This window comes from Struthio camelus, chromosome 2, assembly GCF_040807025.1.
Source record: "Struthio camelus isolate bStrCam1 chromosome 2, bStrCam1.hap1, whole genome shotgun sequence".
Lineage (NCBI taxonomy): Eukaryota > Metazoa > Chordata > Aves > Struthioniformes > Struthionidae > Struthio > Struthio camelus.
The window spans coordinates 47970623-48114801 of record NC_090943.1 but is presented as its reverse complement, the minus strand read 5'-3'; the positions used below and the strand labels follow the sequence as shown (position 1 = coordinate 48114801).

Here is a 144179-nt window from a genome sequence, read left to right as displayed (position 1 = left end):
TCCTCTCCTGGCATTTTGAAAAGCTCTTTTATTATCTCACAACAGAAGTGCCAAGTAGCTACAAATGTTCATGTATCATCTGCAAACAGAGAGAAAAAAGCTTGCTGCTCTATAAAATTTAACTCATCCAATCAGGGAAGGGAGGGAATAACATATGATGTAAATAACCTGTCAGAGGGCATGCACACTGACCACTAATGCCGGCCGATATGTTAACAAGAAACAAATAATAATCTGTAACCAAAAATAATTCAAACAACTGAGACTAACAGACACATTTACTTAAACTGTGACCTGTCCCTTATTTCACTGGCGTGGAAGAATGGGCTAAGTGTGCTGGATAAATTATTCATGGTGCACGGGTCAAGCAGCTCTATTTCCGGATGTCTGGAAATTCGGAGAGGAGCCCCAGGCCTGTGGGGTGGCCTGGAGGGCTGGAGGGCCGGGCTACGGCTGCCGCAGGTCTGTGCAAGGAGAAGGGGCTCCTGCCCAAAACACACGGCGCTCGCTGTACAGAGGTTTCAACTTGGAGTCCACTTTTGGCATTGGCCTTTGCCTTGAGAGTGTGTTTCCAGCCCACTCCTGACTCTCCTCCCTGAAAAGGAGCCAAAAAGGAGGGAGAATGGGGTTTTCTGAGGCTGTGCACCCCTCCCATCGGATGCGGCAGCAGAGGAGGTGCTGCCAGGTGTCTTGCTCGAAGGGCTCTGGGGTCGGATGTTGCGGCGCCTGCCGGGACAGAGGCTTGGCAGGGTTGACATCCAGCCCCTCTTCTGCGTGGAGGAATAGCCTACCTTGCCTAGCATGATCTGCTGCTATCCTCAAGGGTGGAGGCATAAATTGGGGGAAATGTTGGCTGATGCAAGACCGCAGAGGAGCTCAGGCAGGACCCCTCCACGGAGCCAAGCGGGAGGAGACCTTGTCCCTCCAGCTCCCAAATAGGCCCTGTACAAAGGGCTGCGAGACCACACTGACAGGTTTTTATAGCTTATTTCAGCCAAGCAGCCGTGCATTGGAGCTGAGGCATTAGTAACAGTGGCTGGCCAGGACGCTACCCTAATGTTTAACAAGTCAAGCTCCATTGCCCTGGAACTGAGTCAAGGAGGCAGGAGCCATTTAATTAGACCAGAGCAACTGACAGCAACCGCGCCGTAAATCTTCCCTCGCTGCCTTTGAGGCCTTTGGTCCTCCGTGTCTTCATATTAAATGATATCTCAATGATGGGAGAGCAGGGAGCAAACGTGCTGCCGCGTTTTGCTCGCAGGGAGCGGGACGGCAGGGTTTGCAATGGATGAATTCGCAGGCCGAGTGCAAGGACGCGGAGGCCGGGCTGCCCTCCCTCCCTCCTGCTGCTCTGATTTCATGGGAAGCTGCAAGAGGTTGCTTAACTGAAAAAGGGACAACGACAGACGGAGCCCTCCCTTTGTATATGCAGAATAGGGACCACACCTTTGCCAGCATGTTTGCAAAACCTCTCTGCTGACTTGAGTCAGTCCTTTTTGTAGGCTGCCCTTTCATGTGCGGGTGAGCCACTCCTGCCACAAGTGCTTAAGGAGAAAAATTACATTTGGATAATAACATGTAGCAGTCTGGAACAGCACACATATCCTGCACGAAAGTGACGCTGGGTTTCTTTTTCCCTGTTTTTGTCCATTTCCCAGCCTGGGCAAGTCCTTCGTTCCCTGTGTGCCCGTCAAAGAAATTAGCAGAGGAATATAAAGACTTTGATGAAATTTGGTGAATGCTGATACGAGGACTATTCTCCCCTATGGTAGTTCATCTGAGGTATATTAATACAAATGTGTGCACCTAGTCACAGTGAGAAATGGGCATTAATTACTTGCAAATTGCAATTAAATTACATCTACTCTATACCAGAAGTGGATCAGAGCTAATAATCTCACAAGAGACAGAAAGGACTGACTACTTAAAGTAAACAGAACCTTGAAATGTCTTAGCCTTCGCAGATGATGGTCTTTCACTCTTTCAGATCGTATTTCGCCTTTTCTTGCCAGAAGGCAGATCAATTGTTAAATATTCACAAATTTACATTGCATACTGAGGCATCATCTTTGAAAACTGGCTTTGTGACTCACTTCTTGCCACCGCAGAGGGATCCAGGTCCTTCCGGCACTTACAACAAGCTGCATTTTCTATATCGTTGGGAGTAGCAGACGGCTCTGGTGAGGACCGTTTCCAACCACTCTCTTATTTCCGTACAGCTGGAGGAAGAAGCCATTAGAGATGCCAGAGGGATGTATGTCCATTTTTCTTCTCTTCCTAACACATTTTCCTTAGTTGGTCATCCTGACTCATCTCTTCATGTGGCTGACAGCAGCCTAGGTATCTCCTTAGGTTTTAATGTGATGGCTCTGCCTGCCATTTATCTGGCCACTGTGTGGATTTAGCTGAAATTCTTATTTCTGTCTCTGACCCCGAATGGTATACAAGTGCATTTCAAGGACTGGGCTCTGTGCTGCCTTTTCTTTTATGCGTATCTCACCATCAGTGCACCGAGGCCGTGCCCGGGACACTGCAGTGGTCCAGCCTTGGAACAGCAGCCACCTTCACTTCTCCGATTTGCACACCTTGCAAATAGCAAAAAAGGCAGTGGATGGCAGCGATGCATTCCCGCTGTTTTGTGTGTGTGCCGTGCAGCCTGCGCCGTGTCCCACAGGGCCCCACGGGCTGCAGCCCTGCTCCCTACTCACCCCACCAGCGGGCACCTCCACCACTACAGTGTTTTCATGCAATCAACCTGTAAAATCCTTTTTCCACTTGGTTGGGTTTGGGGTTTTTTTTTTTCAGATCTGCTCCCAAAAGGGCAGCTCTGTCACACCTTTTGTTAGCCAGCACACCCCTCAGCCCACTTTATTTTTGCTTTGCTCCCAAAGTCATCTCCAGCCTGGGGCAGCATAGCAGCTAGGAGAGAGTGATCCTAAACGCTCGGTACCCAGAGCTGCCAGGCATGCTCTCAGCCCACTTTCCCTTTCTTAAAGACAGGAGAGGAGCCCACCAGAAGCAGGTTGGAAGTGTCCACTCAGACAGATGACTGCCTGCTTGCCCTTTGCCTGACGCGCGCTGCGGGCCCCTGGCTCGCAGAGGGGCAGCATCTCCCCTGCGAGGCTCAGGTTACCCCCTGCTTGCCTGGCCCTTGGCCGTTGAGCGCCGCAGGGTGTGCCGTTACCCCCAAGCCGGCCTGGCCAGCTTCTTATCACCCACTCCCATGTCCACTTGTCTACCCCTCAGCTCATTTTCATAACATCTGTCAAGCTTGCAGGGCCCCCCGGGGCTTGCTCCCCACCTCCAAGCCGCCTTCTTCCCTGTGAGTTCTGGCAGCACTGAGCCCTTCCCTGGCTCCTCGCAGCAGTTCCCTCTCCCGTGCTGACCCGTTCAGCACATCGGGAATTATCTCTGCAAGGCACTGAGTCACCGATATTAAATTTTCCTTTCAACCTTTAGCCTGTGCATTCCCCACACCATAAAGCATTCAGTGGATACAATGCATTCAGCCTGATATATACGTATATGACTGAGGTGCATGACACTGCAATGCATAAACCATTGCCTCTTACTATCTCTCACAGCATTTTTTCCTGCTTGTTGACCATTAGTCTTATATAAAATGATTTGCAATCCGTGTGTGGGTTAAATGACAGCCGTTCAAGGCAGCCTAGCTCAGGAGGACGCAGAAAGATCAAGCTGTCTGCCTCAGTGCAGGCACTTTTTGAATTCCTAAGACAGTATGTGCCTAATACCGGTACAACCAGCCACACAGGGGGCACCACTGCCTCTGCTACTGGGCAATTAGAAAAATTGGGCTTGGCCGAAGCTGAAAAGACAAAGGCAGGAGGAGGGCCTGTCCTGCCTGAGATTTTGGTCAGTCCTATGTGGCACGCGTTAACGCAGCCCCCAAGCTGCAGTATCTGGAAACAAATAAAAATTGCATACAAACAGGGAGATAGGGTGGCGGCAGGGGGAGCCCCCAAAACCGCAGCAGAAGACCTCAACTCCATTTCCATCAGAGCTCAGGGGTCTTCCTCATGTCCCCTGAGGAGACACTGCCCCTTCCATGCTTTTTTGGGTCTCACACTGCTCTTCAGCAGTGCAAAGCAGCCATAAAAGGGTGCTGCAAGGTTGGTGCATGGAGAAATCTGAGAGCGACAGACCCAGCCGTGGATGCGGCAGACCCACGCTTTGGTCTCCACTCCACTTTTCAAGAGCATTGTTTTCCTTACGCCTCGTCTCCCTGTCTGCAAAACAGTTTTATGGCGCTTCCCTACGTTCCACAGACATGGTGAAGTCTTTGGGCTATTTGAATAGCACAGGCCGGTGGCCAGCTAAGTTCTGCACATAGCATTTCTGAATTGACAACCATTTGGTCCAGCTCTACATCAAAATATAGCCTGTAAAGCGGTGGCAAAGAAGGCCTGGTATAAATGGCCACTGGAGACACTACATCGAAATCTTCAGGGAGAAAGTTTTTCTTCAATCATTTTATATGGCTTGCCCCGTACAGACAGCTTTACAATGACAAATTGTTTTCCCTGCAAATGTCAATAAGTAGCCAGCCTTTCAAGTGCAGATAGACATCTTGCCAGTTTGTTTTTGCACAGACAGAAAGAAGCAAGGCTCTGCTAGCGAAACCCATGGCAAGCTATTGACTTGGAGAGCCTGCTGCAGCATTTTGCATGGCTTCAACCTTTTTTTCAATATCAAATTTTAATAGGGCAATAATTGTGGGGGTGTTGGCCAGACCGCAGCTGTTAGGAACAGCGTCAGCACTTCCAGTAGATACAGCAGGAGACGTTCCAAGGAATTTCCCAACAAATAAGTCATTTCAAGATGAATTTGGGATGCAAAGGCCATTATTTCAACAACTGTTTTCCTTGAGGGAGTGGGGCATCACTGAGATTTCCTCCCAGCTGTCCCTCCTCGTTAGCCATCTGAACGAAGGCTCTGAGCAGCTATAATCGCTCTTTTTGCCTCAAAAATGTGCACTTTTTGAACGCTTGGGGCCAGATGCACAAAAATGCTTGGGCATTCAGCTGCCCAAGCTGAACTGAGTGCCAAGCACTCCACTGGGAGTGGTGCTACCTGCTCACTCTGCCCAGGTGCCCGTGGCCCGGCACCACCCGCAGCTCTGCCACCCACACGTCCGAGACAGCCACGGGGATCCCCGTCACGCCAGGGCTGGGAAGAGCCACTGCACCAGACTCACAGTGCCAGCCCGGCCCAAGGCTCTCTGAGGGAGTAATTCTGATTTTTCTTTCTTTAACCTAGTGGAAATTAAAGCTTGTCTTTGACCCATCTCCAAGAGGTGAAGTGTGTGCTCCAGTCTTAAGTAGGGTCCTGCTGAACCGTCTGTCAGCAAGGAGTAGCTGTGCCTGCGGGGCTTGTTTTAGGTGAAGCAAAACACATCTACAAAACAGGATAAAGGGGTGCATGGACCCACGATCCCTTTGGGAGCAAAGCAGCTTCTCTCCCTGCAAGCAGCCAAATGCAATTGTAAGCACCTCTGTCCTTTGAGAGGGATTAACTAAAAATTCAACGTAAAGCGCCACTTCACTGGGTAGGGATGGGGTCCATGCTCGTATAAAATCTTCATTAACAGTGAGTGGGGCAAGGGAGGATGAGTGCCCCGGCTTCAGCAGCAGGTAGCCCAGGTGGAAAAAGCCGTGTGCATGATCTCTGGCTCAAAACTCACCAGGAGCCAGGCTGGGTTTCACGACCCAGCCTGGACAACAACTGAACTTGCCATCCCCAAAGGATTAAAACCCCCAAATTCTTCCAAGTTTGCAAGTCCTGCTAGGCTTTCCGGTTGTGTCAACATGTTAGAGCACTCCTAGTATTTCCATAGCAAGAGACTAATATGTATCCGGTTGCTAAGCAAGGCAAATGCTTATCTCTGGGTAATATTAGACACATTGGAGTATGGAGTTTCCTTTTCTTTAAAGGATGCTGCTTCGTATGGGTTGGAGTGCTTTCTCCTGGCTGTCCAGCCAACTCCAATTTTTTAAGAAACACCTGAATTGAGCGCATCTGCAGTCATGTGTTCACCGCCTTGTGCTAGGACACAAGGCCTCCCGCCATTTCCATAAGGTACCGCACAGCAAAACCACAGGCATGAATTTTCATTTTGGATACTTGCTCCCTCCGGGGCGCTTGTGAGCAATCTTTGCGGTGGTGCCGAAGGTGGTAAACACCGGGAGCAAGCAGAGGGAACCAGGTGCTCTCCTCTTGCCTGATGATTTGAAGTAGTACAGGCAGAGCTGGAATATATCTGAAGCACAGTCATTATATTTCCATAACTTTGTCTGCAGAGGACATAGGAGTTACAGTGCAATCAGCGCTATATAGTTTAAAGTGTAACCGAAATGCATTATAAAGTCAGCTGCAGCAAAGAACATATGGTACAGCTTGCCACGCTGCTATAGTATTTCTTCAAAAGACATTTTTCTTACAAAAACGAAGACGTTGTCAGTCAAATTGTAAGTAACCCATTTCCATTTATAGCGTACAGTCTACCCTCTGAGTCACATACAGGGTCGGCAATAACAGCTGTGAGACTTCTAAAACTTCTCCCCCCCCCCCCCCCCACTTTTTATGTTATTGAATCTGCAAATGCTTCTGCTCGAGTGGCTAGGCTTCCCTCCCCTCCGGTTCGCCCGCTGAGCGCCACGGCGGCGGGGGCTCGCCGGCAGCCGCGCGGGGCTCAGCTGCGCCCGGGGGCAGCGCCCTCGCCCCTGCCAGCCCCCCGCGCCCAGCACTGGTGGAGAGCATGGGATGCCCCGGTGTTTCTCCTCAGCCAGGGCACCTAACGGATATCCTGCTGCTAAGGGCAAACTTAAGACAGGAAGCGTTTCTGCTGTGGCGGGGCTGCTTTAGTGCATAAAACCCTGTGGGGATGTGGGGGAAGTCCCCTGAAGCCATGAATGATTTACGAGTGTTACTGAGAATCCTTCCTCCCAGCTCTCTGCCACCTGGAAGAAGCGGGTGTCCCTTCCCTCTCAAGAGCAGAAGTGCACTTTGCCAGGCTTAGTGAGACTTGGGCACCTCTTGACGCAGCACTGCTTTCATTTATAGCGTGTTTGGTGTTTGCTCTCATTTCAATATGTTTTCTTTTAGAAGTCACTCTCAAAGATTTCTCTGCAAAGAAATAAGGTCAAGGTTATTTCCTTAGGGAAGGAGGGCAGGAAGAAGGTCAGAAAACTATTTAAGCAAACAAATAATGCGCTGAATTGTCAGAAAAGTATTGAAGCAGAGCAGATGGGCTGTGTTTGCAAGCTCATTTGCATCGTGAATACTTTGGCATTGCCCAAGTATTTTACATAAGCCTTCTCTTTAATATTTTGCTATTGTACAATGGTTTTTGTGATCCCTTATACATGCACACACTCTTTTCAAACAGATCCAATTCAGAACTTGTGCAAGCTGATGCAGCTACAATAAAAATGGATTTTTCAATATGTTCAAGAGGCTTGAAGACAGAGCATGTGACTATCAGCTATAGCCCTAGGGCTATATCCTATAGGGTGTATTTAACAAAGAGGCTAAGTTGCACTTTTTATCCAAAGCTTGTTTCTACTCTGAGCAACGTCAGGGTCTGAACCTCCAGTCCCACCTCATTTGAAGAGGGGGTAAAAATACTGAAGAAAAGTCATTTCCTGTTTAAAATATTGAAATAATCCTCAGCATAGGAAAAATGTTATGGAGTCCATGGTATTTCACTGATGAGATGAAAAACTATGAAGATGCATCCGAAAGAAGCCTTCAAATTGGTATTGCAACATTTTGCTGACTCCACCCTTGGGTGCCTCTCAAGTTGAATCAGCAGAATGAAGTTCCTGAATAATATCACCATGGACAAAACAGGATGTCCAAAGCTGGAAAATGAGCAGCACGCTCTGACCTCATCAAAGACTCCGGTACTGCAAACACTACACTCACAAGTGATATATTCATCCATAATGGATAACTGATAAACATAGGGAGGTCCACGATTGCAGGAGAGCCTTTGAGTATAGCACGGTCACTCAAATTACAAATACCTGGGGACTAGAAAGTACATAACAAGGAGTATGAGAGGTGTTGAAAATGTTCAGTGCGCTATGAAGCTGACCGCTCGGTCAATTTTCTTTCGATGTTTGAAACTGAAGCAGACATGAGAATCTTGCATCATCTGAAAATTGTGGACTTACTGCAGGTGGGCACCAAAACTTTGATTTCAATCCTCTCTTTATCATTATTGGTTCTTAGATCACATTAAACATCACCAGAGGGATGAGATCCATCAACAGCTGCACACATCTGCTGTCATGCTCTTAAAAATTCTGCTTAAAACGATCTAGAAACAGACAGCAAAGTGACCAACAGTCTTTCAGTGTGTTTGCTTTCTCAGTTAGCCTCTGGATAAGGAGGGTGGATGAAGAAAGCTGCATGTTGCATGCTCTGCCCTTCTTTATAGCACGCCCTGAGCTGCTTGCTGTGTCCGCACTTTAAACTGCTGCAAGGCTCCCTGTCAGAGAGCCATGCAGCTTGCTCTGCTAAAGAGTAATGATTGCAACACACCTTGCTGCAGCTATCCATTTATTTTTGTTAAGAAAGTACTCAGTGACAAACCTGGCTGCTTCTCAAAACAGAAGCAAGGATTTTGAAATGTAATCCACTGATTCGGGAGGCTCCCAGATGAAAAAAATCCTTATGAGGGAGAGGGATGTCCAGTCTTCATGTTGTCAGGCTTTTAAGTTCTCTAGAGGTAGCTGCCAATGAAGTTGGGAAACGCTTTTTGCACTTGCTGTGAGTAGAAACACATGGACTTTAGGATCTTCTCCTTACATGAGCTACTTTCCTCTGGAAAAAAACACAGTTGGCTGCAAAGCCCTAGCCTTGGATTTAAGATCTGAAGTCTCAAATGAGATTGCGTCAGCTTTGTACAAATGAATTGGCTGGATTTGACTGCAGATGAGGAAGCAAGCTGCAGAACGAACTGCAGGCTGAGCCATGCACATGAGCTGGTAGAGGAAATAAAGCCTGAAAGAAAGGTTTCACTATTGCTCCCTCTTCATGGGAACCATTAGGAGCAGCAGCTAGGCAGAGACCCAATGCATTCTGTGCAAAAGTGAGGGCCGAAGCTCACACCCGGCAATCCCACCTGCCTATGGCAGCTTTGTAGCAACCTAGACAGTCTGCTCCTCGGTAGGCCTGCATCATGGAAACCTCCAAAGAGGTGGGAGAATTTATCTGAAATCTATCCAGTGGTGAGGCCAGCACATTGGGACAGAGGCTTTTGCTCCTAGCTGACTTTTTTTTCAAGTTCTAATATCTCAGACAATCTCTCCCTGTTTTGGAAGTGTAACCAACATATTTCTGTTTGCAGACTTGTGCATGTACGTCCTTCATGAGGCTGTTCTCAATTACTTCTTCTCTTGCAAAGGAAGGGAGACAATGAAATGAATAAAGCTATTTCGTGGAAAGTATTTTTAATTGAAATATTTGCAGCTGTTGTTACTGTTGGATTAAGACAGCAGACCTTGATTAGCCAAGAACGGATTAAGTTTGTTTATATCTGCAGTATTAGGAAACTATAAAAAGAGGAAAATACTCCCAGAGGGCTTGCCCATCAGGAGTGGGAGAACGTTTGCACTGCTATTGGCACTTTTAAGTAGATACCTGAAAAAAAAAAAACAACCACCATGCCTCCACTTGTCATGCAAAAAGACTTCTACTTGCACAACCTCCTTTGGTTCAGAAACAAAAAAAAAAAAAAACATGTTTGCAAAAAGTTCCCCTTCATATTGAAAACACTCATTTGTGCTCAGACCTTGCATCTCTACTTACACAAGAACAAGCAAACATTTAAAAAGCCTTTTAATGTCATTCCTCAAAGCTAAATCTTTATCCTAGCTTTTGTGGCTTGCTACCTTGTGACTAGTGTATTTTCTTTCAGATGAATAGAGTTGGAAGGATTTATACGGCATGAGAATCTGAGCCTGTGAGCTTTTACTTAGTCACTGTGATCGCCACAGAGAGAGGGGCTTTATTCTGTTTTGTGAAGTATTTTGTAGCTAGGTATGGTGCAATCATGCAAAAGTTCGGTATGGTGGTCCGCAGCCAGGCTGTGCTGGCATCCACAGATCAAAGCCAGGAACAGGAGGTTCGGCTTCACTCTCGTAGGAGGCGTCTGTCTTTCCTTCTCTTTTCCTTTTGTCTTTTTTTCTTCCCTGTAGCAGACCGAGGACGTGCTCATTTCCCACTCCTGCCTACTGAATTATTCATTGGAAATGTTCCACTGGTCTTGTTGTCTGCCAGGGAGCTCATAATCCACCAATTCCTCCTCAGTCTCGAGTTGCAATCAGAGCAATTAGCAACCCATTAAAGATGTCAACACAGCAGTCATGCAGTGAGGACACGGGTGGAAGTGAGGAGCTGGCCCTGGCCAATTTGACCCTCTGACCTGACTGAAGGCACACGGGCTAGGATTCATTGTAAGGGACAAGATTTCCTATAGCCAAGAAAGTGGGGGCTCGGTCGTCAGAGTAAGCGTTTTCCATTGCTAATAGTGAAATTGCTGAAATCAGTACATTGGCTGAAACGGATTTCGGCAGCAACAAGATTGGATCTGTTCTCTCCCTGTTAAAGTCTTGGTTTGGAAGGAGAGAGAAACTTTTGCTGTGGGCACTCAAGAGAGCTGCTCCAGCAAAGGTTTTTCATCTCTCCACATGTGTGATTGGTTTATTTTGGAGAACTCCACAGTATATTAACGGGCATCTCACAGCTGCTGCCCTTCAGGACCAACACACTCTGCTGTGGCAATCCCGTCTTCTGCTCCTAGAAAAACACATTACCGCGGTTGTGAAAAGGGCACACAATTCCCCCCTGCCAGCGTGCTGGCCGGTTCTCGAAGGGAAAAGGTGCCGCGCTGTGATCCCTCCCTGCCTTCTGCCCGCACCGGTGATTGCCTGACCAATGTGCAATGCGAAGCGATGCCTGACCCGAGTGGAAGGTCGACATAAGCAGCCTCCGTATAAACATTCCCTGCGGAAAACAGGAACATGATTTTCCTATTCTGTCTTCCCGTGTGCATGGGGGGCTTAATAGGTCAGGATCAGAGCTATTTATCACCTCTCCCCACCCTATCCCTTGCCTTCCTAATATATCGGAGGTTCCCTCCCGCCCTTTTGGGCTTTGCCTCACTGATGTCTCTGGAAAGATAATCTGTCAAGAAAGAACGTGAGAATTATTAAATCAATAAACACTGCTAACCTTTCGACTGTGTCTGTCAAAAGAAATCTTCTCGCCGTTGCAGCAACTGCATGCTTTAATAGGTTGAAAGTAAAGTGTTCTTGCTGCATAAGTCAAACAAGACAGGAAGAAACATGCTTTTTCTGTCAAGAGAACGGAGTGTCTGCTGGGGCTCATAGCGTATTCCTGCTAAACCCCAAGTCTAAAAGGCTTTGCAACATTAAAGGGAAACACAAGCCCCAAACCCACAGTTTTCTGTAGGAAATTCTCCCTTATATATCTGACTGTTGTTACTGAGAGAAAAGCTAACATGTTCACATATAACCAAATCAAAATATATGAATAATGCTTAAAATTACTTTAACACATTTTGGTATATTTTCCGTGGGCCAAGTGGCTTCCTGATCACAAAACTTTTGCATTGTTTTTTTTTTTTTCAAAATCAGCTTTTGGAAATCAAAATGCAGAAATCTGGCATGTGCTTGAGTTTAAGCCTGCAGGGAGACCCACTGAGCTTGTTAGGTGTCTTTCAAGTGTTTACTAGTGAGACGATGACTAAACATTTTGCAGTTCTCATGAAGGACAAGGTCTCTGATAAGCACATGGAGGCATAGCTTTTTATGAATATCAGTAGGTATTGCATGTGCTTATCTCATTATGTGCTTTTAGTGAGGCTTTTCCTGGTCTGCACAAGAGGTATCTGTTCTCAAAGCAAAATACACAACGTGGATCTGTAATAAAGACCAGAGAAAAGAATTTTGCTCACTCAGGAAATTTCTCCCTCCTGCAAATATCAACATGTTTACTCAGCTATGTTTACTCAGCTTCCTGGAAGATACATGAATGATTTGTTAATAGGTCTTGTCTCTTCTATTAGAAAAACATGACATAGTTTTTATTTAAGGCCACCCTTGCTTCGTATGCCTGCAAGAATGAAAAGGACTTTCCAAAATAGTATATATTCTCCTTGCTTAAAAATAGCATGCTCACTGCTTAGAACACAGTGAAAATATTTGCATTTAAAAATATCCCAGAAATGTTTGTTTTAAGCTATTGTGAGGGCCACCGATGTCATTCTAAAGCCTATGCTGTTTATAGCTTTTATTGGAGAAGTGTTACTCTGAATCATCTTTATCTTGCAGTGTGAATGGGCCCGGTTCAGATTTTTTTGTCTCCATTTATGTGTTGCACCATTGAGCTTTCCAGAGACTGAAGTAGAGTGATTTTAGGGAAGAGACTTATCAAAGCTAATTCTTTTGGGGAAAGGCACATTGAAATCCAAGGCAGCTTTAAACGGTATTCTTCAATGTAAGTTTTAGTAAGAAGTATATATATATGTATTTTTTCCCTGACATGTACAGAGGAGCAAGCAAAAGAAAATTCCTCCATCTGTTTATTCCGCAAGAGCTAGCAACATGAGAATAATGTACACCGTGAACAACAGTGTAATGCAAAACATCATTTACATTACATGTAGTCTCTTCCCAGCATCTGTTGCTACCAACTGCAATGCACTAAACTGATTCACTTTTCCTGGCTTGGCCTGGCTGCAGAAACACATTTATATGACTTAGCACAGTAACTCCTCAAGACATCTTAAAAACAAAAAGATGTTTCAAGCCCTTAGTCATATCCTGCGCACCTCACAAATAAAAGCATTTTAGTTCCACAGGCCAGACCAAATAAACACTAATTTGTTAAATTGGTGAAACATCCAATAAAATGGATTAGCAATCTCAAAGTAATGTAAGCATGCCAGATGTTTCCAGTGCTCATTTGTGATAAGTTAATAGAGAAAGTTGCAGAGAGCCCATGCTGAATCTCGATTGGGCTTTGCTAAGCCATCAGGGCGACAGCTCAAAATGCATCCTTTATTCCAGGAAGCTCATGCAGCAATTCCGTTCCTCTAGGTAGCTGGTGGGATCTCCATCACTATCATATCCTTGAGCATCCTCTAAATATTTTAATACAGAAGCAGCAATAACAATATACTCCCTCCTTCCTCCCATGACCATCTGCAGGAGATAGCGCCGGTACATATGTGTACATGCGCCTACCTTACTGGGGGAAAGCCAAACGCAGCGCAACTGCTGCAAAGGATTCAGGGTCAGCTCCCAGCCAGTAGCCGGGACTGGGACTTTCTCTGAACGGTGGGAAGGACCTAGTGTGGGACGAAGCACTGTGGAAGGCAGAGCTCATGGAGACCCGGGTTACTAAGCATATGGGCTGCTGTGGGCTTTTTTTTTTTTTGCACCAGTTGAGTGTCTTTCAAAACTTCAGAGCATTTTCTGCATTCAGTTCTGCCCACAGGTACCTATAAAAGGATCTTAGGAGGCCATCTGGGTCACCTGGGAAATCAGAGACCCTGCAAAAGGGGCAAAAAGGAGATGGGACACAAGCAGGATGGGCAGCACTGGGCACCTACCTTGTCAGTAACTCCTGTCTCACACGTGAGGTGCTCGACTACTCAGCCCCCACCTCAACATACTTTTGTCCGCCCTGTCCCCAGAGGTAATGTCCTTGAGACCATTGGTCTCATCCTTTGAGACCCTTGCCCAGAGCTAATTTCATTAACATGTTTTCAAGCTCAAGTTCAGTGATGCTTTTTCCCAAACCTTTGCTTCTCTGGTGTATCAGATGCCCTCTCACAGATACAGTACGGAATAACTTGTCAAGTCCATTGGCTTTACGATCTTGGAGTGGAGGGGCTCCTTGTCCAGGATGGAGGTCACAGACTGCTCCATCTCAGACCAAAACCTTTCAAAATCTGCCAAGCAGCAGCACCTCTAGAGAATTCCCTTCAAACATGAGAACAGCCAGAGGTACGTGCCAAGCTGCAGTAAGAGACGGAGACTGAGGGTTGTATAATATTTACATTTAATACGATCCACTGACATCTGACATTTTTCTTGTAAATTTTACTGGGGTCATAAACACTTCTGAAACACTAAGTAAATTTTAACTGCTTTGAAGATCTTTTATGCCGGTGGTATCTGTAGTGAAAGTGCAGTGAAATATTTTGCTGTCTTCCTCCCAAACCTCATCCAGTTGGTTCTGTCACAGATTTGGGAACTTTCATGAGAATTCTTACGCATCCTCTGTACACTGATGCTGCCAAAGTAACCCCCTTTTTTGGTGTGGTACTCCCCCCTCTCACTTTCACCCTGGTTGCAAACAGATGCGGCACACTCATGTGTGGCAAATCCAGCTTCCCTGAGCTCAGACCCTCAGAAGAAGCTAAATCCCCACTGAGTGGGGAATTTGGTTGCTTTATACAAATTGACAGTTCTTGACTCGTTGATTTTACATTTCCTTCCAGTGATTTGACTCTGATGACTTTACATTGCCTTTTCGTGATTTGTACACAGCCACCCCGTGGATGTAATGGTGTCACAAATAGATACCTTTTAAAAAGCAATACAAATTCAAAAATGGGGAAAGAATATTAATAGCTGAACAACCAGTCAACCTCTGGTAATGAAACAGAGAGCGGATAGACAACGGAAACCTGAGCAGAATGTGACGGCTCCAGCCTCTGTCTGGAATCTCTGTCCCCAGAACCTTGGAAGAAGTCCAGTGGAGAAGTGTGCTGTCTGAAACAATATTCTGCCCCGAAGTTTGGATCAATTTGTGCTGTGCAGCCTATTAACTTTTTGCTAATCCTCCTCACATTATTTTACATCTTGCCTTCCATCACAAAGAAAGAGGGCTCATGCCAGTGCCCCAGTGACTAATATGGAGCCGCCCTTTGAAACAGAACCGTTCAAGTTGCAGCCAGGTACAGGCCTTAATGGGCTCAGGCAATGCTGCCAAGACATAATTGCCCTAAATCAGTCTGGGCCCGCATGGAGACAGTTCGCTGTGTTTTGAAGTCCATTTGCCCTTATTGCTTGCTCAACTCCTTAATGCATTAATGATAAGATAACATGGTGAATATATAATACAGTGATCCCCCCAGAATCCTGAAGTAATGACTCAATACTGCACTATCCACTCTGACCACTGAAAAAAAAAAGGAACATACATAAAGCTGGATGCAGAATGAGCACTGGAGATAGATCTCCTCTTTTTCCAGAGATTTCTTTTCCACTGCCAATCCCAGGGGTTTTGCAGATCTTTAAGGGCCGTGGGGGCTGGTTTGTAGAAGTACTCCCAACTCTGCAGCTGAATGCAGTACTCCTTGACTTACTGTTTATCTGCTCGGGTATTTTTTTATTCGTGCCTACCAAAGTTTTTCAAGTGCCTTTCTCACGTGCAATGCGCTGCATTAACCAAAATCTGAAGGAGGACCACGGAAGGACCAGAATGCCTTTCCTAGTGTCAGGCAGGCTCTGAAAACTGAGTGCTTAGTGGTCTGAGGGCTAGCAAATACACCTGCTGCGGACAAACCCTTAGAGAGTTGTCGGGCTGGCCTGCCAATGAAAGAGCCACATACAGCTTTACGCACTGACAGCAGCTCCCTTCGAGCTGCCTGAGTCTTGGCAGGGTTTTCTCCCGCCACCCCCCGATAAGGGCATTATAACTGCTTGACAAATCACTGTCGCTCTATTGACACACTGCTGCTGCTGCTGCTTTCTCCTCAGCCAGTCAAGGGGATCCTGTTTGCTGGTAAAGGGTGCTTTTGGGCACTGGAATCACCAAACGATACAAACGTCATCTTACATAAGAGTGAAAAAGTAGATAGCCACACAGAAGCTATCATCCTTTTGAAGCTAACAAACACCCTCATTTTCATTTTGCCCCATCTCCTTCTTTTTCACATTAAAATTTAGAAGGAGGAAAACACAGATCGACAGGGCAAAGAGGTAAAAATCACCTCCCTGTTTTTTCTTCTTTGCTTAGTGCAGATTACGGCAATGAACAGTTTCTGCTACCTGATGATTAGAGCAGTGAACTATCTCTACCTGCCTAGCTCTCACAGCACATCTTGTTCCTGTCCTTGTCATTGGTATAAGAGAGGGTATGGTCTGACCTGTGTCAACTGGCTACAGTCTCAGTAGGAGAGCTGAGGTGGATCTCAGCGTGAGCACAGGTTAACTTGCTCCAAGTCAACCCTCTTCCCCAGCACCTATCCCTAGACTGTGGGAAGTGCCATTGACTCAGGAACTAGTTATTTTCAGATAATAGTTGTGAATCTGTTTCTATGGGGTTTCTTAGCTGTCTGGAGGAAAGATCAGCAGTCCAACTCTGCTTTGTTAGCTACGAAAAATCAGATGAATAATGGTAGAAAGCCTCACCCCCTATATTTTTTCTCCAGCACATCAGGCAGTCCTAATACCCTTGTTCTGTTCTAGTTCTGAAAGATTTTTGAACCATTGAGAGATTTTTGAACCATTTGCATCTTAAGAGACTTTGTGTCCAGGACCACCTTGAGGTCTGAGTATTACGGCGTACCCAAAATGACTCTGCAATCTCATGCTGTTCATCATAAAACTTCTTTATTTACACTGCTATCCTTTACTGAATAGGATGCGTTAACTTCCCTATATGTTCTGGGCTAGCTAAACGGACTGCTGCTTTGGTAGAGGTCGGTGTCTCTGGAAGTGAAGGTCACGAGTATTGTCCCTGTTGCTGCGTGTGCACAACTGGCTGTCACCCAGTGGTGACTCTGGATGTATGTGCCAGCAAATTGCTATTTCTTCTGACCGGTGCCAGCAGAACTACGTGAAACAAAAGAGATGCTCTACAATTAGCAAGTGACACTTCTGATTGCAGGGTGAAAAAGCAGAGAAGCCATCTTATTGCTGTATGGAATCAGTGCATTTTGAGGTGTGACTCAGCTTTGAGAATTTGCTGCATCAGAGCACTGTGTTTGACAGGGCTGAAGCCGGAAATGATAGCGAATGCGAAGGGTCGATGGGTTGCAGTCAGCACAGTGCCATAGACACGGGGACAGATAGCCCACATCCATTGAAAAAATCACAAAGCCATAGCATTTAGATATTAAAAAGACTTGTAGGTTTTCCACTGCATCCATTGTCGATGCAGATTTGTGGCTTTTAGTGCACTTTCAAGTGCTTTTTCTAGTCCAGTGTTAAATAACCTAAGATTTCAATGGTCCCCTCAGGAAGGGATTTCACAGTTTGAGAAATCTCTCCATAAGGAACCATTTCCTATGCCTCCACCAAAATGTTCGTTTTTTTCAGTTTCACCTATTTCTTCTATATAGCTTCCAGCCTTGCATGACCTTGGAGATTCTTCTCATTCCTTGGCATCAAATCCTTCAATCCTTGGAGAGAGCAATTATATTCCCCCTAGATATCATTTAGCTGAGTGATATGTGTTTAGTTACTTTAATCTTTCCCTGTTCTTCAGCCAGTTCAACCTTATCTCTGTTTCGTATTTATGAATTTTTCCCTCTCTGACATCTTTCCGGAATTATTGAAGCATCTTTAAGTGAACTTTGCATTGTACTTTCAGCCTTGTGGAGAGGACTGTCATTTTCTTGTACAATGACATTCACTATATGATAGGTATTTTCTGAAGTACATGGCTCTCTAACATCATACTTATTTTTATATCCATTATCACAGCTGGGTTTCTGTCTGCAGGAGAGATTTCCCACTAATTACCCCCCACCATAAACTTTGTTGCTTGAATTGGACAACGAGTTCTGGAATAGGTACTAAACTGTTCTTTGTGTCTGGAACCCGTCTGAATATAAGACAGCTCTCTGAGGAGTAGGACGAGATTATCCAGCTTCTGCCTATTTCAGTTTTCTTATTCCTCTCTTCAAGGCATCTAACACCGGACCTGTCCAGTATCCTGTCTCCAGTAAGGCTGAAAAATTGGGCAGCTCCTGTGATCTTAACTGAGATGATTCTTTTCACATATAAATCCACATTTGTATTTTTTCTCCCTCAAAGTGAAGGACTGAGACTACAAAAGGGTCCACAGGTCATCTTTCCCCTCAGTTAGAGGCAGATGCTTGAAATAGATGCTTAGTCTAGAAGAGCCCACAAAACTTTTCAAATATACGCACACAAGACCAGACATACTCTATCACTGTTGCAAGCGCAAGAGCTGTGGTACAGAAGACCAAAAGCTACACAAATGGCAATGCGCTTCAAGTAAAGAGCAATGAAGGACACTGCTAATGTCCTAAATCCCCACACTGGCAGGAAATCTGTTAGCTGAAAATGTCCAAATGAAAGATGAATCCCCATCCTTACAGTTTTTCTAACTGTTCTTCATTGTCTTTTGCGCAGATGACTTCAGTTATTTCATAAATCACTGCAGTTCTGTCGAAGACAAGCAAGACACCAAGACATGCCCTTGTTCTGTGATGAGTGATACTGAGTTGTCACTGTCGGCTCAGAGAAACGGGAAAAGACTTTTCTGATCTGCTGTTCAAGGTGGGAAGTCTAAATTCATGCACTCAAATCTCTGCAAAGGCATCAGAACAAGTGACCTACTCATAACCTGGGCAATTGTAATTCCACTTGTTTAGTGCCCTGATCCAGCAAAGTACATAAACACCTTCAGAATAAGCCCAGTGAAACATAAGCAGGTTCATAAACATCGATAGATCAGGGTCTACCTGTCCAAATGTGGCTGTAAATTTGTGCCTTCACTTGGTACACTGCAACAGACTTGATGTCCATGTACTTATTTCTTTTAGCCTGAAATGCTATATGAAGCATCACCACTTTTGCAGCAATAAAACCAGCGCTTATTAACCAAAGTACTTTACATCTCACAGAGTGCTTTTCAGCAAATAGTTGCAAATAAATGAGATGGAAAATGTAGCTTATAATATGAAATCCTTGGAGCATTGGCAAAGACACAGCCTGTTCTGTGGAATGTGGAATCACGGTCCATATACATATCATACCATCGTTTGGGTTTCAGTAAGCCTAAAAAACGTGGAATGAAATTGCATGTCCTCTTTTGCAGAAAGGATTGATTTCTTTCCTCAGGAAAGCAATCAGTAGAACAATGAAAATAATTCATCAGATTAAAGTACAAATAAATCCTGTCCTGACAATTGAATGTTATTGTGTTCAATTTCAACTTAATTATTTTTGTATTTAATTACAGAACAGTTAATTACTTCATTTTAATTATGTATCTCTTTTAATTAGTCTGAGGCTGCAAAAAAATTGATAAGGTTGCTACTACTCCACAGCCCTTCTATTTTTCATTTTATCTCACAATGTATCAGCTGATTTCCCTCACATACCGGTTAGTCTGGGTCCCTGCGCCACGTCTGTCTCAAAACCCCTGCTTTCGATTTACCTTTACTTAACCTCACTTCAGCAAAGCCCCACAGCACAAGCTCCTTTGCAAGCCCACAAGGCTCCCCGCTAGCCTAAATGAAACTGTGCCCAGGTGCTTTAAAAAAAAAAAGAGTTGTGTTTGATACATCTGGTTAGCCTCAGCTTTCCCACCACGCTGTGGAGCCGGAGCCGGTTTTGACCGTGGAGGTCCCCTTTGCGAGGAAGGAGATGCTGCTCCTTTCCCTCACCTACCTCCTTACGGCGTGGGAAATTTTGTGGGTGTGGGTGTGGGTGTGGGTGTGGGTGGGTGTGTGGGTGGGTGGGTGTGTGGGTGGGCGCCCACCTGCATGTCTGCGTCGCTCTCACTCAGGCAGTTTGCCAAGTGCTTCTTCAATACCTTGAAAACTTGAGGTGTCCCCACCCAAAATCGCGAGGGCCCTCCCGTGCACGGAGATAGGGTGACCTGGAGTTAGGGTAGCGAAACGTTGGCTTTCCATGTGGGAACAAGCCACTGGGGAGGGGTAAGAGGTTATTTGCCTACTCAGTATATAAAAACTATAAACCAGCATTCGCTTTATCAGCCAACCCTTTCCAGTGCAGTAAATCAGCCAGCTCTGAGCTCGCGGCTACCACGGCTGATGCCAAACAGCCTCGCTCAGAGCTGCCCCAGCTGCGCCCCGCTGCGGAGGGGAGGCGATAAGTGCCCCAGGGGAAACCAGCTGCAGCGAAACGCTGCTGCTCAGGCCAACCAGCGCACTGGTAACTATTAAATTGCACTGCGGCCAGACCATCCTGACTTCTGTATTAACTGATGCATTAGCATCTTAACTAATTAATTTAATTTTTTTTTAGTATCTCCTTATAAGCGTTGACTTTTCAGTGTAGTTAGTGAACGCTAACCTCAGTATAAATGCCAAGTAAAAGGAATGTGTATGATAGAATGAAAAAGCCCCTTTTTAGAATGCATTTTTGCAGCACTTCTTTTCTGCTTGCCAGGATGAAAACATATGCCTGAATTTACAGAACAGAAGAAAATCATAAAAGCTTATGAGGCCACAGAAACTCACTCCGACTGAAATGCAGCAGGAGGGCTGTTCAGCCGTATCCTTAAAAAAATGCTACAAGAACTCTAGTAATTCATGTTCCTCCTACACGTTCAGAAAAGAGAAGTACAAAATACTGGTCATTAAGACTCAGCCTTATGCTTCTCAGGTTTACCACAAAGTCTTAGCTACAGTCTCGGTCCATTACAAACTCCGTTAATTTTTCATCTGCTTTTTGCAGGACGAGTAAGGGTGCTTCCTTGCACAGACTTGCTTGCTATCTTCACACCTGCTCTGGCTGAAGTTCACCACAGGAGCACAATATTTTGTTGATGTGAGTAGTCCTGTTATGAATACACAACTTTACTCTGCTCAGCTTTGGTGGAAGAACGGTGCCTTACTTAAGGTGAGAAAGGGGGAAGGGGAAGGTTAGGCAGGGAGAAAACAGCAGCTGCAATTCACCTTGCTCAGAACTGTATTGAATTCTAGCAAGATTATTAGATGCACTCTGAGAATAAGACATAAACCTGCCAATTTGCAATGCTATTAAATAAGCAAATGCTTCCCTCTGTCCAGTTCTGTTAAAATGCCTATAAATATTAATAAAAAAAATACCGGAAATGTATGGGGAAACAATATTAACCAAACTAAATGTTACAAAATAGTTGAAGTATTAATAAAGCTTTTACTTTTGCACTAATCCCATTCCCTTCAGCTATAAAGCCCTTTATAAGACCCTGGCACTTCCTCCCTCTGTTTTTATGGCTATTAACATTAACTACAGAAAGAACAGCTCCTTTAGGGAGACAAAAAGCTAGCTGACTTGGGAAAGAGTAGCCAGGACAGTAAACATAGCTCTGTTGCTAGAGCTGGCTCTTGCTGCAAGCTTGCTGTGTTTCTTCTGGGGGCTAGTAGTCTCTGCAGGAGCTCTGAGACCTGGCAAAGTTGTGTCAGTTTGGAATTTTAGAAAACGTTGCTGCTAGGTGCTTTTTTTTTGCTGATATCCCTGTCACGTGTGCATGAGCCGACCTGTCTCAGGCGGCTGAAGATTCCCGAGAGAAGCATGAGCCTGGTTTTTATTTGTCTGTCGATCAGACCTGATGTCCGCTTCCCACCTGGATCTGTCCCACCTCTGCCAGCTCTGTCCTTCAGTTCCCAGTACCAGTCAAACTTAAGCTGACATGTTTCTTTGCATTGCTGGCAAGCTAAAAAGACCCTTGAAATCAATAGAGAAGTTTAGCATAGTGGAAGAACTTAAAATCTACCCTCCTAAGGTAGGGCCCAGCATTTTGCTTCCAATTGCAGACAACGAGCATAGAGCAAGAATACACAGAAGTGAACGTATACAGAGTGATCCTTCCTAGTGTACTCCCCATCTTTTGGCACTTTTAACTGAGAGATTTCCTGAGCCAAAGGTTGCATTCAGCCATAGCACTGATGGACCTATTCATTAGGTGTTTGTTTAATCATGTTTTTTAATTCACTTACATTTTTGGTGTCTGCATGATCTTGTGCTAATGAATTCTTTAAATTAATCAAGCACTGTGGGAAAAGAGGTATGTCTGGGAGGTTTTTTTGTATTTAGTTTTCATCAATTTGATCTCTAAATATTTAATTCTACTTTAAGATTGACAATTTTCAGTCTGATGATTCCACCGGTTTCTTTCACAAGAGTTGAAAGGGTGAGTAATCACCTGCTGTGCATCTCTTCCCACTACCTATGGGTTTTCTAGACCTCCTCTCCTGTCCACTCATGGTCCTTTTGTGCCTCTTATTGCAGAGGCCGAGGCTGGTCCTTCCCATGAAGAGAAGCTGTTCCCTGCTTTAGCCTTTCTCTCTTGCCCTTCACTGAAGCTTTCGGAGCTCTACTGTGAGCTCTACTTTCTGAGCTCTGCTTCTTCTTGAGCTCCGATGACCAGAACTGCATGTACAACTCAATGTGTCATTCATTTTCTTTTTGTCCTGGCTGTTCTTTCTCATCTTAAGATGTTTTTCATGAGCTACTTTGTACCTTTTCTTTTTCGCTTATGCAATTTGATACATTTTATTTGTTGGGGTTTTTTTTCATTTCAGCCCAGCCAGGTAAATTTAAGTGCAGAAAAATGATTCATATTATTGAGCTATTTACACACTGCTTTTGAAGAAATACATTTTACATTTTAAGGTCCGGATTTATGCTGGCTATTTAAAGTCGTGACTCTTTCTTTCTCCTCCTACTGCGAGAAGAGAACATTTTCTGAAAGCTTGAACTCTGTCTGAAGATCTCCGACTGCAAAGTGCTGGAGGTTGGGTCAGTGGTTTTGGGGGGGTGGGTATCAGACATGCTTCCCCTGCTCCTACCTCTCTCCCACATCCTCAGAGACTGAGCAAAATAGTCCTTGGCCTGACCTGGCGTGACTGCCTTTATAGCTTTTAAACTCAGCAACTAAAATATAGGATGGGCTAGAACATTACTTGAGTAAAATCATACCATGTAACTAACTTCTGCGTTATGTCAGTCCTAGGGCACAAACTATCCATTAGTTGTACCCAAGAAGTAGTCTAATAGGCTGGAAGGAAGCTCATGTGTAAATTTAATATTGCTATCTTCAAAGGGCAGAGGACGATTATAAAAGTGATCACACTGGAGAGAGCCCAGCTTCATCACAGAACATCTCCCTTTCCTCTGAAGCTGAGCGATAGACTCATCTTTATGTTTACAATAGAAATCCCAAAGGAACCAAGGTGTCACCAGTTAAAAAATTCAGTAAGCATGCTAGGCTGGAAAAGAGGTGACAGTTTCCAGTTTTATGTCAAGAGAGAGTCATTTTTGTACAAACACTTCAGGCTTTACAAGCTCTTTCCCCCTCCCCCCCTCCTGACTTGGAGGGACTTTTTGGTTAAGTTGCATCAATATTCCTTGTCTCCAAAGATGAGGTTGCACCTTTTCAAATAAACCTAGCCTTAAAAAAAATACTTTTCTTTGTGCTCCCGGCCAAGCCTGCCTGCAAGAGTGTGAATGAGCTAATGGTGCTGGTGGTCCCTGCAACGTACCCACTCGCCCAAGCAGCGACGAAAGCAATGAAGAGGGATGCAGGTGCTTGGTTCCCGAGCCTGAGAGCTCCCCAAGCCCAGAAGAGAACCGGCAGTGAGCATGAAACCGGGCTCGAACTAAAGCTGCCTTTTTTTGTTGCCAACCCACAACCTCCACGGTGGACCAGGTGGAGGGTGGAGGACTGATCCTTCGTGTCTGCATCAGTCTCTGAAGAAAAGAAACAAAGTTCCTTACTGCTGACAGATCAATGTCGTAAAATTCAATATTCAAGGGTCCTTCCCTGGTGGCTTAACCTTTCTCATCTGTGACATAAACTTTATTGCAGCCCATAATTCAGCACGGGGTCAGGGATCATGTGGCAAGCTCATTTCAGGGCTCAAAGGTCAGAATAAAACGGTGTGGTTCTTTCATTCATAGCCTAAAACTGCGTAAGGTCTGCAGCATCGTGGCATGCTAGTCCTTGGTAACTGGGCTGGCTTTGCAAACAGCTATAATCCAATCGATTGAGGTGAGAGGGGTGGAAAATGGGGGAAGGGTGGAATGGCGCTGTCATGAGAGAGTTTGAGTGAAACATTTTTTTAGCCACTGTTTCAGAGAGCTCCTATCAAGTGCTTTATTTTTAACGCTTCAATTTTCTTTCCTCTTCTTGATTGTAATACCCTTCTTGAACTTTGCAAATAAAATGTGCTTTCCCTTTTGATTTTTGTCATCATCTGTCTGGCAAGTTATCAGACTTTTAATTCCAAGCTTCTTTCCCACCCCCACCTAGACTTCCAACAGGGTGAGAAGTTAATAAAGTATTTCTTGCGGATTCCCTGCACTTTGAGGAATCAGTGCTGTGCCCGCAGCCCCAGGCAAGACCTATTAGATCATTTGTATTGTCTCTTCTCTTCAGCAGAAGAGGAATGAGACATTAACCTAAGTCCAGAACTGTGTTAGTCTGTTACAACCTGGATTATTCTAACTTTTGTCAACATTCCTCTTAAACTGGAGCAAGGTCATAACCTAATGTTTGCAAATTCCAAATTGCTCCTTTGGCCCAGGTGTCTCAAACGACTGGGATTAGAAGCACCTTTGGAAAAAAATAGGCAGCACAGGAAACTAATACACAGCCCTCAACAACAGTTTGCAAGGAAGCTGGAAGTGGCAGGATGCAATCTATTAGAAACCGCTATCTAAAATTAAAACTAAGGATGCTAAATTCTGGTCAATGAGAAATGCCACTCAGACAGCTCGAGCAAACAGGGAAAGACAGGGCTTAGAGCAAGACTGTCACAACTGCTTAGTAAGAGGAGGCTAATCATGGGGTACTGGCTGCTGCGTTGGATAGACCAGAGGTTTAATTTCTGAGTTGATGATGAAACTCCAAACTGGGGCTGGCAGCTTGGAGGAGGTGTTGGTGCCCTGGTCGTGGTGGCACCCAGCATGTGGTCCACCATGCAAAGCAAAGGTGCACAGGGCGCCCAGCAGTCAATAACATTGGTCCCAGTATCAGCCTACCTGAGGCCAACACCCATGCCTTTTGTGGTCGGAAAAAAATCGGAAGTGATGACGCTGGGCAGCATGTCAGCCAGACTACTCCTCGCATCGCTAGGAGTAGCAAAGCTGAGCCCTGCCCTTCAGGAGAGCTCCTACAAGTCCAGGCAAACGCAACTCCATTCTCAGGAGCATGAAGACATCTGTGAGGGCAGCTAATTGAACCAGTGTCATTTAAAATGATTTAGATAATGATAGATAATGTCAGCTCCTGCTACTGTTTCAGTTACTGGAATAAGTGGGAGGACAAGAGGGCAGAAATAGAAATAAATGAAAGGGAGATTTCTACCAGATGTCAGGAGAGGTTTTATTTTTATCTATCTCTCTACCTCCCTTCATTCAGAGAATAAGCAACATGTGCCGTACAAGAGCCCATACCAGACCAAGCAGCCAGGCGCTAGTGCTACACTCGCTCTCAGAGGCAGGCAAGGAGCAGAGTAACGGTCCCGGGATGACATGCTGGGCACTCTCCCTTCCTCCCCCATGGTCGTCTTCTTCATCCCTTGTCCGGCTGATAGTCTATGTAGGCTGCATAGGCAATGGGTAGGACACAGTGATCCTGAGCAGAGGTAGCTCAGGGCACACAGCACAGGCACATATGCCTGCAACGTACTTGTGTCTGGTGAGGAAAATGGGGTAAAACTTGAGCCCTGCAGCAACCTATGCCTAAATATCCATGGATTTCTAAAGGACCAGGGTTTCACTGCAGGACTGTGCTTTCCCTTAGCTGATGCTCCTGTGCATGGCTGGACGCTGCTGGCCACACCATGGGGAGCGTACAGGGTCCTACTCAGAAGTTACCACCGAGACACGGCAAGATAGCACGGAGAGCATGTGACTGAAGGGCCTCTCTCTCAGTGGATTTGAGGGTTAGCCTATTTCTGGCTCGTTTGTGATAATGTAGCTAGTGTTTTGGATGCTTGCTTGCACTTAAACCTTTTAATCACTTGTTCATTAAGAAAAGGTTTTCAGGACGCCTTGCTGAGAGGCAGCATCTCATATACCTCTGAGGAGAAAAAACAGCCACTTAGCCAAACACTCAAAACATTCAGATCCTAATGATAGAATAATAATGAGTGTGAAGTGTATTATCAACTTAATGATAAATTAAGAGATTTGGCACCCATAATACGGGTTCACTCTGTAACACCCATAGCTGATTCATGAAGGATAAGTGGAATGCAATTGATAGAGACTGGAAATTGTCTTTCCTGTCAAGAACTGGACCAACAAAACTGCATTTTAAAAATGACTTAGTGATATGTTGGAGGAGTGATGCAAGATGGTGAGAAAAAACCCTACACCTTCCTTGTGGTGACTCATGACTAGACAGAATCAGAAATTGGATTTGAAGAGGCAAAAGTCCTTATGAGATGCCTGTTATTTCCTTTTTACTTCCATGTACATCCATCTTCATGAGTAAATCAACATTTCTTAACTCATTCCCTGGAAGAACCAATAGTTTCTGGCAGGTGTGCAGGTAAAGGCAAGAAACAACCCCATCTTATCCAAGTATCCAAGACTAAGCTCGTACATAGGGCATAGCTTCTGTCCAACTGCCAGTGGCAGGGAAGAAAGCTGCATCTCCTAAAAATAAGACCTGAAGTATCTGATCCCCAAAAAGAAGGTTAGCCAGAGGGACAGTCACTTTGGAAAACAGCTGTCTCCCAGCTGGGAGAAGAAGTGAGCACATAATTGTCATTTAATATACCAGGGCCATGAATATGAAAATGTGGTTTGTAGCATACCGAGAGGAGAGATGCCAATTGGAAATCTTTGGAGGAAATGGTCTGCATTAGGGCTACCAACATTTCCCAGCACAACACTAATGCTCCCTGCACCTCTGGCCTGAGTCTGTGTGGCCCCCAAAGGTATGCAGGTACATGAGCTTAATGCAAGTGTAAAATAAACCAAGAGACCAGCCAGGGAGCTGAATGATTTTGCACTAAGTGTAGTTTTTAACAGGCTGGACTTAGGAAAAGCAGCAAAAAGGCTGTTGCAATAATGAAGCCTTGAACTAAGCAAGGGCGACACCAGATATCAAGTAGCAGCTGCCATTAAACACAGATGGATTTTAGCAAGCGTCAATAAATGGCTCTGACAGGTCCTGACAACAGGGTGAGAAGGCAATTGAAATGATAAGTCATATCTGATAGCTACCACCATATGCCATCAGAGAGGGTCACTGCTGCATACACTGGCTGGTTCTCAACCTCCAAAAAGGAGTGTTTGGGCCAAGATTCAGATCATTAACTGGCATATACTGATGTGCCTCAGCAAGGCCTCGCTCTATGATGCAAGCTGATAGCTATGACTGGGCCAAATCCTCATCTTTTTGCAATCACGTAGCGGGATGATAGAAGGAAAAGCTCTGCACAGCCTAAAGCAACAGAAACAGCAAAATTCTTAAGAAAGAAAAAAGCTGTTTTCTGGGATGCTGGGAGTGAGATTGAGACTCCTAAGACCAGCACAATCAGACTGAAATAAGAAGTAGGGGGAGTATGTAAGAATTACCTGTGAGGAAGGTCTAGCTGCAGCTTTTGTACTTGAATACATGTGGAAGGTGATTTTATCCTGAACATATAGGCTGTGTGTTTCTGTGCACAGACAGATATAAGCACACACTGGGAAAAGTCTCTAGTGGAGGCAACTGGTGAGTAACCGAGAAGTGAAATTCCCTCTTTCCATATAGTTCACTCGCTGCACTAGGACTACATCTATTGTCCCATCATGTCACTTGCAGCATCTTTGTTATGTTACTGCATGACAGCAGGTTGCAGATTGCATGAGGCTATTGAAGTCATCTCACTAGATCAAAATTAACTTTCCCAAAGGCTACACCGAAGTTTCCCCTTGCTGTTGCTAAGTGCCACCACCAGCAAAGCTGGTAAAAAGCTCTTTTGCAAGAGTCAGATCACTCCTCTAATTGGAATAGATACTGATCTTTTTCCTGCCAAGTCAATACATATTGAATTTATCAGTATTTTCCTGTTCTTTTCCTGGATCATCATTACAGGTAGCCAAGGTGCAAGATATGAGATGGCTTCTCTTGTGTTTACCCTAGGCTTTGCTCTGGTCATGGTGAAATGGGGAGAGATGCCCATGGCACCACACCTCCATGAACATTGCATTTGCTAAGAATTGATGCAGTTTTATGTACTTATATACACAAACATATTGATCAGTCACGCATAAAATGCAATCTAATGCAATGCCATGGCAGACACTGCCCACTGAAGCTATTTGTGATTGTATTAAAGGATTCCTTTCCTGGCAAAGTGAATAATTTCTAATCCATGTAGGCACAGGCCATTTAGCATGGTTTGCCTTAAAGAGTGCTTCTCAGCTACAGCAAAAGGCAAACTAGAGATGTTGCTGCTCTAGAGGAGGTCAGAGGAGTTTGGAGACAGCTAGCAGCACAATCTGGAATTTAAAATCTCTGGCTCCTCAAAAATGGTACAGTTTTTCAGGTAGCTTCATTTAGGATACTTGGAAGACTGGCCCATCCATTTCTGGACCATTCACAACAGATAGATAGTGCACTTTAAAAACAAACCAAGGTACATAGTGTACTTCCTTGGACATAATTTTACGAGTGTATGGGTGGCTATCCAGGATTGAGGGCAATAGTTAGGAGGGGGGTAGACCCAACCTTAATGCTCATTAAATATAGACTAAACTGAAATGGGCTCCAAGCATGAGTCTAAAATTCTTCACAAAACTTTAAAATGTTTAACTGCATTTTTTCCAGAGAGAGTGTTTCAGTTTTTTCTGGACTGCATCCTTTCAGGGCCAAAACAAACCTCATGAAATTTCCCTGATTAGGGGAAAAAGCGTGGTTCAGTCAAACCCAGCCTGCTGTGCCTATGGGCAGGGGTAGCTTTGGAGGAGCCATTTTAAAGGAGAGGCTCCACCTTGGTTTCCTTCATTTTCAGTCCCATTGGAAAAGGTTACCTGTGTTTAAGACTGCCACCTCAGATTCCCTGAGGAAGACTGATGGACGTGGTTGTACGCATGTGCCTCTGTAAAACACAGGAGCATTTGATTTGCTACCCACACAAATTTGCTGTCTTGCTGCCAAGGAAGATAAGCTGTATGCAATGCCCTGCCTAAAGCACTAGATGTCAATATACCCTGCTGGCTTGCACATCTCCTTGCGAGGCCCCAGGAATGGCTCCCAGCAGCCTGGGACTGGCTCGATCGCATGGAGAAATCCTGCTGCTTGTGGTGAAGCAGCCAAGCGAGGGGACAGGAGGATGGGTGCACCGGTGAAGCACTGGCGAGATGAGGTCTTCCAATGCAAGAATTCAAAATAAGAGATGTTTTCTGTGCTGGTGTTGACACACGCTGCTCTGATGTGGGCATGACCAGCATCCTTCCTCAGAGATGCCCGTGCAGTACCTGTGCTCCCAGGGCATCATCAGCACCAGGGTCTGAGCAAGTCAGCAGCTGTCATGCTAATTCTTGTCTCCCAAGACATCTTCCCAGGAATGCAGTTCATGTCTAATAGCACCCTGTCGTCTCTCGTCTCTGTGATTTACCCCTTTGAGAACCCTGGCCAGTACCAGAGGAATGACGTGCACACCCGCTATATGGCGAAAAAGAGGGGTTTCCTCCGGGCAGCACGCCCAGCCTTCCTGGGCATGCCGTTCATGCAGTCGGTGCCCACTGTGAGGCCACGGCAACGGCGCAGCTCCGCTGGCCGCTCTCGCCAGCTCCCCACACTGCGCTGCAGGCTCGGGGTCCAGGCGGCCGTGGCACTGCTGCGGCGTGGCTCCAGGTGACCTAATCGCTTGTTCTGGAGCTCTGGAGCAGGAGTTCATGGACAAGCACATCATTATTGTCTTTAATAATAAACATGACAGCCATTAATTTCATTCTTTGAGTATAAAAGCAATCAGCTTTCACTAACGTTTATTTTTCCCCTCAAATCTCTTGCATGTTTAAATCCAGATCTCTCAAAATCAGTTCTTTCTATAATATTAATTTCTCAAATATATTAGAAGGCTTAAAAATGTTTTCCACCATCATGAACTGTGGACTAATGTGCATTTATGTCCTGCTTCAGTGTTTTGCTTCTGCATACTCTAGAAGGTCACGACGTTCAGAGATTGGTAGCAGATGCAGATAATATTTTAATTGTTAAAGAAAAGGGATTTTTTTGGTTTATTTCCTATTTGTTTTGCGTAATTACCATTACTAAAGAGTTTTTTTTAACCTCATGTTACAGGAGGTCCTCCACCCTTCTTTCCTTTCCCTATGGAAATCTGGCACCTTAAAGGAGCATCAGCTGCCCAAGACAGTCCCTCCCGCAGCGGGCTTGTTGCTTGTGATGACTCTGCAACAACTGCCTGAACTAACCGTACACTACTGCTGGTAGCCTGATAGCACACTTTTCTGAGAATCAGCCCTTCCGCTTAGGAATTTAGATTAAAAATGGTGGGTATTAATACCTAGCCCCCCCGCTGGCTGCAGGGTGGGTGTGTGGGGAAGAGTGGGGAGGATGGGGCGCAGTGAGAAGTACCCAGAGCTGATACAGGCCAGCGCTAGCTTGGCCACTGGAACAGCTTGTAGCTTCGAGCCCTGCCTTTTCTGGGACTTCCTTCCAAAATCATAGGGCAGGGAAAAGCTGCAGTTCAAGTTCGTCTTGTGATTGGGGTGTTGCTAGCTTTTGCTCTTACAGATAAAGCAGAGGAGCACTAATTAATGAGAAAATATTAGGATGATGCAATCCAGTGTGAAATCCCAGCTCAGCTGAAGCCAGTAGGGTTTTTGCTGCCTGCATAGCAAAAGTTCACATGACAGCAGGGAAAGGAAAGATGAGGATGAGGCAGCAGTTAATGATTGTGCTGCTCTTCACCCTGATCTGTGAGCTGGCGAGTCCTTTCCCAGCTCTTTCTTGGACCTATATTCTCTCATTGCAGCTGGAAGTATCGTGCTTACAGGCGGACAGACAAACCTCTAAGACGGGGCTCTGCTGAAAGACCCTGCAGCCCAGAGAAGAGTTGGTTTATAAAACACATTGGAATGCAACGTAGCTCAAATACCAGAAGGGATTTTACCATCAGAGGCTGATTTTACACTTCTGGTCAGCAGGCATAAGATAACAGGGGAAGAAGGGGAGGAAAGACTGCAAGGTAGACGTGCCTGGGACGAGACACCTCTCCATGGTCTGAGTGTTGATGTACCAGCAGATACCCATAGAGAATTTGCTTCCCCATCTGCTCCTCTGTAGATCACTTTAAAAATTAACTTACGGTATTCAGAAGAAAATGTGATTGTTACAGTTAAGTGGCTGCAGCGCTAGAGATAGTTCTTCCTCCCCTCTCTCAAACTGTATCAAAAAATGCACAATTCATAATACATGAACTTAGCCAGGAACTAGTGAGAGTAAGTAAAAGTTTTGTTATAAATACATTTTATTTTGTGTAATAAACAGGATGTTTTCCTGGCCTATAGCACTGCAGAACAGGTAATTCCTCTGTGCAGAATGTTTCACATTTTCCCAGTTTCAGACAGATTAGCGCAAATTAAATTTCCTCTCAGCTCATCTGATCTTAGAAAGCACTCCTCCATTAAGTTATGCTGCATTCAGATAATTATTCTATAAAAATATTCTTAAACTAATTGTGTGAATGGAGTAAAAATACAGTTACATCAGTTAGAAACTCTCTCTGTGTCCAGCAGAAAATGTTAAGCACAGTGAGTTTCCACAGCGCTTTCACCAGTGAAGGGACTGGACATTTTACAAGGTCAGTATTTATGAACTGTTCATATGTGAGAGAAGAATCATTAAAATGAAGGTAATACAAATAAAAATAGATAATAATGGTTTCAAAAGCTCAAAGGAGACTTATAAATCCATTAATTTTTCAGCCAGATTGAATCCATCAGAGCCGAGATCCTTCTTTCTAATAAATTCAGTTGTCAGACTCTTGAGTCATTTACTGTAGATGCTGACAATGCTCTATCATTGTCCAGGTTAGACTATGCTTTCGTTAGTATTTTCTTTCTATGTCTTTAAATTGACTGTACGATAAAACCTGCTGCTCGAGCAGCAGGCCTTACACCAATCAAATCACTTAATTATTACATTTTTCCATGGCTAAAAATAATAAATGGCTATGGTAGCATTTTGCTGTCTTCCAAGTGATCTGGGATCAGTTGTCTTCTAAGAAAATTAGTGCCTGAAATTAGACGCAAGCTCTGCCTTGTTACGCTCCAGAGAACAAAGTAGCACAGCAGTGCTCTGGAGAGCCATTTTCTCAGTGTCCTCACAAGTTTTATATAGGTTTCTTGGGCAACGACAAATGCAGAAACATCTTTGCAAAGTTATCAGTAAAGCTGGCCTTTGAGTGCAGAGTTCTCAGCTCTGTTTCACAAGATACTTCCACCACCTTCGGGCCTTCCTACATGAAGGCTCCTAGAAGCGCTTGTCCTAGCTGATTGTATATTAAAACTTTCTCTAAAAGCCTTTTTGCAACATATACCTGGGTTTCTAACTTCTTGGAAGCTCAGTCCAGATGATACCATGTAGCTATTGGTGGAAAAGTCACAAAAGCATTAGACGGTTTGGTATCAACCTTTCGCCTTCCTTGGGTTTGCAAGGCTGGTTTTCCAGATATTATAACAGATGGTTAGCAGCCAGTAGCGGTCAGAAAAACTGTTTATTTTCCAGACTGTAAATAGGCAGAGGTTTTTCCCATTCCCTTTTCTTTCTGCGATCACACCTCCATGCCATTGCATCAACTGCTGTGCTTCACATGACATCGTGCCTTAAGTTCAGCTAGATGATTAAGCTGGTGCAGAACTTGGCGGTCAGTATCTTTTGCTGTAAGCAATATTCGTCCTAAGAAAAGCTGCACTGGCTCCCTATTGACTTCTGGGTGGCTTATGCGGTAAGAAACTTGTTAGGGAAGGTGTTAGGGATATATTTTCAGCAAGTCCCAGTGGAATACTTCACTGCAGGCAACTACTTTATGGGGTTTAATGCCACAGCGTAGTATGGAGTGTCAGTGAGTTTAACAAGAGTCCAGAAAAGGTTAGACCTTTATCTAAATGATGGGAACATCCAGAATGACAAGTTTCATTTTGATCACCGACTAATATACTCTTCTAAGGTAAACCCTCACACTTTAGGACTCGCGTCTCAGTAGTTATCAGTTAGCCTAGGAGGAAATGTCTGTGGTGGGAGGAGAGGATTGCTCCATATTGCCTAGATTAAACATTTTATTGTTACATCTAACACTTTGGACTCTGGTGCTGGCAAGTATCAGGAGCCAATGCAATGAAGAGACCAGTTTTATTTCCATTATAGCAATTCTGACAGCTCCTCACCAGCTGAGCATTTTCCACAGCTCTTCCCTTATGTAGTCAAAATTTTCGTCATCAGTAACTGTGTGAAGACGCCGCTTACGTGCTATATTCCCACTTACCTAGTAATACAGTGTGAAGAATATTCAAGCAATAAACACCAAAATGCTATATTTATGTACAGAATATAGTTGGGACAAAAGCAATTGGTATTCTTAGAAGTATATATAAATGATTGGCATTCCTCAGCTGTTTCTGAAAAATGTAGAGAATAATTCTACTAAAAGGTATGTCAAATAAAGATGGAAGGGATAAAAATCTCTCTTAATTTTTAATCTGAGAAATATAGAACAAACGGTTAACACAGTGTAATTTTTCCATTAAATATTTAAAATATACCTTCTATAGTAAATCTGCATTTTAATAAATATCTGTTCTGTTTATAAACGTGTAACATATTTTATAAGCATGGCATACAGCCAGCAGAAACTGCCTCAATATAAGGAACTTAATCTTTACAAATTCATCCTCCTGATCAAACATTTCCATTTCATATCAGGATACTTTTATGTTTTTCATAACAATGTATACATTTTCTGCTTAGAGATAATGCAATTACAAATGTTTCATGTAAATCTTTCTTGCTCCTCTTACATACCTTTTCATTTAAATATCATTGTTATTTACAATTGCTTCATTTTAATAAGAAAAGATGCTCACAACCAATTATTTAATTGAATGCTTCCTCTCAACACACTATTCATCTCTTTCAAAATAATTTGTATTTTTTATATTTTGAGTAGATATCGAAAAACATCATTGTTATTTCGTCGAACAGCATTTCTGCAACATGCCATTCTTTGGAGTAAGAGCTGATATGAGAAGGGAAATCAACAGTCCCACCAGCCCTACCAGGTCTGTGTTCTCTTTTACCAAACAGAGTAAATACCTTACTCATGAAAGACTTTCAGCCGGGCTATATGAGTATTTATTCAATGCCTGAGAACTGAGCTGAAAATATCTTAATTTTGTAGGGGATCTTACACACGCCTCATTTTTTCATATTCTCGAAACAGAGGACAAGTCCACAGGAAAGTCCTGCTGGGAAGGAATGCTGCTCAGCTGCACATTATCTCTGTAATGACATCCATGCAGTGCTCCCTTTTATTCTTATTTATTTATTTATCTTTTTTACTTTTTCCATTTACACTTAACGAAAGTCCACGTTATGTGAGGGGAACAAAAGGAGCTGAATAATGAACTAAAATAGGCTATGGGCAAACAGCATCTCCATAGTACCGCAACATCCTTCTGCAGAGTTTTGGCCTTTTTTTTTTAAGATGTATTTCAGATTATTCCCCATTTCTACATCATTAAAGTACATATGAGATAGTAGTTGCAGGAGGTTTTCTGGTATCGGCTGGTACAGGCAGAACTGGTGCCCCAGTGCCGCTCAAAACACAAATGCCAAAAGGAAATGTTAGGTTTGCATTTGATATATTGAAGTTGATTCAATTATACTGTCTTAGATCAATGGGATGTGCTCACATTTTAGTTCTGCCAGATTGATAAAGTGCATTACCTTAATACTAAGATCTCCTAAACTGAGTGCTTAACTTTGCACAATTTTCTGAGCAAGTGTTATTGGTTCCTTTTGGGTGTGCAAATTATGAAACAGCTTTAATTACCTGACAGTGTTACTAATTTTTTCTATTGGATCCCTCCTTCATTACTTGCTACTCAAAATCCTGCTCCTCCTCTTCATCAATGCATGACTGTGTCGTTTATTTTGTATAGTTCACACCCTGCTCTGAAGGCAGAATTTATCTCTTCCCGGGCTTCGCTGCAGCATGTGGTATCAGTGTTTCATAAACGTTTAACTTACTCCCACAGTGCTTCTGGTGAGACGCATTAGCGGTGGAGAGGGTTATACATAGAGAACTGAGATACAGGGAGTGTATGGTCAATACTACCCACTAATTCAGGATGGAAGATTTGAACTACCTATATAGCACATCATATTTTCAACAGCACTTCAGATGCTCAGAAAAGAGCTTCTATCGGTTTCAGACAGGACTGTGCATGCTAAATGCTCCTGCAAGCCTGATCCCAGGCTTGCAAGCTGAGTACCACAAAATGCAAATGATCTCTGAGAAGTTTGGTTCATGCAGCTTTTTAGCACCACAAAGGGGTTTTTTTCGGCAGAAAAAAGGCTGGGGGGAGATGCCAGGAGGGGACCTGGCTTTCTCTGCCCTCCATGCCTTGTCCCATTTGCTACCCATATTCTGGCTGATACAACAAACGAATTGCAGAGAACAGTTTCATTTGCTCCACAGCTCTGATTCAATCCAGAAGCAAACGCAGCCTGTGTGCTCAAAGCAAACTCATCTGGCTGTCCTTCAGAGAATACAGTTTGGCCATAACAGGCTATGGATGCAAAACAGAATCAAATTAAAACTGTTTGGACAACCTTAGTTCTGGCAGTTCTGAATGTTCTCAACATTTGGTTTTTCAGTCTTAAGATGACAGCGTTTGCACATAGTCTTCCAGATTCTTTTTTGAAGAAAGGTGATAAAAATTTAGTCCCATTATTTAGCATCAAATAACAATCATATAATTCATTTGGGTTGGCTGAAATTTCTACACTCACAATGGAAATTTTCAATACTTGAGCCAGCTGAGTACCTGATAAGAGTTAAGTGGACCCGCTTTGTTAAGTGGCTTTGTGGACCAACAGTAGAAGAGGATGGGACAAGTGAGGTTCTTGGTTGATGCACATATTCAGGGACTGGCAGAAGTTATGGATTTGGGAGTCCATTGCAGGGTCTGGATGCCCATCTGACTTTCCTGGAGACTAGCAATGGGAGCAAAGCTGCTGAAAGCAGAGGAGAAAGGAGCCACCTGTTCTTCACCTTGTGGCCTGTCACAATCCAGTCATTACAGGAAAGCTTCAGGTTAAGCCCATCAACCACCAGTAGCCCCTGGGCGTGGATACGCTCAGCTGCTCGGTGCACGTGCGCTCCAGTCACTGAGGCCCTGCAGGGGTTAGTGATCGCAATGTCTTGTGTGAGATTCATCCCTGGAGAGATTTTTAACTGTTCAGCTTCGACAAGTAGTTAATGAGCATATGCAACCCACAATGTTTTTTTGCGTACTCCTGTACTTAGGACAAGTTTGAAATGGGGGAATCCTTTCAAGTTTCAACAGAGAGATACATGTCTTTGTATCTCATTCTGAGAAAAAAAAATCAGCGGGCAGTGAACATTCACTATAGAAAATGTTCATGCAAATAGTTAACACTTTCCTGCGTTCTTAGAAAGAGAAAGCAGTGTCTTATAACAGCAAATAGCAAGTCTTTCCAGTAAATGGCAATGCGTCGAAAGCCACCTATAATTACAATAATCTCTGCAGTTTGAAATAGTCATTTCAAATAATAGCATTTTCCAAGTATTTTTAAATGACTAAATAATGAAGCACAAGCAAGAATCTAGAAAGAGCAACCAAATAATCGTTAATGACTTGATATGTAATCTTGGACCTGTGAACAGATGACTGTAACACTGTTCCTTGGCAAGAGACCAACCTCTTCCAAGATCATGTCCTTCAAATTATAATTTAAATCCTTTTTATTTGATATTTCATCTTTTACTTTTTTTTTTGTTACAAGTGGCTCTGTGACCAGAAGTATTAAGGAAGTGGGATTTCCTATAGATTTGCATCCTCAGGTTGAGCTGTCAAGAAGACGTGACATAAGGCATGAACAGATGCTGACTTCCCTGTGTAAGGTACTGATAGAATCCCTCTTCCTTTCTTAGTCATCTATTTTCACGAAAATTTGTAGAACCTATCGGTGAGATCTATATCAGATTTTGTCGGGAAAGGTCTATAAGTTCAAAAGCTGGCAGAGAAGGCAAATTGACATGATATGGTCACATAAACTTTTCTTTTTTTAAGGAAGTGGAGCTGAGAAGGTGTGTGTGTTTATAATCATTGTATGTACAAGGGCAGATCTGCAGAAAGCACATACAAGCAGAGCACAGCTGAAACAGTTGGAGCTATGACAGTTGACATGAGTGGAAGATTTTGCCCGTATTATTTATTCTAGCCTTTCATTTGTGTAGCGTGTTGAGAGTCCGAATGGTTTGCTTTTCTTAAAGTAATGTGTCACTTGAAACAGATTTCTAGGATATAATTGCTGCAGCTACTGCATGTATTTATTATCTTTGCACAATAACTGACTCCAAAGCTTAACAGAACAGCATAGCATTTTTTGCACAATAGTGGTGTCTTGTTAAATTATTCACATTAGTTATTTGACAGATACTAATAACTGTTATTTGGTATTCAAGAGAATGACAAAAATGACTACTTGTTACATTTCTCCATTACCTAATATTCATAAAATGAATGTGATGTAAAATGACTTTCTGATGGATGGCTATCTGGGATGTGTTTAAATGTTTTGCATTGTTAACAGAGAAAACAGCCACTGAAACTTGTTTACAAGTGTCCCCAGGCACCTAGGTCAGTAAACTTCAGTCCTAACCACTGATCTCTTGTTCTAGGTTAGAAAATGTCCCAGCTTGGAACATTTTACACTCCCACATGCCTCTGCCTTTCGCTATGCACCTGCCAACCAACTCTCTGTTCTGTCAAAATGTTGGCAATGGATTCGCACTGTGACCCTCCACATGAAGTTGAGATCTCTCAGGAGGTCTTACTTATTCCAGAGGTAAGTTGATTTTGACATTTTTCTTCAGAGAGGAAAATCTGTTATATTAACATTTGCCAGGTTTCCCACCCCAGCCAATACCCCACCATGAAAATATACCATTCATAGACTTAATTCATATTGATAGAATGGCCTGCAGGCGGGATTTATTTTCCCATTGTCGGTTCCCATTGAGTCAAGGGGTATTTACATGTGTTAATAGACATTAGCCATGCAAATCCTCAGTTCATCAATGGGAGAAAGGACTCTGAAAATTCTTAAATCTTATTTTCCAGAAGACCAAAAACAAGCTGTACTTAATCATATGCGGCTATCACTCCTTTTTCATTTTTAAGAATGTTATTCTGATTATTCAAATATAATGACCCAAATATATTCAGTTATGTAGAACAATGAAGGAAAATCAAGTGTCCTTCATTCTCTGATACGGTCCTATGGAAATAACCAATTAAATCTTTCAAAGCAATGTATTTTCTCATCTTCCATTTTAATCATCACATTATGTATCACTACTACTCAACTGCAGAAACAGAAGTTTAGTGGTTGGTTCCAGTTGGTCAGGAGATGGCTAGGAACCACTACCAACATAATGAAACTTCAATAGGATGAACACGAAACTGGTTTAGAAAGTTGTGTTTAAACCGTAGTTGTCAATTGCTCCTTACCAGCGTGGAGGGACATACAGATTTGGGGTTCTGTGAAAGCTTGTCATGGGTCAAATCACTTTCAACATTTTCATGAATAACTTAGATGTTTATTCTATAGGCAGATGAACTCAAACTGAACAGGTTTACAAGTAAACTGGAGGTGCAGATTAGAATTCAAAATGGTCTTGATAAATCTGAGATCCTTTCTCCAGTAGGAGATGCAATACAATAAATACAAGCACAAAGTAGGAATGATCCACTATACAAGCAGATAACAGTTAGACAGGAAAGGAAGTAGGTTAAGGGGGCTTTGACCCAAACGTTAGTCCGGAACAGCTGCAACATGAGATAACCCTTAATGGAAGAACCAAGTCCGGTCTCAGATACCATCTGTAGGCGTTTGCTGCTTGTTTTCTTAGACTGTAAAATTTGGGGGCAAAAATACTCTTTTATATTTTATTGTGTCTGTACAACACATATCACAACGGGGTCCATTTTAAAGCTAAGGTACTCTATCAGTGATGCTGATGATGACACTGTTTAGAGAGTCAGCAGCCCTATCTGCCACTGGTAGGAGATTTTGACTTGTAGGCATGTAGGAGCCACAGAGCAGATGATCCACCTTTACCTCAGCCCTTGCAGAACTCAGGCCATCTGACACACAAGAACGAGAACAAAATTTGGCATGTTGTCAAAACTGCTGTTAAAGAGCCACACCTGCACGTTTTCCTAAACAACACCAAGCAGCTAGTTTCACGTTAAGCTGCCTAGATTTTCTTCATCCTATGGACACAGTGAGAGACAGGTAAAATGCAGTGAAAAGGCCTGTATTGGCTTTTCCTTGTTTGAAGTCTCTTCACTTGCGCCCTGAGCTCTGCATGCTGTCAGAGTCCAGAGTTCCTCTGACACTTCTGTTTGGGCCAGTACTCACTTTCCCCTGCCTCTGGCCGCTTATTTGCCTGCCGGCAGCCCCTATATCTGTGCCCAGACCATTCTCAGTTGGTTGAGCAACGAGCCAGGACCAGGAAATGACTTGGGTTAAAATGAAGTTTTTCACAGCCTCTTGCGAAGGATCTGTCATAAGCTTTTCGAGGAACCAAATACATTGTTTTGAGAGGATCGCCCTCACCTGCAGACTTACTGACTCCTCCAAAGGTTTCTAAAAGATCTGCGAAGCAGTGCTTCCCTCCTGTATCAATTTCGCCTAGATGTCCAGTCTTTTTTTCATTACGGTGTCTGACAATTTGCTTGGTATGACAGACACACAGGACTGCGGTTTCCCAGCACTCTTTTTAAAAACTGGTATCCTATTTACCACCTTCATTTCCTTTTGTGTGGCTGACTGAAAGCCTAGGTTACACGTTGCAGTTGGTAGTTCAACAGTCTTGTAATCGAGTCTCCTTCAGAGTCCAGGGTGAACCCCAGCTGGCCCTGGTGATTTGTTGCTATTCATTTTATCAGCTTGTTCTAAAATCTCCTCTGCTGACAGTTCAATCTGAGGCAGTTTCTCACTCCTCTCCAGTAACAAAATGTTCTGGCGTGGGAAGCTTCCCGAAGCTCCTCTTTAGTGAACACTAGCACAAAGGATTCATCTGCCTTTCTGGTGCGATCCTGTTGTCCCTAAGTGCTTCCATCACACCGCGGTCATCTGTTGGCCCTATGTACTTGCTGGCAACTGTCCTTTCCCTGCTGTAGTTGAAAAAGGTTTTATCATTGTCTTTTGCACCTTTTAGTAAATTATTCCTCAAAGCCTGTTTTGGTTTGCTTTACTATGGTTTTGCATCTGATTTGCAGAGCCTGTGCTCCTCTTAATTTCCCTAGTCTGTACACAAGCTACATCTCTTAGGGCCATCTTTGATAGCCTTCTGTACTCAGCTGCTTAACCTGTGCCTGTTTTATTTTCTTTCTTTCTGAAATATATTCTGATAACTGGTAATAAATACATTTACTATGACTCCTTGGTAAGATGGCTTTTAGATAACCTCCATGCCATCTGCAAGCATTCTACCCTCTTGGCTGTTGCTTTTAATTTTTGTTAAAAACAAGCCACACATCCATATATCACTGGTCCCTACGTGAACTACGAACACAGATTTCTCTTGAGCACCCAGATCCTTTCAGGCTCTGTTATTGCTGCACCTGGTGGGCATGACCAAATTGCTCCACAGGCACCAACAGCCATTGGGGCTTGATAATTGACTCATCTGCTAAATAGACTAAACATGGACATCATCACGTTCCTACTGGACTCCTTCCTTCACTCTGCTCTACATATAGTTCTTGTGGGTGGATGTGGGGAGAAGGGAGGAAACTTCTTGTTTACCTACCCTATTTTAATCAATTTTGTAGGGCCTCTGTGGTGGGAGGGGACCCTCTCCTTTTCCAAAGTTAGGGACCTTGTTCATCATCTTGGCTCACTCAGCTCAAGCAAGCAAAGTGACTGAGGGCATTTTAAAGCACAGTACTGAACTCTCATACATGAATGTACTGCAGCATGACACTAAGTTCTAAAAAAGACCTGCACCATTATAAAGTATATGATCAAATTGAGCCATTATCTCTTCTTGCCTTTAGTTTTGACTCCTGTAAATCCCTCTTCTATGATCCCTGCTCACTAAATATTAATCTTCAAACTGCAGTGGCTCATCTCTTCATAGGCACTTGACTGGACTTACCCCTATGTGCAGATATGTTCAGTGGCTTCCTGTACATTTCACAATCCAATACAAAATTTGCTCCCCACTCCTAATGACTTTGTGATTTATTGACCTGTCCATCTTTCCTAACTTCATCTCTTTGAGCTTTATTTATTCCTTTTTGTACAGTGAATGGGAAATAAACAACACACAAATCTCCTTTACAACCAAATAAATGCACGATGATGACAGAATAACAAAACCATCCTTAAGATAAGTCCTTCCTTCAAGGTACTCGCATTCACTACTTTTTTTGCAGCTTGCATAACCAGACCTACTAAACACTGAGCAATTATCCATGCTAGGGATTTCTCCCTAATGCTATTATCCCTAATGGCACTAGCAAAGATTTTGCTTCACGTGCAGCCCTTATTGATTGTATAACCATACACACATTCATGCAAAGCATCTCCTGTAGGTACCGTACTGTAGTGAAGATGGTCTTGGTGTAAATTAATGGAATTTGAAAAGCTCGCAGCACAGAATTTATCAAAATTTGTTTGCTCATTATTTCTTATGGTTTTCCACAAAACAAAATATTCCTATTTCCCTGGAAAGAATTGCACTTTCCAGCTGTGATCCCAAGCTACACTCCAATTATTTCACTGAGACCCAGAGACCTAAATCCATTCTGAATCCACCAGACCCACAGTCACTCTACGCATTCAGGAAACCATATTTGTTTAAAAAGATCCTTCCTTGGGTAACAAGGACATGATGCAATGCTCTCTGTACTCATCCCTGCTCTGACTATTCACGTACATGTGTTGGTGAAAGGATATTAAAAAAAGAATAAGTTCTACCTATGTCCCCAGTAAACCCCAGCTTTCACAACATAGCAGACACCAAAAGCAACTGGCTGAGACTAGATAAGGCAGAGGGCTACTCACTGAACTGGCCTCACAGCAAAGATTAGATGAGCCAGCCCGAAGGTGTGAGGAAGAGGGATCTGTGTCCTGAGAATGATCTGGCGATCCCGGGGGACAAGCAAGGCCAGGTAAGTTCCAGTGAGCTCCTGCAGCTAAGAGGGCTATCGTATCCTCCATGTGAGTATGACAAGGCCAAGTGGAGGACCCTCCTCAAGGCCCGCACAAGCATATCCTGGCCTCAGAGGGCCAAAACTCAAGCAAAAGCGTTACTCCTGTTAAGTTCTCTTCTATCAAAGTTGCTCATGTTAGCCTCCTAACAGGTCAGGGCAGAGTACTGATGTAAGCAGCTTAAAACCAGACAACAAGCCAAGAAAAACAGCAACTATTCCTTTTTTTCAAAAGCCGTCTCTGGCTCTTTGACAAATCTTGGCTGTGGAGGCATTGAAACCACCCCTATACTGAACGCGAGCTATTTTGGCCTTGATTGTTCGATCAAGCAGAGATGCACTTAACCCTTGAGATCTTCACTTGCCAAAGTCCTGTGCTGAGTATACTACCCTCGTCACCTATTCCCCATGTTGCCATCGTGTACACCGCACTTTGCTGACAACACTAAAATTGGCTGGGTAGCAAGTAAAGCGAAGATAGCCACAAAGATGTCCAGGTGGCCTGGAGCGCAGGGACTCAACTAACAAGGCTTGTAACACATCCCAAAGTAGCAAATACTGGTGGCACTTCCAAAGTAGAGGTCTGTAGCCTGGGAAGGGGGTTTTCCAAGCAATCCAGATATCCTACTGTTTAAGCAAAAAAGGCCTATTGCAGTCTTTGAATATAGCTAAAAAAAACCCCATAACTAAGCACATCCATATGCAGCACTGCTGAACCCAAACTGAAAATACCGAGTATAATTCAGCTTACTAGAAGTATTTTGAAAAATCAGAAAGCATACAAAGAAAAGAGCAATTCAGCAGCTAAGAAGCTATCCTCTGATGAAAGACCTGGAGTTCAATCTGTTTAGCTCATCAGGAAGAAGCCTAAGGGATGATTTGATATAAATCAGATAAGCACCCTAACAAAGGAAAAATATTGGGTATTAAAGAGCTCTTTTAACCTTGTGAAGGAAGGGATTAGAAGTTCAAACACTGCATGGTGAATTCAGGTCCATTCAAATCGGAAATGTGGTACACTTTTAGCATGAGGGTTGACAGGCACTGGGAACAAATTGCCACAGAAAGTTATGGATTTCCTCATTCTTAATTATTCCAATGAATTATTAAAGTCTTTCTGAATGATATGCTTCAGGCAAACATGAACATCTTGTGCTTTATACAGAGATAAGCGTGTAAAGCAGAGGGGCAAAGGAAGCAAGAAGACATCAGAGTAGGTAGTCCTCGCCTTATACACAACAGCCAAGGCTATTCCCCCAAGGCCTTAGGGGTCCTGGTTGCCCTCTTGGAGGAAAAAGACAGATGTTTCTGGAGAACAAGTCGGATTCGGGTGCCTGTTTCTCCCCTACTGAAGAGGTGTCTGATAACTCTGCTCCCACACTTCAGTGCTTCAAGACCTCTGACAGCCGACAAAGAGGGCTCCAGGATTTTGGCCTTTCATTACATTTGAAAGAGAGTGCTGTGAAAAGCATTTGGCTTGTCTATGGTAGAGGACATTCTTTTTGTTTGTATTTTGTTTTTTGCACAAATTATTCTTCAGTTAGCCTCCTCTTCCAATATATCTGGTCAGCTGCCACTAAATTATTGGCTTATGGGTTCTGTTTCTTGTTTTCTTTTAAATATCTGTCTTGTAGCTGTACCTTGCTCTGTAAAACTAGCATTACTCTGTGACTTTTACTGGTGTTTACTTGATTACCCTTTAAAACTCCACTAATCACAAAACCATGTCGAAACTGGTGTCCACACACTGCTCACTACTATTGGAGGCACTTGATAAACACTAACTAGTAGCACCCGGTTTGCTGTATATACAAACATGCTAGCCTATAAAGTCATTCAAACCAACGAGCATGTCTGCTCTCTAGTTCAAATCTGTCATCTCTACTCTTGCAAGGTATTGCCTGGCTCAAGATGCAGCTGTTTCTGTCATCTCCTCACTGAGCACAGCACAAAGATTTTATTGACTCTTCTTGCTAGCGTAAAGGAAGAACAGTTTTGCTTATCTCATAGGCTCCAGTACATGAAAGATTTGCATTGATACCACTTTCAGCACAGTGTAAGCCAGACCTCCTGAGAGCTTGGGTTAGTCATATTAATTTTTAACTCTTTATTATTCCACCTAAAACATTTATAAAAACAGTTCTTCATATACATATTTCTGTCTTTCTACTTCCAACTTTGTGGCAGCCTGTGTCCACAAATCTGGGTTCTGCTCTATTAGGGCAAACACACCAAATAGGCCTGCAATCATGTGAATTGGGAACTGACTCCAGGAACAGAAATGTTCACTTCCGTGAGGCTAAGCAAGCTGAGCCTGTTTCTCACCATGCTTCCCGCTGAGCTGATGGGGATGTGGGTTACGACCATCTGTGGTGTGCTAGTCCTCCAGCATCTGCGCAAGGACACATACGTTTCATCCCCCGCTGAAGGGAGGAGGGACGTTCAGCTTACAACAGCAGAAGGAAAACAGGTTATGTCCTCACGTGTTCTGGTCATTTTCATACTGGGACAAAGCCACAGTGAAAATACAGTAATTGGAGCTGGAAATTGGAGCTGGTGTTAGCTCTGAAGGTGAGGGTAGATATGACAGGTCACAGGAAGGCCCATATTGCTAATAGCAGATGCCAAAGGAAAAAGAAAAGTTGACATGCAACACAGAGTAGTACTTCCCTGCCAGAAACGCTCAGCCTCCAGATATTGACAGCTCAGAGGGCACCTGAGGATGAGGTGCAGCCTTCGTATCTAACAGATTTTGATGGGATATCCTCCCAGTAATCTAATTTGCAATATATGTAATTTTCGCTGCACAGCATCTTGTGGTAAAGAGGTCCTCTGTGCATCTGGGTGCTGTGTGAGAAGCATCTTCTTCTCCTGCTTATTTTGAATTTCTCCTAATAATGCCAGTGGGCATGTCATCTCATGTTAGAAGAGCTCTCTTGAAAAATGTTGCCACAATTCTTGCATTGAAGACAACCATACGATCAAGACCTTCAGCTATCTTAAAAAAAAGAGCAAAATTAGACCCTTCTAACACATGTGAATGCCAGGTGGCAAAGGAAAAAGAAACTGAAACTGGTCTCCCAGAGGAAGCAGCCTCAATCAGGGCCTAGAAGAAAAGATTGCCCTGTGAGCAATCTTGGTGCAGCCTCGCAGGTCCTTTGGCATGCCTTTTGCAGCTCCACTCACGTGGGGCTCAAAGTTTGCTCTCTCTCCTAACCCTAAACCTAACCCTAAACTTAACCCTCACCCTTAGTGTAATCTCAGGTGAGGCCCCAATTTCAGCTCGCCAAACCCATTCCTTGCCCAAACAGAAGCCTTGACCTACGAGTGATCTTGGTGCAGCCCTGCATGTCCGATGGCATGCCCTTTGTAGCCCCACTCCATGTGGGGCTCAAAGTTTTCCCTCTCTCCTAACCCTAACCTTAACCCTAACCCAAACCCTATCCAACTCCAATCCTAACCCTAACCCTAACTGTAATCTCAAGTGGGGCCCCAACCGGAGTTCTCCAGGCCCATGCCGTGACTAAACAGAAACCTTACCCTGCAAGCAATCTTGGTGCAGCCCTGCAGGTCCCTTGGCATGTCTTTTGCAACTCCACACCACGTCCAGCTCAACACTTTCTCTCTCTTCTAACCATAATCTTAACCAGAACCCTAACTGTAAAAACAGCTCTAAGTGTATTCTCAAGCGGAAGCCGAACCTCAACCAACCAGCCCCATTCCTTGTCGAAATGTACACCTTGCCCTAAGAGCAATTGTGGTGAAGCCCTGCAGGTCCTTTGGTACTGCCTTTGCAGCCTCACTCCACGGGGGGTCTAGGCTTTATCATTCTCCTAACCCTAGCCCTCAACCTAACCTTAATCCCAACCCTACTCCCAACTGAAATCCGAGGTGGGACCTGAATCTGAGTCCACCCACCCCATTCAACATTCAGGGACAAAAGTTGCCCTGCAAGCAGACTTGGGGCAGCCCTGCACATCCTTTGGCATTGCCTTTACAGCCCTACTTCACCAGGGAGATCTTGGCGTTAATCACTCTCTTAATCCTAACCTTACTCCCAACCCCAATGCCTGACAGGACATAGATCTGAGCCCATCCACTCCATTCAAGGCCAGAAGGCAAAAGCTAACCTGCAAGCAGACTTGGAGCAGCCTTGCATGTCCTTTGGCATTGTCTTTGAAGTTGTACTCCACGGGGGGCTCTAGACTTTACCATTTCCCTAATCTTAACCCTAAACATAACCCCAACCTGAATTTCAGTCAAGACCTGGATCTGAGCCCACCAATCCCTTTCAAGGCAGAGGTGAAAATTTGCCCTGCGAGGACATTTGCAACAGCCCTGCATGTCCTTTGGCATTGCTATGGCAGCTTGACTTCACTGACAGGATTTAGGCGTTATCACCCTCCTAACCTTTGCCTTAAACCTAACTCTAAAGGGAATTCCAAAACTATTCCCCCACAAGAAGGGCATCTGAGGCCTCACACCCCTTCCAAGCAACAACAACTCAACGTGCCCTGACACCACACTCCACGCACCCCGACATGTCCTTTCCCATTCCCTTCCCACCACCAGTCCACTACAGCCTCTACACTCTTAACACTCTTCTCACCCTAACCCGAACCCTCATCACAAACCAATCCTGCACGGCACCTCCATCCGAGCGCTCACACCCCTTCCAAGCAACAACAACTAAACGTGCCCTGACACCACACTCCACACACCCCCGCATGTCCTTTCCCATTCCCTTTCCGCCACCACTCCTCTACAGCCTCTATGCCCTAACACTTTCCTAACCCTAACCCTAACCCTAACCCTCATCCCAAAACCAATCCCTCACGACACCTACCTCCGAGACAGGAGGGAGACAGCATAGAACATGGCTATGGAGGATCCTCTTGCACCTCTCCTGGGAAGCTTGCATGCTTGACTGGCTCTCTGAAATGCCTGTATACCAATGCACGCAGCATGGGGAATAAGCAGGAAGAGTTAGAGATCTGTCTGCAATAACAGGGCCATGATCTCATTGCAGTGACAGAGACCTGGTGGGATAGTTCACATGACTGGGATGCTGTCATGGATGGCTATGTGCTTTTTAGGAAAGACAGGCCAGGAAGGCGAGGTGGTGGAGTTGCTCTTTATGTGAGGGAGCAACTAGAATGTATGGAGCTCTGCCTTGGGGTGGATGAAGAGCAAGTTGAGAGCCTATGGGTAAGGATTAAAGGGCAGGGTAACATGGGTGACACTGTTGTGGGGGTCTACTACAGGCCACCTGATCAGGAGGAAGTTGATGATGAGGCCTTCTACCGACAGCTGGAAGTAGCCTCACGATCACAGGCCCTGGTTCTCATGGGGGACTTCAACCACCCTGACATCTGTTGGGAAGAGAGCACAGCTAGGCACAAACAGTCAAAGAGGTTCCTGCAGAGGATTGATGATAATTTCTGGACTCAGGTGGTGGAGACGCCAACGAGGAGAGGTGCAATGCTAGACCTTCTACTAACGAACAAAGAAGGTCTAGTTGGAGAGGTGAAGGTTGGGGGCAGCCTTGGCTGCAGTGACCATGAGATGGTGGAGTTCAGGATCCTGCGAGGAGGGAGCAGGGCAATAAGTAGGATTGCAACGCTGGACTTCAGGAGAGCTAACTTTGGCCTCTTCAGGGACCTATTTAGGGGAATCTCATGGGACAGGGCCCTAGAAGGAAGAGGGGTCCAAGAAAGCTGGTTAATATTCAAGCATCACTTCCTCCAGGCTCAAGATCAGTGCATCCCTCTGAGCAAGAAGTCCAGCAAAGCGGGCAGGAGACCTGCATGGATGAGCAAGGAACTCCTGGCAAAACTCCAGCAGAAGAAGGAAGTGTACAGAATGCGGAAAAGGGGACAGGCCACTTGGGAGGAATACAGGGACGTTGTCAGAGTATGCAGGGATGCGACAAGGAAGGCTAAGGCCCAGTTGGAATTACATCTGGCAAGGGATGTCAAGGACAACAAGAAGGGCTTCTTCAAATACATCAATAGCAAAAGGAAGCCTAGGGAAAACGCGGGCCTGCTGCTGAATGGGGCGGGTGCCCTGGTGACGAAGGATACAGAGAAGGCAGAGTTATTGAATGCTGCCTTTGTTTCAGTCTTCACTGCTAAGGCCAGTCCTCAGGAATTCCAGACCCTGGAGACAAGAGAGGAAGGCTGGAGAAAGGAAGACTTTCCCTTGGTTGAGGAGGATCAGGTTAGAGATCTTTTGTCCAAACTTGACATCCACAAATCCATGGGCCCCAATGGGATGCACCCACGAGTGCTGAGGGAGCTGGCGGATGTCATTGCTAGGCCACTCTCCATCATCTTGGAAAGGTCCTGCAGATCAGGAGAGGTGCCTGAGGACTGGAAGAAAGCCAATGTCACGCCAGTCTTCCAAAAGGGCAAGAAGGAGGAGCCAGGAAACTACAGGCCTGTCAGCCTCACCTCTGTCCCTGGAAAGGTGATGGAACAGCTCCTCCTGGAGGTCATCACTAAGCATCTGGAGGACAAGAAGGGGATCAGGAGTAGTCAGCATGGATTCACCAAGGGGAAATCATGCTTGACCAATCTGATAGCCTTCTATGACGGGATGACTGGCTGGGTAGATGAGGGCAGAGCAGTGGATGCTGTCTACCTGGACTTCAGCAAGGCTTTTGACACTGTCTCCCATCACATCCTCGTAGGCAAACTCAGGAAGTGTGGGCTGGATGAGTGGACAGTGAGGTGGCTTGAGAACTGGCTGGATGGCAGAGCTCAGAGGGTTGTGGTGAATGGCGCAGAGTCAAGTTGGAGGCCTGTGGCTAGTGGTGTCCCCCAGGGGTCAGTCCTGGGTCCAGTCTTGTTCAATATATTCCTCAATGACCTGGAGGAAGGGACAGAGTGCACCCTCTGCAAGTTTGCTGATGATACTAAACTGGGGGGAGAGGCTAACACACCAGAAGACTGTGCTGCCATTCAGAGGGACCTGGACAGGCTGGAGAGCTGGGCGGAGAGGAACCTCATGAAGTTCAACAAAGGCAAGTGCAAGGTCCTGCACCTAGGCAGGAATAACCCCATGCACCAGTACAGGCTGGGGGTTGACCTGTTGGAAAGTAGCTCTGCAGAGAAGGACCTGGGAGTGCTGGTGGACAACAAGTTAAACATGAGCCAGCAGTGTGCCCTTGTGGCCAAGAAGGCCAATGGTCTCCTGGGGTGCACTAGGCAGAGTGTTGCCAGCAGGTGGAGGGAGGTGATCCTCCCCCTCTACTCAGCCCTGGGGAGGCCTCCCCTGGAGTACTGTGTCCAGTTCTGGGCTCCCCAGTACAAGAGAGACACGGCACTACTGGAGAGAGTCCAGCGGAGGGCTACAAAGATGATTAGAGGGCTGGAGCACCTCTCCTATGAAGAAAGACTGCAAGAGCTGGGCCTGTTCAGCCTGGAGAAGAGAAGATTGAGAGGCAATCCGATCAATGTGTACAAGTATCTGAAGGGAGGGTGTCAAGAGGATGAGGCCAGCCTCTTCTCCGTGGTGCCCAGCAACAGGACAAGAGGCAATGGGCAGAAACTGAACCACAGGCAGTTCCATCTGAACATGAGAAAAAACTTCTTTCCTGTGAGGGTGACAGAGCATTGGAACAGGTTGCCCAGAGAGGTAGTGGAGTCTCCTTCGCTGGAGATATTCAAAACCCGTCTGGATGTGATCCTGGGCAATATGCTCTAGGTGACCCTCCTCGAGCAGGGAGGTTGGACTAGATAATCTCCAGAGGTCCCTTCCAACCTAAACGATTCTGTGATTCTGAGACCACAAACCCCTTCCAAGCACCACCAACTAAATATGCCCGGACACCACACTCGACTACAGCCCCCCATGTCCTTTCCCTTTCCCTTCCAAACACCACTTCACTACATCCTCTACCCTCTAACATTCTCCTCACCCTAACCCTAACCCTCATCACAAACCCTAATCCCTCACGACACCTCCATCTGAGCCCTCACACCCCTTCCAAGCAACAACAACTAAACGTGCCCGGACACCACACTCCACACAGCCCTGCACGTCCTTTCCCATTCCCTTTCCAGCACCACTCCACTACACCCTTTACCCTCTAACACTCTCCTCATCCTAACCCTAACCCTAACACTCATCCCAAAACCAATCCCTCACGGCACCTCCATCCGAGCCCTCACACCCCTTCCAAGCAACAACAACTAAATGTGCCCGGACACCACATTCCACGCAGACCCTGCATGTCCTTTCCTGTTCCCTTCCCACCACCACTCCACTACAGCCTCTACCCTCTAACACTCTCCTCACCCTAACCCTAACCCACATCACAAACCCAATCCCTGACGACACCTCCATCCGAGGCCACACACCCCTTCCAAGCACCAACAACTACACGTGCCCTGTCACCAAACTATACACAGACCCCGCATGTCCTTTCCCATTCCCTTTCCAACACTGCTCCACTACAGCCTCTACGCTTTCCTACTCTCCTCACCCTAACCTTAAACCCTAACCCTCATAACAAACCCTAATCCCTCACGGAACCTCCATCCGAGCCCTCAAACCCCTTCCAAGCAACAGCAACTAAACGTGCCCGGACACCACACTATACACAGACCCACATGTCCTTTCCCATTCCCTTTCCAACACCACTCCACTACAGCCTCTTCGCTATAATACTCTCCTAACCCTAACCCTCATCCCAAACCCTAATCCCTCACGGCACCTCCATCCGAGACCACACACCTCTTCCAAGCAACAACAACTAAACGTGCCCAGACATCACACTCCACTACAGACCCGCATGTCCTTTCCCATTCCCTTTCCAGCACCACTCCACTACACCCTCTACCCTCGAACACTCTCCTCACCCTAACCCGAACCCTCATCACAAACAGAATGTCGGCTGACACATGCATTCAAGCCATCACACCCCTTCCAAGCAACAACAACTAAACGTGCGCGGACACCACACTCCATGCAGCCCACCACGTCCTTTCCCAATCCCTTTCCACCAACACTCCACATGAGGCTCTATGCTTTAATACTCCCCTAACCCTAACTCTCATCCCAAAACCAATCCCTCACGACACCTCCATCCGAGACCACACACCCCTTCCAAGCAACAACTCAACGTGCCCGGACACCACACTCCACGCAGCCCCGCATGTCCTATCCGATTCCCTTTCCATCACCACGCCACTACTGCCTCTACCCTCAAACACTCTCCTCACCCTAACCCTAACCCACATCACAAACCCAATCCCTCACGACACCTCCATCCGAGACCACACACCCCTTCCAAGCAACAACAACTAAACGTGCCCTAATACCACACTCCACGCACCCCCGCATGTCCTTTCCCATTCCCTTCCCACCACTACACTACAGCCTCTACACTCTAACACTCTCCTAACTCTAACCCACATCACAAACCCAATCCCTCACGATACCTGCATCTGAGCCCACACCCCCCTTCCAAGCAACAACTCAATGTGCCCTGCCACCACACTCCACGCAGACCCCGCATGTCCTTTCCCTTTCCCTTCCAAACACCACTTCACTACAGCCTCTACCCTCGAACACTCTCCTCACCCTAAACCTAACACTAACCCCCATCACAAACCCAATCCCTGACGACACCTCCATCCGAGGCCTCACACCCCTTCCAAGCAACAACAACTCAACGTGCCCTGACACCACACTCCACGCACACCTGCACGTCCTTTCCCATTCCCTTTTCACCACTCCTCTACAGCCTCTACCCTCTAACACTCTCCTCACCCTAACCTGAACCCTCATCACAAACCAATCCTGCACGGCACCTCCATCCGAGCCCACACACCCCTTCCAAACACCAACATAAGAGTTGAGCATCATAAGAAACATGAGTCCTTGTATATGTAACTCACCTGAGCAGCTCTTACTACTGAAAGAAACCCTAGTAGGACACTGAGGTTGCCCAAGAATAAGTTCTACTTTCATGAGAATTGTTTCGGGTTCATGCTCTGATTTGTCTAATAATTTTTTTATCCTTTTAGCCAAAATTCTATAAAGGGATTTATTCATAAAAAGGATAAAATCAGCAAGTATTCCTGGTGCAAAGAGATCAGAAAAATCTGTAAACAGCTGAAGTAAGTGAGAAAGCATGAAGAGCAGCCTACTATAGTACCCCTGCCTTTTGGGTCATTTTGAAGCACCTTTATTTCATTTATTAAATAATTTCTGCACATAGTGTGTTTTGCTCTACTAAAGCATCATATGGTGAATACTAAAATGATGCTGTACTCTTAAACGCTGGGGCAGGGAGAGGGCAGAAATGCCCCTTTTATTCCTAGAGTTATTGTTTTATAAATAAAAGGTGCTGGTGACACTGTGTACAACTCCGATAGGGTGTAAGAATCGCTGCAGTAGTTTGATAGGGACGATCTGTCACTGAAAATCCATTAATGCAGGCTGCAGGTGAGGTAAATGTGCTGAAATTTCAGGATGTGGAATGCCAGAAGAACAACCCTTAAAATAGTTCCACCAAAAATAGACCATGTGGACAATAGGAGAGGTTTTTTCCCTCATTTATGTATATTACCAGCTCCTTGACACATTGTCCCTTGAGAGCTTCCAGAGAGGGACAGAGCTGGAGCCCAGGGAAAGGACACAGTTTTCTCCTATGCACACGTGCCACTGCACAGTGCTGCAATCTACTTAGGAATGAGAACACACCTAAAAAGGCAAATCTCCTCCACCCCCGGCACGATGGAGCTGTGGCAGTGAGGAGAGCAAATAACCCCCTTAAGCAGCTGAAAAACACGCTGAGGAAACAACCGCTTCTCAAATGCCTGAGAGCAGCTCCCTGCAAACAGCCAGCAAATCTTGCCATATAGCCCAGAGGAAATAAACTAAATGCTGCCTATGAGCTGACGGCCTGCTTGAGAGGAAGGTATGAGCACAGGTGTGTGGTTTAATTTAGATTTATTTTAGTTTGGTGGTGGCTAGAATTAAAATCTATTGACAGCCCAGAGTGTCTTAAACAGGAATGGATGTGCATATTTCAGATTCAATTAACTCTTGACACAAGGGCCTCCACTAGCCTGTCGGGCCCCCCAGGGCTCAGAAGCCTCCGCTGTGTCTCTGGCGGGCAAGCAGACTATGCTGGTCAGTCATGCCGAGCACTCACCTATTTAAGGATCTGAGAGAAATCAGCTGTTCCCAGTGCATATGTTACCCTGGACAGGCCCTCAGGGACTCCAGGCGGTACCCATGCAGTCTTCACTTCCCTGTGTAAGCACCTCTTATATGATTTTGGTGGAAAAAACATCATTTAAGAGGTTAAAGTACTACAAAGCTTCAGCGTTACTCCAGAGATGTTCAGCACGACCGGTGTGACTTTAACTAGGATTAAGGGGAAGGACTGAGCGACGCTTTGAGCTGCCAAGTACGTGCTCCAGCCACATCTCATGAACAGGTGAGACCTAGGCTCCCTCACCTATCTTTGGTTTCTGCAGGAAAAAAAAAAAAAAAAAAAGGAAAGAAAACCAAAAGCAGGTGTTTAGGCCAGAACTAAGTCACCATGTGTCCCTGAGCATGACAGTCAGAGGACAAGACATGCCAGGCTTTGCACTTGGGGCACACTAAAGGCATAACCCATGGCAGACAAAGGAAGCGTCCAAGGCAAGGAAAATCATTCTGTAGGAGAAATTCATGTTTTGGCATGTGGTGAAACAGAGCTGTGTCAGCTACGTTTCATTTGCAATATGTGCAGTTAACATAGGTGAGAAGTCAGTGTCTAGATTTGCAATCAGCAGCATGCAACTCAGTGTGATGACTCAGGACTTTCAGTTTCACTGCAGGCAAAGACTGCTCAGCCCTTACTCAGGCAAAATTCCCAATTTTTTACAAGAAGAGGCTACATCTTGCTCACCTAAGTATTGTCCAGTTAAAGCTAATACTGCTAACTCCCATTAGCATTCAGAAATTTTTTAAACAACGGTCCTGAAATATGTTGCAATCACTGTTTTTCATTGGCTTTACAGTCATCTTTTCTGTGCTTAGAAGCGATGTTTTCAAACTCTTTCTGAAATCCACAGGGCCTAGGAATTCAGTCAGTTTTGTTCTTTCAATGAAAATGGAGCTTATCCTGCAGTCACACGACTCCCAAAGCTACGGCTCTACAAAAAAACAGTAAATCCTGACAACATACCTGCCAGATCTCCCTGGGATCTGCAGGGGAAACAGCCATTCCCGCATCTCCCTCAGTAGGGTACGTTAAAGGCAACTCTCGCTCCTGTTGTCTGACGATGTAATGCAGTTGCAGCGCTCGGTAGCAGGGTACCTCCGCATGTTCCTGGGCAGTATCACCCTATATGACGCCGTAGGATCTGACCTCTCCTCCAAGCAGAGGACACCTGGTGCTTCCACCACCTTGTTTACCCGTAGGTTGACAGCAGAAGGTGGGAGGAAGACTTACACCTAGGTCAGATGTAATTAAATAACATGGGATTTGGAACAAATAAAGTAAAAACAATTCACGTGAGGTGTTGGAAAGGACAAGGTGGAAGTAAATCTGAGTGAAGCTTTAATGGTTGAAAGAGCTGAGCAGACACAGATGTTCCAGCACTTGGGAAGGTATAGAAAGGAGGAAGACAGTAGTCTTTGGAAACATATATCATAGAACATATAGATCTTCTCCAGTCATTAGGAGGAAAGAACGAATGACAGAAAAAGAGAGAGGAGAGAAGGTCAACAGAAAAGGGTTAAAGGTTAATCTCCTGATTGCCAGGATATGAAAGGTAATGGCCTCAGATGCCTGTGAATTTCCTTTCAAAAGAGGCCACATCACTTAATGCACTCTTTCATTACTGCTCTCATGTCAGCTTCCTAGTGTTCCAAAATGGCCTTTTTTCACTAGTAATATGATAACAATTCATATAATGTGGTCTCCTGATGGACCTCGAAGTTTCTGACATGTTAGGTAAGGGCAGTAAATCTGTTAAAAACGTAACCTGCTCTTGCCAAAGTCAGTGGGAACTTTGCCACCAACATCTATGGCAACGTGGATGGTCCAATTATGATGACTAACGATATCAGTCACATCTTTACTGGAACCTGTTGTTTATGAACAATTCCAAAATGTTTGTTCAGAGAGCTCAATTGAGATGCAAACATTGCCAGCTGGTACTACGTTTTATGCTATCGGGAGCTCTCAAGCTCTGGTGTGTGTCACCCACAGTCTGTACACTGCCCACTGCTCTCATTTTAAGTGATTTGGATGATGGAGGGCAGGTAGCCTATAAGGAGCTCTTTCTTATAGGAAATATCGTACAGGATGGGAAAGATGGAGAAGCGGTCTGTGTCTCAGAACAAAGGCTTTAAGGTTGGACGGTTATAAGGAGGTGGTAGGAATCACGGTCCCCCACCGTTACTTTTCTACTGCTAAATGAACAGGAAGCCCCAGTGGAGAGGCTGCGTATCAGTGCCTTAGATTCAGCCAAGTATGAACGCTGAGCACTTGGCCCCGCTTGATTATTTGATGGGAAAATAGGATGTGTGCCTTGAGGTCTGAGCTAAGCTCAGGGCCCAATTTGATGTATGCATAGTCTGCGGTCGCAAGTGTTTGGGGCTTAAATAGACAAGGCAGAGCAAGGCAGTATTACCTCTCTGTTGGACTGATGGAGGACTGTAGGCTGATGGGATAAGAAAGCAAGGGTACCCACAGTTCAGGACAGGAATGAAAATTCACCCGCAGAAATCTTGCCCCTGACAACTAAAGGTTCACCCTGCCTCTTTGTAAGGCTTCTCAGGTCAAGCTTCTCCAGTCAGAGACAAGGATTCATAATACTATAATGGGAAAATGGAGTTTACCTGCTTCTAACTGGGGTAATATAGCACTCCTCCACTTCTCATATACATCAAAAAAATCAAAGGTTACCTGCTTCTTTTTGAAGAGGAGCTTGAAGCGCCTGAACAATCAGAAGGCCTCTCCCAAGTTCTAAAAATGTACTGAGGGTTGCCTGCTCACTCAACTACTGTATCTCCACGGCCTCAAAAGATTTTAAGAACTGATGTACAGATCCAGAGCATGTAACTTATTTTTGTATCCTCCAACTATGCCAAAAGAGTATTTGATTTTACACTTTAGCAGGAGAGCTATTCTCTACATAAATGGGCCACTAAACAGAGTTATGCCATATCGGCACTTCTCAGAACATCAGACACGTATATTGCCAATTTTCAGGATGTGGGATGTAAGATGAATAGATTTCATACCATGACTTCCAAGCCTGCATACTGGGACTTTTGTTTCAACTTCTTGTTTCAACTGCCCTCTTCACCACAGTTATGGTAGTTATTTATGTTAAATAGATTAAAGGCTGAGTGACTTGGATTTTCTCCCAGTGATGTGTTATTTCAGCTTCTTTTACATTAAAATCCATTTGCATTAGGGGGGAAATAATCATAATCACACGTACCTGGAAAATAATTTGCTTGGGCATTCAGGTTTACCCATTTCTTATCAGAGTGGAAAAGTCATTTGGTTGGTGGATGAACGAGGTGGTTCTTGGTGACCATTACTTATTAAAACTCCTAATTCTGCCTGTATTTTGTAAGGAGATCTTTATTGTAGCTACAGTGGGAAAGACTTTGTCACCTCTCATAAAAATAATTCTAACATATTTTTGGCCCAACTATTTTCTCACTAAAGTCAATAACCTAATTCCTAGAAATGCATTCCATTAAGCAACTGGTACTTCTTTACATACCATAAATTACAAGATCTAAAAGTAAGCAACTTCTTATGTTAGTCGCAGCTTTGGTATTTATTGGGATTAGAGTCAGATTCTTTGGAAATGCTTTCTAGCACTGTTTAAAGACTTTCAATTTTCTGTTTTATGTAATTTAACCACTTAGCTTTTGTTCAAAAATAACTCTACAAGTATTCTTGTAAGCGTAATGGGACGATTACATTACTGCAGAAATTCTGGAATTTATATAAATACGATGACAAATCTCCTTCTGTCTCATTCAGCCTGCTTGCGTATGCTCTCTCTACAACTCTCTCGTATATTGATGGGTGCTACTGATGAATTGGCAGATTTCTTCTTATTTTGGTACAATTACAGAAACTTCTGTTCTCCTTCCTGTAGGAATCCTTTAGAGAAGGAAGCAGAAACTACAGGGGTATCAGAGCATGTAACAAACTACAGGGGTACTCACACTCAGGAGGGGATGCAGACCTTACTCTTCAGTTTTTTTGCCAGACTGTGGACCCCGGTGCCCACAGCATGGGCAGACGTTTATTTCTGCCAGTTCAGGCCCAAGGCTGGGAACTTCTGGCAGCAGGGCAGGGAGAAGAGCCAGCTAGCAGGAGGGCCGTTAAGTGGTGTTTCAGGTGAACATGAGCCAGAGGCTTTACCTGAGTAATGTCAGCAGCAAAACAGAGCAAAGGTTCGCTTTCTACTTCATTTGCAACCTGCTCCTCCCGCGCTCTGCTGCTTCTTTGTAGCAGCAAAGGGTTCAGCATATCTGTGTACCAGAAAGCTTTCCTAAATCAATAGTCTCCTGTTGCTACATAAATACCTAACTGGAGCAAAGATGTTTATTTTCAAAGTAGGAGATGTTGCTCCTGTGACAATGTTTTATTATAATGATTTTGATCCTGAACCTGCAATCTTTACACTGAGACAAGACTCTCCTTGATTTCAGTGCAAGCTTTGTCTGACTAAGGATTTCAGAATTAGTTCTTTCCTTTTATTTTTATTGAAAAACAAGCCCACACTTGACAAGGAAAAAGCAGTAAGTGGATAATGTCAGAGGAGACAAGTTCCTAGGAGAAATTTCTAGCAGGAAAAATACAGCTTTACAATTACATGGTAGTAAGGTACAAGCTTAAAGTTTTAAGAATTTTCCAGGAGAAAGACAGCAACGCACTGTTGGAAACGTACTCTTTCCGTTGGAAAAGGCCCAATTAGCGTACCCCTCAGGCATTTCTTAAGACAGAGACTACACCGGTGAATAAAGGCTGGAGTACTGAAACCAAGAATAGGAATATACTTCCATGAGAACTTAAAATGTTCATATACTTGAATTAAGTCCATTTTGACCTGAGGATTTTTGAGGGAAGACTGCAAATCAGTCTGACCATACTTTCTGCCACCAAAAGGGCCCAACTCCAAGGAGGCCATGAGCCTGCCCAGGAGGTGGCACTCCATGGAGAACTACCAAAAACCACACCCAGCACCCAAGCACCTTTTGCAGAGGAGAACCGCACAGCACCCAAACCCTGCAGGGATGGCGCCACATAAAGCACAGCAGCTAATAATAATTGTAGAGGCTGGAAACGCCATCCTTCTGCCCCCCAGGCGGGGGGCCAGCAGCAAGCTGCCACAGCGCCACACAGGGAGGTGAGCCATGTCAGCAAAGCAGAGTGGGCACAGGAGGCTGGGGCGCTCAGCTCAGCTCTGTGTGGATAAACATGGAGCTGGGGCATCACTTCCCACTTATGGCCCCAGGGGTGTGGGCAGGTGAGTCGGGGCCCCTAGAAAGCCCGGGGCAAAAGGCCACCAGGGCAGGGGGTGGTCTGGCAGGACCTGGACCCAAGAGGGTGTTTCGATGGGTCTGAGGATTGGGGAGGGAGGGGGGTTTACTCAAAAATTCCCCCCAGGAGCATAGGGCTGTCAGCGTGGGTCAGGTTCGCAGCTGCTTGCTGAGCACCCGGGGTGCCTTTTGGTGCCCTGCAGGTGGGTGCCTCTAGCAGTTGGCTCTGGTTTGATCAAAATTTGGCAGCTGGTGCTGCAGGCATGGATACAGCAAGGGAGGCTGAATTGCCCAGGGAGTCCCTGCAATAAAGAGCAGCAAGAATCAGGCAACCCAGTGCCTAAAAGCAGGAAATAAGAGCTCAAATTAGAGTAACTCAGGTGCTTCAGGCTGGGACACTGCATTTCAAAGACAGGTAGCAGTGGTAGCCACGCATCGACCTGCCCTGTGGCCTCTGTGGCTCCCTGTCCAGGCAGGGTCTGGTCCCCTGGCAGGATCCTGACCTCCAGGGGGGCAAAGTTTGCCCCCCGCTAGGCATCAGCACCACTCACTGAGCCCTCACCAAATATCAATCTGTAGAAATTGAGGTGAAGCCAGCATCACTCCACAAAAATTAGTTTTCAGAATGGCTCATTCGTACAACAGGCTGCCAATACATTTTAATGGGATTGTGCAGCCCCCCTGCTCCTGCTTTTTAAAAAGAGATAACACTAAGGTCAATACTTTCAATTAAACTCATTTCTTTATAAGTGTGAACCACTACCATCTTCTCCCTGTGAGCAAAATATGCGTATACATAGGTGCGCGCGTTGTGAAAAGAAGTCAGGAGGAGGCAGCTTTCCCTGGTGTGCCTCGCAGGCCCTCTTGCCCCCCCCCGCCACGAGCAGAAGCCACCAGGACATCCTGTGCCCTCCCTGCCTCCCACCGCTTCCAGATCCCGCCCCCTCCCCCGCCTAGTTCAAAAGACCTTCTCACACCATTTTTTCCCCCTTAACCTGCAACTAAAACCCGAGCCGTGAATATTTCAGACAACTGGGAAACTCGCTATAGCGCCGTTATTTTTCCCGTGCCTGGGCCTGCGTGCTGTTTGGTTTCACAGGGTATGGATTCCCCGCCGCCCCAGCCGGGATCCCGCGGGGGATCCAGGGCAGGACCCCGCTGCGGTGGCTCGCTCCAACGGGATTTTCCTGAAGCGCTTCCAAAGTTATAGGCTGGCAGATGTGCTCCCTCCCGGACCGCCTGGGTGTTACACAGCGATACCCTCACCTTCATGACGGACAGAGCGGTGAGGGCGTACCGGGAGCTGCCGGGATCGGGGGAGCGGTGAAGGCGACGACGGGACACGGGCTGAAGGGCGCCCCAAGCGCAGCCTGCTTCCGCGGAAAGCCCGCAGTTATCACTGAGGCGGGGGGGGGGGGGGGGAAGGAGAGCTCGGCCCGGCCCCGCCTGCCAGCGCCCCGCTGCCCGCACCGCCCGCTGTAACGCGACCGCCGCCGGCCGCTGCCGGCAGCTGCGGGTCTGGCGCGGCGGCAGCCCCGGCCGCCGGGGGCGGGAGGCGTTTCCCATCCCCGGCGTTCTAGAACGCGAAGGGTGGGGGGGGCGTTTCCCATCCCCGGCGTTCTAGAACGCGAAGGGGGGGGGGGCGGTTCCGATGCCGGCGTTCCAGAACGCGAAGGGTGGGGGTGGGGGGGCGGTTCCGATCCCCGGCGTTCCAGAACGCGCGGGGTGGTGGGGGGGGGCGGTTCCCATCCCCGGCGTTCTAGAACGCGCGGGGTGGGGGTGGGGGGGCGGTTCCCATCCCCGGCGTTCTAGAACGCGCGGGGTGGGGGTGGGGGGGCGGTTCCCATCCCCGGCGTTCCAGAACGCGGCGCGGCGCCTCCGCTCCCCGCCGCCGCTGCCGCCCGGCGGGACCCGCCCGGCTCCGCTCCGCTCCGCTCCGCAGTGTAGGGGGCTGCCCCGTCACCTGATCGCCGTGCGCACCGCCCCCCGCTCCCCCCCCTTCCCGCCCCGCGAGCGCGCACGGAGGCGGGGGGGTGCCCGGTATATACGGCCCCGCCGCCCCCGCCTGCCTCCTGCAGCAGGGGAGGCTGCGAGGCGGTGATGCTGCTGCTGCCGCCGTCGCCGGCGCCACGCCGGTCCCGGCAGGTGGGCGAGCCGCGCCGCGGTGTGGCTGCCACGGGGTGAGTGCGCGGGCGTGGGGCTCCGGCCGCCGCTGTTTATCCCTCCCTCTTCCCCCCCCCCCGCTTCCCTTCTCGGGTGGGGGGCTTGGGGGAAGGTGGCGGGGAGCGGCGGTGCTCGACGCCGCCGTGGGAAGGTGCCCACCGCGGCGAGCCGCTGTTTGCGGGGGAGCCTCTGCCCGGCGGCGCCGGGGCGGGCGGCGGTGTGGGGCTCGCCGGGGCCGTACCTGTTGCGGAGCCCGGGGGGCTCGGGCAGCCCCGTCCCGGGGCGGCGGTGAGGGAGTGCGGGCCGAAACCGCGGGAGGCGGCGGGGCAGGGCAGCGGGGCGAGAGGGGGGAAGAAACCTCTCAAGTTGAGGGCGGCAACGGCCCAGCCCTGCGGCGGCCGCGCCGCCGCTGCTGCCGCCCTCGGAGCTCGCCCGCCGGGGGCCGCGGCAGCTTCGCAGGCACCGGCGGGGCGGCCGCTGCTGCGGGCCTTCGGGGAGCGCCCGGAGCCGTGGTACCGGCGGGGCGCCGGGGCCGTGCCGGGCGCGCTAGCGGGGCCGGGGCGGAGGGCGGCAGCCTGCGCCGTGGGGCACCTGCATTATGACGGTTTGTGGTGAAAGCCTCCGCCTCGGACTCTGTGTGGAAAGTTGCTAGAACTCCCCAAATATCAAGTTATTTTACAAAGCGGAGCGCCAAAAGGCCGGGCGCTGGTGCTACCGCTGGTATGGAAACTCTCTTCAAAACCTGTCCTTGCACCATTATGTGGAGGATCCTTATAGCACGTAAGCGTTGTCATAGTAAAAGTCTGTGGCCTTAACTCAGCCTGCTGGTAGTTGTGGAGTTGTATGTAGTAGGGGCCAGGTTAGCTCTCCAAGCAGAGTGCAGCGTTTTAAGATACGCATAGCGAAGGGTGGAAAAGACTCCCCTTCCTACAAGTAGCTGCAGAAGAAATGTTTTTCTAATACTTTTTTTTGGTGTGTTTGTGTCTTAAAACAAAGTTCTGCAAGCATCGGATTATAGCCGCTATTTGCCCGATAGGGTATCGAGCAAAAGCAGGCTTCAGTTTTTTCACTTGCATTTTTGTTTGGAAAGCTGCTAGACAAAAACACCAGTTGTCAGCCTGTTATGAGGAGAAGCTTCTCTTTCAGAGTACACCATTGCAGGAGTGGTGGCGTTTTGGTGTGGCTGTGGTCTGCTTACGTGCCTGGGAACCGCTGCGCGGGAATGTTCCAGAAGTGCTACGCCACCCTCTTTCGCAGCAATATGGGTGCTGCCTTGTCTGTAGGAGTGCTCCAGAGCACCCACCTCTTGCTAGAGACTGCACAAGTGGAATAAGCAATCAGGTTTTGACACTGATACAGCAAATCTCATTTTAACCCAGGAGGAGATAATAGAAAGCTTCTGCGCTAAGTATTTGTAATGCAGAGGAATTGCACGGAGAGCTTGGCTTTCCTCGTGTAATCGTTGCACCAAACTGTAGTAGTTCTGTGCAATCATTTATGTTTAACAGTGCACTGCTAGAAAATATTTTTGCTATGCTGTTTCTACTGAAGTGGTTTTGCGAAATTCAAGTTGCCACAACCTGAAAGAAGCTAAAAATGGCAATATTGGTTGATCCTCCTTTTTAACAAACCTTTTCCTCCTGCAACATGCCAATAGCTGCCTTTGTAAAGTAGGCATTTAAATACTTTGTGCAGCAGGATGGAGTCTTTTGCTTTCTAACAAACGAGGCAAATAGCTCAAAATCAGCTGAGAAGGGGCAGCCTACTCAGAGGGACAATTGCAAGAAGAGTGCTTGAAGAGACCTTGATTTCAAGCATCACCTTGTATGTCCCACTATTTGTCCTACCCAAGCAAAATTATTGCCCCTTGAAGGTGTAAAATACATGGATTTAAGAAAGGCTTTCTTGTTTTTCTGGGGCTTACCAGAAGGGAAATGGCATACGCTCGTGAGCATACGCTTCAGGCATTTCTCAAATGTTCTTCCATTTTAACTCTAACTTCAAGAGGTTAAAATGCCTAGAAGATTTCTAGGAGCCACGTCTCACATAACATGCGTAGTCTAAGCCTGTCATTGGCCAAACCGTAGGTAGCTGTGGGGAAGGGCAACTTTTATGGTTGAAACTCACAAAGCTGATAAATAACATCTCCACAAATACCTGGGTCTTGCAGGTCTTCAGCATGGTTGACACCGCTACAGCTTCCTGCATGTGGCTCAGTGCAACATGTAAGTACCAGAGGTGTTCCTCTTTCTGTGTGTGTGGATTTCAGTAGACTACGCTTTTTTCCTCCTTCCCCCCACCTCTTTATTCTAAATGGGTTGTTTGCGACAAACTAGGAAGTAGCATATTGCAGATGTTCTTGGTTGGGAGGCATTATGGGTAATATCTGAAAGTCTCTGCCTTTGCTTGCGTGAATGGGTCTGTTTTTCCACACCAAAAATACATAACCAGCAAAGAATTTGCCTGTGTTTCCAATCCACACCTCATTGTTGCCTCTTTATTATGAAAGAACGAGATATATTTCACTTAATTTGTGGTAACGTTATGGCCTTTCTTGATTCATTGGAAATATCTGAAGGTGGGTACCCTAAGGACTTCATTAATACCGCTAAACACTGAATGAATAGATGAAAACCACGAAGCAAAACTAAGGTATGGTAATACGTGTAACTTGGCTTTCATGTGAAAATAGTGTTTTTATCTAGGAAGAATACTCTCTGAACTGTCTTATCGATGTGAAACATCTGCCTATTAAATTCCTATTCGGAAGGGGAGAGTTGGCCGCAGTGCCACACAGGTTAAGAAACGGTGGATTAATAGGATTCTGTTAAATACATGCCGTGGAGTATTAGTGTAAGGAATAACTGTTCTTAATACGCCTGTATTTTGACTTCAGAACAAGTCCATGTTTCTGGGAGCTCTTCATACTGCATGGATGCATCACTGTTAATCACTGGAGATGCTAAATAGGTCTTAAAAAGATGCTGTGGATGGGAAAAAATTTGATGTTCTTAAGATCAATTTTAAAAATGAGGGGGGAGGAGGGTTGGAAATTAGGCCTTCCTGAGAAAACCATGTCCTACCCGATTACTTTCCTTTTAATGTATCAGGCTAAATGATGCTCCATTTTTGACTTGCGTTAACATTATATTGTTGGCTACTGTTAGGCTTGTTTTTAAGGGACAGATGAGGATTACAAATTTCTTTTTAATTTAACTGAGTGCACGTAGCAAGTCTTAGGAGAACATGATATTACTTAAATTGTTTTGAAAACAAAAAATGTTTTCTATACTTCAGCGGTACATCTTCAGTATTTTTTCATCATATATATTGGAAATTTAATATTAAGGTAGGACTGCCTAAAATCATTCATACAAATAATGATTAAGTAAACATGGTGTGAATTCTTACATGAGAAACGTGATATTTACCCTTATTAGGAAGTGGATGGTTAAATCCATGTATTTATTGAAAATTGGGTTTCATAAATAAGTGTAAAATTTTCTGTCAAATTCTCTTCACATATGCATTTGTGTATCGGTGCATATGCGTGGCAAGGGGAGAAAGCAATAACATTTCTTCATCTTGACTGTTATGTTTGCCTTATATGCAGATAGCCTGCATCAACCTCGTTCTGTGTTTTTAAAAAGGGAGGAGAAAAGATCCTTGTTATCAAAATATTTTTAGGAAACATAATTAACCAGTGTAGTCTTGCCAGGGGAGGAGGGGAGAGAAGAGGGGCTTTGGGGAAAGGTTATTTTTGTTTCTTCTGGTAATTTTTCATTTACTAAGAACCGGTTCCCTAGTTTGGGAATCGGCAAGGGAGGGAGAAGTAGGAGATACTCTTACAGGAAAAGGTCAGTGCTGTTCTGTTCCTTTATTGTTTCGTTCTTGGATTTTCTCCTTTTCGTGTCTGACCTGCTGAAAGATAATTTGGGAGGGGAGGAAAAGAGGAGAGCATATTTTTAGGCGATGCCCATGTTTTGGATGGGATGTTAAATTAGAAAGCTGTGATACAGCCCTACAGCCTAATGGAGTAGAAACATGACAATTCTCCGTCAGATGGGTGGGGCACAATGCAGTGCTAACTGTAAGCCTTTGTCTAATAAAAATGTCTGAAACAAAGTGATTGTCTGGCAATCAGCATCCCACTTGACCTTTCTAAAGACATGAAAACAAAGTTAATGAATGTATCTTTCAGTTGCTATGCAATATGCAGGGTGGGGGGGTTGTGCATTACCAGAGCCATGACTCTTGCCGCTTTGGTTCATATCACGGCATGATGAGTCGGAGTTTCAGAGATGATTTATAAAATAATGTTGAAATTATTAAAGCCGTGAGCAAAAGAAAAGCTCTGTGTACAGTTCTTAAACTGTTTTGCCCGATTATTTTTAAGGTTTCTTCTCCTTGTAAGTGTAATGAATTAACTTCATGTGAGTTACACATGCCAGCAGGAAAATACAAATCTTGCTGCTTCTAAGCTGCATTTCAGGTCTCCTGTATTGAATGGCTGGAATTACTAGATAACTACCAAAAATCTACCGCGTTATTGAGGTTAAATGTAGGCATTGTTTAAAAGCTTAGTTTAATGAGGTAAAGTATTATTAAATGCTCCTGGTGGAAAAATATTTGTGCTTTTTTTAAATGATGAAAATGCTACATGATTATTAAAGAATTTGTAGTATTTCACAAGTGGGATACTTGCAAGATACTGTTAATTTTTAAAGCTCTAGCATGTAGAATGAAGTTTAATAATCTCAGATATGTGTAAGCAACTATTCGTGTTTTGCTAAGCTTGAAACATTTTAATATAAAATGTATAGCTCATGCAAGACTGGTGAGCCTGAAAATTGTGTTGTGCAGGAATCTGCTGCAACAGTGAATTTGGGGAGAATTATATATGATTGTGAGGTATCTAAGAAATAATAAAATAATATTTGCACTGGTTTACTAGTCCATTAAATGCTTAATTACTTCCTTCAAAAGGGATTGAGGAGTTTAAAAACAAGTATTAAATTGTAAATGAATGCTAGATGACAATATCGCCACCAAAATGCAGAATTCCCTGGTTTATACTTTCTGTGGAGACTAATAGAATTTAATTTGCGTGTATCGAAAAGAAAATGGTGGCTTCTCATCATCGCTCGGTGAAGACTTAATAGAAAACTGATGTGGTGAAGTCTTAACACTAAGACACTATTTTGCAAAGAATAATGCATATGCTGAAGTGTCATCATAAAACTAGACAACTTTTTAAATGAGCAGTGAATGTTTTAAGGTGCACAGCTTTTCTGCTGTGCTTAGTATCTGAATGTTATAATGGGTATCTGTATTAATAGTACACTCAGGCTTATATATTGTATTATAGATAAAATAGGCTAAAGAGGAAAACGTTAAGCGCTATCCAGGAACTGATTTTTTTTTTTTGTTGGTTCATTCCCCCCCGCCCCTTTCCAGCTTATCTAAGATACTCAATGGTTAGATAAAGTGTAAATGGTAAACGATACATATTTATCATCTGTGCGGTATTGATCTAGATGAAAAGGAAACAAGTAAAAATCAGCATTTGAAATAGAATTTTAAAATGAATCTCTAAGATCTTGAAACCTGTAATCACTGTAAATTGGAGGGGAGGAGAAGGAAGAGATTGAGGGAACTGTTGTAGGAGCAGAGCACATGCTTTACTTCAGCTCTGTATTTAAGGAGTTAAGTGTTGTAATGGAAAAGAAAAAGCGACCATCTAAACTTACTGGATTTCAAATCAACTAGTAGCACTTGTGAATTATGCAGAGTATTTCTGAAAAATCAGTGTGTTGCATCTGTGCTTTATCTGAGTAGCAGACCTGTTTGCAGAGCTGTTTGTCACACTGTCGTTTTTATTATAATAGGGCTTATATGGAAATATTTCTGCAATGCATCTAAAGAAAAGATAAATGGCAGTGTTTATAGAAGGTGGCAGATTTTACTGCAATGTGCATTAGGGAGGAGGGGGTTTTATCCCCCAGCCTCCTTAGAAGGAAGGATTTACATTATTTTGTTCAAATATGGTGCATGTTACAGTGGACAAATGTAAAGATGAGTGCAAAAGGGTCCTTAACCTGGTTAAGGACTCTGGGCAAACAAAACTATTCATTATTTACTGTGGGGCAGGACCCAAACAGCTTCTTCCAGCAGTCTTACTGTGTGGAAAGTAGTTAGGAGTCTGTTCTCTTGTAATTGCTTGTCTTGCATATAAATTAATTAAAATTCGTTGGTTTTTTGAATAAGTTTGGCTTTTCTGACAGAACAAAAGATTTTAGGGGGGGTTTCCTCTTGTTTTATTTCAACTGAAGGGCCTGATCCCATTTTGATATCTCTGTATTTAAAGGAGACAAATGTCAATTTCAAAATAAAAAATAAATGGTGACCTATTTAGGTGATATAAAGCAGCAATTGCTCTTGTGGAGTTGTGCTGTTCAACCTCAGTAGGGAAAGTGGCCCATTATAATTCAGCAATATGCTGTTAACTTACATGAAAGTTTGGAATTTAATTATTTTCTAAGCACAGGAGGAAAAACCACGAAGGAAGACGAAAAGGAGAAAAATGACTCTTTGTTCTTTCCTCATTTGGGGAAGGCTACTTTCCCTACTTAGTTGATGTAATATCTTCCTTTTCCCCATGCTGTTGTGATAACAAATAGAGAAGACAAATCTTAGAGGCTGTTCTGGATTTTATGTGAAAGAAGGTGCAAAGCAGGACATACGTTCCCCAGTGTCCTGATGAGTCGTGCCTTCCTCCTTCATCCTGGTGCTGGGCTGGATGGCTGCAGGCTTCCAGGAGCTGCACCTCCAGCCTGAGAACAGGTAGATTTTGCTGAATTTTTGACTGATCTTTGTTCTGGTGAAAATCTGTGTTTGTCTTGGAAGTTAGCAAATAAGTAGGCTTCTTTTAAGGACTTGCTAAAGTGGGAGCTTTTGAGATAGAAAGTCTAAAAAAGTTACTCAGTTGCAGTCTAAATCTAGACTAGAACTAGTTTGAGTTCACTAGCAAGGTACCATGACCATAGCTTGGCTGGAAATCATACTGGGGGAAAATGCCTCCTTCCCAGTGGCTCAGCAGCGCTGTGCTTGCAGTATCCCGAATCCTTCTTTGGTGCCAGTCCACATTGCTGTTAGCAAAGCTGACAGTCCTTTACTTTGAAATGTATTTTGCAACCTTCAGCTGTATTAGTACAAGCTCAGTGTTTCCATCATCGCTGGAGTTGGAGTTTACCTGTTCAGTGGACTGTCATCCTTGGCTGTTTGTCTGTTCAAGACCTCTTAAAATAAATGCTCACAAGACTGATACAAGAAGTTAGTGGTGTCCCTGAAGCCAGCACAAGTTTTGCTATTGAGTGTGGGTGAGCCAGGGCTTTCCCAGCTGGCTGTCACGTGGCAGCATGCACAGCCCCTTCCCCTCATGTGGCATCTGCCTGAGGAAGTGCCAGGGAGGAGGAGGGTCTGCAAGAGGCAACAGAGCAGAGTCCTTCATGGTAGCCTCTTACGGTCTGTTGCAAATTTAGAATTGGATAACTTACTAGGACAGGGTTACTTTAGCCTAGAAAAAGCAAAGGTCTCCCTAGCAGTGTAATGACACGCCTTGGATGTTGTACAGCTGCTCTGAGGCAGTCGGCCATCTGGGCATGCTGGAGCAGATACTGTAGCTTAGGAACAGAGGAAGGGGCATCCTCACTTCAGCATATGGGCAAGTCACCCTTAAGGGCGTGGGAGTTTACTGGAAGCCAGTGGAAATGCTCTTAGCACACAGTGGTGTGTATTTTATTGGTGACAGGTGCCGGTCATTGTTCCTTAAATATCTGCTGTTGAATTATTGCATAGTCCACGTGAGCTTCCCTCCAACACTGCTTCTTCAATGAAGAATTGGGCAAGGCAGTAGAAATTCTTTTTATCAAGTTCTTAGGGGCTTGCTGTCAGGTCTAATGCCTGTAAAGATCTGTGATCCTTTGGGAAGAGCGTGCTGTGTAGTCCTGTCTGACTCTCTCACTTTATAAATGCCTTTGTAGGGGGGAGGTGGGAAGAATGGTTCAGATCTGCCCTTCTCAAAGCCCTGTGTCACAGGCCCCTTCAAAAACAGGCAACTTTCCTGGGAAAAGACAGATCCCCCTGAACACGTTACACAGCTGGCTGTTGATATTCAAGCTTGCTGAAAGAGTGTGCTAGTGGCTGCCCACAAGCTGAATACAGTCTTGGGGTGGGGGCAAGTTTTTCTTTTTTACCTTTTTTCCCTTCCCTTTTAAATGAAAGCAAGGTCTAATGGCCAGAGAGAAGTGGCTGAGAGGCACTCTGCCTCATACCAGCAGAGGGGGGCTTAGATGACACTACTCGGAGCCAAACAGCTGGGGAGTTGAGGGGATTTGCTGCTCTACCTTGTGCCCTCTTCCCTATGTGATGTGCTCAGCAGTAGGCACCACATCAGTCTGTGGCTTTAGCCCCTGGACAACATCGCTTGCTGGATTATGGATGCTGTCATTTATCATCACTGTTGCTGACTGTAAAAGACAGTCTGGTGCTCCTGACAAAGCGGCAGGAGGACTGGGCATGGTTAGGAAACAGCTCGCAGGGTTTGGCAGGCCTTTTTAAGTGGGAAAGTTATTTCAAAGGAAGGAAAGAAGGTGGGGAGGGAGGGAGCAACCACCAAAGACTTACAGCAACAACTTTACCCTCGCACAGGGAGTTGGAGTTTACATAAAGCAAGTAGCTTAAATAAGTGTGCCCGAGCACAGTTAGAGATAGGGATTTTACCGGGGGAGGGGGTTGAGGGGCCATATAAAAGATCAGAAGGATTAAGTCTCCTGTCAGAGAAAGCCAAAGGAAAAGTGAATAGAGCTTTCTGAAAGGAAAGAAACAGTGTATATTGGGTAGGGGAGCCACCAGGTCCCTTGGACGTTGTGGTGCTCTGAAAGGGCATGCGAGTGCATCAGACAAGCAGCGGTGCTGGGAGCCAGTGTGCTGAGTAGGAGTTGCAGCAGCTGTCTAGCTGAGCAATAAACAACCTCTGGATACCTCAAACAGGCTGAATTATAACAAGATGGATGGCACACTTACAGTCTAAAAACTCACAAGTCCTGGTACCTCCTGCCTTGATCCTACTCCCGTTAAAGTCTGCTGATGTTCTGCCTTTGGTTTCGGTAGATGCAATGACTTAGATGGAGAGAAAGTGGATGAGCACCTGCACAAGTTCACCATTAGTATCTCTCAGAAGTGTTGAGCACTCATATGTGTTTACACTGGGAGCTGTGGTGCTCTGTACCCTTTTTTATTTTAGGGCTTGTTGCCTACTTGTGCATCCTCAGTGCTCTGGAGACCTCCTGCTTGTCCTTCAGATACATTTTCAGTAATGTTAAAATGACTGTACTCTAATCATGAGCACCATTTTCCTAAACCTTGAGCAGGGCTGATCAGCTTAAAAGATAAGCCAGTGATGTTAGGCACTTAGCCTGAAAACAGGCTGAAGGCTACAAGTAAATTCCTTGAGCCTTTCTGTCAAACTTGAGTGCAGTGAGCAAAGGGGCACCTAGCATGGTGCAGCACGTTATGCAGGCAAGTGCATCCAGAAAGCCTGTGGTGGGACTAGAAAGCCCTTGCTGCCATTGAGCACCTGCACTGCCTGGTGGTGCCTGCGGGACCTCCAGTCACTGCCAGCAGTTGCAAGAGAGCAGCCACTGACCTTGTGTCGTGTGTCTGCTGCTCATTAACTCCTTCCAGCATTTGCCTAAAACATGTGATGTGCTGGAGCAAGCCAGCTGAGTTGGGCTGTGCATCCCTTCCCCCATATAGCACCATCTTGATCACCAAGGTGCCATAGAAAGTCACTGATCTGCTCTCTTGTGGGACATGTGTCCAGAGTTTTCCTATTCACTGTCAGCTCCTACCTAAAATTAATATAGGTGCTATGTAATCTGCTGGCTGTGTATTTCTCAGTTGACATCCCCGTCTTGATTATTTCCTTTTGTTGCTCACCTTGTTGTTCTTCTCTAGCTGCTGCTGTGTCTGCTGCAGATCTTGGTGCTGTCACTTCGACTGGCATCCCGTTGCAGTGGTGCTGCTAATAACAGATGGTGCAAGAGCTCCCATCTTAAATGCTTCCCAGAAGAGGCACAGATGCAAGCTCGGGCTCCTTAGGAGCAGGGATTTCTGAAAATGCATATTCGACAAACAGCAATGGCAACAGCAATAGAAAGCTTCAGCAGGTATCTCATGAGTACTCTATTTATAGTCTCAGCAGTCTGTTTCAAAGTAGTAACCTGAGCAATTAGTGGTCAGTAATCTAACGTGTCCTGGGAGATAGATATATATCCATATATACGCAAGTGCAAATATATGTATACACACATACATATTTGTGAAATATTTATTTACAGGTGGCTGCCTTGTCTATCTAAGAATAGTGTAACTAAAACTTAAAGGAGTTTTAAGAAGCAACTGTTTCTTTGCCTTATTTGGCACAACGTCTAGCTGTAGCTGGAGAACACTACAGCATACCTTAGTTTGCTGTGCGGCTGTTGCATCATAACTGAGCGTATTGAGTAACATGGAACAACTGGAAAAAAGCTCTCTTCTTTTTGAAGTTAAAGCTTGCAAAGCTCATAGCAAGGCAAAGCTCATAGCAAGGCAGATTCTTAAACCGTTTTGCCCTGTTGGGCTAGGGATTGGAAAGCGTGTTAGAGGGATGTGCTTTGTCAGGGAAACGGAAGGCTCTGACTAAATGTTCTCCTCCTGCTTGCAAAAGAAATCCAGACTCGGTCAAGCCATGTCTTCAACCCTACTCTATCCTGAAAATTGGAGGAAAACACTGCACCTATGGCTTCTGTTAGGTCAAAGGGCATAACTTCACTTGTTGCCTCCAGGAGTGTGGGAAGAAAGGGCTCCTGTCCCAGGCCATCAGGATGCCTGCAGCTAACCTGTTGGTACACAGCTTTAGAAAGCACAACCAAGTTGCTGCCACCACCTTGTGAAAGAGTTCTTAAGGTTAGTGGTAGAAGCCATGTTTGCAGCACTTCAGACTTTGGGGAATAGAAAATTGACTGGCCGCAGGAGGGACATGGTTTGGTTTTTGCAGGTGTCTGTTCTCACGTTGTCTGTATCTTGCTTTGTGTTGTCTGCTGATGTCATAAATGGATCAAGTCGGGAGTATGCCTGGTTTATATAAATATGCAAAAAATATAGTATGCTTCTGGGTGTTCTGTAGCTAACACACAAGCTTTTTTTTGTATCAGTTTCTGGAGGGGGCAGATATTCTTTGATCCAGTGTGTTAACTGGAGCATCAGTGAGAAACTAAAGGCTGGAGGGTCTTCACCCAGTGCAGCAGAGGACTAACCTTGCCGTGACATGCTCGCTCTTGCTGAGACTGAGACAGGCTTAACTGTGCAAACTCTGCCCTGTTGCAATGTTGGAAGGGGGTGAGATGGGGAGCACATGATTTGCTAGATCAGTATTGGGAATTAATGCTATCACAAGCATTTCAACTCCACAGGCACAAGTCTGGGCAGTGATGGGGGAGTAGGATGAAGGGGAAGCCACTGCCTTGAAAAAAGCCAAACACTGGACTTTGTCTTTTTTATTTTAATGCTAGTCTGGTGGTTTTTAGTTTTCTTCTCTGCCCTTGATCCCAGAATTGATCAGCCTCCTCTGAAACCGGGCTCCAGAGACTGTGCCCTTTCCCGTGAGCAAACAGGCACGGTAACATCCTCCTTGTGCTAGTGCTGTCCCCCTTGGCTCCGCGTGCCGCTGCGGGGCACCGAGGTTTCTCACCTCTGGGAAAAGTCTCTGTTCAGAAACTCCAGATGCTGCAGGAAACGCAGCTGCACGTAGATCCCCTTTCAGTCCCTTACGAACAAACACACGGGGCCTTTTAAAAAGGTGAAGCAGAAATTTAATAATGCTAGAGAGAGAATTGCTCGTGTTTTACCATTGGCAAGAAAATGGCTGTCTGTGCAAGTAGGAAAAAAAATGCAAGGAAGAGGGTGGTTTGTGCGGACTAAAGGGTGTGGCTCAAGCATCACTAACAAATGCTGGAAGGAAAAAACGCTCTTTGTTCTGCAGTCAGGTGGGCTGACAACTATTCTCACTCCATCGGTTGAATGCAGAACACCCGATGCAATTAAAAGATTCGGGAAGACTTGACATACTGAAACTGCTGCAAATGCAGCAGGCAGAGAGATTCATCCTGGAATCTGCTGCCTTTTTTTTTTTTTTTCTTTAAACAATTAAGTCTCGAAGCTGAACAGTATCAAATTCAGCATATCTGTGATTTGTATTCCTGTGTTGTTTTAATATAATGTTTTGTGTGTTTAATGCTTCAAATGGCCAAATGGTAAGTTCAAGCTGCTCAGCACTAAAATTTGTACTGGTCTAAATGTGACTAGAATTGGACCAGAGTGTGTATTAAAGTATATTTAAAAATATATGTACATCTATGTGTGCATGCAGTGCAGCAAATCGACTCATAATGGCAGTCATTGCTAATTGGAAAATAATTTAAAAGCTGTTAATTTAAAAGTACCCATGTTTGTCTGGCAGTTTTAATCACTTTTTTAAATTAAGTAGAAGGAAAATAAAATGCACTCACGGTTGCTTTTAGACTGTTACAGGCTAAAGCATATCTTGAGTTTAAAAATATCCTCTTTGTATGCTTTCTTCACTCTCCTGTAAGCTGGTTTGATTAAGAGACTAAAATACTGAGGGTGTTGTTGGGTTTTTTCCCCCTCTTTCCCCTTAAGCGTCAGAACTAGAACTAACATCTCTGCAGTTGCTGACAAAAAGTGGAATCTTTGTGTAAGTGAAAACTATGAACTAGTTTGTGAAAAGCAAGCTGGACTGAACACGTAATGCAATGAAAAGTGGATACGACTGAACATGTCTCCTTTCTTCCAATTTTAAGTAAATTTGTTTAAGTTCAGGAATTTAGACAGTTTTGATATGTTAGTGTAAATATATGTATTTTTCATGTCTTCTAAAAAAAAAAAAAAAACTATTTCTTTTTCTCTGGGATGAAGAGAAATTTACTCGTAAATTTGCATCTTACGACATTTCCTTACAACCGCACACTGGCTTGTGTACTGCTAGAGGCCAGCCCATCATTTCTTGGTAAAAAGAACCTTTCAGCTCGGTTACCTCCTGTAGAGAGCTAATTTTCCAGCAGTCAGGCTTGATCTGGATAAATAATTAGAGAGTGCGAGAGAGAGATGAAGATGATCACATCAGTGCTGTCTGTAATTCAGTTAATACAGCCAGACCCTGTGATTTCGTGTCTGCAGCGTACTTGCGTGGTCTCAAAAGCTGCAGAGGCAAGCAGCAACAAAGCCAATCGGTTACATTTGTCTTGGAAGAATTAACGGCACTTTTCATTCATTTGCCGAAAGCAAGCAAACAGCTGCAGCATGCATCTGCAACATGAGAAGGTGATTCTTGACACGTTCTCTCTCTCCACCCCTGCGTATGCAAAAATTTCATCATGCAATTAATTCTGGGTATTATCTTTAAGAACAGCTTTTATTTTTTCCAGTTTGAGACCTTGTGGCATTTTGTTTGATTTTAAAATTGGTGTATCTCACTTTTAAATGTGAAAGCTGACTAGGTGAAGTCTACTCTTTCAGCATCCAGCAATTTTAAAAGCTAGTCAAAATTATAGGAAGTTTACACTGATAGCAAAACTAAGCTGAAGAGAGGGAGATATGCATGTATCTCCGAGTAAGCTCGAACACTTCACATGACTCGTAACTGGACCTCTTACACAGATGTTAGAGCAAACTACACTCTTGTGCAGTCTTTTAGAATATGTTTAATATTGATGTGAGCTGTTCTTCCTGATATAAAAGGGTTAAAAATGTCTTTATTCCCAGTGGTAGATCCATAGCGTTTACACATGGATCAGATTAAAATAGGTCAATATCTTTTGTGGAGGGTCTTTTGACGCTTTGGTGCGTGACTGCAGTACACCTACCTTGAGGATGAATGGACCCTGAGGAAATCCATGCATTAGCAGAAACACAGCCTAGGGATTCTTTGGGATCGTGTTCTTTTATTCATCAACTAAATCAAAGCCTTGACGTAGGATACTTTGTCATCGAGTCAGTCTACATAATACTTTTTGAGGTGACAGATAACTTCTGCTGAAGAAATAAAACCATGCATTTATATAGGTAAGAAGCATATAAATGCTGTGGGCTAATTCTGTTCTTTAGTGTGCGTTGTTTATATTAAAATATATATGTATGTACTCTAGCTGAAATGTCTCAGAACCTCATTAAAAAGAAAATCATATATTCAGGAATTGTCTTATGTCAAGAAGTCTTTGTCTGCTTGTTTGCTTTATTGCAGTTGTTTACTGCCTTGGATCGATTTTGGCTACCAGATCAGTATATTGAGGATGGGGGAGGAAGGCGGGGGGGCAGTTCTGCAGTTCATAGGACCAAGAAGCTGTTTGCTGCCTCATGTTCTTTTTTGTTGTGTGTTTTTTTTTAACTTGGAATTTCCATATTATAAAGAGGAAGAGGCTTCTTTTTGATATAATGGAGCCATTAACATCTATTAATAATGCAGACAGGGTAAGTAGCTGGAGTTGGAGCTCCCTGGGGGCCTCGTAAAACAGATGTGCACTATATCTTCCCGGATTTGATAGCTGCTGGGGTCGAGGGGGTCGCTGTGGTTCCCGTTTATTTCCTCTGGCAGCGGTTTTCTAATTTAAGCACCTCTGTCTCCTGGCTACAGTTGCCTGCTGCGATGTGGAGGGGGTGTTCGCGCATTGTCATGCCTGGTGCCTGAAAAAGGGCACCGGCGTCTCCGTCAGTGCCTCCGCACTGTGTACGAGCTGCCTTACTCTTAGCGCTTTCTTCGCAGACGCGTTTGCTGTTGAGGTGGTGGAGCTGGTTTCTTTTGTTGACTTTTTTCCCCTCTTCTGTGAGGAGGAAAAAAAAAAAAGGTAAGCACTTCCTCTGTCTTGCAGCCGCAAATTTTTTTTGCATTGGAAATGAGAAATATTGCAGCTTGCAAGAACATGTATGGTACCATTTGACATGAGGTCTACCCACTGGTGGAAAATGTAATTGCCATATCCCCTTTTTCAAGACTGCTTTTCAGGTTTTAATTGAATATATTCATGCTGCTCGCTCTGAATAGATACCGCTGCATGTTCTTTCTATAGCTCTCTGCCTTTAACTTGAAAAGGGTGGGGTATGCCAGAAGGGCTTAAAATATAGTCTGTTTTTCATTGCAATTTTTTTATTACAGATTGCTCTTCAAACATGGTGATAAAATATTAGTGATCATAGTGTTTAGCAAAAAATCTTCATCACCAATATATCAGGATGTTATGCTTGCATTACGCGGGTTTAGGATTGCCTTCAAGCAAAGAGGAGATGTGAATGCCTGTCACTGTGTGCACTTATATTACATATGTGTATATATATATGTAGTCTTGCTGTATGCAGTTAAACGTAGAGATATGTACTTTAAGCTAGCTTGTCACAGCCATAAAGGAAAAAATAGTGCTGTTGACTGAAAATCCTGTTCAGTGTCCTATATCGGCTGAGTATTATGGTTAAAAGTTTAGAAATGTGTAGACAGATAATGTAACTCCTTTGAAAGGAGCAGGCAGAATAGTTATCCTCTTCTCTTTCCTCTTATTACTATGTATGCAAATATTCATTAGTCTTTCACTATGAGCTATAGTGCGTGATATAGGGAAGCATAATATCTGTTGTATTTCCTGCAGTAATACAACCGAGAACTAATTGCATCTATGTTTTCAGAAACACAAAGATACATCAGGTAGATTAAAAAAAACAGCTCACATCATTGTTTTTTCCTAAGTGCTGCATAATTCAGTTCATGTAATTCTAGCAGGCAGCCTTTAGAATAGGATGGATGGGCCTTACTCTTTCCCCAAATTCATTTGAAAATTTAAGTTAAAATAAAACTTCTCTGACTTACCACATGCTTAAAAATCCTTATTGTGTTGAGCTGCTCTTCTTGTATACTGAGATGCTGTGTATTAGCTCGCCTGTCCTTGTGAATGTGCACCAATCCATCGGCCGCTTCACCTAAAATGGTACCGTAATCGTTACTGGACTATGTTAAATTTAGGTATGAAGGGCCATGTTAATAATTTGACTATCAGGCATATTTTAAAAGCGTGAATACTTATGACACTTGTTTTTCAAATGAATTTTCTTTCTCTAATAGTGTCTAGCAAATTCAATAGACATGATAAAAAAAAAATTGCAAGTAAAGTTTAAAAATGTTAATATAAAGGTATAGATATAAACATGCAGTTTGGCTTTTATTATATTTTATTAGATCCAGACTATACTTGCAGATAGCTGTCTCTTTTTAATTTATTATTATCTCTCTAATAGAATTTTGGCATGATTCTGGTATCTATTAGACCTTAAAGAAAAATGCGCACATTTTAAAAAACATGTAGATTAAGTAATATTCCTAATTTTAAAATGAGCACATCTGCAGATAATTTCTTTTTAAATAGACCACTAATTATTAAATACCATTTTTCATGGGGAAACTTGCTGTGTTTTACTTCTGGTAGTTTTGTTTCCCGAATAATGTAGAACATTGGCCCCTCGTTACTGAAGAGGTTGATAATGCTTGTAACTGACATCCAATAAAATACCTTCTGTTTATAATCAGGTACTAAAGTCAACATTTGATGTTTTGCTAACTTATAACCTATTTGGTAAATTCTGTTGTTTTTTTCTTATGCTATGTATTCACATAATTCAGCCCTTTTTTACAAAATCGGTGCACGACGCTGTAACTGCTGTTGGAGCTAAGTGATTTCTTTTCTCCTGGTTCTATACACTTAATTCTGAAGAGATTATTTTGGACCCAAACTTTAATTAGTATGAGTTGAGATGGTAGAACTGAGCTGTACACTTTATAGTTTACCTATCATTTGTTAAAACAAAACCAACAAACCCTAGACACTTCTTATTTACCTGGTGTCAGTAGCTTGTTTGGCCCCTCTTACATTATCGATGGCAAATTTTACGTAGCAAATGCCGTTTATATAATGTTTGATGTTTTAATATTTAATGCATGCATATGAGTGATATTCATAGGAAACTCTCCTTTGCCCTTGTAAGAGTTTCTCAGTGGAATTTAGAAAGTCTATATAGATTCTTTTGTGTTGTTGAGTGCCCTTGATGTATCATAGGGTGAAATACACACAGAGATGCAATCAGTAATAGGAAGCAATAATTTTAGTATAACTTTAATATAATTGTTGTCCTCTAGATGACTAAAACTTCTTAAGGTATAAAAATAACTAAAACCACAGAATAAATTGTCTACTTAAGGAACTTCACTGAATGTGAAGTCCTTCTTCCGCATTCTTTAGGAAACAAAGGAAAGATCGTCTTTCCTTTGTTAATGGTATTTATCATCTTTAACTCATTAGTTGCTGAAGACAGAGCTGGAATGTTGGAGGGATTACAAATTATCCACTGATTAAAAAAACTTTACATAGAGCCTTGAAGGAATGTCTGTCTGCGGGTATTTGGTACATAAAATACAAACAAAAGTGTATAAGCTGCAGGCATTATTCCTCCTTGATATTCCTTAAAGAGCATAGGATTTTTGTACCTTCATGATGTGAACATTTAATGCCCTCTAAATAAAGAGCAGCAGTTATGGAATTCCTTTTTATCTAGTAATCCATTCTGAACTTCAGGTACACCCTTGTGTAAAATGAAATGCTTTGTGAGGTAGCTGTGAGAATAGAACAAAATAGAAGATGTTATGGGGCTGCCATATATGACAAGCCATAACTTGCCCTTTCCTAGAAAGATATCATTGTAATTCTGTCTATTTAAAAGCAGTTTTAATTTGGTGAAACGCCAACCTTTTTTAAAGTTTGTCTGCAAAGCAGGATGGATTGTGTTGATCTGCAGCAGTATATAGAAATAGATCTTAACATATTTTAAAATATCTTTCCCTTTTCTTCATTTTATTTAATTTTTCGGGGAAAGGTTATGTCCAAAACATGAGGAACTTTTTCTTTTTTCCTTTTCTCTTTTTAGGTAGGTGTAGCACTGTTGTGATGCATAGGTCTCTTCTTTTTCCAAATCCAGTGAGTTCTCCTTTAATGGAATTTAAAAGATGTGTTTCAGTGAATACTTAAGTATATTCTATCTTATTTAAGCAGGACTTGCAAAATCAAAAATAAGCTGCACCATTTTTTTTCACTCTATTCCCAATAAATCATGTGAATGTGTTCTTTGAACTTTCTGTTAAGGGAGAAAACTTCTTCCCTTCTGGTGACTTTTTTGGGTGAGATTTTACCAACCTCTATGCGGGATCCTTACTGTAGTGGCTTATGATAACCTCGAGCATGTTGATATGAGGGGGAGGAGCAGAAATCTAGCAGCTCACCCTCCAGACACCCACACTGATTGCAATAGCTGAAGCTCTGTACCGCAACAAAGCAGGACTGTAAATATAGAGTAAGAAATTGTGAATGTGGTGTTATAATTGCAAAGAGGGGGTCCTATACCAATGTGAATTTTATTTTCTTTAGATAGTAAAACTGAGAATGTTGGCAGATAGAAAAAAAAATCCTCATATTGCATTTATATTTTCATAAAGGTATGTTTCTGTATCCCCTGGTTTCTGATTGACCAGCCTCAAAAGAAGGGCCTATTATTCTCTGGATTGTGACTCTAAATTCATACCCTTAAAAGGGTTAGGCTCGGGTGCAAAAAGACATAGCCTTGGTGGGGAGAGCTGAAAACGACAGTAATTCTCTGCAGCTGTAACTTCCCCCTATCTGCGTTTTGTGCAAATTTATTTATATATATATATATTTGTGTGTGTAATATTCTGTGTATGTGGGAAAGTGGTGTGAATCCTCCTTGGAGCCTGTAGGAATTCAGAATGAAAGGACAATGGATGGATAGGGACAGCACTCTTAGTACCTTTTGAGTTTCAACATGTAGGAGTTTGGACTACCCTTCCCAGAATCTTCCCTTGTGAGAGAATTATGTAGATCACAGAATAATATAAATTAGTTATTTATTGAATGTGCTTAAAAAGACAGGAGGTCATTTGTGTGCAGAATAGGAGGTGACTACTGATTAATTACACTGTAAACTATACATAGCTTATAAACATGCATACAATAACTGCCTTTATTGTACACCCTTGTACACTTTATCCATGGACAAGCCATTCATTCATCTCCCTGATGACTACTGCAAATATTCTAAACACTCATCCCTTCTCTTAAAAGAAAATTAAACCTACCAAGGTAACTTTCTTTTCTTTTTCTTGCTCAAATGGTGGGTTTTTTCTCTGCAGATCATACCGACTTGATGCTCGTGAGAGGTTTGAGGGCATCTGGCAAGTTCTAAACAGTGTGAGCAGATAAAGAGGGGGACGAGGACTCCCACACTCGCCCTGGGGCGCAGCCTTGGCTGTGGTGTGCGTGGAAAAGGCTGGCAGGGGGGGAATGTGTGAGGTAGCTCATCCCTCTCCTTTTCATAGCCTGTGCCACTGGGTCTCCCAAAACGCTGATGAGATAGGGAGGGCTGCCTTTGGAGTTAAGAAAACATGACATGGTACCAACTTGTGCTGCGAGTCAGTATTTAATAAAGTGCATTTTTATTAAAGTGTAAAGTCACTTTCCTGATGCTATACTTACTTTGCTTTGACCTTCCCCTCAAGAACACCTGTTATCCCAAACGTGCGGTTTCCTTGCTTGAGGAAGGAACATAGCTGTCCCTCCCTCCTGCTTATCTTACGGCACAGCCCTTTATTTCTGTGAGAATCAACATATCTTCTTTGTGTTTAGATTGTGAACACTGCATACAGAGATTAAACTACTGCTCGTGCCAATTAAGTGTACATGAAACTCTTCATTAGCCTCTCTATTTCAGAAAGGAGAAAATAGATGTCACAGGAAAAAATTCTGCCCTGTTTTTGCCTCTGCAGTGGATGAGTGGGAGGTTTGAAGTACCTCTGCTGGCTCCAGAGCAGCAGCATGGGGGGTTTTAGCACCTTATCTCCAGCACTAGGTGAATGGGGGCTGTGACTGACCCCCCCCCCCCCCCCCCAAAGTGCATGCTGAACCCTGGTTGCATGGCAAAAGTGGGAGCTGGGGATACCTCCCCTGTGAAAGGAGTCTCCAGCATGCATGCAGCTCTGCACCATGTTGTCTGTGACCCTTTGTCTTCTAAATTAAGCAGCATGGACCTTTACAGGAGTGCAGCCCCCAGCAGAGGGGCTGGAAGCGCTCAGTGTTTTGCGAGAGAGGGGCCAGATTTTCCCTCTTTGCTAAGTCAGTATAATAGGTTGTGCTAAAAGCCTACCCTAGCTGGCAAAGCAGCACATCATTGTCTGGCTAAACAGCAGAGGTCTTTCTCAAAATGTGTTGAAGGCTCCTTGCCCTCTTAGAGTTGAACTTTGAACCGTTTTAAATTCATAGAAGAAATAGAAGTATGCACATTTTCATATCAAAAGTCAAATGCAAGAGCCTATTAAACACGATAAGTACTCTATAATTGGCTTGATTAGGCTAATATTCACTCCAAGTGACACTTCAGTGACATCAGTTGTGACAAAGGAAGTGACATTTCTGAATTGCCTTATTTTTAGGCAGCATGATGATCTTCACTTTTTCAATTGTCCTTGCAGCATAGTGCCCATAGACCAACACATTTCTGACAAGCATTGTGTGTACCTTCTCTCTGTTTCCAGGGGTGTGGATGGTCAGTTTTACTACTGCTCAGTAGGGTTTCTGCGCCAATGGTATACAGAGATGAAATTTCTATCAACAGAAACCCATTATTTCTGTCAGTCTATTGAGAATTAGAAGGTTTCTTGAGAAGCAGTTCTAGATTAGATATTACCGATGTTTGCCAAGACAGGGAAGAGGGGGAAAAGACTGCTAATGTTAACGTTAAAGCCTGTAAAGCAATGACTTCAGTGGTCCAAACATACGACAAAAGAGCATCATCAATGCAACATCCTTTCTTTTTTCTGCTCAGCAGCAGACTGTTTTCAGTTCTCCTTTAGCTCTCAAAGGATAGCAATTTGAAGTACTCAACATCTAGAAGGTCAGTTTTTTACCACAGTCTAAAAACACTGGTCCTACTGACTCCAAAGCTAAAACCTGACCTAGATAGTGGTATTCTCAGCAAAGTGCTGTGCAAGCATTTGCTAAACCCTGCTTCAGGTCTTGGAGATACTGCTAGCCTCAATAGTACAGGTCTGTGTTGCTCCTTGAGCTCGTTGCCCAGGCAGGCCTTGTTCCCAGACTCTTTGGGGTGAAGCCTCTGCTTCTGTCTGGATTTCGGTCAAGCTCTGCAGCATGAGACCGAGGTTATGGGGTCCTGCAGTGCGGGATATGTGTCATTTGGTGTCAAGCAGGCTGGGTCCCCTCCAAAAAGGAGCATGTGCACTAAAATGTTAGCCAAACTGGAGCTATCTTCTAGACGTGTGGGGCGTGAGTCTCAGAGCAAGGAATAAGGTATGCAGCTGGCTGGCTTGCTGCTGGTTTCATGGCTGAGGGAGTATCCTAGAAGCATCTACCTTGCAAGTGGAGGTGCTTGTAACTGTAGCGTTACTAAAAACTAAGAGTTTATGTAACGTATATAAACACTTCCAATATAAAAATATGCAAACATTTTAATCTCAAAGGAGATGGCTTTATTTTCATCTCGTTTTGGTAGATTGTTGTGACTGGGATACCACTTCCCCAAAAGATTTAATGCAAAATTTCCGGTTTGTCATGTAGGGGCAGTGACATGGATTATAGCTAAGCAGATGGAGTACTGTGATTCTCTCTCCTGATTGACTAGAAATAACCACATCTGTTGTCTTATTCTATCTTTTTCACCCTTTAAGTCTTACCTTTTACATTTGAAAGCTCCTGAGATACAGGCTTGTACTTTTTCAGGCTGCTCCTTGGGCAGTGGAGCCCCGGTTTGTTAGGCCGATAAATTCTACCATAATATATGTGGTAAATTGGCGAGACCATACCCTGGGTAAGAACCTAATTAAATTGGCTTGCATTTCCCTTTTGCTTCCAATCTGTTTACCATTGATTGGATTTTTATCCAGTATCTTTTAAGTAATTTGAAGGAATGCAGCTGTCTGTAAAGAACCTATATTGCAATTTTGATAACATGTAGCCAACTTCTTTCGATGTGCCCAACCCCATATGTGACACCTTAGTGTCATACCCACCCAGTTCTTAAATATGTTTTCTTGCTTGATGTTTTTTCTTTACATAAAAAGAATATTTAAACACTAATTACTTTTCCTGTATATTTCTATTGTCTTTCCTTTCCAATAGGCTGTTGAAATTAAGCCTGTGATGAGTTTGTCATTCCTGAAAATCAGATGCTTGTCTATTGTTCTGCTGAGACAGCACAAACATGAAACAAACTCTATAAAAGAGATATTTACTACAGATTTTGTCTCATCTAATTACTTTGTTTTTGAAAATGGGGTATTTTCTGTGCTTTATGGCTTTTACAGTCTTAAATTCTGACAGTGAACGTTGCCTGCCTCATTGCCGTTATTGATGGCGGAGGAAAAATGCTTTAATTTAATATTTTGGCTGTAAACATATTCCAAGCCCACCTTATCTTTAATGCTGTGGATATGAGAGGATGAAATCACATATGATTAACCAGGGGCAGTCCATCTTGCTGCACACCTATCCAGTGGCACTGCGTTAAGTTCGTTCTGATATGTTCCAGCTCTGAGGCTAATTATCCAAGAGCAATAGTCATATTTAGTCTACCTTTGGGTGATGCAGAGTCTATCCGTTATTGTCTTGTGATCTTCTAGAAGACCGTTTACCATGATAACTTTGCAATTTTAAAATTGTTTAATGGTACTGTTAAAGTGAAATAGAACAAATTGCCTATTCTGTGCATTCTGCTTATTTGAAAACTATTTTGTCTTGCCTAATAGTGAATATATTTCATGTTTTTTGCTAAGACCCTCCTCTCTGGTTTCTACTGTAGAACCGCAAGGCTATGTTTATATATATTATAACAGAGATGTTACACAGGATTACCTGTGTTTTGGTGAATCCAACTTCCTTTCCAACTTGATTAAAAACATATTGCCGTAAAGCTTGGGGTGTCATTACTGCTAGAAGGATTATTATAAGTTAACTCCTGGAAATTTATTTGCTATCCTGAAGCCAAGGGAATGTAATTCGGTGTGAGAAGAACCAAAAATAGGATGTTTTTAGCGTAGTTTAACAGTATAGTGGGTCAGCAGCCTTTGGTTTAGTTGTGTGCTGTGAGGTAGGCTTAGTATGTTCGTTGTGCATTTGAACTTAAAGATATTAATCTGTTTGAAGCCGAGGAAATTTAAAAAGCATTTCCCCTGAAGCTTTGTTTCTGTGTCTTGCTAACAAAAATCATTAGATAACACCAAAGTTCATGTTTGGAATCGTCTGAGAGATTAGAGCACCTAGAGGTGACCACTAAACCCCGCAGAAAGCTGCTGTGGATTTTGTTGAAATTTTACAAGTTCCTGCTCTCATAACTGATGTGTATTTGGATAATGAAAGGCCCCTGTTGGCAGAATGGCCGACAGGTGTAAACCCTGTACTATATGTCTCTATTGTCCAATCTAAAAATCTCTGTTTTAAGCACTGCCACCAAGGCTCATGCATGATTGTTAGTTGTGTTTCGTTTTTGTTTTTTATATGTCTGTAAAAAGAGGAAAGATAGATCTATCTCTCCTTAAAATGACATGAAAAAAGAGAGGGAGAAGCACATGGATTTGTGGTCACCGGGACTGGGACATTCACCAGGTTTTCAAATTAAGTGTTTTATTGGTTATTTTCGTTGACTTGAATCCCAAAGGGTTTTCCATTCCAGCTGTAGCTCTGTAAAATTTCTGGCCATGCTGATGATCTCCTTAATGTGTCTAGTCAGTTGTCCCGGTTTTACTTAGATCTGAGAAAATCCTGTAGGAAATAACCATAGAGTTGTGTTCTCTGGTCATGCCCTAATACTTCACTTGCAGAATAATGCAAACACTTAATTGCAAACTCAACAATATTAAAAAACATTAAGAGCTGTCATTTGTGCATGAATTAAATGTGTGATGTGTTTGTTGTGGAGGCATGAGGTTGTAATTAAGGTTTTATATGAAATTGTAAAAGGGGATTAATGTATAGTGTGTTTCCTTATCAGCAGGAAGCAGAAACCAGTTTCTCGTGGTAGTGCGGGGTCCGTCCCCATCCCTGGAAGTGTGCTGCGTAGGCATTCACGCAGACTTGAGAAGCCTCGCCAAAGGGCTTCCATTAATTGGAGCGTACGGACACAGGAAAGGCAGCACACGGTAGCGCAGGAGCCAGGAGTTCCTGACCCGTCTTTTTTCTTTAGGGCTCTGCTGTGATTTCCAAGCTGTGCAGCTCTGCGTTCCCCGTGGAAGTTCCCACTTTAGTCCCATCATTGGCCAGTTTTTCAAAATAATTTGCTCCTACCCCTGTCTTCCCTCTTCCCATGCCTTTGCATGTCTTGTACTGTTTTCCTCTTTACTGCCTTCTCTCAGCTTCTCCCTATGCGAACTAAGTAGCACAGGGAAGGTGGTTATGAAACCTTTCGCATACAGGCGGGGTCGATGTTTTCAACATCTGCCTTTATTGAGTCAAAATGATATTTTTAACTTCATCTGCAAGTCTTGGGTGTGTGTGTGGTTTTTTTTTTTGGCTTTCAATGTAATACACAATTAGCTAGGACAGGCCCAGTTCTCTGTACATACTCTAGTCTGTTCTTTCTCTCTGCAGACAGGAAGCCCCAGTTCTCCCCATCTTGCTTACATAATTCCAGAATTCTTTAAAGCCACCCACATACGTATATAAATGGTTTACTGAGCCATGCATAATGTGGCCACTGAATGCTTCTGGAATGCATGGGTATCACATGAAGATAATCACCCAAATAAATACGTTTCCTGGCAAGAGACTCATCTATAGATTGTGTATGTGTAGGTTGTCGTTAAGTGCTGGCGCTGCTTTTGCGTTTTGTTCCTCTCTCCGCTTGCTCAGCTTTAGATCCCTTTTTTTTTTGACTTATACTTTAAAAAGATTTTCTTTTGTTAGCTGCATTAAAGAGATTAATTGTACTCATGGAAAGCCACAGTAAGGTGCATATGTACCAAAGATCACAGTGCCCTTCATCCAGGGGAAATTGCAGATCTCATTCTTTAATGATTTGAGTGGTTGGTTGCTGCTCAGTGGGAGAAGTAGGACGGTATTTCATACTTTTTCTCAAAAAAAGAACAATGTAGAAATTAAGTGTCAGGTTTTTCATGCATGGTTTTCCATGTTTCATTTTCCTTTTCAGTTAGAGAACTGTATTTTAGGTGTTTGCTGGTGAGGAGTTTAACTTCCTGTTCCTCTGTATAAAACCGTGGTTTATCTTTAATGTGCCATCATCCCATGATTGATTCATCTCATTGTCTCCAATTTCTCTTACTCTGAGACTTCACATCACCCTTCCTCTTGCTGCACAGCCCTATCATTTCCTGCAAACGGTATGAACCATGCCATGAACAGTAGTGTTGTACTTTGGGTGCCTGAAGCTGGAGAGTAATTTCTGCAATTAATGAGGAGTAAAAGGTAACTATTGGTCTTGCCATGGCCATATGAAGACTACGGTCTGATGTCATTAGACCTAAATGACCACGCTGTGTGGCTGACCCTATCCTGTAATAGATCTCACTTAAAATGGGTTGTTTTTCAGCGTTGGCCATGAAGAGTCGATGAGATAATGAGTACTGTGCCTGTTGCTGTTCATCAACTGGACTGATACTTGATGGTACCTACACTGTCAATGTAACGAGCGGACTCAGAAGTGATCAAAGCCCACAAGTACACAGATGTCAATCTCCAGGGCTGACTCCTGCCAAAACCTACGTGCAGAGCGTCCCCCCCCACACTTAGGAGAACGGAGCCTGAGCTTGCAAGGTGTTGCACAGCCTCTTGCACGAGGGTAGAGAGGAAGCACTTTGAGGAGCAGTCCGTGTCTGCGGGGACGGCCGCTCATGGTGCAACTCAGGGGACACTTGGATTTCTCTGCTTCCGCTGAGGCACTTGGCTCTTGTATTAACACCCACACGGGAGTCAGGTCTTGGATTGAAAAGAAGTCAGATCTTTGCTTAACAGATGATATAGATATAACTGTCAGGGTCTTTCTAAGGCTTTGGCAGTTAAATGTGAGATCAGGCTACCTCAAACACACACGCACTGTTTTATCATGTGAGACTGCCATATTGAGCATGTGCAAAGCTTGTCTTGATATCTGCCTTTAGCCCTATTTGTTCATGAGGGTTGCGAGTTGAATCTGCATTTGTCTGTGCACCCCGCATCTTAGGTGTTGAATGAAGGCACGTGTTAGTTACAAGGCATGATGACTGGTCGTTAGATATCAGTCTGAAAGTGCTTCACTTGAACTATACTGCAAAAAAAAAGGCCAATTGGTTGGGAGAACCATACCTTCTCTCCAGTCAACAAGACTATTTTTATTTGTATAAGCTAGGAAAAAGTCCACTGCAGAATGAACTTAAGATTTCTGTGGGATTTGGGGTAATCTGCAGAGGATATTTTCTCATTTAAGAACAAAAGAAAAAGTCTTTAATTTGTGACCCACGTGATCTTGCCTTCATTGTGGAGCAATATAACCTATGAAACCCTGCCTATTGGTCACAAACTAATGCTTTCATAAATGTTTCAAAATGTATTATTAGCATAAGTTCACTTGGAAATGTGAACAGTAATTTAAAATTTTGAAAACCACATTAAATTATTAATTAGAATGCACACGACAGCCTGCCGACAATACTGATCTGTGTTCGGTATATTAGTAAAATTGAGGAATAAGACTTGCACTCTGAGATCATCTTTATACTGCAAAGCCAGGATGTATCCATCACACCACTAAATGTCATTTATAATCCATTGTACAATAAGCTCTTGAGTTAACAGTTTGCACTGCAGGCTTCCAGGAAAAGCAAGAAAGCTTTTAAAGCTGTTCCTAATTTGAAAAAAAAGTCATAATTTGGGCTAAATGTAAAAATATTGTTAGAGCATCCCTATCGGAGTCTATGAATGAGCAGAGTGCACCCAAGAGAGTCCCTGGCACAGATTGTGTGTTCTGGAGAGTGGATTGATAAGCTTTTCTCATAGCCAGATAGCCACCAAGGCACTCTTAGGGAAATGGCATCGGCACAAAATCAGTTTGTAAATCACATTGTGCATCAGAATGCTGCCTCTGATTACGGCATGTATACTAAATTCCAAGTCATCTCTTCTCCAGAGCCTTCAAATGCTATCTTATCTAGTCAAGCAAGACTTTTTTTTTTCTTTTTCCTTTTTTTTTTTTTTTTTTAATGTTTTGGCATGTTCACGTGTGTAGAAGGAAGGTTATCATAGGGCATTTTGTGGCTCCTGAGCAGGCTGTGGTGTTTCTCTACTATCTGCCCAAGACCACTGAGCTGGAGAAACAACTGACCTTTTCCACCTGCCAAACTCTGGCTGCGTTTGTTCTGGTGCTACTTTGTCAACGTTTTAGCTTCCTCTTGGAAATAAATTTAATGCTGGGAGAAAAGTGCCTGACAGAGAGCAGTGGGAGGATTTTGGTATCTCCCTCTACTGTGGGAGCAGAGCGCGGGCTCTTCTAGTCTGTCGCGCTGTAAAGAGACTGAAAGGACGAGGATTTGTGCTTCTTGAAACAGGCAGTCTGACTTCTCTGCCAAGGCTGACAGCAGTTTTGGAACAGAGGGACACCTGTTACCTACATGAACATTAATCATCCTGCCCCATGCTGTGGGCCAGCAAACAGCTGCTGCACACTGAAAGCTTTTGGTTTCCACAAGGTGCAAGAATTACACCTTGTTAGGTAAAAGATGCTAAGTTATCATCAGACTTTTTTTTTTTTTAACTAGCTCTGTAGGATAGTTCTTAACATAGTCTTTGTGAAAAATGATAAAAATCTTTCTTCCTTCCCTCTTGTCCCAGTATGTTTATTATTTCATGTCATGCTGTACCCCTATTGGTAAACGTGCTCCCCATTTTAATTTTGATCTGTAGAAGCAAAATAGAAATTGTCTCCTTATGTAGTGGTTGCTGATTCCTTTAGTGAGCCTATAAGATCACAACATTCCTGGTAGACCTTGGTATCAATGAGCATTGAAAGGAAAATTTAAAATATTTCTTTTTAGTAAACTCTTGGGGCCCCTATAAGAGACAAAATAATTTGTACATGTGGAAAATGCCCCATTCAAATTATTGGCATGTGATAAAGTATATTAGTGAAGGATTCGATCTGACTTTTATTACATCCACAGTAGCTTCCATATGAAACTGGTAAAAGGAAGAGCTTTGAAATTAAGCAATGCATATGCGAAGAGCTGTGTTTGCAAGTTAGGGTCTCAGTACAGATGCTGACATGGGATAGCATGCAGTTTAGCCCTCGCTAAAGCAGCGGATTCCCACACACCAGAGGTGTGGGAAGAACAAAATCTCATACTGATAAACTTATCCAGGTAAGCAAAGAAATTATAGGCACAAGAGCCTTTTGAGCTGGGCCCATGCAAATGCTAGCTCATACAGAAAACTTTGTGCTGATAGATGAGAAGTGCGTTTACGCTACAGCAAGAATATCTTTATAGGTACAGTCTTTATACCATAATTGAAGAAATAGATCTTTTTCATTAAACAGATTTGGAGTCTGGCTGTTCCCGTTGAAATTGGTAGGAATTTTTCAATTGCCTTTGATTTGGGGCCGTGTCAGAAGAGATGATTATGATGCAAAAGCCCTGAAATGATCGTTACGCCTTTTGGTGTGATGTTAATCACTAAAAAAACAGTTTCTGCGAATCATTAATATTGTTCAACAAACACACAACAGTGCGAAGATTAGCTAAGAGTATGATACCTTGCTCTTTTGTAATGTGTTTTAAGTTCCAAAATCTTTTAAACTATGCTCAGTTTGGTTTGAAATAGTCTTATGCTATCTCATATTAGGAGAGATACTTGAATATGTGTGTTTTACTTCACTTACCTGTCACTGGATTTTAGGATTCAGTTTCTTCCCTTACAGTTGGCATCACCAACATAGCCTAGGTCAGAGCAAGGTGCACAGCCCCATGTTACCTATCCAGGATGACATTTGCTGTTAGAAAAGAAATATGGAATTTTAAATGAAAGAGGAGGGGGGAAAGGACTGCAGACTTTAGTCCATAATTGAGACTCTTTACTTTCATTAAAAATGTCCTAGCAGAAGCTTTGTTGTTCATCTTTCTATATAAATGTATATATTCTCATTGTCTGCTTTTCAGAGGGATATTTTTAACAGCTGTGGAAAGGACCTTCAAGTACGTGTGTGTAATAATAATTTTCAACTTTTAAAGGAAATGTCTCTAAATCCCATTAGTTATCATTTTTCAATTTTCATATTTCTAAGCGTGATTTAACTTCAAGTGTTGCAATTCTTAAATCTCATTAAAGAATTGCCTTTAGTTCCCATCAGAAAGTCGACCTATTGTCGATTTATTAAACCTGGGAGAGCAATAGATTAAAGACTGTATCCACGCTAGTGCTCGAGAGTTTTGGGGCTGTTCCCCGAGTCTGACAGCAGCAGGAGCCCAGGGCTGAACCAGGCTGCCTACTGCACGTGGGCAACCCAGACCTAATCTTGTATTTGAGGGAGGTAAAAGGGAGCTACTCAATGTGCTGTACATGTGCTCAACCCTGCCTTTGTAGGGAGGGATGCCAGACAAATTTGAGGAGTTTCTTGAAGATATTCTGGGCTGATTCGGGCTGCGTCCCCCTCCCGTGCTCTTTCCTGCTGCCGGCGTTGTAAGACAGTGGCCCCAGGCTGTTCCTCTCTACAGGCAGAAAGTGGCTGTTGAAACTAGTACTCTCTTAGAGATGCTGGGGACGAAAATTAGAGCAATCATCAGCCCCTTTTGCAGATTATATCAAGCTGTAAACTCTGGTTGCCCTGAAAGAAATATAATGGCCTGCCATCATCTGAAGCGCTGTGCTTTGTGCTGTTGTCTTTACTGCTTATCCTCACTTTAATGCCTCTATTGGGAGTGAAAGCAACGTTTTAGTCTTTCGACCCATCTAATTTTCACATGTTTTTGAGGGCTGGGGCAGCAGCATCTGCCTTTCCCAGCAGAAGTGAAATACAGAGCTGAGGGCAGGTGGCTTTCAGGAGAGCACGGTGGGACTGGTGGTGGGGCAACCACGGTGAGGAGGAGGTGCCATGTTTTCATCCAGCACCTCTCGTGGTGCGTTCCTCGGAGAGCGATGTGTGCTAACGGGACATAAAAGCAACCTTAACTCTGCCCCTTTTGTCAACCTGCTCTTGCAGGTCTCTGGCTCAAGGTGCCTGTGCCCCAGTCGCGCTCCCTCGCTCAAGCAGAGCAACACAGTAGTGCATGCGGGCTTCCCTTCCCCCCAGCTTGTGCAGCGTTTTGTTGTGTTGTGCCATATCGGGTATCGGAATCCATGGAAACCACTGCTGACGGTGGCTTGCAAAAGAATTCATTAATTAAAATATTTTTAAATTATAATAAAGTTGCTAAATTAAATCCAACAGGGATGTTGGTAGCCATATCCTACTCTACCATCGCTTTCCAAAGCTAAAGTGCAGCTAGAGATGAAGTGCCCCTAACCCATTTGTCTTTTTCTGTTGTCTTGTCACACAGTCAGAAAGGATATATTAATACTAAAATTTCTGTAGCTGCAAAGGTGAGGGCTTGACCCATCCCTGCGACCATGCATAAACTCCTTTATCCGTCACTCAGCTTAGCCGTAGGAGAAGTAGCATGGGATTTGTCCCAGTCCTTGTTGCAGTGAAGGCTCAGTGGAGATGACTGAACGGTGGTACCCTACCCAAGAGTGAAGAGAAAAGAGAGCAAGTTAAACATGAACCTTCCCCACTTTCTTTTTGCCCAAGAAGATGCTATCATGTGTGTGGAGCCTGGATGAATGAGGCCTTTGCAAGGTATACATCCTGCTCTGCTGGGCTCGGGGCAGCTCTCCATCCCATGCGGACTGTGTGGGGAAATGCAACCAGTGCTAGTCCCGTTTGGCACGTTAGGAAACCCCGATAAGGAAGATAGGAATAAAACTTGATAGGCTGGAAAAGAGAGCAGAGTCAGTGTGAAATGAATGTGAGAACGAAGATTAGACTACTGAGGGACTGAAGGGAAATAAAAAGCTGAAATCTCATTTGAAACTTGTCACTGGTTGAGCTGAGGAAATGTTATGGGCGCTCAGTGTGTGGAGGTCTCGCAGGAAGTAACGAAAATGGTCTCTGTATCTGTATTCAAGGGCTGGATCCACTGTGTACAAAACCGAACATCATTTACTGCCTTTGCATGCAAGAGTCACGTGGTATGAGAGCGTGGCGAACCTGAGCAATGAGCAGTCCTTGGTCAAAACAGGTTTAAGTGTCGCTTTAGCATTGAGACATTAGTCTTTAAGAAAATACGCTGTTCTTCCTATGCTGAACAATATAAAGCAGGAAGGAAGTGGAAGCTAATACAGGAACAGTCTTCAGAGTAGAAGAGTTGATGTAGTTTTAATATGTCAGCCTCTGGCTGATAATTTCCCTGGGGTAATTAAAGGTGCAAGCTCTAAGGTTGTGGGGGAGAGCCAGGGAATAGATGTGCAGAGGTATCAGCAAGGCAGCACTTCTGCAAGCGCTTGTTTGAACAGGGTCCGTGATGTGCGAGTCCTGGTAGCTCTTGTGAGACTCTGTAAATTCTGAGTGAAAGGATATTTGAAATTCTTGTGGACAAACAGACAGTAAGGTAAGCCACTGCTGCTTCAAGACTTCTATATAAAACGTTTTTGGCAGGTTTCCCCTTCCTTCAATGAACAGGCTGTGAGTAGTTCTTGCCAGCATAGAGCACTCTGGTATCTGAGATTCAAAGTTGAAAGATTAAATGTGGGGCATGCGGAATAGGGAGGGTGAATTTATTGGTGTTTTCTGTTCAGAGGAGAAGGACAAACAACCTGGGCGTTGAAAATGACCTTTTCCTTCTTAGATCAATATATAATTTCCTCTATAAGGGAGTATAGGCTACAGGCTGTGTTTAAACTTTTCCGAGGAAAATGTTAACTTATGTCGGGTGAAAACGTATCAAATTCTTATCCCTGCTATTTCACTCTAATTAGTACCACAAATTGTCCTTTCTTCATAGCAGAAATAATTGATTCTAGCCCATAACAAATCCTTATCGTGATTTCATTGGCTTGTATCTTGGGCAACACAACAGACATTCTGTAATAGCTCACCCTGTCCTTACTGGATAATGTGAGTAAGCCACCAAATTAATACAGTTAAACTTTGTAACCTTTAACAGTTTAAAAAAAAAAGCAGAAGAAGAAGAAGAAGAATTTAGTTGCTGCCCACAAACAAAATTAGGCATGTTCAAATCTTTTTACTGTATATCATGTTCATGTTAACATACACTTAAGTGAAAATGCAGATTTCTCTATTTGTTATTTCTGTTTATTACTGTCATCAAGTGATTAATTTTATGGCTAAAACAAATATATTAACATGAAGAACTGCATCCTAGCAGCATACCTACAGTTAAAAAATATTCCCCCTCTGTGTGCTGGGGACTTCATACAAGTTTATTTGTAATTCATTTCCTTACCCCCAGGAGGAACAAAAATGAACTATGTGGAGAAAGAAAAAGAACAGAAGTTGTATTGGCCTGTCTTGTTGAGTAAAATAATTGATAAAGGGTAATTCTGTGTGAACGGTGTAACTTATGCAATTGCAGAATGAAACAGCGTGCTCAGAAAATCATTGCTCTCGCTTTCTGTCTTTTTGGCAAGGTTGTTTCCACATCGAACACCTACCTGTGCCAATGACAAGGACGCTTCTGACAGATGAAAGTTGCATTAAAAGGAATGAAAGCATTTCAAGCTGACTCATTTCAATAAGTGAACAAAACCCCAGATCCTTTGATAATGGCATGTAAAAAGTGGTTGTTTCTGTTTCTACCTTGCTAGCAATGCAAAGTAGGAATATGAGGGTTTTTTTCCACAGCTTTTTCTCCCCTCTCCTGCGTTTCCGGTTAAAGAATACATGAAGGCAGCGGAGAGCTCCGGAGTGATGCCTGACCTCACTTCAGTCTCTGTCTACTGCAGATATGGGGAACACCTTCTTCCTCTCTATAAAAATGAGACTGTCAGCTGGTAACAAAATATTCCCCAAAACAATATTCCCAAAATATTTCCAAGAAAAAAAAATTGTGCATTTGGATCATGTACAAATGATGATTTGACCTGATTTTATTCAAACTAAACCGAGTTTTTAGTTACTTTTTCTAAAATTTCACAGTAGTAAAGTCTCATTCAGCTTTTCTTTTCTTTTCCTACAAATACCTGTCTGCAGGTATGAGATATAGGAGAGAATTATTTTGCTACAGGCTCAGACCAGAGGAGAGATCCTCAGTGCTGTGGCACAGAGAGGGGCTTATTTTCCACATTTACTCTAAGAGTTGGATGCAAGTCAGAAGAAAAAAAATACCCTTTTGGCCAACCATCAAGGTTGCGTTTCAGGAATAGCCATCACTAACCGCTCTGCAGAGCTGCTGTCTCATATCACATAGGTCTCTCATTTTCTGACTTCTGGGGAAGCCTTGAGATCTCTAGTAGGAGGAAATTTCTTTGCTCTGGGAGCTGACTGGGTTGTTTCCACACCTCCTTCAAGCCAGCAGGCTGAGACTAAGGTTGGGGACTGGGTTTCTCATTTGTCTTCCAGTTGTTTTCCCATCAAGGATCCAGTTACAGATTGATTATGAAAGGTGGAATTAACTCCTCCGAACCACGCATCAGCGAAGACCAAACTGCTGTACAAGTGGCAGGAACAGAACTGGGATGAAATTCATTAATGCATAGGTCCTGTGTAGGAAATTCTGCATAACCTGAAGCTCAAGGGTGACTTGTTACAGCCCACAGATGTGTTAGGTGCCAACCAGTGCCCGCCCCAAAACGGACAGTGGAGCATAGCTGGTGGGAACATCGCAGAGCAATGCAAATGGGGTGTGCTGTCCCCAAACTGGGGGAATTACGCCTGAGTTTCAGGCTGTGCCTTTCCAGGGTCTTGCGTGGCTATGACTGTCTAGCACGTGCTAAAAGGCTTGCATAAAGCCTTCTTATGAATTGCCTTAGCCTGCGGAGGGAAGGGAGAGCTGTGAGGTGTGGAGCAGTCTGCTGGGCGAGCGATGGCCGTATGAGCGTCGTTCTGCGGGCATCCGGGATCCGTGCTCTCATGCACCTCTGCCTTTGAGAGTTTGCACAAGTAAAGTCCTTTGCTCCTTGCTGGTGTGTTATCCAATTGCACCTAAAAATGAGGGTGATCTGTGCACTCTCCCTGCCTTTAGGATGCCGAGATGCTGTCCTGCAGGGCTGTGCTCTCGTAGCGGTACTGTTTATTATCCAGCCAACTTGTTCCATCTTGATGATTCGTTACTCATTGCAGGAACAAAGTGATTTGTGTGGTGTGTTGTCATGTCCCCAGCCTGTCTCCAGGCAGCGCTTACTGAATGGGGAAGGGTCTCAAGACAATGGAGAAAGTAGTCTGAAACGCATAGGATGTAATTCCATGGGACAAATGAGAAAGATGGCATTTAGGCAGGGATAATTAACTGCCCAGCCAGTGGACAGCTCCTAAGGGGTATCTCTTCTGTAATTTGAAAGTTAGAAAATGTCACAAACTAGATGCAAGTCAACAGTGACATGCTGTTGCAAAAAGAAAACTTGTCATATGCGAAGAGTGTTGCACATGCGATTCATGAATTAATCTTTCTGTGTTAGCTGGTATTGATAAGGACTGAGCATGATTATTCTGTATGTCCACTTTGGGGCACAACACTTCAAGTGAGAAGCAAGAGAGGGCAAAGGTTAGCAGCAGGAACAATCAGGAATTTAGGAAATATGATGCAGGGTAAAAAAGTTGAAAGAGTCCAAGCTGTTATCGAGTCTCTTCTCTTGGCTGTGCGACCCTCCGATGTGTAAAAGGCTGCTGAAAAGAAGAATGGCATAATCTATCCTGCGTGTCTGTTGTGGGTAGGAGAAAGAGCAGTAAGTTGCATCGGGGAAAATGTAAGTAAGATTTTTAAGAGGAAGCTTTGCCACAGTGAAGGGAGTAAAGTACCTGTGCTTACACAGGTCCTGGCATCCCTGGCACTGGGGTGGGGGCAGGATGCCCCCCAAGGTCTCTTCTAGCCACATAGACCCTCATTCTTTATTTGCATGATGCTTAACAGGGGAAAATTATCACTGCACGTTATGAAAAGTTGGAAATGCCTATGTCTATGGCAGTTGATAAGTCATTTGCGGGGACGGAGGTGGGTGATGCAAGAAGGTAGTGCTCTTCACCCATGCACCACATCATGGCAATTGCAGAACGCTGCATTAGCTGGTAGCTCTGCTTCTCTTGAAGGAATTTCCTTCTTTGCATGTTGATAATTTCCTAAATTGTTCCAATGCTTTTGATTACAGCATTTGTGCACATAACAAAGTAATATTGTACTTGTGTAGGAATAATAACAGCACATCTTCCAGCCTCGGTTCTGCACTGCCTTGTTGGGTTCTTTTTGTCATGTGTCAGGTCACTAACATCACTTCAGCAGGGTTTTATAATTGCATCTAATATGTCACTTACTATGCATGCCTCATCTGATTTCTATGGTAATAATGAGATAATTTATCTTTGCTGGATTGCAGAGACCCTTAGCTTTCTCCAAATGTTAGTTATCTCTTTGTCTTTTCAGATAGGGCAACTCCATGCTGATCTATTGTCTTTACTATTTCTTATGAAATTTTATTTGGAGGATCACAAAACTTCTATTATTTAATTGACAGAGGAAGTAAAATCAGAAATTTCATGCCAATAAACTAGGCTTATTTTGGCAAGAGGAGGGGGACACAGAAGAGATCCAGCTTTCCAGTATCATAGCTATCAAACTGCAAGCCTTCCTACCTCGCAGCAATAAAAGCAGAGCTAACAAATTAGTGGGTAGGGGGGGGGAATATCTTCCGTGATTTTTTTTTAATTTGACAAGAATCTCTGGAGCTGCATTTTGTCATTTTAGCCTGAACAAGGGATGTTATTTGTAGGAATAATTTTCATTTTTACCCACTTTTCCAAGTACTGTATTTTACTTCCGTACAACAATTTACTCGTGAAGTTAATTGCTCTTTTATTTTACAGTGACCTTGAGTGTATTTCATATCTGAAGAAAAACGACATTTGGGTTTTCTAATTTAGAAGCACAAAAGAGGTTGAAAGCGACAGTGTTAGTACCTGATTCACACGCTGAAAAAAGTGCTCATGTTAAATTATAGGCTGCTGAAGCTGGGACCAAAGATAACATTATTAGACTTTTGCAATAAATATGATTAATGGGACAACAGGGGTATCATTTGGGCCACCTCTTGTGTATATACCTTATTTATTTTCATGGTTAGGATTTCATCGTTTAAATCAAATGTGTGCATGCATTTTTTTATCCTCTCTCTTTCCATATTTGTAGGCTTAAAATGTACTGTGTCTAAAATGCTCATGTTTTTTAATAGTATCTAAGTCCACTCTGGCAGAATTTTTGGAAAAGGAGGAACCTCCCCTTCTGTGTTCCCTTCTCCTCTGATTAAGATCTTTAGGATTTAGGAAAATGCAGGTTATTCTTCATAATGGAAAAAACTTAACCTGAGATGGGAAAAGAGTAGTCAGGTAGAGAAAGCTGCCATTTTTTTAGAATATAAAAAGGTAGGATAAAATGAGTGCTCTAGCTCATGCTGAGTTCACTTAGAGCAGCTGCCATCCAGGATTTCTTCGGAAAACCTTGTCCAAACAAATCATTTAAATACGGAGTTGTTGTTTTACCGGAGCCTCAATCCTGCAAGATAATTCACATCTGTACTTGAGATGGATGTATTGCAGTGCTGAAGCCATAAGTCGTTTAAGCTGTTTACTATGAGGGGAATCAAAGGATAGGACGCATTCAGCTTGTGCTCACTTGTGTTTAGCGATGGCTTGGTTTTTATCTGGCCTGTAAATAAATTTGGAGTCCTGTAGCGATTCTTCCCCTTGCCTTCTCTCTCCAAATATAGGTAGAGATTGAATTAAGTTTGCAACTCTTTTTTAAGATTGAGTTAAAGAAAGAATATCCTTTCACGCAAGCTAGATTTTGTTAACCTTTCAGAAGCACAGGCGTGGTAGATACTGGGTGGACAGCGGAATCGGTGTGATGGACTGGCACGAGTCCTGGGCCTCCCACGCCTTCAGCAAAATCGTGCATTATCCTGACACCCAGTTTTGGAAAAAAAAAAACTTTTCAGACCCTTAAATCACTTTTGCGAGCAAAGATCAGAAGAGGTTACTCCAGTAGCTGAGATATTTCTATCAGCTTTTTTTTTACCTCTTGAAATACTGCAGTGCACTTTTTTTCCTTGTTTCCTTGCCTTGCCTTCAGTCTGCAGGACAGAGTTATAGCTTCGTTACATATGTATATTTTTTTCTCCAACCTCCATCATATTTCTGTTTTGAAATTGCGTGCGTCTGTCAACTCTCCCCTGGGAAATAGCTGGTTTCTGTATTTTGGCAAGCTGAAATAAAAATCGAATGTAGAATAATCATGTTTTTCAAGGAGATGCTAAGAGTTTTTGTCTATGCTTATGTCTCTGACCAAGGTGTTAATCACTCTCTCAGAAAATAAGTTATAATGGCAAAAAGGGGGACTTGGTCTTCTGAAATATCAAATATTAATGCTGTTTCCTTGCAGGTTTGGGAAACTCTTACGTGTTAGCAAGTTTAATATTTTATAACATGTAAGAATATTTAACAAATGAGAAAAAACATTTAAGGTACTCTTCCTGTTGGTGAAAAAGAATAACTTTTAAGCCTGTGGCTCCCAAACACTTTCTGTTTATAACCCTATGTGCAGGTGCTAATTGAGTATGGCCCAAGTCCTAGCATAAGTATGAGCTGAAACTGAACTTCTCTCCTGCTTCTGACACCTCTCTTACCCATTGTGACCGCTGCATTTGGGAGTTAGGGCTTCACAGGACGCGGCAAAAGTGTTGGTCTTGTTGCCATTGAATGAATGGATTCTACGTGTCTGTAAAACTCACTGGGTTTTTACTAAAATCTTTTTTACTTCAAAATTTAGACCGGTACCCATTGCCGTTTCACTAACCAGGCAGCAAAAGCCTGTTTGCTCACCAGACAAGCTTTTGCTGAGGCGGTACATCAGCTTCAAAATCAAAAAAATCAGTCCACGGTCCCTTTTCCAGCCCTCCTTATGCAGCGAATAAAGCAGGAAGTGCAGCTTCCCTAAAGTGTCTTCAATATCTCTGTCATCCAAGGATGCAAAAGATATGTGGTGAAGGCATGCGTGCTCTCTCCGTGAGTGTGTGTGTGTTTAAAGGTCCTTTCCCGGCTGCAGACCTGGCTGCCTTCCCTTCAGTTTAAATCTAGTGCCTGCTCCGGAAGTATGTTTGTAAAAACAGTGTTAACCTTAGCACGGTGTGTTAATATTACGTCAACCTGGCAAAGGACCTATCCCAAGAAGTGCAGGGGATTGTGATCCGCTGTGTAGCGAGTGGGGTCTCGTTGTGGACTCTTGCTTTTTAAGAGAACGGGGTGGAATTTAAGTAACAAGCAGGAACGGCTTGGCTTTCCGATCCCTGCACCGAAATACATCCTCCTTTGTGGGTCAAGGCAACTCTGGAATTTTCTACAGCCTGAGCTGTTAGATGATGTAAAGACTTCCAAAACGAATCTACGTACAGTGCAAAGGTGTTAGCTAAGCGCTGAAAGCAGCACAGCTACGTCAGCCCGTACCAGAGCCCAGGTGAACAAATCCAGCCCCAGGAGCTGTTCTGGGCTTGGCTGAGGAGCAGAGCTCACTGGTTTGCAGGGGGCCGTGCTGCTCGCTGGTCCACGTCTAGCAGAGCCTGTGTTTGGACGCTGGCGCTACAGGTTTTTGCGTAGTCTGGGTATGGACTCTGATTTACATCTGGTATTTCAAGGGGCTGCTTGCGAGAAAACCTTTCCAAGAAACACCAGGGTTGGGCCACATCTGTCTCGCTCTCTACTTGGGTGTGATGCTTAATGGTGAATACTTATACGTTTCCAAGGATGCAACTTTAAAAAAAAAAAAAAAGCGATAGTGTGCTAGAAAATGTGAAATTCTTCAAAAAAACATGGAACCTGTGCTTTTTACTGTCAGAAATGTGCTGCTGATCCCAGACTCGTTGCTTAGGAGGGAAATCTGCTGGTATTTCTCGTTCCAGATACTAATGCAATCCTGTATCAGTGACTCAGCAAAAGGCTCAGATAATTCTCCATACATGTTATCTATGTATTTGAGTTTAGCTTTTTTTTCTTTTTTTTTTCTTTTTTTGGGGAGAAGAAGCAAGTACAATATTTTTATTAAACCTCTTTACTATTGCCTCATATTAACTGATGGGTAAGTAAGTATTTGCAACTGGCTGATCTACAGCCAGTTTAAAAAGTAAAATTGCATAAGGAATGTATCTGGAAACCAGACTTTGCTCTTGAGTGTATAGATATAGAAGGATGTAGGAATTCTTTTAAAATTGAGACATGATAAAACTGAGGAAGAGCAGGAAGAGGTCGCTTTTAATTTCTGGCAGGTTGAGGTAGAGATATTTACTTCTGTGCTTTGTATGTACCTAAGACCCATGTATTTTTGCTTACCTAGGATCCCTGTCAAATTACCAACTTGGGAAATGAGATGTGCATTGAATTTTGACATCAGTGACAGCCCAAGGAAAGGCTCAGTATGATTTTGGTACCAGGTAACATGGCTTTACTATCCTTTAGCAGCTGGCTTAGCGATCTCCAGGGTAAGAATTTCTTCCACTTCATTGCCAGCATCCTCTTCCGAAGAAATCAGTATGGACTCTTGCAAATAGCTTTGTCCTTTCTCAGATGGACTGCACTCTTAATAATCAAAATGAGTCACAGGCATTCCATTAATTGTCCAGATAATTAGCTTTAGGCAATCTGGCATTTCATCTTTGTCTCTGACTTAATCTCAGCTAGTTTTTGTTCCGTCACTGGCATGTGTAATTCCTCATCTATTTTGACATTTCTCTGTCACATTAACATTTATCATATTTCAATTCCTCTAGACTTAAACAAGCTTTAATCAGTCTTACTGGTTTGCAACTTACTTATGCTACATAAAATTCCTATAGTTGCAACTTTTTCTGTCTGGAGATTTGATAAACGTGCAGTTTCTGTTATTAACATGCACTCATAGTCTTAGTTGTCTGTCTTTGTTTTTGCCGTTGTGCCTTCACGTAAATTGTTTAAAACATTCTGTGAGAACTCTCTTTCACTGGGCACGTATGTGGCATTTTAAGCTTAACTTTGTTTTTATTAATCCCTCGAACAATGCCAGATGGTGAAATCCAAAAATACGTTATAGGGTTGTGTACGTGCGCCCATGTGCACACATTTTAACTCTGTGTGCATGAGTGCACAGACCGATTAGTGTGATGGAAGGTTTTATTAGATAATAAAGCTGCATTTTAAGTTATGCAGGTTGCTTCGAGTGAGGACTCGAAAAAGGATTTCTTTAGCTCTATAGTGTATATAGCTTATAGAAAAAGCTGTTTTAGAAAGCTCCGTTATTACCGACTGGGGGTACTTGTATTACCTTTTTCCAGAAGTTGGGTGCCTTCTGCTTCTGCGTTCAGATGAAAAATGAGAAGCTGTTAGGCAGTGTCCATTTGGAAAGACTGTGAACTTCCCAGTTCTGTTGGTCCCAAAGCACCAGTCTCAAACACTGCACGGGCATCAGAGGCTAGGCTTTAAATCTGTGACTGGTGCCCTGGGTATTGCACACTTTGCATTTCAAGCAAGTAACTAGATGGAAAGATGGAAAAGATTTGGCAGTAAAAAGAGGGAAGCATCTTTCTTCTAAGTAGATTTTTTTTAAAGCTAACTGTGAAACTGCTCAAAAATGTAGAATATTAGAGCAAGATCTGATACAGAGGAATTATATGGGCAGAGGGCAAAGCAAAACAAACAGGCATGTTACTGATTTGAAAACTGAGGAGAAAGGTATATACAGTGCGTATGCATGATTATTTGTTGTGGAAATAAAAATTATACTTTCAGTAGTTTATTAGCTGAATTGTTCTACACTTTACTGGATTTTCTATCCTGTTTATTTTTAAAAGGGGAAAAACTGTAGTTTCTTCCACTAACACCAGAAGAACTTTACCGTGGTCTGTTTTTAAGACCAGAAGCAATCAGGCAAAGTCAATGTTGCAACTTTTAAAAGCACTTGTTTCATGATATGCACTTGCATGACAGCATGGCATTAGAATAGGGAGCATCCTTTCTTCAGGCAGGGGAGTCTTCTCATCAGCGCGTGACCATCGGAGGGAGGGAAGTGCCAGCAGCTCAAGAGCAGCATTGCACCTGGATTCCCAGAGAAGCACAACCCTCCCTGTATGCACTCAGTGATACTATTTTACGCTGAAGTTGCTTCAGACTTTTCAAATTAATTGGTCAGTAAAATCATTGTGAATATCCAGGGTGCTACTTACTGGTATATTCTCGAAGGAGAACATTACCCTTTTCTAAGGAGCATCTTGACTAACTTGCCAATGCCCCGTTGGAAATGCTGTACTTAGGTCCTGAGCAGGACCAGAGGCTGAGTTCCCTAACGTTGCAAAGGTCGTTAAAAATCAAGTGCATTTTTTCTCAGCAATATCTCTGATTCTTATTTCCATTTCTCAGTGGGGAAACCTGCATTCTGCTGCTTGTCTTTTGACTGGAAGGTCGAAGGGGCTTCGGAGTTGCTGTGCGTTTCTGCTGTGACGCGTGAGACGATGTGGTTTGGCAATGAGTTGGTTCGCCTCTGAAGGTGCCTGCTTCTTAGGGAAGGTATCACGTGCAAACACAGGCTCGGGGGAGAATGATAAATAAGGTGCTGGTTTTGCATGTAAAGCACGGATAAATGCCTAGCTGTATGCACACCAAGTAATCCTCCTTAAGTACATTGTGGAATTGGAATCCTTAAAATCCATGATTTAATTTATATCTAGTTGCTGCAGAAATCCCTTACTCTGAATTTAAGTGCAGTTACACCATTTTAAAAATCCTAGTCCCATTCAGGCTTAGAGGAAACGGCTGTGACAGCTTGTTTTTTCCTGCTGATCCTGATACAGTCCCTCTTCACTAGGGACACCGTGTAACGGCTCACATTTTCATGTTTAGTGTTCAGTTTCTGAAATACCGTGGTAGATTAGATGTTTGTAACTTTTAGTAGAGTTAAATTGGGTTCATACAATAATCTGTTCTTTTTATGTATAATTTGCTCTTCAGATATACAGGGAATTTTATAGCATAGTCTTTCAGAGCCTAGTAGAAGCCGATCAAAAGTTTCAGGCATGAAGATTTTATAATAGTTCATCTAATCTCTTTCATAACAACATAAACTTAGTATCTGTTGACTTACATGGGGCTTCATTTGATTGAATTTTAAAAAACATGTTTTTCAAGGCCAAGTTTATCCTTCCTTTGGTAGAAGGATTTGCCACCTGTTGTGCACTTGACTGAGTAATAGGTAGGTTTCCCTAACTCAGAGATTTTAAAGCCAGAAGGGACTACTAAATTATTTAGTCTGCATAACACCAAGCTATAAAATGTGATTTAAGTTAGGTATTTTCTGCAGCGAATCCCTCATCAGTAATATTTAATGCACCATAGCAGGATCTCAGACAGCGAGGGTACTGCTGCAAACTGATGGCTAAGCAAAAGGTGCCGCCGGGGAGGGAGAGGAGGAGCGGCCGGGGAGAGAAGGAGCGGCCCGCGGGCCTCCTCTTCGGCAGCTGGGAGGGTGCAGAGATGGGGTCAGTAGTGATGGGGGAAGAAGGGGAGGTCCAGGTGCTTTCGGCAGTCCCGCAGGTCCTGGTGGACGGGCAGAGCTGCTTTTGGCATGGTCGGTGGTGACCCCGGCTGCGCGTGTCCGTCTCAGCTGGGGAGATGTGGAGGCTTCGGCTGCTATTCAGCCTAGCAGACAGGACTTGATGATAGCCAGACTGTTTCCCTCTAGCCAGGGCACTACCTGGTTGGATGCAAATATGCCTACGAATGCAGCAGCATTTTGGCTTTGCTCCATTTCAGGGAAAAGGCAAAGGAGTGTCCGGAGGGGGGGCCGAGCACGCACGCTACAGCGTGGATATGGCATACGGGACAGGCCAGTAGCAGCAGCTGGAAACCTCAGCTGAAATGGGGTCCCCTCTAGGCACAGCGTGCCCAGAGGGAGGAAGAGACTCGCTCAGTGTCGTGCAAGACGCAGCAGAGCTGGGCAGAGATCGCGCTGCCCGTCTCCATCTCCAGCCGCAGCAGTGGGAGCTCGCCCTGCCTCTCTGCTCGTCGCCCGGACGTGCCCTTGGCCACCTCCTCCGCTGCCTCCGGTAGCAGATGCGGGAATGGAGGCAGCATTAGTCGCTCGTGTAGTTATTTGGTAAATAAATACAATTTGTTTTTAGTAAGGATGACTTTAAGTCATATGAATTCTTGTACTCGCAGATGACTCTTTCTCAGCCTCCTCTCACATTTAGCAGCCGTGGGAGGAGGTATTTGAACACAAATATGATTCTGGATTTATGGAGACTGCTCATGTGAGTAGAGATATGCATTTGCATTAGTATTTGCAGGCTTCAGCTGATGCATTGTGCTTTGCCTTGTCTTTTCCCTCCGTCGATCCACTTCTGTCTTGCGCTGTTCTCATCAGGGAGGAAAACCCGTCACCACCGTGGGCTAGCGGGACAAGTACAAGCAAACAGTGGGGATTTGGTGTCAAGGTCCAGCTTCAGCCAGGCTTTTACACCCCTCACCTTTCAACATCTGGGCTAAGAGCTTTTCTGATTTATTGCAGGTGTTTCCGGAATAAGAGGTGAGCTACTGCATCTCTGTCACATGTGCTAGCTGTAGATAGGCATTTGTGTAAGATTACCTGAGAAGTGGGGTAGGGAAACTTTAAAGCCACGACAACGCAGCTGAGGCTGACGGAGCTAATCAGCATCGTGCATGCCTGGTCTGTCAGGCACATCAGATTCACCAGAAGGACAGAAATACTGCGTGCGGGAAATAAGGGTCAGGAGTGGCAGGAGGGGAGGAGAGAGACACGTTTAAGAACCAGCCAGCGAGAAAATGGAAAGAGTCAGAAACGCATTTGCTGCTGCTGCCTGTCAAAAATACGAAGCTGCTGCATGCTTATGAAAGTGCAGATTTTTGCTTTAATATCGCAAATTCTAGATTGTTATCGTCTAGTCTGCAGTGGCTGGACAGCATGCAGCACAGCTAGGTCCTGGGCTGCGACTCTTTGGTTGTCATCTTAGCAATACTCTCCTAAATTATAGTAATACATGTAATAAATTAGAGTAATAAGATATGACAATACCTTTTTTGCTGGGTGTGACAATAACAATTTGCCTTTAGTCAAGAAGTTACATCCTCCTGAAATTTCAGTTATAGGCAGTTTCCTAAAGTTAGGAGCTTAGACTATTTCCTGTCAGTCTTAAGTCTGCACTATTTCTCCTAAATTATTTAAAGGTATTAAAAATGCATAGCACGTACACCGTACCAAGTTTAATGAAAGACCAGATTGGTCCTGACTTTATATGGAATTACACATTAGCCATTATTTATTGTTGCACTTTTATTTCATTTGGGAAACACAATTAAGTCAGATGAGTACTTTCTGATGCTCATTACTTGGAAATATTCCTTATGTTATTTAACATATTTTGTAGGTCTAGACATTATGTTTCCAAAGAAGGCTCATGTTCTATTTGAACTGAAATGGACCAAATCACCTCTTTATCATGACAAATTCTTGTAATTTAAAATTTGGAGGTTTTTTAATCATTGTATGTATTTCTGTCCCCAGAAAGGTTGGAGGGAGAGTCAAATAAAAATTTAAGACAGATTCTACCTCCTCTCCTTGTTCTCCTTCTCCTCCTCCTTTTTCTCTTCTTTCTGTCAGTCTCCTCCCAAAAAAAGTATATTTTTGTTTTAGTAATTTATTTTTTTATCTTGTAAATTGTAAAAGAATGTCATCAGGAAACTGAAACTTTGTTGAAATATTGTGAAGTTTAATATAAGTCTCATATGGAGAATGGTTGGTCATTTTATTATATTTCTGTGATAATTGGGGCCTTCCTTTACTTAATAGTAAAAGTAAAGCAATTCTATTGGTAATTTGACATGTATTAGACTGGCTGGATACATATATATATATATATATATATATATATATATATATATATATTCTTAGAAGAGCCTATGTATCAATTACAGAAAGACATAATACTTCTCTCCTGAGGTTATCCATGCAGATGTATGCAAAAGTTGGTAATGCTGGAGTTTTTAGCTGAAGACCTCTGAGTAATAGCTGAGCTTTGGGTCCATAAATCACTGTTACAGGAGGAGTATTTGCACGGACAGATGAACATGATTTGATTCAGTTCGTGTTTTCTTTCACACACATCAGGAAGGCTTATGCGCTGGTTGCGATTTTCCAAATCTAGCACTACTTCAAGAAAAAAACAGGTCATTTAAATAACTGCTCGCAACAAAGCTGTAGATGTGTTGCTTGATGGAAAGACACCAGATGAAATTGTCATCGTTCAGCTCTCTCTTCCGTGCTTGCTGAGATGCTATTTTTCAAGGCATGTTTTACCTGAGGTTTTTATTTGAAACCTGCGACTAGGAGTGAGGTGATCATTTCACGGCCTGCCACCCCGCAGGCAGCTCCCAACTGCGTGAAGTCCCGGCAGACCCTGCGCCCCTCATTTGCTAGGGCTCGCACCCCTTGAAAGCTGGGTCTCCTCCTTGCTCAGGGGTTCAGCCCCTGCAGTATCGCACGTCCAGGCAGCTGAAACCCCAGCGTTAGGCAGTGCAAGGCGTCCCCAGCCAACACTGCCCATCTCCCCCAACGACATTTCAGAGAAAAGAGGAGACCTTGTGAGTTATGCAGGGTGCAGTATCATGCACCTTTGCGTAAGTGCAGCTAACTTGTGCTATCGCTTCTGTCTGGCCCATTTGGGTTGGTGCTCACTTCACAGCAGGAAAAAACTAAGCCATTAACTGCAGGAAGCAGAGGAGAGGTACAGCCACAAATCTGCCCTGTCAGGGACGTATCAGTCTCCATTTTCTAATCAATGTTTTATTTATTAAAGCATCAAAAACTCTGCACACGCTATAGCCACGACACACCGCGGCTCTGCTCAGATGTTCCATCTGAATCAATGAAAGTAATCATCTGCTTTACATCAGATATTGAATCAGTGCAGGTCCTGGAATGATAAATGACTTTATTATCTGCATGGAATTGACTCAGATAACCAGAGCTTGGAGGCTTGGTATTAAAAACACTCTAAATTCCACTCTAACTTGTGCTTTCATGTTTGTTTTTTTTTTTTCTCCATCTTGCACCAGCTTCTGTGAAGCAAATTAGAGTCTTTAACTTTGTGGGATCGAACCTCGGGCAGTTAGGGAAAAGGCTCGTGAAACAGGACCAGTGGGAACACGCTGGAAAACAAAATGAGGGAGCCGGTAGCAACTGCCCAGGGTTCATGCAGCCGACGCACAGCCGTCTCCTCCTGTCGCCGCAGAGCCGCGGCAGCCTCACGAAACTCCATCAATTTGGCTCGGTGGCATCTCTGGGCAGGGAGCGCAGAGACAGCTCGGCGTAATGAAGTTGGTGTCGTTAAGATATATTGCTGTAGTTCAGCCAGGCAGCATTCAGTTAACTCTCTGCCTGTGTAAACAGGTCTAATGATGCGATGCGCCGTTTGATATACAGAGAGAGAGTGGATTTGTCACCCTTCAAATACACTAAGAGTCAAGGAGGTGAAAACAAGTGGTGGCCACTGCGATGGTTTCAGCTCGACTGTTTCTGGGGCGAGCTTCTCGCACCAGTGGTCCCCATGGGCTTTGAGGGTACCATGAGGCCCTTTGGCTTTGAGGGGCCAATGTCAAAAAACGAAACAAATGAGAATACAGTTGAAATAAAGTAATCCCTGAGCCACTGGAGATACCTCTTCAGCTGTTTTTGCTAACGTCGACCAAGCCTGGAGGCTGACACTAATGTCAACAGATCGTAAAATTTTAAAACACAGTAGCAATATCCTTTTTGTTTTTCAATTCAGAAAAATGCACATGATGTTTCTCTGCATGCTCTTGGCAGTTAATTCATTCTGGGAGATTGCAGGATGTAGGCTTCGGTGCGCGTTTCCATGAGGAGGGTTCTGATTTTTCTGTTTTTAACTGGGATCGTGTGTCTTTATATACCTCTGAACCATGAGGCTTTGGAATTCCCAAGTTTTATATTCTTGTAGCTTTCATTTTCCTCTTAGCACTGGCCAGAGGTTGGATAAAGAAGTCAGAGTTGCTGGAACTTGTATCACTCACTGAAGGTTGTCCCTATAATAGAAAAGGAGACTGCTCATCCAAGGAAATTTTGTTTGGAAATTCACTACAAGAGTCATCATTCTTTCACTGCATGGCCATTTTGATTATTACAGCAGCAAAGGTTCTTTTTTTCCGGTTTATATGATACAGTGAATAATTTTGGCTGGGTCACCCGAGTCTTGAAAGATGCCCCATTTATGGTGCTTTCACAGGGCCTGTTGAAGTTGGTAGAGGGTGTCCTGCTGTCTTCAGTGAGCAGTGAGACCATGGATGTTAAAACAGATAAATGTGACTTGGTGCAAAGCCTTTGTCTTTGAATTGGGGATAATTTCAGTTCGAACCTGCTTTTTTGACAGAGCTAATTCACCTTCAAATGGGCTGCTTTAGAGGAGCTCCACAATTTGCCTGTTGTGTGAGGCCTATTATTGACATGATGAGGCGTTATTGGATTAAAGGGCTTACCACCAGAACTAATTATTCACAAGAATGTATAGGTTTTTTGTAAGTCTCCAAAACTAGTCTTTATTAGATCTGAATTAATATATTTCACTTCCGTGCTAGCAGCGACTCAGGCATACTGTTCCTCATTTGTGACCAGTACTTACAAGAACTTAGAGAATTGCGAAGGAGATATACACACACATGCACACAAACTAACATCTTTTGGAGCAATATCATAAAGCTGCTCCTTCAGAGTATTATTCTCTGATGTAATATACCTTCATGTTGTACAATTCCTGCCCTGCTGGCAGGAGAGGGACACTTGCTCCAAATGTCCCCATGTAACACCTTGTTATCCAGTCATGTTATACTTAAAGGCTTGGGCCAGTGAATTATAAAAATATTGCTTTAAGTAAGTATTTTATTTTAAATATTTTATTAAATAAATATTTACAACCTCGATCTACTAAATCATATTTACAATATATAATTTGTACTCGGCCACCTGTCCTGAGCACAGAAAGGGACGTTCTGTTTTCTCCTGGGAATGTGATCTTGTGTATTTTCCTGGATAGTTCAGTCTAAATAGGCTTCTGCATGGGCTCCTATTGGTATTGTTAAATAGCAGTGAAATAAGGAAGGCATCAAACACTGAAGAAATGAGAAAGTGATTCCTCACTACATACTCGCTTTCAGAAGTTACGTGCAAAGCTTTAGACTAGTAGATGTAGCCACAAACAGCACTGCTCCACCTCCACCAGGAATACCTGCTTACTGTTACATTACTTTACTGAAACTCACTGTGGACTATTCGAAGCGGCTCCCAGCCAGGGATTTAAAACACTTGCTGGGGAGCAGTGTTGGAGTGGTTTCTTGGAGCCTGCAGAGCAAGCACAGCCCATGCTGGAGGCTGAGCGACCTTAGATATTATTCCTAGCTCTGCTACTAGCTGCTGTTGGACATGGAGCTGGAAAGGTGACATCAGTGTGTCTGTCCTCCACCCTCCTAAGGATTTTGTAAGGGTTATTTGGTGTTGCAAAGCTATAGACTTACAATATGGAGCGGAAAGTTTCCTGAAGAGAAGCAGGGGAGAGAATTAACTTCTCCCTGGAGCTCGCAGTTGATGTTGTATTGTGGGGCTACCATCAAGGAATAAGTGATAGCCATCTGGCAGCTCCAGACCAACTCTGGGCATTTCCGTAACAGACGTTCCTTGGAAGAGCTGCCCAGATCATGTAAACTCTGCCTGCAGGGTGGGAGACAGGCAGTTATACACCTAAACCACGTGGCGATATAAATAAATATTTGCCTGTCGTGTTGTCGGCTGTTACAAAAACCCACTCCCAAAGGGCAGCTCTGAGGAGATGCAAAGCCGCGTTTTCAAGGATCTTCCTGAATTTGCACAGGTAAAGGAGAAGTAGCAAGTGTCAGTGTAGAAACAGAAAAGCATGAATATACCCAGTACTCAAATATTGCTAATGCCTCATAGTCAGTAATCAGTTTTGGTATGTTCTTTCTTCCCAATTTACACTTTCTTTCTTCCCATCCTCCATCCCGGTAAGTGGTTTGAGAGCTCTGCCTTGCAATGGTGACCAGTTTCAGCTGCCGGCGACTCCAGCCACCGAAATTGCTGGGTGATTGGCGCTTTTGCTTACGCCAAGCACTTTAGGCTGTGCACCGAGAGCAACCTGCCAACACCAGATCATGGCCACAGGGAGCTCTGTCCGATGCAACTCAGTATTTAGGAAGCAGCTCTGCCCCCTTCCCATCCTCACCAGCTAATTCAGGGTGGGAGGGAGCATTCCTGCAATGTGACTAAACAAGTTGGTTCATTTAGGCATAAGATTTGTGTATCCCAAACAGCTGCATGCTGTTTGCGAGTGTGCTTCTGCATGGGCTGTCCCTTAGGAGTGGGTGAAGACAGAGGCAGAGTCTCTCATGCCAGTAGTTTGGCTGAAGCTGGTGGAGCTCCAGCAGGCGAAAACCACTGAGGCAGTGGCTCAGGCTGCTCGGGCCAATCTGTGGATCTATGTAAAGGTTTTTATGAAAGAGAAAAATCCATAAAGGTATTTGTTAGCCTGCGGGAGAAAGAAATGAGAGCTCTGGTTTCTTTGCTACTTCTGTGGCATGTCAGTGTGACTGTTTTCCGTTGCATGTTGCTAGCTTCCAACAGAAAAAGCTTTTTCACAGAGACCTCAAGTTATTATCATGCTGACTGTAGATACTGAGGAAAACATTCATAAGCTCAGCTCAGAATTAAGTCAACTTATCCAATTTATGAGCAGAAGAGCTAGTATTTTCCAGTCTAAAGACTATAGTTTTAGTCATTTTTGGTGCTGTGTTATAATAAGAATTTACGTTCAAGATTGAGAGTGACTAGCTGATGACAAATATAATGATACCTTTCACATAATTGTTTACACATAATATGTTTTCTCCTCTGTTAGTGCTAGTAATGAAACATTGGTGAATACAGGAAATGCATATCGTTTCATACGTTATCTCCTTTCCATCAACCCGTTTCTGTGTGAAGGTCAAATCACATTAGCTTGTTACCACTGAGATCCCAGTGATTCAAACAAAGCAATGTGAATCTGTTCAACAGAAAACGAAACTAAAGTATTGCACACACATATTAATGCACTAAACCCTGCATTCTTTTTGTGTGTGTGTGTGTGTGTTAGTTTAGTGGAGAGAAATTAAATATCGGACTAGGGAAGGAGTATGGTAAAAGGGCATGAATGAAAAATGATTACTGTTTCATACATTTTGTTGGACATCCAGTTACACAAAAAGGAGGGGTTGTTGTCTCAGAGTTACTATCTTGCTCCACACTTAGGTATGAAATGCATTCAAATTTATACAGTTCTCTGGTGTGCAATTTGTATGCATGTTGATAGGGTTCCAAAAAGTGTTGGGTTTTTTAGCCCTCCAGGGACTTTTTATGCGCAAGCCAAGTGCTCCTACATGCATGATAGAGCAATTTCTTCTCTCTGGAAAGTGCTGCTAGATAGAAATACGATAGCAGAGCAAACATTGACTTCCTTAGAATTGTTACTTGTTTAAATAAGGATACCATAACAAAATCCTATACTAGGTCAGAAGTGCTCTCCTCTGTACAGATGAGCTATCTCTCAATAATTTTTGGTAGGATGCCGAACAGAGGGCATAGTTTATTGAAAGTCAGTACGCAGGATAGAGTATAAGCTTATATACACTTTAAAAAAACCTTAATTTAAAGTTTAAATCTAATATTTTAAGTATTTTTCTAATGATTGTTCCTTCACTAGAATAGATTAGCGAGAATTTTACTTTGGTCAATGTACTCATACTGATTTACCCTCTTGGAAAATCTGAAGATTGATTCATTTCTGAAAGTTTAGCACTTTATCTCACTGGAATTATTTAATGCAGTGACCTCCTGAAAAGCCAACAGAGTTTGGAGAGTAAAGGAACAGATGCATATTCCTTTATAAGAGTGGAGCAGTTATCTGCCTGTGCCCTATACTGGTATACAAAAGTCTGGCAAGAAAACTTGGACCTAAACTAAGCATAGAGATGTATACGTAGAGCTGATTTCAAGAGCAGATTCACAGCACAGACCAATTTCAAGGGGATTAATAATGTATGAATAATACATATCCAAGACATGTAGCAGCAATGTGGCTTTTGAAATTGAGAAAACTTCAGTGAAATATAGAGGCTGTATCCACGCTGAAAATTGCCTAATTGGGTGAGATCTAACAGTGCTAAACCAGTACAAGGTCTTTTGGCTTTGAAAAAGGAATGCTGACAGGAAACAAGGGAGTTCAATCTGCGTAGTATACCGCAGTTTCCCTCTATTGCTATTATCTGTAGGTAACACTTTCATGCTAAAATTTTAAACTGTTCCTCCCTTCTCAAAATTGTGTGCTAATTTTCTTAAAGAGAACTCTAATTACTCTCTTTAAGATTTTGACTTGGAGCTGCATATAATTTCTCCTTCCAGCTGGATAATTAAATCATGCAATGTTCATCTCCTGTGACTTTTCCTGTCCCAGAAATCTTAAATTCTTGCTCCCTAGCTGTCTTCTTCCACAGAGCACAGTCACTGACAAAGCCTTCACCTTTAATTTACTTGTGCCAGCAAGACACAACTTGTGCCAGCTTCTGAATTTGTCTCAATTCAGAAGCAAGGCTTCATCTTCCTTTCTTTGTGTTTTACCGCATATTTCTTTTCCTAGGAAAGAGACCTCCATCTCTCCCACATGTATGTTCCTCAGGCATTACAAAACAGAGGATTTTTTTCCTTCCTGTGACCTGATTCTGCAGACCTGCGAGTAGTCCTATTTAAATCAGCAGCCTGGCTTGCATGGGCAAGGTTTGGGGAGTGGATTAACCTGAAAATCAAAAAGTGTAATTTGAGTTCCTTTGTAGCACAGTATGGGGCTTACTCTTCACAGGCAATCAGGGCTAAGGCTGCAAGTATAAAGTTGCTGCATTTAAACATATGATGATACCCTGATGCAATGGAGTCCTGGGAGTCACTGATGCAGAGCACCCCACTGAATCAGGCCACAGAAGTATAGTTTTGTATCTTATTGGAAAATAAATTGAAGGTCTAGAAGAGTTCACGGTTGGCAAGTCATTTCTATTAGAATACCTTCCTAAGTAAGGTTCAAGCTCCTTGCTTCATTTCTCTTCTTCAAAAGAAAAAGTTTTTGAAAACTGCAGGGTGCTCAGCTGTGAATCAGGTCTTGAAAAGAGCTTAGAGCTGGGCGTGAGCATCCTGCTAACGTCAGGGGGACTGTGCGCATGCCGAAAATGAAGATCTCGTAGTCATCCTTGCTCAGGGATTTTGCAGGAATGTGCCCAGTAAGAAGCTTCGGCTGACATCTCTGGAGGGCTCTCCTGTGGCAGGCTGGAGGGGCTATGAGAGATCATAGGACAGTCAGTTTGCAAACTGGTAATCCCGATGTTGAACCGTTTGTTCAAATATTACTTCTTGGACCTAACCATTACTGTTACTGTCATCCCAGTACCTTCCCTTGGCCATTCCGCTCTGGGTAGGATTGCTGTGGTGGTGTGCATTAGGGCAAAGGTTTGGCAAAGCAAGGGAAGTTCCGCCCAGAAAAGCTAACCAAGTACTAGCTCTGTGTTTTGCTTTGCATTAGTGTATCAGTGTGTGCTGAGCTGTCACAGGAGAACATGCCTGCTAGTCGTGCTGACTTCTATTTACTGGAGCTGCAGGTTAGCATCTTTCCCCATAGATTTCTAAATTCTACATGATTTCAGTACGTTTTATCTGGATCGCTACTCAGTCATTCAGAATGACCACACTGGTTAAGCAGGTGCTGAGGCACTGCTCCCTGTGCTTCACCTTTTTCCCAGTGTCAAACCTGAAGTATGCTCTGTTTCTGCTGTCTCCCTCTGGCCAACTCAGGGTGACCCTGCAGGGATTCCTGGTGGAAAAGCCGAGGTGTTCCTCATATTTAAAGTCTCTTCTTCCCCTCACCCAAAAGACGTTTACTTGCAGTGTTGGCCCTCACGAGTAAAACCTCACGAGTGCTTTGGGCCTTCACAGCTTAAATGGGACTAAGGAGGTGATTGAAATCTCACTCTCACTGCAGTAGGCAGGAGAGCAGGGGTAGGAGGCATCACGATTAAGATTTTATTCCCATCTGTTTGGTTCTGTAATTGCTCACGTTTATCAGATTTCAGGTAAATGGTCTTTACTTTTGCAGAGGTTGTTGGTTCTGAAGTGAGTAGGTTGAGTGCGAACGTGCTACCATTCAGTTTACAGGTGGGTAGTCTCTTTTTTTATCTGGCACCTGGGTAGCCTTGTATCTATCTGGGCAGTCTTTAAGCATCATTAACAGTTTTTTAAGTGTTGCTTTATTAAAAAATTGTACAAGAGTGATGGTTAAAGAAATGACTGTGATGGAAAGAAGGAGCTGAATTGCCTGAACTAGTTTCCAGAATAGTGCACTCCACGCTGTGGGTCAGCCTTGGCATCTACGAGTAGATTTCTTTGTGTATTTTAGCCCTAAGACAGCAAGGAGCCACCCAGGAGGAAGTCCTGTGATCCTGGGGCAGTGACTTTGTCAGAGGTCATGTGCGCGTCTGGAAGGGTCTGCTCCTGAGATTACGCAGATCGTTGAAGTTGTGCAGAGACACAGGCAAGGAATCCCTTTGAACACTGACCTTTCACTTTTCCCTTTTTGGTGATAAAATACTGAAGTGAGCTGAAATACTGAAGTGAAAAGTGACCTATTTTCTGTGCTGCCTGTCAAAGGCAGCAGAGGAAGGGGAGTATAGGAGGGCATGGGTGGAGCCCGTGAACGCAAACGATTTGTTGTTGCGTAGTTGCTTTAAGTATTTCAAATTCCTTCTGTCATCATCGTCCAGTAGCATCTCTTCACAGGTGTGAGCTTGAATGTGTCACCTGGAAGAAAAGGGTAGCTGAGGCAGCTGGAGTGATACACAGTGAGTGTCTCTCTTTGTCCTTCTGCTAATGAGGTATTTCCTAATGACTGGCAGAGACAGTCGGAGGGAAGAGACATCCTGCCAGGCAGCCCTTTCACTTCAGCTTGGCTTTTCCTTGCTGCATCCCACCTAACAAAGCAAAGTTGGTGCATCCTGTGCTTGGAAATGCCGTGTCAGCTTTAACGGGATTTTTTTTCTTGTAGCCTGGAAAGCAGAGAAGTTCACCTGACCCAGACGTACACATTCCCTTCAGCAGGAAGGGTGTTTGGCATGACAGCTGGTTACATGAGCATATGCTCTTCATGTTCAGCCCAAAAGGATCCCTGAGCCCTCCATAGCTGAGGGGAACCAGAGCACCCACCTCTGAACCGCAGCTGGAGTCGCACCATCAGTATGGGAGAGCGGTGATCAGCAGGCAGAGAGAGACAGAGGAGGTTAATTTATCTAGACACGATCTTCTTTTTCTTATGAAAAGTGCCAGGATATATCCAGTGGCACGTGTTTTCCCAGGGACTGGGACTGTTTTAGCATAACTGAATATCGAAGCGATTTTTTTAAATTCCTCTGAGGCGTCAGAGGCTTCACCCCTGGTGAAAACCATGGAAATAACATCATCTTCAAACAGGAGCGAGCGGGCAAGGGAAGGAGGTTGGGTCGATCTGATAGTCTGAAGTTGTGTTGCCAAGACATACCCAAGCTACATGAATCAGCCACCAAACCACCCATTAAGTTCAAATTTTACACTGTCTCGGAACAGCTAGCTAGGCAGATAAGTCTCGTAAAGTTGGACGGCTTAGTGCGCAGTGGAGTTTTATAACATCGGCGTCAGAAAACGTAACACTGCAGTCCTGAAAGCCTTTAAATAGTTTTTTCCTCCCCGGTGATAAAAAGTATGGCCATATGAAGCACATATGTAATTAAAAGTGGTAGAGATATATCTGCAGCAGGATATGACCTTGGAAATGAATTTTACAGTTATTCTGCCTTTGTGCCAGAATTCTTGTCTGTTTTCAGGAGTGAGAGCTATTTCAGATTGCCTTCTTTATCTTCCCTGCCACTTTTTACCTTTTTTATTAAACTGTGTCCTATTTCTACTTAATCCACTGTAAAGCAAGCATTTTGCTGATGACATAGCTCCAATTCATTACTGACGTCTTTAGGAAATGAAAAGTGATCCCCTTCCCTTATGAAGGAGGATGCCGGTTTAGAGAGGTTGCAGCCATCTTTTCTTAAAAGTATAACCTAGAGATAATTTTTGTTTAAACCTTGCAACCCAGATAGTACTGATGTGCAGTTAAAATGTGAGCAGGGACAGATGGTTGTACAAGGCTGTTTATAATCAATTAGCCTTTGAAAGACCACTGTTTGTACTGTCTTTTCTCCGTGGACACTTAGCCCCTATATGATAACTGCTTTTATGAAATATAGTATAGCTGTTAACCAACAGAACTGAATTCTTCAGTTGCTTAGTAACTAATCCAATTCAGGGAGGAAATAAAAATAGAATATATAATTTTAGACCCTTTAGGCTCTTTGCCAAGCAACATATTCTCACTAGCAGCAGTCAGATTTGTGATTTGAATGGGTTTTCTTGATAGAATAGATTCTATTTGTTTTATGTAGATAAACGCTACTTGCTTTTTAAATCTGATTAATTACATATCCAGGCCATTAGGTGTTGTAGCTTCTGAACTCTTCCGCAAGTTTATTGAAGTAAAACTATAACGTTGCTAAATATAATATAAATAAAAACAGAAAAATATCTTAGTTGCCGGCTTCTTTTCAGCCTTAATCATGTTAAAAAGCCTAAGATTGCAGTATAACTCAATAAATCACATTATATTGCCAGGAGAAATATTATAAGCATCTGCTTAATTCAAGTGTATTTTTTTCTGTACTTCTCCCTGTAAAGCTTGTTGAGAGGAAAAAGGATATTGTTTAAAAAAAGATGTTATTGCCACTGTTGGTGGAAATTGCAATGTAATTTATGACTGCACTTATTCAAGCAAGGTGGAAGTCTGATACCTTCAGTTTCTCTAAAAAGAATGCTTTGGCTGACAAAGTATGCCTCCTATTTTAAAATACTTCTTCAAAACTTTTAGTGTTTGTTGTCTGCACTTTTTAGAGCCTTGCCCTGTTTATGCATATAGTCTGTGCTTTGACACGTTACATACACAAGTCTTTTGCAAATTATGGGGAGGGCCGGCATTTTTATTCCCACAAATTTATCAGCATCCCCACGGGATAAAAGATTTGCAGGACTAAATCCTTACATGTGTGAATAGCGTCACTCAAGTCAACTCGCTTGCCCTTATTCCTGAATAAGGTACGCCATACGGGATCCCATATTCATGTAATGCCTGTATTCTGAAACTGTCACAGTGCTTTGGGTTAGCAAAACAGATAGAGCGCTACTTTTGCAAAACAATTTGAATACTTGCTTGCAAGTGCATGAATTTTGATTTAATTCTCCGCTCCTTTGAACCATGCATTCGGGAAGTTCTCAGGTATTCCTTTATCTCTTTCAGTTCAATAAGTATTTTAATGTAGGGCAAAAAGCATTCAGGATTCAGTTTTATGTGGCTGGCACATTTTTGCTTCAAGAAGAATACATTTTTAGATGTAGTGATTCAGCAGGTTTTGCATTCCACTTTAGGATTATCAGACGGTAGGGTGAAAAGCTAAATATAGCAAATAACATGCTTTATGCAGTATTTTAATACTTTTAGTTTAATGCTTTTCTTCCTATTGCAGTTGCAGGTGCTGCTGTCCTTATTTTCGGCACTGTCATTTATTTAATGCAGCTAACAGGCTTGTCTGAAGCAAATTAAGATTTTTCATCATTGTACACTGAAAGAATAGCATGCCAAATCAAACAGGAAATTTCCACTGGAACATCACTGTAATTAGTTTGCATGTGTGAAACTAGGAGAGATGTAGTCTTTATGTCTGAAACTGAGAAATAGGGGCACAGCAGTAACTTTGCAAGCACATGATGCGGCCCAGATCTTCAATTCAGAGCAGAGGTTTCCAAATGAAGATTAAAAAAACCAAAAAGCATTAGGTATGTGCCCACCTCTAATGTAATAATTAATTGTTGCCCTTCAGTCTCTCTTACCTGTGTAAACTGTAGGTCACTTACAGTTATTTTGGTAGTGTTCCCAATTAAGTATGACAGTGTGGCAGGAGATGCTTGCCATCTCCTTGTGCCAGAAGAGCTCCTGCTAGCTAGGTGTTAATTTTTACGGGGAAGATGAATTTGGATGTGAAAACTCTTGCAGGCAGATGGGGTCACTGAGGACTAGCTTTTCAACATTTTCCTTTCCTCACTCTGTTACTTAACTCTGTATGTTACTGCTCCTCCTCACTGCCTAAACCCCTTTTTGGTGTCACAGCCTTCTGCTTGCAAAGTAGGTGAATCCTTAGTGCTGCCCCATCACAAAAAGCCGGTGACCAGGCATCCCTGCACGCCTGAGCCCAGTTAGCAGGGAGAGCTGGTGCTCGCGGGGGAAACCATCCTCTGCCCAGCGGTCCTTTGAGCCAAGCACAGATCTCCAAGCCTGGGGCAGGACCGGTGCGGTCAGATTTTGGGGCTGAGCAGAGGGAAACGTGGCGCGGGGGCTGCTCCTGTGTGCCAGCCCCGCGCAGCCCACGTGGCTACAGCCTTGGTGAGCACCGCGGGACAGATCCCACGCCTTGCACCGCCAAGGAAGCCCCTAAAAAAAACAGCCTTCCCAGCACGGGATGGAAGCCAGCTACCCGGCCAGCGCGTCGTTTGTGCGCGTGGCTATGCTAGCGGCAGGCCCTGGGAGTTAAAGGGAGGAACCGGCTGATCCTCAGGGGAGGAGAGTGCGGGGAGAAGCCGTGGTCCGTAATGACCCCAGTTCGCAGCGTGGGGCTGGGGAGGGCTGGGGGAGGCAGCCTCCCCGCCGGACGGTCTGACTGCACCCACGTTGCAGCTGCAGGAGAGGCGCAGGCACCGCTGATGGCTGCCAGCCTGATCCGGGGCGGAGCGGCAGGAAAATGAACATAAAGCAGTGTCCGTCATCGGGCCATGGAGCGGTTACTAAGCATGGGGTGACGCACTTCCACCCGAGGTTGGCCCTGATGGGGCTGGGTTGTGTCCATCATCTTTTCCATCATCTTCAGTCATGCAACCTTCTCCCCATCTCCTTCTGTTTCTAATGTAACTTCATGGGTTACCTGCAATATTCATTGCTGCCTAGAGAGGACCAGCACAAAGCTCAGTGCCCCTCGAGACCCGCTGGCGAGCTCCCCTGAGCGCTTCGGAGGCGTGCAGATCTCGTGCCCTCTGCTAGAGCATCAGCCAGGGCTCTCAGATTGGGGCTAAACGTCGGGAGGGCCTTGGCACTGGCGTTTCAGGGTGAAGCCAGCCAGAAGGTCACTCTTGCTTGGAGCCAACGCTCCTTTTCTCTCTGGAGCTCCCGGTCTTTACAGCTCTGGCAGCTTGCCTGACCTCAAAGGTCAACCTCAATGTTTGTATTTTATCGAGGATAAAAAAATATAAGCTCCATGGTAAAATACAACTGGATATGCTACTGATTTTTTCCCCTAAAGTAGTTTAGGAAACATTGCATAATACAAGGGTTTGTGGCCAAAATGTATTATGCAGTTAATTCAAGTAAATTGCAGTTACTCTGTAGCAAATAATTACCACCTGTTTCACATCTGCCTGAAATCCACTCAAAATACAGCAATCTAGCCATCATTCTTGTACTATTTATGTAGTTTTATTATTTGCAGTTAGATTTCTATGTACTTATCCCTTTTACAAGAATTTTTGCATGCCTTCTGTACACAAAATGGCAAATTTAATAACCTCCTTAGGATTTGTTTACAAAACCTTTCAAAATGTGTTTGCAATGCATGGCCGGGCTGCTGATACACTGCAGATAACTCAGTGGCCTTTTTCGTAATGCACCGTGTATCTGTATCTATCTTCTATTTACTGCCTACTGCTCTGAGATTTCAACACCTCCATTTCACCTTCAAAAATAGTGCACATTAATGTGTCACACACCCAAGGGCCTTTTCAAAGTCACCTTTGCTCAGTGAAGGCAGAAGCCCTTGACTTGCGTGTTCGAAGCATTGTTGGGACAGACAGATGTTGCGGTGAGGCAAAGGAGGAATTTTAGCAAGGATGAACACCTTTTGCCAGGATCACCACTTGTGATGGAAATACAGAGGAAAGACAAGGATGAAAGCCAAGCGCATGCTTCTTTAAAATATTCGAAACAGCCTGTAAGTTGGGCGTGGACTTTGTATGCTTTGTGCTCATCTTGCAAAGCAAGATGTGTCATCTTGGTGGTTCCTTTCAATATTATATTTTACAACACAGCTGAGAGCGTGGAAAGGAGGGCGAGGGGTTAATTCCTTGCGGCACATTTAGGCCATCCCCTGAAATCATGGGAGCAAAACCAGCAGAGCAGTGAATCAGGCCGGTGCCTCTCCAGGGCTGGAGCAGCAAGAATCGGGAATTTTGCTGCACCGGTGTCCGGGGACGCAGAGGAGAGGCACGGGGCGCCTGGCGCTCCCGGGAGCCGTGGGTCTGAACTCCTCCCTTGGCCCTCCAAGATGGGAAATACCACCTGCTACTAGGCTGCGAGTTTAAGGCCTTGTCTAGCACAGCCAAGTCCTGGGTACGCTTTTGCAGCTTTGATATTACATTGAGAGCAAAGCACCATCCCATCCGCCTTAGGTCCGAGTTAGGGTCATTGGACTGCCTGGATATATTTATGTGGCATCATCCTGTCTGCCTTTAAATTTGCCCCAGCTGGGCTTCCATATAGTCAAAACTGCTTTTCATTTCTGTCGTATCCTGTTTTATGCTAGCCTCTCTCACAGGGGAAATGGCGTTTACCCTCACCACACGTCTCTGAATTACTGTTCGGTCGCGATGCAGAACTCCTCCCCAGCATGTATAGGTGAGGGAAACATGGATTTGTGAATTTGTGTCGCAGAATGTGTTGCAGAATTGGGGATTTTTGTGTATTTGTCGTTCTCTTGTGCTTTGGGAGGGGAAGGAAACGATGGGCTGAGATCTCAAAATCTTTGTGAACCTATAAAAAATATTTTACAGCTGATAAAAGTTAAACTTGGAGGATTCCCAGGGAACAAACATGAGGCGCAAACTCAGCGCCCGCTATTGCATGTCTTTGTGATGCCTCTCAAAACTGCCTGTCAAAATCCCCCATCCAGGAACATGGTAGATTGACAATTATGCGCATCTATTAGCGAAGCAGCCATTCTTTCTCTAGAAGGCTTTGTGGCAATCTCTCTCCAAAGAAGCGCATATCTCATCTGGGTGTCTGCTAGATGGCCATAACACCTCCCTAAGGGAGATGCCTCTGATAACACTATATTAAAGACAGGGCTTGGTTTTGTCTTTTAAACCTCTATCACACAAGCCAGTGCACAAGGAAAGACACCTATTATAATTTTGTAGACGAACGTTAACAAAAGCTGCCGGCACACGTGTGCACACACACATACACACACACAATTCAATGCTAACATTGCAGGAGGCTATGATGATGACTTTTATTGTCATTTCTGCTGGGGGAAGAGAAACTGTTTATTTGTACAAATTACCCAAGCTCAGCTTCATTCCTGAGCATCCTCTTTGCACATATGAGGCTGTTTTGTCAGCTGCATCTTTAGGTACAGATTAAAATGCAATACTGTGCAGTTCCCATCTCCAGAATACTTGTGCTTATTGGTCTTAAACAGATTAGTACCGTAACAAAATGCCCTGTAGGGACATGGATATTGTGTAGTAAGAAGCCTAAATACTTTTTTTTTTCCTTTTCAAAAAATGCCTAATTGAACTCTCTTACGCTTGGTTTTCCTGATTATATTCTGTTCATTAATAGAGAACAAGTTTGAATAAGAACTAAGAGCAAAACTAGAGGAAGAAGATAGCGTAATATGTTAGTATTAATTAAGCTGCAAACCTAAAACATGATTCCTTCCAACCTCTTATCTAACAGACACTAGAATACTTAGTGTTTTCAGAGACCACTGCCAGACAGACACATCCTGTTGTGATAAAGGAGACCAGCTGGATTTGGGACCGAGGGTTAGTGTTTGTGGTTCAATTGACCATACGTGATTTGCTGTCCAGTTTGCAATTTTAATGGTAAATCTCTGAAGTATTTTCGCTTTGATTCAGTTTCATCACTGGTATGGTAACGCAAGAGGGGATGGCTTGTTTGCAGCTGGTTTGCGCTAATGTAGGTTGCGTTGCAGTCGCTGCAAAGTAAAGGAAAATACATATTTTAATTTTGCATATTTATCCTTAAGAGTTGCTCTGGGTGGCTTTTTTTGGTTGTGTTTTGGGTTTTTTAGGAAACAATGACTGGGTGCAGGGGTTACATTCCAATAGGGATAACATTTAGAATTCTTAGGCTGGTCATGGTTTTTATCTGGCTTCAACAGAACTGGATAACGTTGTTAATTGTTATTGTCTTCCTGCCTCTTTGAGAAATCTGAGTCTCAAACCTCTGTAAAGTCTGAGAACAGGAGAGTGTCTTTACTTGTGAAAGAAGCATAGCAAACAGCAAGTAGAATTGGGAGGAGTTTGGGGTCTTTCTTTCCTAAGAAGGAGCACTGTTCAGACCCCACTCATCTTTTTTGTTTCTCTGATGTCAGTCTGTTTTGATTTGAAAGTGTGTAAAGTGCTTTCTATACTTCTGTTCATGTAGGGCGCTAATATTTCAACTGTGTCTAACCCACATTGCTAAAAAAGCAAAGGTCATATATTTGTGTAAGGCCACACACCTGAATTTCTCATTTATGTCTTTTGATGAATATATGTTGTTGTTCTGTTATGGTAAGTGACAGCTGGTATCTCTGGCCGGAGGGAGCAGCGGTACGTTGTGCAAGCCTTACCTGCTCAGCTCTGCCGGTGCATCGTCATCCTGATCTATATCATCCTTTGCAAACTCTGAGATCTGATCCTGAATATCCTCCTCATCTAGTGAGGGGAGGCACTAAATACCTTAGCAGACTGCTGCTTGTAGGATGTTTTTGTAGGAATGCAAATAAACAAATAAACCACTTTCAGTAGTGGTCTGCCAGAGATGACTAAGCTTACATATGTGCTGTGCACACAAGTTATTAAAACTACATCCTCGCACAAAGGATTTGCAGAGTGGTTTCTGGAGGCAGCAGCTCACTGTGACTACTTTTCTACCTGTGGAAAAGACTAGTATTTTGGTTATGGATTTTTAAGGCATGGGAGTCAAATCACACTTCCCTTTCCCTCCTCTCAGCTCTGAAAGCTTGGTGTAGCTTACGATTTTCTTTCTGTTTGACAATTCAGAAATGCCATGGAATTCAGTGGAAGAAAAGACAACAGAGTGTACGTGAAGTCTCACCTAATATCCCTTTGTAAAAGCTCCTACTTATCTGCTCCCAGTTTCTCTTACCCTCACTTTTTCTACTATGCCACACCACTGAAGGAAATCTCAAATTCGAGCAGCTTTATTAGACCTTTTATTAATCAGACCTATTAACCTATCGTGTTAGTATGGTCGCTCTCCCTAACCCAGGACTACAGTTTGGCCACCATAAAGATATGGTGGACAAGCACTGATGATACATGTGGCATTTGGCTGAGGGCAGAACTACCATTAATATTAGTCTTCAGTTTTATGAAGGCAGAGAGATGAGGAGAAGAGGCCTCTTCCCAGTCATCAGACTTGACAAATTATTTGCAGTCTGAAGAACAGCTTGCATTTTATTTGTCCTCCAGACTTCAGAACAGTACATATAGGTATAAAGGACAGTGATGGTCACAAGGATATGGAGAAAATAAGAATAAGAAAGTTCCCTTCCTTCTTCCCTTTATGCAGGTTTTACTCAGAACCTGAGGTGAGATTCTTATCATTTTTTATGGGTTACCTTCACCTCCAATCTCTCTGCTCCTCTGAGCTTTCTGGGTTTCAGCCAGAGAAGTCAAATGCCACAGGAAAATCAATCTTCTAAGATTTGCTGCCTGGAGGTGTTTGGAGAGGCATCAAAACTTCTAAGTCAGCCAAGTGTCTTGATGTTCCCCATTAAACAGTCATAGAGAGAAGCTGTAGGTTAACATCCAATACCTGGCCCTGGGCTTACCATTTTGCCTTTAGCTGAATACTTGCCATGTGTGTATTTGAATTTAAATCGCCAGTGACTTGTGGCAGGACTGTATCTTCTCTGCACCTCAGCAAACACTGAACGTTTGAACAGCATTTTAATTTTAGCAATCAGTGTTTGCAACCAACATCTTTTAAGGGAAGGTAGCAGAAAGAGGGATTTTTTCATCATGGGCTGTCAAAACCCAAAGGCTAAGCAAAGCCAGAAAAGGGGGGAGCAGCTCCAAGATGCTCAGCAGCACCGCGTTACAGAAGACGACGTCAATCAGGGGCTTCTTACCAAATTGCTGCACCTTTATGATTTTCATCCAGGATTTTCACAGTAAAGCTCACGAGCCCCAAGGAGCAGGGCAGAGGTATCCTGGGACAGCGCCGGGTGTGCGGTTGCGAGCGGGCAACACGTCAGGTGATCTACGGGCTACATTTAACAGCTTTTATGAGCTCCGAGTGCCCCGACCCGCTCCGATGCTGAGGGGGAGGGAGGAGGGAGGGCAGCAGCGGGGCCGCGGACCCTGCTCCTGAATGCAATTTGAGACCCGTCTGTCGTTTGGGTCGATGTGCCGGCGGTGCGGGGACAGCGCCGCAGCCTTCTGACTGCGCGAGGCCGCCAGGAGCCTGCTGCCCGGGGAGCTGATTAATAGATGCGGAAAGAGTCAGGCCAGTGACTTGTCACTTGATTTTGCTAGTAATTTCTCTAAACAATGAACAGGCAATCGTATAATGGGCCATAGGTTTCCGAGATGAAAGTCAACTTGCTATTGTTGTGTATTGTGAGTATTTTCTGACAAAGAGTTTCTAAGATGGAGTATCCAATTATTTACGAAAATTGCATGTATATACTAAAGGAAAGCTGCCTTATTTAAGCATACTGGGAGAAAAGGGTGCACTTGCGCATTTTGTGCATATTTACAATCTATTTCCTTTGAGGCAAAATTTTTATTTTTCTCAGGCTAAAAGATGTTGAATTGAAAGAGGCGTTTTAGAAAACGGAGCAGCACAAAATAAAAATGATCAGCCTTTGTCCCCAAAGAGGCCATACCGTGTCAGAGCGTTTAGCAAAGACCACATCGCTGTCTTCTCCCGTCGTCTGACGCTGTTGAGGAGAAAGGAGCTTGCAGGCGTCGCAGGCTGCGCTGATGTGGATGTAGTGTGGGCAAAGACGCAGGTAACGCCAGCCATGTATTTTATTTTATTCTAGAGTCATCATTTTACTTGTGCTATTCTCTATTGCTGTAAATTAGCCAGTTCCCTAGACTGCATGTGTTTTTTTCTCTCAGAGAAGTACAGTTCAATACTTCTGAATACTTGATCACATCAGCATTAGACCCTCGTCTCCGAGCCTGTAAAACAGGTTGTGTGAACTACGAGAGAGTGAGTCCTGTAATGAAGTGTAACAGCCCTGTCCTGCTGCTGCAGAGATACTAGGGGAGAGGCTCTTCTGACGTGTCTGTGTTGCATTCAACAAGCAATTTTTCAGATTATTCCTTTAAAACAAAATATATAATGACAGCCTCGACTAGTTTGCTGCCTGTCAGGAGCATACATTTGATCTAAGCATGTCTCGGAGACTTGTTTATTTTCTCATTGCCAAAAATATGCTGGCCCAATGTAGATGTCAGTGAGCTCGATCTATTTTGTGCAGTGGCACTGATAGATTTAAAACAGTGGTAACAGTCAGACCTGGATCCCAGGAACAGTTGAACAGTGCTTGCTTTTATTTTTATTTTTTATTTTTTGAAGGGCTCTACATTTGAGTCCCTCTGCCTACTGGTTTGAGTCCCGGTGGTCCTCAGCAGTGCAGTAACTTTACAGACACAGGGGAAGGACCTGAGAGGGAAAGAAATTATTCTTTATAAAGTGGAAGATCTAGCAGGTTGCAGGGGAAGGTAGTTAACAAATATTTTTTTTAGTCTGGATTTTAAATATTTCCATATATGGTAAGGAAAATGTGAACAGTATGTACTTCTTGATCAGATATATCAGTGGAGGAGAATCTCCTCTGCCCAAACAGGTCAGTGTGCAAACCGTACGGTGTTAAGTTTCATTGTCTGCAATCAGTAATGCTCGGCAAGAGACAGGAAAACAACTGCAAGACAGGAGACTGTTTTGCAGCGCATGTGAATTGCTTTGTTGAAAATGTATCAGAAGAAAGCCCCCAAATCCTTTTGAACCTCACTGTGATGAAACAAACGTTCCTCTGTCGGGAGGTCTAAAAACAATTCTGAATTCCCCAGTGTTAATGATCAACATTCATTACAAGGTGATTTTTCTAACAATGAATCAGCTCACTGCAAAAGCACCTTGCTGTGTGTATATAGCCTGTACCAGCCTTCGTTAAGGGATCAGCTGATTATTATTCTGCTACTCCTTTTTATTTTCTTCTCCCTCTCTCTCAGGAAGACTGCATACAAATATAGCAATCGATTGAGCGGAGATGTTCTGCTTTTACGAGATTAATTGCAAACATAGGGATGCTGTGTCTGGCCTGTATGTATGATTGATCTTGCAGGAGGAAATGCAATAGGAAGCTAATGCTTCCTTTTATCCAGTAAGCAAAGTTCAAAGATGTTTACGTTCTGCTAGGTAAGCACCACTGTCTGAGGCCGGAAGATGGATGGACTGTCCGGTCAGCACAAATTCGCGCCAAGGTAACACCACACTGAGCCATCTCTGCGGACCTTCTCTCCAGCCATGAGGCTGGAGGGTGAGAATCGCTAATTTAGCAAATAGCTTAATTGTTTCACATTTTAATTAGGCCAGAGATGCACACGAAGCCGCTATGGTACCAGAGGCAGTAAGTGGAAGGTGTTGGTGGACTATGCTGGGGGGGGGAGGGGGGCAGTGGGCTGAGGAGGACGGGCTGCCGAGGAGGAAGGCTTCAGGTTATGCTGTTCTCAGAGCAGCTGTCCCCATGCGGCTCTTCAGAAGTCACACAGGTTTTTTCTTTAAAATGTGGCTGGCATAAGGCATGATCTTTGTATTCCCTCTCCGTAGTCCATGGGGAAGCAGTTGTGGAAGCATCTGCAAAAAACTTACCTGCCCTTGTTTATAGTTGTATACAAATATAATCTTACAAGCCATGGATTTGGCTCGAGGTCCCTTTGAACAGGCTCATTCGTTCTTGGGCAAGGTGTGACACTTGCACTTAGGCTGAGAAGCAGTGTCAAGGCTAACAGATCCAGCTTAGTGACTCAGCCCTCTTCTTCACCGTATTTTAAATAATAGATGGGCTAGTGCTGAAATTTAACTCCTGCCAGAGCTGCAGAAATACATGGTATATTTAAAATATTGATACAACATTGACCCTCTGCTCAGGCAGAGAAGGTGATCTTCACCTGGGACTGGCTTTCTTAGAAGGGAAAAGAGATCGGAGGGAGGAGGGGAGGGGATCCTGTACCATAATACCATGTAACAGGGTAAAAATGTCCTTCACCTGAGGCACTAAAGCTTTCGACTCTTGCAGCATGTTCTTGGAAAATCCTGCAACCAGTGCTGCCGTCTGTGTTATATTTATATGAGCATATGCACCGAGCTGATGATGAGGGAGAGAAAGGGCCGTTCCCTCTGTTAAAATAATTAGTGTAATAAATACAGTGCGGTGAGCGCAAAAGGAAGCAGAGATCCCTTTGTTCACGTCTCACCGTTTATAGCTGGGTAAGCAAGCCTTGTGGAGTTAAGCTCCGGATTTACTTGTCCTTTTATTTTCTTTCTAGAGGTCTGGAGTAATATGTCCTGTTGATGCCAGAATTAACAAGTGACAGTGGACCACTGCTGTGTTAGAGCAACATCGAGAATTTCATTGGTCTTTTCTGTTCTTTTTTTTTTTTTTTTTGGACATACAAATCCTGCCTGATAAACATAACCCATTTGCTGTTTAGCAGTCAGTTTACTAGGCTTGACAAAGGTTATTGCAATAATTGATGTTCCTCTTCTAATAATTAATGTTAATGAGTCTACTAAAGAGTAAACAAGACAACAAAGAACTGTTAATGAGACAGTCTTTACTCATTTGTTTAATCTTTTAGTAAGATAATGGGCGATAAATATATCGCTATTCAGCCATCTTCAAGTCCTTAATGCGTGGAGAGTGCTTTAAAAAGAGATTTGAGCTGATTTTTTACACTTGCATTTAGTATATTCAGCTGACTGGGTAGGTGGGGCGTCTGAAAGAGTTTGGAGACCTATATAATTAAGTGCCTTGACATTCTGCATCTGAAGGACATTGGCAGATATCCAAATACTATGTTCTGCTCTCAAACCATTTAATTGAAACCATGCAAAAAGAGGAGGGGGAGGCCAAAAGAGAGGGGGATCTTGGCAAAAACCTTATGTGTGTTTTTTCCCTATTGGAATGACCAGACAGGGCAACAAAGCTGATAAAACAGGATTAGCAAAATTGTATTGTTGGATATTATATGCTGTGTGACATGCACTACAGCAAAGGAATTTGGCAGGATTAACCTGCAGAGGATAAAGATGTAACAGACAAGAGGGCTGAATTAATAAGATTGCTGTGACCAAAGCAAGGAAATCTATTTGCATGGAATATTAACAGCAATAATAAACTTTTGGCCGGGGGAGTTCCCGTTGCTGTCCATAGTCCTGCAGTTATCCTGCCTGGAGAATCTTTTACCAAGAGGAAATTTAATGTAGAAAAAAACAGCTCAGTGGCATGGTTTCTCGTTATTCTTTCTCTCTCTTAAAAAAATGCAAATTCCTAGGCAGGCTTAACTGTGTTATTGGGTGTTTTTCTCCAAACAGAGTAGTTTATTTTTCTGTTTATAGGAGATGAGATTCTTCTTGTAATGTACTAGTGTCATCCTACAGTAAATATTCTTTTTTGGTATTTTTCCTCAGGGCTTCTAGACCCAGCAGGCTGGACAGCATGGGAGAACACAACTCCATAGCTGTGGTTAATCAAATTGTACATGAAATTGTACATTTAAATACCTGTAATTTTATCCCTAGTTGAAATCATGAGAAAGCTTTCACATCACATAGTTTTAGAGAACATGAAAACAATTGCCAATGGATGACTGAATAAAATCATACTAAGTCAAAATGGGAGAATATGAAAATATGAAAGGTCAGACATACTCAGACTGACACTATATATCCCCATCTGACTGAGGGGATAAAGAAACAGGGGGCCAGCCTCTGTCTCTGGTACTTTAGGGGGAGTGAGCATCTTAGATTAAGTATAATTCATTTCTCAATTGTAGGGTATCTAATACTGTTTCTTACTGGAAAAGGCTTCTTTTAAATTGGCTTCTTCCGAAGAGCAAGCAATGCATGCAATAGCCTGATTTTTTTAAAGAAGTCTGAAACACTTTAGTGCAGATTGCATAAGAGGTTTCAGAAGGATTTAAACAACCTTGAAAAAGGCTCATATCATTTGTTTTTCTTTTCCCACCCCCAGTACTAGTGACAGACTTCAGTGTTCCCATGGAACAGAGACTGTACAAAGAGTATTTGGCATTATTCTGTGTGTGACACAATGTGCTTCGTCAAGTGTGTTGAGTGCCACAACATGCAGTGAAAGATCTGCTCAGGGGAAACTATTCACCTTCATCCAGTATTATCATGTCACCATTGATCAGCACCAGCCAAAACACAAGTTCAGCTTTCAGCCTCTTCCTTTCTGGGTTGAAGGCTGAATAATAGATAACGCATAAAATATAAATACATTGTTTTGTTAAGTGTATCCTGGTGTATTAAAATTCCAGAAACTGCTCTTTAAATAAAAGCTCTGTTAGTACAACATGACTGAGACTTTACAAGTGCACAAACATGCACAGGTGTCAAGAAATTTAGCTCCATTTCCTACAGCGACTAAATTATATAACCTGTCTCTCTGGAATATCTTTTGTTACTGCATATGTTAATAGGTTTTCTACCTCAGGACTAAATGTGACCACGTCTTCCTTCTCTGCAGTGGAAAGGCAATGTGTGCAGTTTCCTCTGGATTAAATCAGGGTGGGGATGCGTGGGGGAGGATACTTCTGTTGCCAGCAAGGTCAGAAGTTTTGTCTCCACATCTAACCAATTTCACAAGACCTTTTAGAAATAAGCACTTTCTCCCTGGAGGTTTGTTGGGCTTCACGTCACTTTCTTTGTCTCCTATTTGGTCAAGAAGTCCTGCAATGGGTTCATATCCGAGTGATAGTCTGAACTGATTCACAAAAACTTGGCTTTCTTTCAGGTTTTGGTTGCTCAGGAAAGTCCGTAACATAACAGGCTGGTTCAAGTTTATTTTTTGCCTACTTTTTCCATGTGTCCAGATGAACTAGCAGGATAAGGTGTTGCTGGTATCCTCTTAAGAACAACCCAACCATTTCGCACAACTCATAGTAGTATGCATGCAGCATTTTGAGGGGGACTAGTCAGGAGCCCAAGTGGGTTTCCACATTTTTTATTTTGTCTGCTTGAAAAGCTGCAGGACCACCCAGACTCGTGCTCTCCCTAAGGCCATTCCTGCTGCAGCACTGCAATTTTGAACTCCTGTGCTGCCTGAGATGCATGCTGTTTGCAGGCTACCATAGTTCGTGTGCTCACTGATACCAGATCTATGGGGTTTTTTTCCTTTAACCCATATAAAGGTCCTAGAATCCACAATTCCCTGTGTGATTTGAACAGAAGATCGGCTTTAGTGGTTAGTTGTGGGATGTTCCCCTCAACTTCTGCAAGTTCCTGAGGGGCATGAAGGGCCTGTAGGCTTCGGTGCTGTGGGTCCCTGCAGGATTTTGGCTGGGAGGGAGCAGCCATCCTGGACGTCAGTGCACCGAGCAAGTTCTGGGAATGAACCCACGCACACCTTGGTGTCCCTCCTGCCTCAGAGAAGCAGGCAAGACACAGGCCTGAGGGACGCAAGGATAAATGGCAGCTTGGTGCTGAAGAAGCCATGCAGTCCCCAGGGCACTGTTCTCCTTCTGGCAGTGTCCCAGGATCCGTGAAAAAGCAGCCTGTTTCTTCTGTGTCTCTTAGGGCTTGGCTGAGTTTCTAGGTTACTTCTGCCTGCCTGCCAGCCTCCATTCCTTATGAAATCAATGTAGGAAATGAACAGCAAGAAGCCAGCTGTACACCTAACCATATTGCACTATGCTGGCCACCTTTACAACGCAGTTAATCTTGAGTGCAGCACCAGTTTGCCACTCTGTCTTTGGAGAAATACACCCTTCACACTTCCATATTGTTTTAAACAGTTGGGCAGGGATAGAAAACCCATGTGACTGATTGATGGACCTAACTCTGTCCCTTTGCTTTTTAGTGTGCATGGTAAGGAAGATGGACCCCTGGAAGAGGGCAGACTGTAGAAGACCTTGGCCAGGGCAACCCTGGCTGGGTTGCCCCATCGGTGCTGTGCAGCAGCTGGTGTTGTGAATCAGGCCGTCACCAGTCAGAGAACGGCTACTTCACAACACCAGGGTCGCACCCCACCAAGCTCAACGGCAGGCCAGAGAAGTGAAGGTTTTCCGAGGCAAGGCACATGGAGCACGTCCTCATTTCCTCCACCAAAGTCCAGACCTGCAAAGGTAATCAGGTGCTCAGCTCCTATTTAGGCACCAGCCTCCCACTGAAGTCTGAAATAGAAGTTAGGCCCCTAAATATCTCTGCGGATCTGGCCCCAAAACCCTACCTTGCTGTGTAATAGAGAGCATTTCTTCAGCAGGCACAGAGCAATCCCATCAGGGACTCTGTAACTACCTGACTTACTATTTTAATGTTAAGAAATGGGAAACTCTTATTTAGTTGTGGAAAACAGTAGGGTGAAAAACATCTGTATGTTCCTTTTGTAGCTCTCCATGACAGCCAAGTCTGTGGTCCTCGCCTATGACTAATCCTGATCCCTTTCCTATCTAGACACCTAATCACATATTCTCTGCAAAAGATGCTGCACCTACCAAGAAAGAAGCCAAACTCCTTGGAAAGGACACTAAAACAGCCCCTAGTGTGTTGTAATGAATGGAAAAGCAGCAAAAATAAATAGTACGGTTGTCCAGAAGTGGTACCATCATCTGTTGTTATTGAAATAGAGAAAATGTGTGAATTTGCATTACCCTTATATAACCTGCTGTTAGTCATAAAGGAAGCATGAAGCATACACAAACCCACCCTGTCCTGAGTGACCCTGTAACACTTTGTGCGTGTTGCAAGTCAGAGAATGCAGGCTCATCGGCATCTCTTCCCTCGTAACATAAAGCCAAGGTGCTGTTAACAGGGTATAGTGGAGCACTTGCCACTTGAAGTCATGTAGTGTTAATGGAGGTCGGCACAAAGTGGATTACTGTATACAATCCAATAAGTTAAAGGGATGCTACTCAGTTTTGATCTCTGAAATCAGCCATCTTCTCGTGGACTCAGGACTTTTTCCTGCTGGTCTTTTCCCTTCCTCTCACCCCACAATTAAGACTGGCTATATTCTTACATACTGGTTGTCTATCCTCTTGTAGGACATAAAACACTGGATATGTTTAAAGGCAAGAGTGGAGAAATAAAGAGAGTAAACGATTAAGGAAATGTAGAACTGCTTAAGGATTTTTTGAAAGTTGTTCTGTGTTGTCCTAGCTCATCTGATTGAAGCCAGCAGTAAAAATGATCTAAATCCCATCCTGGATGTCTGATTGCTGGCAGGGAGATGGATGCAAGGAGGAGTCAGGATATATGCAAGATAGAAATACCATAAGACAGCCTAGAAATACACGTGTGAAGAGACAAAAGTGGTCACATTAAACACTTCCTAACCTTTCTGTTCAGGTGGGATTCCTGCAGAAGTCCTGAATTTCCTTCATGGTGAAAACCCCACAACTAATGGCATTAAAAACATACGAGATGTTATGGAGGCTTATTCCAATAGGAGAGGGCACTCTGCAGATGCAGGTTAAAATTGGTTTTTTTCATTGATCAGAGGAAAAGCAGGACTCTGGTTCTAACTCGGGCACTATGACAAGAATGAGTACAAATTTGTCAACCTGACATGCAAGAAGTCTGTTTTATTAAACTTGTGCTCTGCTAACACAAAATGTGTGCTCTGTGTGGTAGTTTCGTTGTTTACTCTAACCTTGTTTAAAAGCTTGATACCTAACACACCAAGGTGTTTTTTTTGTGGAATAAAATATTCAGTTCTTTAGAAACAGGATGTAATAATGAAATAAGCCCTGATTTCCATGAGCAGCTATGCATACATAGAATTAAAAACCCTTTCATCTTTTATTATTACCTGGAAACCTGTTTGACCTATTCAGTTTCTGTCTATAAAAGTGTATAAAATTGAAATGGGTTAATGCTTAATATCCACTGACCGATGACCCGATAGACTATCTCTGTACCTCTCTAAGTATGTCATATGGAGGCACCTCATGGGAATGACCGGTCATTTTCAGTTTCCTTCATTAAAGAATTTATTGGCAATGTCGCACTTCAGAGGTACCCTTGGAGCATTTATTGTACTCCATGTTGCTAACTTGAATCCATCACACTTTATGCTCTTTTAAGGTGACTTCCTAGCAAATTAATGCATACCATAACATAGCACAGCTACTGAAAATCAAACACTCCAGCTTGCTGTTAAGGAATCTAATCATGTCACCTAGCAGGGTGGATAGCAGGCTGAATGGCCAACTGTCGGCTTTAGGTGATAGAAGTAAGTTCCTTTTGTTCCATTCAGCAGTTGAAGTCCTTAATTTTAGCATGTGCTGCAGTGAAAGGTGAATGAACAAAATAAGTATCTCAATATGAGATTTAAATTTGTGTGCATATTATTCTTAAATAAGCACCTAAAGTTCCTGTTCCTTTCAACCTGAGTTCTGGCTGCTGAGCTGGAAAAAAAACAGGCCCCGCTGGGTTTCTGGGAAGCACCCAAAACTGGGGGGACTTGCAATCTGTGGGTATGTCAGGAGATCTTTCTGGTGCTTTCTGGATCCTTTCTGATGCTTATGCACTCTTATGAAAAATGTTAGTTTTCTCCCCCAAAAAAGACTGTATCAGAATTTTTGAAAGGCCTGATTTTTTCGATCTTAATAAAACACTGTGCTCATTGCTGGGAGAAAAAAGAGCAATATCTGTTAAAACTGAAATGCTGAACTGTAATCTCTTATGAGTTTTTTATTTTTAAGGCATTCTTATTCCGAAAGCACTTTTTATATTTAAGCAAATAATATATCCTTTTACCCTTGGACGCTCTAAAATCTAAATCTGATGGTTTTATTTTCTCAGCGCATCCACTTTGCATTACAGCTGTTCTTCAGTTATTTTGATGGCCATCTTTGCTTCTTTGCCGAGCTTGCCAGCAGTGCACCTAACACTTCCAAGGGTAGAATCCGTGTAAATTTTGCTCTTTCTCCTGCATGCAAAAGCCAAGCTGACAGGCACAGTAGGGCTAAACATCTCTCACATTACGTGTTTGCACACACGCTGCTTTATTTGTCATGGGGTTACTCACAAAAAGTGGCATTAATGAATTTCCTTTTTGCCTCTTTAATTGGGCTTATTTTGCAAACAAGTAATAGGAAATTAAAGTGATATTTCAGACAGACACAGCACTGCAAAACAAACAGTAGGTGGGACTGAATTTTTGTACCCACAAACCTAAGTCAGGTTCCTATTTCAGTACTATAAAAGCATCTCAGAAGGAGGGGAGAAAATACAGAAACATTCTTCAGGCATCTTAACACAGTGAGCAAGAGGTGACATTGAGGAGGAAAAAAGGAGTTTGCTCACAGCTACCATTTTAAAAACCAAAGAAGGATTTTGATAGAAAGGCTGATCAGAGTAAATAACCTATGAAACCACATTTATTTATTCTGACACATTGCCTGTACTTTGAAATCACTTCTGCTAGACTTATGCTTTATCCAGCACATGGCAGTCAAGATGACCGTTGGCAAAGAAAAGACAAAAACATAACAAGGCAAAATGGAGTTGGGAAGCAAGGGGAAGGAGAAGCTCAGGACAACGTTGTGACCGTGAGGCCCCTCTGCTTCCCACTCCCTTGCAAGCTCAGCCAGGAGCAGCCAGGAAGGCAACCAAACTGCAAGCAGAGAGCAGGCACAGCTGGAGGCACAAGAGAGGCTTGGCGGGGTGGCTGCGTGTGCCCAGTTAACCTCACCAAATGGACGACTGATTGCCTTGCTGGGGGTGAAGCAGATGTGAAACGTAGCTCACGGGAACAGGCTTCATGCTACTTCAGCGCCTTAATTTACATAGCCCTGTATACGTTACCTCAAGATTACCACTACACAGTGCTACTTGCCTGATCGATGCCAAGCTTGTTCTCTGTGTAGTAAATGACTGTCAGTGATTTGTTTATAGTTCACAAATGCAAGAATACATATATACAAAAAATATATATATATAAAAAATATACAGATAAATATATTGTAGTTCTCCCAATACATAATCGGGCCTCAAGCGTATGTATAAATGGGGTCTAAACTTCCCCATTGTGCAGTGAAGTCACAGAACACAGAGCACAAAAATCACAAAGTAAGGCCGAATAGCCGTTCCACTCAAAGATTAACAGAAATAGCATGAGAGAAAACAGTTTCTGAAAAACATATATTCTCCTTGAAAGTTGTATAACATATCCTCTAAGGGGGTTCTCCATGCCTAAAAACTGAAGCAACAGAGATTTTGCTCTGGAATAAGCTTGTGACCCTGTTCATATGGGAAATTCCAGAAACTGCAACATTTATTGGACAAATAGTTGCCTCTTCTCTTTAACAAGACTAGCTACATGTGCCTCAACAAATGAGATTTTTTTTTACATTGCATTCGATTAGAATTAGTCTTTCAACCATGCCTTACAGGAGAGAGGTACCCAGGCTAGGGCGCGTTAGCCAGCTTTGTGACGACAGCTCTCGCTGCCACAGAGACCATTTTTCAAATACGTGCAAAACAGCCCAGTCCACCACTCTCCAGTGCCTGCTTCATGCCAGAAAAACTCCTGTGCTTGCTGGGAGCAGAGGCACCATGCCACACGCCAGGCAGGAGGCTGGGACCGTGCAGCTCCCCCGGCGCCGCCAAAGCTTCCCGCCGCACGGAGGCTGCCGTTGCTGCCTCCACGGAGCCCAGGGCAGGGGCTGGTTCATTTCTGTGGGGAGGCAGCACAAAGCAGCAGACCTGGGAAGAGCGCTGAGGTCTGCAGTAATATTTAGACTAAGTGGCACCTCAGTGATTCAGCTAAAAATTTTAGTGGTACGGGAAGAAAAGCTCAATTCTAGAGGAGAAATCTTTAGCATATGTCAAAACTCTACTTCCTATGAGAGTGGCCTCTACACGTCTTTGGTGATGTGGTTATTAAAAGGCCTAAACCTATATTTTAATTTCGTTCTTTACACAGGGGCCTTGTGTCCTGAATAGTTTTCATCCTGGTGTCTCCTTCTGGTGTCATTTTGTGTTGTGTAGCTCTAGTAGCATGCCGCATCGCTGGCTCTCCGCAAGAGCCGACAGCTCCTCCTTGTGAATAGCAGCCACGGATCGAGGCAGCTGATAATATTGCAAATTACATTTTATTTCGAAGGCTCCAGCTGAATTTCATAGTCACAGAGATGCCAGATCTGGTAGAGATTTGAGGAGGCAGCACTTTGTGTTGGTTTTACCTCTCCCTAGTGAGGTACATTTGTGCAGGAGCAGCTTAGAAATTTCTGTAATTCACATACATTATGATAGTGAGGAAAGCTTGGCTCATACCAGAAAATAACCCTTGTGAACTGGCTTAGAAATTGTTAGGCAGGCCATGAAAGACAGCTGAAGGGCTATTAACAGATTTAAAACCGCTGGAGTTAACTGAGATGGCAACTTCTAGAAGCTTTGTGCAAAAATGGAGGTTAGAAAGCAACACGTTTTCGTTTCCCCTCTCTCCTGGATTCTTATTTGTGCTGGAAAGGAGCAGCTGCGCCATAAAGCTCTTTTAAAGACTTGCCAGCATTTTGCATGGGTGGGAACTGCACAGGAACAGTGACGCACTGGACTTTTTTCCCCAAACCAGCAGTTCTAGATGTCCCTGCTGGGAATTCTGAAGCCCCTTTATGGCCGGAGTAACATTAAGAGGCATCAGCTAAGGCAAGAAAGAGGCTGCTCTTCTAGAGGCTGAGCTCGTGCATGTGGAGAGTTTGCAAAGTAAAATGGAGAAAATAAAGTAGTGCAGAAGAAATAAAAGGAGAGGTGCTGGGGCTTGTTGGAGGCCACAAAACAAGTTAGCAGTGGGTCTGGGAACCAAATCCAGAGCCTCCCACCCCATCGGGTATACAGGGTTGTACTCCAGCACTGGGAACTACACGATTTTGGGATTTCTTCTTCAAGGAAGTGGAATGATGGCATGGGCTCAGTACATTTATAAACGGAAACCCTTCCCTATTCAAAGAGTGAAATTAAAGTACAGATTTCATCTTTCTGATAACCACTTCAGCAAAGGTATCTCGCAGCTGCAAAGGCAGCATTCAGCTAGTGCTCCTGGGTGGCTTTGGTCGCAGCACGCTGAAAATATGCGAGCGCCTGAACTGCTTCTGTAGTGGAGAAACATAGACAAGGGATCTAAACCCTGTCTGGGTCTTCCTTCCCATGTACAGGGCTTGGAAAAATCAAGCTGGGTTGAGCTCACAGTAGCAGCTGGACGGGATGATACACCCATATCCGTATTCCTTGCAGCATGGCAAAAGGCAGAGGGCTTTGGCACGGACAACTTACAGGGGTTTTACATGACTGTTTTTTACAATGTAAAAATACTAGTTACCATAGTAACAGTCACGTGGCCCAGTACTTAGATCCTAACTCTGGAGATACGTTACAGAAAACTCTCTCAGAATAAAAATACCAGCACGTCACAGGAACTTTTGCACTTCATCAGAGTGTTTCCAAGGGAAGCGTTCCTGCTTTCTGTAACCTCTTCCCTTTATTATATTTCAGTATATCTAATTTATTATTCCATTGTTCCATAGAAACTATTTTTTTCCTCTACCCTAGAGATCTCAAAGCAGATTTGTAACACTGTAGCAGCACCCCTTGTGCCATTGCAGTGCATGATAATTCACTAGTGGCAAGAAGAGGGCTCTTTTTCCTCCAGGAATGATTTTTGATCTCTTCCCACTTTCGGCTAGTCTAAAACCTAAGGTATTTCATTGCACGCTGATGGCTGCATTGCTGAAAAAGCCCTTTTCACTTTATTAGTCAAATTAAATACACATCATCCTCAATTCAAGCCTTGAATTCAAAAATTGAATTTCGTTACTGCCTAATCACAAGGTAAGAGAAATGGAGCTGATGACTGCTCCTGATCACATGTTCCTGCAGACCGGCAGTGCCGAAGGAAAAGTATTGCTCATCCTGTCATGGGAAAGACATATCTGTTGTCAGGGAAAAGTAACCCAGAAATGCCCCCGGTTGAGCACAGCACTATCCAAATGGGATCCAGAGAGAGAGGAACAGTGCTCAGGGTCCAGGGGTTTATGGGCAGGCTGCACATCATGCACGCTGCAGTGCTTTACATGCAGCAATGACTCCAGCAAACACTTTGTCCCACCCCCGGTACACTGCTGCCTGCTGCAGCTTGGGCTGACGCTCAGAGAAACACCCGCACGTGCTGTGCTGCGCTCCACTCTTCAGACTCAGCTTGCCACAGACTCGTCCTGCCTCCTCACCCATCAGCAGCGTTCTCATACACTGTTGGGCCATGAAGGTATAAGCAGCAGCCCGTTTTTACTAGACTTTCATTAAACAGCCCGAGAAAGGGAAAAAAGTGGGAGTGAAGTATTCCTGAGCCTGCAACCAGCCGCCTGCAATGGGAGGTCATGTACACCATGGAGTCCAGGCGAGAAGAAACCAAGGGCTAACCCCCAGGGCCACGGCAGACAGAAAGAGCTTTTCATGCTCTAGACTTCAATGGGCTGGTCAACAATGGGGAAGTTGGGGAACGGGGGAATTTTGCTGGAATTGGCTTGTTTTTCCTCTAGTGGAGGAAAGAAGCCCACGTAGATTTGTTTTTTTGCCTTTGTGAAACACACTAGTTACAGTTGCACTGGGTTCACCAAAAAGCCGCCCCTTTCAGGCCCAGGATGAGCGAGCAGATTTCAAAGAGCCGAATAATGTTTCCACTAATGTCTGCAGTATGGCGTAGCTGAGCTCCCTGCTTCACCTCTGCCTTTTGCTGCTGATGTCCCAAGCTCTTCATCAATTCAGGCACATTCACAGGGTTGCGTTTTCATTCACACAAGCTGAAGACTTCCCCCAAAGCTAAAATGCAGAAAAATATCAGACTATAAAATAAAGATGTTCATAGTGATTGAGACACTCAGTGACCAAGAAAACCCTCCTATGAGCATTTTTTAAAAAAAAACAAACTGCACCGGCTTGTCATGTGAATTAATACCCCTGCAGCATGGCTTTGTGCATTTATTATTATTGCTTTTGATCACTATTAGATGAAAATGAAATCTTGGATGCTTCGGGGCTGCTGTTAGGACACAGATTCAATGAGATGAAAATGCATTTCAGGAAATATTACTGAAGCCCATTTTTGTTTTAAATTATTTCCGGGTACGCATAAGGCTCTAATTCCTTTACCACAAAACCCTGGAGAAAGGAGGAATTTCAGTAGAAGAAAGGCACATTGAAAGCACACATCAAAAGTCTGCCCTTTGAACCCGCAGAAATAAATGTCACTCAGAAGCATTAACGTTACCCCCTTGATCACAAGCCTCTTCCTTTTCAGGAGAATATTTTGGCACTCCAAGTCTTTTTCTTCACAGGCTTCTTGAAGATCAAGACATCCCTGAACGCAGACACCGGCCAATCTCCTCTTGTGACAACCCTGCCAACCCTGCCAGAGCCTGCAACCGGAGCTGCATGCTCTGTGTGCTGGTCCCACAGTGTCCAGATTTTTCTACAGTCAGTCCTTGCTGCAGGTTATTCAAAACCCCGTTTCCATAGCAGAACTTCTGCCTGCCCCAGGTGAAGGCATCATCCTTCGTTTGGGGAGCATGGGGAGTTTAACCCCCGCTAAGGTCCACTCCTTGCCCTAAATGGAACAACCTCCTTCTCTTTTCTCGAGTTTACATCCCCATGCCTCTGTCTGGAAGGTGTACCTGCTTGTGGAGCCAGTAGGAACATCAAATAAAGCATGAAGCGCTTCTCTTACTCTAAACATAAACTTCTTATGTCTCAAGCATGCACTTTAACAACACTCCCAAAACTTATCTTTCTCCTAAAACCAACTGATCCTAACAGATGCTCATGGACCCATTTGCTCCTACACGTGGAGATAAGCCGTGCAAAACAACATTTCTGGGTAAACATTACTCTGGAGTGCACAGTGCAGGTCTTAGCCAAATCTCTCATGCTGGGCATGATACCACAGCGCAGCAGAGGACACGGGTGGTTTTCAGGGCAACACCACCGTGCTGGTAAAGTAATGTCTCACCAAGCTGGGGCTAGGAAAGGGCAATGCCTCTGCTGCCTGCCCAGGCTGGAGACCTTAGCGCTGCAGAGGCCCGCAGGGCGCCACTTGCCGTGTCCAGGTTCCCACAGGCAGGACAGAGCAGTGTAGGGATTTTGCAGGACCCCCAGCTATTTCCGTGCCCAGGCCCACACTATCACACGTGTCCTGACCACAGGCCCAGACCTGCCATGCTCCCGTGAAGCCTGTTGCTCCTTTTCCTGACTGCAGTGGGTGGGGAAAGCCAATTTGCTCCCTTTCCACAGCAGCCCTCCGTGCCAGTGAAGGCTGTTTGCTCGTCCCCCTCTCGCTCCCAAAAGAGATGCCCTGAAGCATCCCATCCTGCCTTGCAGGCAAAGATTGATCCCATGGGACTTTCAGAGCTGGCAAAACTCACAGTGCCCTTCAGACTGGTCTGTGCTAGATTGGGAGCAAATCCAGGCCAGCTGGCTACTCTACAGAAAGAGAAAATGTCAAGCTTTAGGCTGTGCCGTGGAGCTGTTGGGTGGAGGAATCGAGGACGAGGGGACAGACAAAATGTGAATCCAGTTACCCACTGGCTGGCAGCTCTCCATCCTTTCCTGCCCTAGGAAGGACAGGATGGGGATAGAGCAGAGGATCGAGCATGTGAAAGGCAGCACTTCACTTTCAGGTTTCGCACACTGCGTTTCTGGAGTTTGATAAAACACATCCTCTCCCTTTGAAAACCAGCCAGCAGAGGAATCAAGGCTAATTTTGAATCACACAAGTGGCCCAAGGCAAGTAGGGCAATACCATATGATTTACACTGTATAAATCAGGCCATAACATCTGATTTACACAGTGTAAATCATTGTTTTTCACAATCTACTTGGTTCAAACCTGACATGAATCAGTTTAACCTACTTCTGAAGAATCAGGTCTCGTCCAATTTAAGCACTTGACTGGAGTCCACTGAGTCTCACAGTTAGATTTGGTCAGGAAAAGAAATATGTGAAAAATATGAATCTTCCCCCACATTTTCATAGAAGAAAAATCCATGTTTGGAAATATTTAATTGAAAAAGAAAAAAATAGACACTCAATTATTGTTAGTTTAAGCAGTTAGTTTAGCAGTGAAAAACTCTGGCATTTCCTCTGAGGAAAAAAAATTCAAACCATTTCCAAATGAAGTTCTGAAAATAAAAATTAGCACTTAGTGGGGGAGAGCAAAATTTCTGTTGAATTGAAATTGAAAATGAGTTCTGTTGAATTTATTTAAAAGCTTTCTGCTAGTTCTACTCGCAACTTCTAAAGGAATATATTCAAGCTGCAGAGGAGGGAAGGAGAGGCTTCAGCCTTGGAAAAGGCAGGTAGAGCAGGGTTTTTCCCTGCCTAGACCAGAGCATGCAACTGTATCCCTGCTTCACTGCCACTGAGAGTGTTTTGAGCATCTGCCGGGCAGAAGCATATTCAGTTGTTTTAATGATCGCGAGGGACAAACTGAGATTGCGTACCATGGCTAAGTTTTCCACAGACTTCAAAATTTCCCTTCATTAGCACTGCCACAAGATCCTCAGCAGTAGCTGAGCGGGGGGTGGCAAGGGACTGCAGCTGCCTGGGCTGCCCCGAGCATGCCATGCTGCCGGGGGCAGCCTACGACAGCCCCAGGCCCTCTGCTTTCACAGCCCTGGCCACAGGCTGCTGCAGGGAGCCAGGTATGGGTGAGGAGCATGTGACTTCCCTGCACCAGACACCATCAAACTCTCCCCTCTTGGCCGGCCCTCTGGCAGACGGCCTCCCTTTGCAGAGCCACAAGCCCTCCCAGGGCACAAGCAGACCCGGCCACTGTCGGCCTCCCACCGGCAGGGCCATGCAGGGCCCCACAGCACAGCCGGTAGGGTCTGGGTGCCAGCAAGTCACGCTGGCGGGATTCTCTCCTCTAAAGGCGTAGGGTGGGCAGGCCTGGCTCCGGCCCCCTTGCACTCCTGTTACTCCCAGGGGGCTCAAAGGACCAGTAAATTCACTTCATCTCATAATCCTCGCTTCGGGAAAGCATTCCTGTTTGGGATAGCACATAAATATGTGGCACAACAGGCCCTGGGCATAAACGTGCCTCAGGTGGCTCCTGCTCCACACAGGGTTTCTTTCTCAAGTGTTAAAAACGGCACTCAGGCTTTGGTGGGCTTGCTTGGCATTTTCTTTTCCACCTTTAACTTACAGTTGATAACACTTGTGCTCACTCTAGTATCCACCATCCCAGATGCAGAAATTTTTTATTATTTGGTGTTTGGCAAAATATGAAGAGAAGCCAGAAGACCCTGTGCTTTATTTCAAAATAGTGATATATTTGTTTACAGCCAAAAGCCTTTCCGATTTTCTTTCAGCATTTCCCTGGCTTTCTTGCATTTGCACAGCACATAACACAGTGGAACTATGACATGCAGCAGAGTTTTCTAAATACTCTTACAAATACTCTTACTAAACCATCCCCATCTATATGTCTTACAGAAATGAGTTTAAAGACCTCCAAGTTGATTCTATGTTACAGATAGGGACACAGGCTATGAAAAGACTGAAAAATCACACAGAACACTTGCAAGGCTGTGACAAGAGGCCAGCATCTCTACAACACAACATGGGTCTAAGCCACTCATATCTTCATTTTGGCCTAGTTTCAATCATGAGGTCTACACCCCTCAGCAGATTTAAAGATTAGAAAAATGAACAAATTAAGTTTGCAGGAACATCAGCCCAAAAACTTTATAACAAGAAAACAAACCTATCTGACATTATTAGCAAGATCGATGGGGATAAAACATAGAAACAGCATTCAGCACCTGTGGGTAACCTGCTCCATCAGGGACCTGGTACTGCCTGGGCCTTCTGGGAGACAGGGAGCCGGCAAAGGCAGCAAACCTTCCCACTAGCTCAACTCATCAACAGCCCGAGGTAAGGAGAGACTGGGGCAAATTCCCAGGGGTTATCCCCAGTGCGGGCTGCGAGGTTGCTGACAGAT

The 144179-nt window shown here is 43.8% G+C and overlaps 2 long non-coding RNA genes across 2 annotated transcripts; both read left to right on the top strand.

Annotated features, from left to right (window-relative positions):
* Positions 1-61090: 61090 nt before the first annotated feature.
* On the top strand, positions 61091-130710 carry LOC138066343 (uncharacterized). Its single transcript, XR_011139700.1, has 5 exons — positions 61091-61201; positions 63355-63409; positions 125727-125942; positions 127361-127425; positions 128491-130710. It is a non-coding gene; the product is annotated as an uncharacterized lncRNA (long non-coding RNA).
* A 1494-nt stretch (positions 130711-132204) lies between these two features.
* On the top strand, positions 132205-132779 carry LOC138066174 (uncharacterized). The gene is made up of 2 exons (XR_011139414.1): positions 132205-132309; positions 132574-132779. It is a non-coding gene; the product is annotated as an uncharacterized lncRNA (long non-coding RNA).
* The last annotated feature ends 11400 nt before the right edge of the window (positions 132780-144179 follow it).